This window comes from Bufo gargarizans, chromosome 7 (genome assembly GCF_014858855.1).
Source record: "Bufo gargarizans isolate SCDJY-AF-19 chromosome 7, ASM1485885v1, whole genome shotgun sequence".
In the NCBI taxonomy this organism is placed as follows: Eukaryota; Metazoa; Chordata; class Amphibia; order Anura; family Bufonidae; genus Bufo; species Bufo gargarizans.
This window is the reverse complement of record NC_058086.1, coordinates 202284377-202428555: the sequence shown is the minus strand read 5'-3', so window position 1 is coordinate 202428555 and position 144179 is coordinate 202284377. Positions and strand designations below refer to the sequence as shown.

General features: G+C 45.4%; 1 protein-coding gene across 1 annotated transcript; it reads left to right on the top strand.

Annotated features, from left to right (window-relative positions):
• Positions 1-59769: 59769 nt before the first annotated feature.
• LOC122943443 (RING1 and YY1 binding protein) lies at positions 59770-123910 on the top strand. Its single transcript, XM_044301202.1, is given in 6 exon segments — positions 59770-60073; positions 61336-61426; positions 61428-61462; positions 110841-111500; positions 116106-116201; positions 117164-123910. Coding segments are annotated over 6 exon segments (1167 nt in total). The 5' UTR covers positions 59770-60041; the 3' UTR covers positions 117417-123910.
• The last annotated feature ends 20269 nt before the right edge of the window (positions 123911-144179 follow it).

Below are 144179 nucleotides of genomic sequence, written 5' to 3'. Positions count from 1 at the left end.
CCAATTGGATTTTTATATCATGTCCTAAAAGTCACATCTTCATCTACAGTGTACTGCATGAGAGGAGAGTATAGGAGTTCCCCTGGGCACTCTCTCTGATTTTGGGGTTCTCCTGCCTGGTGTCAGTGGAGGTGCCCTTAGTTTTGAAGGTTTTGAGCTGCAAGGCAGGGTCTGTTGGTGCAGCTGCGGCTGTTGGTGCAGAGTAGCGGCGCAGGACATAATGAAGCCTAGATAACAGCAGAACAGTTCTTTACTGAAGGATTACGTTGAAGCATATCAGTTACAGTTCTCAGCATGCAATGGACTGGCAGATGTTCACAAACGCACTTTTCGCAGTTATTACAGGTGACACTGTTTCCCAGGTTGTTAATAGGCCAAGGTGTTGGTAAGGGTGCATTCACATCCCCGTTTAGCTTTCTGTTCTTGTGATCCGTCAGAAGAAGAGAGAAAGAAAAAAAAAAAACAGGATCCTGTAAAAAAACGGATCTTGTTGCATCAGTTAGGGCTTGTTCACACGAACGTTTGGGTTTCATTTCCGTATTACGGACCGCATATGAGGATCCGAAATACACGGACACCGTTCCGTGTGAATTCCGCATCACGGATGCGGACCCATTCACTTCAATGGGTCCGCAAATCCAGTGATACGGAACGGAAGCACGGAACGCTACAGAAGCACTACGGAGGGCTTCCATGGGGTTCCGTTCCGTACTTTCATTCCGCAAAAAGATAGAACTTGCTCTATCTTTTTGCGCAACAGAAGGATGCGGACCCATTCAAGTTGAATGGGTCTGGATCCGTCCCGGAGCCTGCACGAACGGAACACATACGTTCGTGTGAACAAGTCCTTATGCATAGGATTGCATAGGATCAGTTTTTTTTACAAGATCCAGTACAAAAACGGATCCTGTTGCATCAGTTGTCATCCGTTTGAGCCATTTCCATCTGAGATCCACTTTTTTTAGATGGAAACAAAAGTACTGCATGCAGTTTTTTCCCGTGTAAAAAACGGATCTCAGACGGAAATGGCTCAAACGGATGACAACTGATGCAACAGGATCCGGTTTTTTTTACTGGATCCTGCTTCCCCCCCCCCCCTCTCTCTCTTCTTCTGACGGATCAGAAGAACAGAAAGCTGAACGGTGATGTGAATGCACCCTTAGAGTGCACGTCTCTATCTGACTTTGACATAAGCATCCAGCCATGGGGTGTAACACTTCTCTTTTAGGCAATGCAACCACAGGGCAGACCCTAAGTGTCAGACTATGCTCTGCTCTTGCCGTACTCCAGAGATACAAGTTCACAATTTCCACGGTGGGTTGTGGATATCTTCCTTACGGAGGTGATCAAGCTGCTTGGTGCGTGTCCAGGCACCGGAGGAAAACTCCTGAACACGTGGCAATGGGGACTCAATGGCCCTTTTACGACAGCATTTTGCCCACAGAGTATTTCATTTTCATTTTGCCCCCTCGTTATTTGCTGCCCCTGGCTGCCCTCATATGGCCGGCGGGGGCCCCCCCTTTTCGAATTCAGACACACTGCCGCACGGCACCACTGATCATCATTCATCTCCCCCCCCCCATCCCTCATATGAAGCCAGTGTGTGCCATACATTCAAAAATAAAAAATAAATACTCTAGTGACTAGAGTATTATTATTATTTTTTTTATGTATGGCTTCATACAGAGGGGGGGAGGGTATGGGTAGGGGCAGAGGCTGGTGGGGGGGGGGGGGGGTGGCTGGTGGCGGAGGCTCGTGAGGGGGGCCCCAATTCAAAGTTTGCCCTGGGGCTCATAGAACTCTAGTTATGCCCCTGCTAAGCTGTATACACAAAATGTCAGGATATATTTTATTTAGACTGGCTCATCTCAGACATTGATGCAGGGGGGTTGCTAGGCTAAAACAATCGGGGTCTGGGCCCCTGATGTTTTGTCCCAGGCCCCGAATATACTGTCTGCTAGGCAGATACAACTGTATTGCCGTCCTTAGGATTATATCTAATGCACTGCAAGATCTGAAGGACCTGTGATGACATCACATCTCATGTGATCAGTGCAGAAGGCAGGGGTGGAGAAGGACCTGCAATGATGTCACCATCATGTGACCAGTGCAGGAAAGGACGGCAGTGAAGAGGAGAAGAAGCTGTGGTGATGTCTGTATATGAGGAGAGGTAAGTGAAGGGAGAGGCAGAGCAATGCTGGGAGTTGTGGTTATTTAACTGGGACGAAATGTTCAGGAGTGATGTTATTTAAATGGGACTGTATGTTGATTGCGGCTGTGGGATGGGGTGATGGGTGATGTTATTTACATGGGGCTGTATATTGGAGGTGGCTGGGGAGGGAGTGATATTATTTACATGGGGCTGTATATTGATGGCGGCTGTGGGAGGGAGTGATGTTATTTACATGAGACTGTATATTCATGGTGGCTGGGGAGGGAGTGGTGTTATTTACATGGGACTGTATACTGATGGCGGCTGTGGGAGGGAGTGATGTTTACATGGGACTGTATGTTGATGGTGGTTGTGGGAGGGAGAGATGTTATTTACATTGGACTGTATATTGATGGCGGCTGTGGTAGAGAGTGATGTTATTTACATGGGACTGTATGTTGGAGGAGACTGGGGAAGGGGTGATGTTTTTTACTTGGAACTGTATTTTGGAGGGGGCTGTAGACAGAGAGGGATGGTATTTACATGAAACTGTATATTGGAGGGGGCTGTAGACAGAGAGGGATGTTATTTACATGGGACTGTATATTGGAGGGGGCTGTAGACAGATCCTTTGAGACCCTAGCAACGCCCCTGCATTGATGGCATATCACTAGGACCTCTGGGACCTGCTCCTATATCCTGAACTAAGCCCCTTGAGGCACTCGTCAATTTTTGGAAGTCCCATTGAGGTGAACAGACAGGGAGCCGGTGGTCGTGTCCCCTCACTATTATAGGGTTTTCAGGTGTCACACAGTCTTAGGTATGTGGGCATGCAATTGTCTACCATTGAGACCCTTGCATGGGCATAGAAGTCAGGGAGAGCTCTTAGGGTTTTATACGGCTCACCTATATGCTCCTTAGTTTGGGATCAAGCCAGTCAGATGTTTATTCATAAGTTCCAGCTATCTGCAACATCATCCGTGACAAAGGGTAATTGAAAGGGGTTTAGGCAGAAACCCTTCTGTCCTATGTGGGGGGCCTGGTTTGATCCTTGCTATGGGGCCCTTACCTCTCTATGTACGCCACTGGTGAGACCTGCACCTCTCTGGCACTGATGGTGTATTCTAGCAATATGTCATCAATGTATGAGATGAGCCAACCCCTCTAATTTAAATGGGACTAAGCGGCAATATCAAACACAGCCTATGGACAAAGGTGATGCTTTTTATGTAAGAAAAATACCATTTTCTAATCTCATACAAGTCCGTTCACAGTCCAAAAGTGTATGAGACCTCACATTCTACAATAACCGTATTTCGGCCACTGTATTCTGCAGGGGAATGGCTCATACTGTGCTCTGAGATGTGATGGAATTCTGAAATTAAAGGAAGCGACTATGAACTTTTTTAGTCTCCATACAACCGTTCACAATCTATTTCGCAGAACACGAAGGAAAGAAAATAGCAGGGTATAAACAATGTATCTGACAAGAGCTTTATGACACATGGAGCCTCTGGCTAATGGGGGGAGGGCACGGGGTACATAAATTTAGTTAAAAGAAGAAATAAATCCAGATCTATTGGACTCTATCCAGTCCTCGTACAAATTGCTGACTCTGGATTCTCTGTAAATGAGGAAAAGGAAAACACACATTTATAGTCCTTTTGGAGGTAATGATCACTGGCGCTGGGGAAGAGGAGGGGGCGCCTTCTAAATGGGGCGATCATTATTGTCAGTGACTAAGGACCTGTGAGTTCCCAGTGGAAGTGTAATTAAAATGAGCAGAGGCTGGAACATGTGTTGCTGATAAAGATGCTATAGTACAATGCTACGTGCGATAATACAGGTTACAAGCTTCTATCCAAAAGATTTTGGCTGAAGAGAGTCCTAGAATTAAAGGGGTTCTCCACTTTAAATAATCCCTTTTATGGGAAGGGTTATTCGTGGAATAGCTGATCTCAGGGTGTCCTGCTGGTTGGACTTACAGCGATCAGATGTAAATGGGAAATATGATATCTCCCTATGGAAAGCGCCTAAATGACGTGAGGAGTCTTATAGGCCAGGCAACGCTCCTCTGGAATTCTGGGAAGTGGGTATCCAAATGAGCTCTTAGCAAGGCAAGCTCTGCCTCTAATGCCATCAGACGTAAGGCAGTTATCCTATAAGTCAATGTTTGACCTTTCAAACAGGCCTTGAGACATGACATGAATAATAATTAAGCCAGCATCTCATCTGCAGACAGCTGTTTCGGGGCGTAGCCTGGCCTAACACTGCTCACGCCATTTAGTCTCTTTCCATAAGGAGATATTGTATTCCCCAAATCCTGACCTAGGCCTCTCACCCAGTTATGCCAGTACTCTCTGCTCTGTGCTGATGAGGGGCAATCACCCCAAAACAGCTATCTGCAGATGAGATGCTGGCTTATTTAATATCCGAGTCATGTCTCAAGGCCTGTTTAAAAGGTCAAACAGTGACTTATAGGATACTTATACTTTACATCTAGTGGTATTAGAGGGAGAGCTCATTTGCCTACCCTTTTCCCAGACTTCTTGTTATACTGCGCCATCAAACCCTTGGCCTACCTCCTTTAAAAAGAACCCGCAAAACTCTTATTTTGTTTCTCCTAATAACAGCACTGAACTACTCTTCCCAGAAGTAAATGGTAAAGTGATGTGGTAGCAAGTGTTACATTTTTCTGCAGCACCACCACAGGAGAAATGAAGCATTACACAGCACCTATTGAAATCAATAGATTGTCTGTGTAATGCATGGACGTGCTGAGTCCTCCAGAGCAAAAGACACTCTTAGTAGCAATTCTTCACTCTCAGTGATAGGTAAGGGTCTTGAACGGACAACCCCTTTAATGTTTGGGCTAGATGTCTGCCTCTGGTCACCAAACTAAAACCCTATTTGGAAAGTTCTCCTCTCTATTAGGGCAGAAAGACTCGGCTTGTCCATCCATCACATTGATACCCTAATGATTTTTTATTTCACATGGAGCGTTGTTTCTACAGAAATAAAAGGGATCCGAGTACCTCATTAGTTGCCCAAATTAGACAACCACTTTACAAAGGTTGCCCCATCAGGTCATTCCCTGTTCATATGGTATTGTGGTTCATGGACGTCATAGAGGAGGATCCTCATGCTTCATTGAGTAGCTCTCGCTCTGGAGGACTCATGTGAAGTTCAGTGAGTGGCAATTAATCCCACCTTTCCCAAAAGGATCCCTAACAGCTGTCCTCCTCATGTTCCAGCAGCCGGTCCCTAGAAATGAGATGCTTTAGTAAAGACGGTGTTCAGAAAGTAGAAGAGAGGTGGAGCTTATCAAGGATAAAGGACAGATGGTTGTTGTCTCTTCTTACCCTTTCCATGATCTTTGGATCTTTGCTTGTTATCAAGACAATTCCTCTGGAAGCTTCTGCAATAGGATGGGACCATCCAGGACTGGGTTACCAAGAGCCCCATTGCAGCCTCATGAACTACCTTTGTCCTAGTACTGAGTGTATAGTATAGCTCCGACAGTCCCAAATTTTCCAGAACTGTCTCAAAATTTCAGACACAATCTTGGAAAATTTGGCTTGTCCCAAAAAAAGAAACTAGTGGAAGCATAAATGCCTCGAAGAATTTTGGTAAGCATAATATAGTTGTCTTCTGACCAGTTGACTGCCTCCTTGATTTATGCTGATACACTGTAACAAAATGAAGTTGTATGCAAGTAAGACTTGGTCTGGATGGATTTTTCAGCCTATGGACATTCATTAACAAAAATTATTACAGTCATCAACAGAGCAAGCATCGTGACAATGGTCAAATGGACGCATTGATGATGGGGCTCACTGCGTTATAAATTTGACCCTCGACCTCCCTTATATTACTCATGTGACTCATTTTTTTTTCTTAAGCCCTGAATCATGTGAGTTCTTCATATTTTATCACAAGTAGAAGTCAAGAATTTTTGCTTGCAAATTGGACAAGTTCCAATATGCCAATAACAAGTAAACATTTGGCGGCCTGTCTCGTGGTGCCTTGTGGCATCTAGAAAGCAGAACAGAATGGTTAATGGATTTATTCATCCCGAGCAGGCTCCTCCGACTTCAAAGCCCCATAGGATTGTAAGCGCTAACTTTTGTCCTCAGCGGGAAGTGTCCTAGAATAGATACAAAAAGTCCTAATTGATTACAGATCTTGTGTGTCAGGCAAAGAATACGCTGAAAGGAGACGTATTCAGCGAGCTGCAGTGTCAAGTAGCAAGCTTACTTTAACTAGAACAACGGGGGATGTGCTCGAAAAGAGGATCCTGGGGGGAAATTTTTTTTTTAAATGTTTTCCAAATTCGATCATTTGAGTTGTCAATATTTTTAGGCAATATTCATGTCCAGAATAGCTATCACACTAAAATTCAATCAGAATGTTTGCCAGTTTTATGAAATGCATATAACGTCGACCTAATTTCTTCAATAATGTAAATACTAATACATTTCTACGATGCAAACATAGCTTTTTATAAGTGTTTTTCAGGAGGAAAGATATACTATTAAATAGGGCCTGAAAGGGTTTAAATAAGAAAGAAGCATTACTCATGGTCGTTGCCGTTCCTGGTCCCAGCTCCACCCAGGAAATAGATGGAAATATCCGCTTAGCCAATCACTGGCTGAGGTGTGGCACCACTGGACCAGTGATTGGCTGAGCAGGTATTTAAAACCATTTCCTGTGTTTCAAGCTGGGATGAGGAAGAGGAGACCAGCGGGGACAGGAGCAATATGGGAGAACAATGAATAATGGTTATTTTTAAGTTTTCACCCTTTTAGTCCCCCAGAAAACACCTTAAAGGGGTTGTCCAGGATGATAAAATGTGCTACCCTGTGGGACCTGTGAAGAGCTATACTTACCTGCTCCTGGATGCTCCATTCGGGGTCAGTGGCTACAAGGCTGTCTTCACTTGAGCTGTACATATGGGGTTACGTGCTCCACTGCAGACAATGACTGGCCTCAGTGATGACAAGTCCCCAAGCCACATCTCACTCCTGGGTCAAGTGCCACTTGGGGAAATGTCACAGCTGAGGCCAGTCATTGACTGCAGCAGTGCATGTGACCCATTCTGTGCAGGAAGTTTGCATGCCGGGATTGGAGATCCGGTGAAGACAGACAGGGAGGCAGGGAGCTGGTAAAGTCCTTTTTTAGGGGGCTGGGGGTATTTAAAAAAAATCATGGGAAACCTCTTAGGGTCCCAAGAAATCAAATATTATATTTTGAGGGGAAAAAATTGTGTTTGGTAAAAAAAAACTACAGCATTGTTTTTAAAGTCACATGAGCTTTTTTCCCCTTATAATATTATTGTCACGTGCCGGAGGCCCAAGGCAGACCTCCAGGACGTCAAGCAAACAGGACACAGGCAAAACAGACCAAGGACCCACAGAGAACTTTATTACAAGTGTAATAAAAGCACATGACAGTAAGCAGGTTAGGCCAGTGAGCCCCGTTCTTCACAGAGCCCCTAGTGGTGGAGATGAACTGGGCCGAGGGCTCACTGGTCGCACCTCCAGGAAGGTCCTGGTACACTTGGCCCCTACCTGCAGAGAACCAGGCTGGTGAAACCACCAGCGGAAAGACAACAAAACTGGAACCCAAGCAAACACAGCACATGGAACAGACAGCAAGATGAACGGGAACCAGCACAGAAGCAGATGCCTGGACCCTAAGCAGAATGGAAGCATGGCGGTCTCATGCAGAGCTGCATACAGACTAGAGATTCCACAGACTAAAGATTCCCCCTCCGGGGAAGTCAGGGACCCTCTCACGAAGGCAGGACAAACATAGGACAGGAACATAGGCAAAAGGGAACTACAGGCAGAAAAGGATCAGAAGCAGTAGGCACTGCCAGGCAGGACATAGGACAGGATACAATCAGAAGCAGTTTAGCACTGCCAGGCTATCAGATGCAGTAGAGCACTTCTAGGCTAACAAGGAACAGACAAGGATAACATAAATATCATATAGGCCAGGTACAGATCGGACTAGGACATAACACCAAACACCATCACAGAACAGGTACCAACAACATCAGACAAAGCAGCAACAAAGCATTACCAGGTGACACCACAAACAAGGGCAGATAGGAAAACCCCCATGGGTCAGCAACAGGGGGCAACACCCAGTAAGCCACAGGATAGAAGATAGACTGACTTCCTGGGTAAGCAGTGAGATGATACACCCAGCAAGACACCAGAATGCTGACCACAAGCCCCACAGATCACAGATGGAAATAGCTGGATAATGAGGACACCTGATAAGCCACACCAGACACAGACCAGGGAATGTTAACCCTATCAGAACAGGAGTACCATCACCACAGAACACACAGGTTGCAGTACAGGATGTTGCCCCTGGCAACCAGCATACACAGAGTCCACCGCAGCCAGCATGCCAGAGCACAAACAACCTGTGTCACAGTGACAAACAGAGAAGCATCCAAATTTAGACCCAGTTCACACCCAAGGCTGCAGCCAGCACGCATCGCAGAGCCAGCATGCATGGGGAAACCCACAGCCAGTAAACAAGGTGCATGCAGCCAGCCTGCACGGCACCGGAGACATGAGCCACAGAGATGCAGACAATGGAATACATAAACACAGGACACAGTTCACACACTACACCGCAGCCAGCATGCAGTCCCACGCAACCAACATACACAGGTGTCAGCCTGCAGCCAGTACGTGAGGGAACCTGCAGTCAGCCTGCACGGCAACAGTGATAAGAACTGCACAGAGAAGCAGACATGGGGAGAGCAAACATTCACAGGTAGCAGTTTACAGAAGACACCGTAGCCAGCACGCAGCCCCAAGCAACCAGCCTGCACAGGAGGCAGCCTGCAGCCAGTACGCGAGAGGGCATGCAGCTAGCCAACACAGCCACAACTGTCACAGTGAACCGCACCGTGACAATTATGTTAAAATTAAATGCAGTTTATGTGATCTGCATATTTCCCAATTAGTCTTATCTGTTCCCAAAATATGTGGCACGAGAGCCATAGGATCCATGGGCCATTGTGTATGGAAAATGGGATAATAAAACTTTATGCTGTAAAGGATTATGCTGGACCCAAGTGTCCGCCAAAAACCCAATAATGTGGTCCAAGACGTAGAATGAGAGAATTTAGAGAAAAATCGCTGTACTCCAATGATATGATGCAATTATAGAGTCACTTTATTTTACAGAAACATCAAAAAGTTCAGATCCAGACATGAATATATAGTAAATTCATCCACAGTATAGGTCACCGTTCGTTTTGGCACAGAAGGGTCTACCTCAGTGGTATAATCTGTATGCGGAGGAAATAGCTCTGAGCTTAGGTGGCAATAAAACAAAAACTGGACTAAAGATAAAACCTAAATACAACTTAAAGCAAACAAAATAATAATCAATTGGCCGAAGTGGCTTAACAGGCAAGCAATAGCATCTATAAAGTGAATTATTTTGGTGGACTGCAGCTGGAAGGGAGGTAAGTATGTAGGTGGTGCTAGAGATATAATCGGTACATATAGTGTAAAGTGTGATCAATGATTTTAAGAGGTAAGTATATGGAATTGGTATACAGTGTGAAGATGATCACCTTAGTACCTAAACACTCCACGAAGTACTATAAGTAATGGTGCATATAAGAAAATAAAGAAAAAAGAAAAAAAAATCGTGTACATATTGAAGATGGTATATATATGTATATATGATCAATGCGCTGGAAGCAATAGTGGGGAGAACCCCACTCGCCTGTTGGAATAAAAAGGACGCACAGCGTGTACCTGTGGCCTGGAGATGGCGTCTCGGGAGGCTGTATCGCTGGCAATGAGAGAAGATCGCCTGAGAGCATTTGTGTGTATGGGGTTCAGATTCTTCTTATGGATCAGTAACCACCCGATCAAGAAGACTCATAAATTCCTTACTCATTAACCTGGAAGCTGTGAAAAATACAAAGACGTTTCCGTAAGTTTTCAGTAGGTTCCCCAAGGGTGACGTCAACAGCGAAAAAATTGTAGTTATAGAAAAAAATGATAGTAGCTTGTTTCCCTGAGGAGATGCTCATGGGACATAATCCATTACCACCATCTAAATACCAAAATGTATTTATTCGCTGACACGAACAAAGCTCCACAGGATCATTTACATACAGAGAATGAGACGTGAGATCTTTGGGTGGAAGAAGCAACAGAAAGGAACTCAAAAGACTCGAAAACATACAGGTATGTCTACAGAAATAACAAAAATTCACATTTCTGCTGGTCATCATTGGAAACAGTCGACAATCCTGTTGACAGACACACCTCTAACAGTTTAGCTGAGCTCCTTGAATACCGGGGGAAGGTTGTTTTTCCTAAATGAGATACAGTACAGTACCCGATGTAAAGGATGGGCTTTCCAAGAATGCAAATGATCAGAAAAAGCTTTCTTACATACGTTGGGCCACAAGGAATGCTAAAAAAGTTCAGCTCTAAAGCAAAGTAGGATTGGCAGGGGTCCTTAAAGTAAGATTTTCACCATCCAAACATTGATGACCTATCCTAAAGACTGACCACCGTTTTGCCCTCTGCCTGCCTTGACCTCTATCTATACATTGCCTATTTGCCCTGCCATGCTTCGTCATCTGACTGAGTTTTCCTGTCCTTCTGGTGCCATGCTCTGATTTGCGCCGGTATCTCAGCCTCTGCTTACACAGAGGGTTGCACCTAGGTCTATGACCTATGACAGACTATACCTCTGGGTAGCCTTAGACCCTGCACTCGGGTGTAACCAGTGCTTGCTCCACAGCAGTGGGTATGTGACACCTTCATAACCTACATGGCAGTTTTTGGCACAAGGGTTTGCTGTGTGCAAATTTTTGGGGGGACTAGACACGCTCCCATTTTACAACTGCTGCCCCCTTTAAAGGCAGACCCTGTTTAGACACTGGGGCTGTGTCTGATGGCCGCCCTGGCACCAGACCCAGCTTAGGATGGCTTCTGGGAGGTGCTGGGTAGGGCATCTGGGGCATCTAGAAGATTTGCAACACATCCGGGAGTAGAGGAGGTCTTCCCTTTTTCTGGGAGCCTCTCAGAAGTTCTGGGAGAGTTGGAAAGTATGTTGTATGATAAAGCTGGAGGCAGATAATACAGGATCACATCATGTATGACAAGAGAGCTCAGCTTTTCCTCCCTTTACTTGCACGGCAACTCCAGCACATATCACAGAGCATGCCCACTACACTCTGCCATGCAAGTCACTCTATAGTATTTGTTTGTCCAGGTGCCTCCTGTAAAGCAGATCTCTGCAACTGCTGTTCATAGGTCATAGATTACCATATATGCACTCCCCGCATATAGCCCGGTCAGAGTCAAAGCCAGGATCTACTTCTGGGAGGCACCATGTCATCTGCGATACATTAAAGCAGCTTACAATAGAGGAGAGCCAGGCACTTTGTGGCATAATAATGTGACAGCAGATAAGAGTCCAGCATGGTGAATAAGAGGCCATTACTGACAGCTGCACAGAAAAGCCATACTTCTCCTTGAAGACTATAAAATCACTTCATTCCCTCCCAGTCAAGTCTCTCACTAGAACCAGGCAAACATTGCTTCACCCTTGACATAAATTGTTTCCAAACTCACTTGGTAGAGAAACCAATGTTTACATTATATCTGATAAGTGGCCCTTGTTCAAACAGAAATTACATTGAGGTGATTAGGGAAGTATGTATCGCTGACAGGACATGTGCCTCTGTGGTGAAACTAAACAAAGTAGCGTTCCTCAACAGCCCCTAAGCAATGGCCCCCCTCAATGTCCTCTGGTGTTCACGGTTAAGGCCTGTAATACACCAACAGATTATCTGACCAATATCTGTCCAATCAGACCAATAGTTGGTGTGTAAAATAAAAGATCTGTGTGTGTAATAGGCCACCTGACCAATGATTGGTCAGAAAATCTGTCTTGCCTAAGAGATGTGCCCTCAACTCAATGTCCTGCCACTGATTTATGTTTAAATACTATCCAGATGTGGGGCTCTGCATCATGATTCCTTAAGGTTCTGTGAAAAACTACTGGAAGACATTGCGGTATCATAAGCTGGACGTAGACGGCACAATTTTTCCACCCAGTGGGACAATGGAGCAACCATCAAGCTTCGAGGAAAGCAAATCGTGATTACAAATGGGGAATACTAAATGACTCAATAAGATTTACAGTTTGAAGTAATGACTGAGTAACAATCCAAACCATACTTTAAAAAACCTCTCTTCATGAAACGGAAGTTCAAGGAACAGGTTGATGCCAACCATGGGGAATCCCAAACCAGTGTCAGCCCCAAAGGGCTGAGGACCTCCCATGTTGAGAGCTGAGACCTTCATAGTTATGGGACTTAAAGTTAAGATGACACAGTAATCCAAATAGCACAACAAAAATAAAAAAGGATGGAGACAGCACGTCCAAAGTGGAATCTTTAATCCGGATGCCACACACAGTAGACACTGGTTGGTTGGACCAGCAGATTTCAGCAGGACCAGCCAACCATCTAATGTATCTTGACCTCCCGAGTATCTTCCAAAGGCAGATGTTGGGGAAAAGAAGTGTCAGGTATCCTAAATTTCATCATGCCACATCCTTTTGTTCTCAAGGGAGATAGGTGACTGCCAAAGGTGTCTGGCAGTGACTTATTTCCCTCTACCTTTGGAGAGCACATGCATACTCAGACAGTGTATGGGGTGATTGGGAGGAATAGCTGTTTGGGTAGAGTTAGCTGTTAGCTGTTAGAGTTGTCTGAATCCAATAACTATGTCCATATTTTCTCCAACAGCAGATGTTGGGGTAGACAAGAAACGGCCATGTAGGATTTCAACAATTCCAATGCTTTGTTCTTGTGGGAGATAAGTTTACTCTCCCCATGAAAAAAAAAAGCATGACTAGCCCAGCCAAACATATGCTTATGGTCGACCAGATGGACTAGGACATCCTGTAATTCATGATATGCCCCTAGGTAGACTGTATCTCCACTCTTCATAAGTTGTTTTGGGCATGGGTGATGGGTCTTCCACCAACATTTTTCCTTTTTCCATCTCAACAGTAGACATAGAAGTCCCCAGAGGATCAGAACTTGTTAACATGGGTCTGTTCTTGGTGGAAGTTCCCCTTTAGGCTACTTTCACCCTTGCATTCGGGGCTCCGCTTGTGAGTTCCGTTTAAAGGCTCTCACAAGCGGCCCCGAACGCATCCGTCCAGCCCTAATGCATTCTGAGTGGATGCGGATCCGCTCAGAATGCATCAGTCTGGCAGCGATTGGGCTCCGCAAACGGATCCGTCCAGACTTACAATGGAAGTCAATGGGGGCAGATCCGTTTGAATTTGACACTATATGGCTCAATTTTCAAACGGATCCATCCCCCATTGACTTTCAATGTAAAGTCTGGACGGATCCGTCTGCAGCTACTTTGACACTTAGAATTTTTTTTACAATATAATGCAGACGGATCCGTTCTGAACGCAAGTGTGAAAGTAGCCTAAGATGGTGGGCCCTAGGGAATTGCCTGGATTGTCCCCCTTAACACCTGCCTTCTTCTTTTACTCCACCACTGCACAGTTAGATGGGGTTTACAGTCGTGGCCAAAAGGTTTGAGAATGACACAAATATTAGTTTTCACAAAGTTTGCTGCTAAACTGCTTTTAGATCTTTGTTTCAGTTGTTTCTGTGATGTAGTGAAATATAATTACACGCACTTCATACGTTTCAAAGGCTTTTATCGACAATTACATGACATTTATGCAAAGAGTCAGTATTTGCAATGTTGGCACTTCTTTTTCAGGACCTCTGAAATTCGACTGGGCATGCTCTCAATCCACTTCTGGGCCAATTCCTGACTGATAGCAACCCATTCTTTCATAATCACTTCTTGGAGTTTGTCAGAATTAGTAGGTTTTTGTTTGTCCACCCGCCTCTTGAGGATTGACCACAAGTTCTCAATGGGATTAAGATCTGGGGAGTTTCCAGGCCATGGACCCAAAATGTCAACGTTTTGGTCCCCGAGCCACTTAGTTATCACTTTTGCCTTATGGCACGGTGCTCCATCGTGCTGGAAAATGCATCATTCTTCACCAAACTGTTGTTGGAAGAAGTTGCTGTTGGAGGGTGTTTTGGTACCATTCTTTATTCATGGCTGTGTTTTGGGGCAAAATTGTGAGTGAGCCCACTCCCTTGGATGAGAAGCAACCCCACACATGAATGGTCTCAGGATGCTTTACTGTTGGCATGACACAGGACTGATGGTAGCGCTCACCTTTTCTTCTCCGGACAAGCCTTTTTCCTGATGCCCCAAACAATCGGAAAGAGGCTTCATCGGAGAATATGACTTTGCCCCAGTCCTCAGCAGTCCATTCACCATATTTTCTGCAGAAGTTCAATCTGTCCCTGATGTTTTTTTTTGGAGAGAAGTGGCTTCTTTGCTGCCCTTCTTGACACCAGGCCATCTTCCAAAAGTCTTCGCCTCACTGTGCGTGCAGATGCGCTCACACCTGACTGCTGCCATTCCTGAGCAAGCTCTGCACTGGTGGCACTCCGATCCCGCAGCTGAATCCTCTTTAGGAGACTATCCTGGCGCTTGCTGGACTTTCTTAGACGCCCTGAAGCCTTCTTAACAAGAATTGAACCTCTTTCCTTGAAGTTCTTGATGATCCTATAAATTGTTGATTGAGGTGCAATCTTAGTAGCCACAATATCCTTGCCTGTGAAGCCATTTTTATGCAACGCAATGATAGCTGAATGCGTTTCTTTGCAGGTCACCATGGTTAACAATGGAAGAACAATGATTTCAGGCATCACCCTCCTTTTAACAGGTCAAGTCTGCCATTTTAACTCAATCAGCCTGACATAATGATCTCCAGCCTTGTGCTCGTTAACATTCTCACCTGAGTTAACAAGATGATTACTGAAATGATCTCAGCAGGTCCTTTAATGACAGCAATGAAATGCAGTGGAAGTTTTTTTTGGGGATTAAGTTAATTTTCATGGCAAAAAAGGACTATGCAATTCATCTGATCACTCTTCATAACATTCTGGAGTATATGCAAAGTGCTATTATAAAAACCTAAGCAGCAACTTTTCCAATTTCCAATATTTATGTAATTCTCAAAACTTTTGGCCACGACTGTAGATTAGAAACTTGCACCATGTCTCAATTGCTAATTATGTGGGCACCACCGTTAGAAGGTGATACAGTTTTTAAATACTGTATATAACCGTGAACATACGCGTGTGTTCTCATCTTTAATCTATACCCAATCTTCAGCTATGAATAATGAGCCGTCAGAACAGGGTCTCCTTTTACTTTCCAGATCATCCTCTTGTCTTTCTCTTCTCTCCATAGATTATGGAGATCTTTGGCAAACTTTAAACACACGTTCATTTTTTTTCCCTCCCTTGAAGATTTATTACGCCCTCAAGACATGAGTATACGTTGTGAGGTTTCCATTCCACCACAGTCCTGACCTTCGAAAGAGGATTCTGCCTTTGAAACTTTGTCCTGATTACTTCCTCGTGAGTTTTCATTAGAAGTTAGGCTCTTTCATCATTAGTGAGCTTTGAAAAAAAAATATGTGAATGGCAAAAAAAAAAAAGAGAAGATCATTATCACTCATTATATACTCCAATAGGTCGTTTAGGGAAAACCTCTCCTCATCAAACATGAAAATAACTTGATCTACTTGTATGATACAAGCTAAGGATGACCTCAGTCAGGAAAAATGCCTTGATATAATGGAAACATACTTTTACCTATACATGAAAAGAGATAAAAATGTTATCCTTTAAAGACCTAAGGGGCTCACAGAAGGCAGAAGAGGCTCCCATATTGATAGTTTTTCTGCACCCCCTCACAACCCTATATCCACAGCATAGTTTATTCACCCCATCTTTCTCCTGGATAGGTAAGGGCCACGTGTCCATGCGACTATTTTTCTTATCTTCAAAATGTTAAAAGTAAAAAAAGAATTGTTTGCCCTCACCCTCGTCGCCAGGGGGATTTTGGAGGTAAGTAAAGCATCTTTTTTGTTTTTTATTATTTTTTGAACTTTTTTAAATGTCCCAAGAAAACCCCTTTAAGCTGCAATACCACATATAACCCGTTAACTGGTGCTGTTTTTGGAAGACAGCAGCCATGTTTTATTGGCAGACTAGGGGGCTAATAACACTTATGGGAGAACTGTGGCCACTACCAGGGATCGGATAAACAGTTTGGCTCCCTCAAGCTTTGCTCTCAAATTTTCTGGTCTTCACACATGTTCCTCATGTCTTTATAGTTTTGATTCCTTTTCATAGTAAGTACGGGTGGTCTAACTAGGGCCAATTGCCTGGGAATAGGCAAAGTAAGGGAACTCCCCTCCCCCCCATTTGTCACATTTAGAGAAAAGAAAATAATACTTTTATACAATACCTAAATAGTCAAGGGATTCAATGTAATATCACTGGTGGTTCCGGGCAGTAATGGGATACTAGAGTCTCTGATGGTTCAGGGAAGTTAAGGTTTTTCTCAGGTTGCTTCTAGGGTCCCGGGTTAGCAGGCCAGATTTTTACCCTTCAAAACCTACCAAGAGACTCATTATTTATTTTATGCACTTATATAGCGCTACTATATTCCGCAGTGCTTTAAGACATCACACTGTCCCCAATGGGGCTCACAATCTAAGGTCCCGATCAGTATGTCTTTGAAGTGTGGGAGGAAACCAGAGAACCCGGAGGAAACCAATGCAAACACAGGGAGAACATACAAACTCCATGCAGATGTTGTCCTTGGTCGGATTTGACCCCAGGACCCCAGCGCTGCAAGGCAGCAGTGCTAACCACTGAACAGCTGCAGATTTCCTAAACAATACTTCCTTGTCTACAAAGCAAAAAATTGCAGACACGCTGCACAGGACTGTGGCAGGAGCTGCTGTACATTCCCACTATTACAGCACACGCTCAGGGAAAGGAGCCGCGTACACCTCGCGTCACCTGGAAGGTATCAGATCCCTCACAGATCAGTGACATCTGTTGTATAAATGGATTGGGTTACCTGCCCCCCTGTGTGAAAGGATTAACATGACTTTAGATTCATCGCTTTGTGCTGCACCTTGTTCTATGGCAGTGTTTCTGTAAATAACCGTGCCTATTGGCATAGGGTTACATGGGTATTTGTGCCACGTGGTGCCCTGTGCGGGACGCTCACGGTGCAACTTTCACTCAACTCCACTTTCATTGAGTGGCCAATAAATATTTGCCACGTTGGACATTGTTGTGGTCACTTAAGGGCCCTTCACACAGGCCGACAATTGAACAGATTATGTAGTAATGCTTATTAGCAATGATCTGACGGTGTAAATGCACCGCCGATTACTGGATGAACAAGCGGAACGCTTGTTCTTTGGGTAATTGGATCTTGTGTGCAGCACAAAAGATCATCGTTTCCCAGTGGCAGATCGTGCTGCGTAATCATGATCTGCTGCTGGGAAGCAACGAGACAGTATGGGTAAGAGCGATGGCATTAGCGATCGCTCCTCCCATACTCTGGAGGACTTGGAGGAGATCGCTACATGGAAATGCACCAGTCTGCACCGCTAGCGATCAGCAGATTGTCGGGAAGGAACGCTTCCTTCCCGACAATCTGCTAGATCTTCATTCCGCGTTAAGGGACCTTTACATATAGTCCATAAATACAACGTAAAGGGGTTGTTCACCCCTGGGAACCTTTTCTGCAGACCTCACCGTATAGCTGGATCTGTGGTGGGAATCATACTTACCTGATTCCCGCAGCTGGTTTCTGGCTCTGCCGCAGCTCCTTGGCTTCCCTGTTTCAACATCCAGATTGACACAGGTCATGTGGCTGCTGCAGCCAGTGACTGGACGCAGTGATGAAGTGTCACCCATGTCATGTTCCTGGGTCACCTGATGCATGGGAGACACATCACTGCTGCAGCCAGTTGTTGCACTGGATGTTGACGCAGGGAGCTGCAAGAGCTGTAGTGGAGCGAAGCAAGTGGAACCAGTGGTGATTACCTAAGTATAATTCCCACCGTGGGTTCGGCCATGCTGGACGGTCTGCAGAAAAGATCTCCAGGGGGTGAAAAACCCTATAAATTGTATAAACTTCCCACCATTTTCTGAACGGAAAACTAGTTATATGCTATTAGTGCAGGCACACAGTGCACTAAGATTCCATAGAGTAGCTATAGGGGATGCACCAGTAGCAGTTGAAAGTCTGAGGGGTGCACATGGAAATCCTTAGGAATGGTCATCAAAACTTGATTGTGGGAGTGTGACCTTCTGAACCCCTCTCGATAACTAAAAATTAAAGAGGCCACCCCATTCCTTGTTTACACAGCAACAGTGCCATATGTATGAGTGTGGTTATGGCTGGTACTGCGGCTCAGCCCAATTATTTTGAAACTTCACTCTCCTGACCAGAGTTGAGAAGTTAAATGTGGTCCTGGTGATTAAAGGGGTTGTCCGGGTTCAGAGCTGAACCTGGACATACCCTTATTTTCACCCCGGCAGCATCCCTGAGCCTAGCATCGGAGCATCTCATGCTCCGATGCGCTCCGGTGCCCTGCGCTAAATTGCACAGGGCACGGGCTCTTTTGTTTTCAATTACACACTGCCGGCGGTAACTTCCGCCCGGCAGTGTGTTCGTGACGTCACCGGCTCTGAGGGGCGGGCTTTAGCTCTGCCCTAGCCATTTTACTGGCTAGGGCAGAGCTAAATCCCGCCCATCAGTGCCGGTGACGTCACCTGGGTTCCTGTCAGCCCCATAGAGAGCCCCGGTACGTCACCGGAACTCCTAAAAATGCCTTTGCCCTGTGCAATTTAGCGCAGGGCAAAGGAGAGCATCGGAGCATGAACTGCTCCGATGCTCATGTCAGGGGGGCTGCCGGGGTGAAAATGGAGGGATGTCCGGGTTCAGAGCTAACCCCTTTAAGAGGACCACATAAGGAGACATCAGTATGATACATGGACAATCCTTAGAATACTTTGGAGGGCCATCAATATTGGACTATCCTCCACAACCCCCGCTGATTAGCAGAATGAAGAGGCCTTCACTTCATTCTTACTGTTTTCACACCTAAACTCTGGAATATTTCGAGATTATCAGATCCGGAGATTTACCAGAGTTGGCCTTTCACACATGTAGCTATCACCCTGGAGATGTTCCATGTCGCGTGCGTTCTCACTACAGAGGAAACGTTCCAGGTACCTAGGCAAGGAGCGGGAACTTTAGGCATAGGCCACTGTGGTTTTCTGGAACATTTACTGCTGTTTTCACACATGTGCTCACTCGGACATAAACCGGAGTTAGTACTTGGCCTCTGGGTAAAGTCCGGGAAACATATTACGGATGTTTGCACTCATAAATACAGTCCCTCCGGGTAAACTCCAGAAAATGTCTGGATTCCACTGTAAGGCCTCTTTCACACGGGCGTTGCAGGTGACGTGCGGGAAAATGCGTGATTTTTCCCCACGAGTGCAAAGCGTTTTAATGCGTTTTGCACGCGCGTGAGAAAAATCGGCATGTTTGGTACCCAGACCCGAACCCGAACTTCTTCACAGATGGTGATGGGCCATGTGATGAGCGCAGTGACGTCACCAAAGGTCCTTTTCCTCCCAGGTCATCAAAGAAGAAGAAAGAAGAGAAGCTGGGCTTTGCGAATAAGTGGATGAGGTGAGTTTAATTTTTATTTTATTTTTTAACCCCTCCATCCCTAATTTTCTTAGCATTCTGTATTCAGAATGCTATTATTTTCCCTTATAACCATGTTATAATGGAAAATAATAAAGATCGGGTCCCCATCCCGATCGCCTCCTAGCAACCATGCATGAAAATCGCAGCGCATCCGCACTTGCTTGCGGATGCTTGCGATTTTCACGCAGCCCCTTTCACTTCTATGGGGCCGTGAAAAACGCAGAATATAGAGCATGCTGCGATTTTCACGCAATGCACAAGTGATGCGTGAATATCACCACTTATGATCACAGCCTCATAGAAATGAATGGGTCAGGATTCAGTGCGGGTGAACTCGCCCGTGTGAAAGAGGCCTAAGTGTGAAAGGGGCTTTAGGCCCCCTTCACACGGGCGTGGAGGGTGAGGGCCGGATGCGATGCAAGTGCGTTCAGGGAAAATCGTGCGAGTAGGCGCGCAATTTCAGTCAGTTTTGTCTGCGATTGCGTTCAGTTGTTCAGTTTTTTCCGCGCGGGTGCAATGCGTTTTGATGCGTTTTTTTTTACACGCATGATAAAAAACTGAAGGTTTACAAACAACATCTCCTAGCAACCATCAGTGAAAAACGCATCGCCCCCGCACTTGCTTCCAGATGCAATGCGTTTTTCACTGAAGCCCCATTCATGTCTATAGGGCCAGGGCTGCGTAAAAAAAGCTGAATATAGAACATGCTGCGTTTTTCACGCAACGCAGAACTGATGCGTGAAAAAAAAAACGCTCATTTACACAGACCCATTGAAATGAATGGGTCAGGAATCAGTGCGGGTGCTATGCGTTCACATCAGGCATTGCACTCGCGTGGGAAAACTCGCTCGTGTGAAAGGGGCCTTAGTTAAGGGGATCTTGAGGGACAGATCTCTTCTGATGAAACATCAATGGTGTATCCAGAGTCAAAGCCAGGCTTTCCTTCACCCAGGACAGAGATTAGCCCTGTATCTAAATATCGTGGCCAAGGCTTAGTGGCTTGTTGTTGGTCCTCCCTCCATCCCCGACACAGACCCCTTGGGGCACATGCCCCGCCAGCCCCTTCCCCAGCAACTATAAAGTCAAAATAATAAGATAATAGACTCAAAGCTTTTGTCTGAAGAACGCTGAGTCGGTTTTCTCTTTCCATTTGATCAATTCTCCGACTCCAACTGCCGCTCCGGAGTACTACAGTGATGGACTGCGCAGTCTTTGGGGAGCTTGTGTCAGAATCTAAAAGCAAATTCTTCATTGTGAACGCAAGATCACTCAATGCGGCGCATCCTGGGGGCCCGGGAATGTTGTGAACAAGGGCTGAGGAGATCTCCTGCTGAGAGCAGAACAAAGGAGCAAAGAGCAGACACTTAACAAAGAGCAGACTTACTTGGTTAAATGACGTCCTCATCTCTATTGTCAGCAAGAGGAAAAGCAATTTTACTAGCAGATCATCCAGCAAGTGGGTAATTCATTCACCGTCCACCTGGAAGAAGCTGAAAGGAGATAACGCTTTTCATTACATGCAACATGTTGCTGTGAACAACACGCAGAAAAATTTCAAAACAGCTGTGAAATTTTGCCTTTTGTCGGTTGACATCAGACATGGATCTACTTGTAGACATGGTTCCCTTAGGGGATATGTATACTTTTGCAAACAACCTGCTCCAATGCATGCAAATTTGCAACTAGTTAAAAAAAAAAATCCCCTACTGTTTTGTGTATACGGCTTCTGTGAATGGTTATGTGTCTCCATGGTTACAGACTACAAACAAACCTTGTGTGTAGTCTGATCCTGCACTCATTGGGCCAGATCTATCAATACAGATTTATTAATGGTCCTTTAATACTGTGATAAATGTGGTTTGACGGTAGTAGTTTATCCTTTAGTAAGCGGCTTTACAAAAGTCGCACGTCTTTACAAAAAAGTCGCACGTTCTATTAAAAAGTCGCATAAGATAAGCATGGTCCTCACTGGAGTGAAATTGTGCAATTTTTTGCGACTTTTTAAATTGTTGCAATAGTAAATCTGTCTAGAGATTCATTTACATAAGAAAACACGCCCACTTCCAGAAAACTGGCGAGCATAGCGCAGAGCCAATAAAAGTCACAAATTTTTGCGCAGTTTTAGCGATTGTGCAAAAATTTGCCGCTTTTTCATTCCATTATTTTGACTTGAGCTAATGATATATCTGGCCCATGGACTCTACTCTTTCGTCTTGTCAAACTACCGTTCTGAAGAACCAGGACAGTAATCCAAGTGATTCTGCAACCTACGGGGCCACTACATTTGCAGTATCACTGCTGGAACATACTAAGTCAACAAGTTGGCTATATAACCGTTTTTAGGCCTTGTTCACACTTCAGTGTTTGGTCGGTGATTTGTGAGCCAAAACCAGAAGTGAAGCCTAAACAGAGATAAGGTATAATGGAAAGACCTGCACCTGCTTAGTGGTTTTGACCTACACCTGGTTTTGGCTCACAAATCACTGACCAAACACTGAAGTGTGAACGAGGCCTTGTGTTGATATCAAGGGTGTAGCTTAAGCCTGATGCTACCAATGAACATAGAATCTAGAAGCAGGTAGATTCGCCAATTATCTAAAGTCTGGGGCCAGGCAGACTCCAAAGTGGGGGCTGACATTGAGGACATATTGGTCAGATAGGATGTCCAGTCTTATTATTCCATCAGGAGATAACTGGTTCCTAAAATACCTGGTAGACCAATAACCCCCTGACAATGCTGGAATAACACGCCCACTGGGGGTTGATAGCTGTTGGCCATTTAATGTACATGGTTGCCTCACCGGTCTATCCATGCAAACCCATGGTATATGCAAAGAGGTATCGCCAAAGAAAGAGAACCATCTCGCCAGCGACACAGTCGTTCCGACAGGCCTTGAGATTTGACAATGGACTAGAGCCATCCAGATATCCATCTGTTTTGGGGTGCTTGCCCCTCGTCAGTACGGAGTAGGATTCTGTCTGGTTCCGTGCGGCTTAGGCTGGTGTGCTGAACCTTTTTAAAGAGACCAGTCCAGTATGGAGACTTACTGGAGGCACTCCATGGCATGCAGACTTTTTGGCAATGCTCTATGGGAAATTAATTTTCAAAGAGGTATCTCCCAAGAAAGAGAACCATCTCACCAGCGCCACCTATTGGAAGCATCTTCCTTTGAGTCAAGATCCATGGGACAAAATTTTAACCAAGGCTACGCAGGCAACTTTCCTTACAACACTGCTTGCCATTGCGGCATTGGGTATAGTTAGTTCCCCAACTTTCTATGGCATGGCCCGTTGATGCCAGTGGTACTTGGGCATACATCCTATTTTAAGGGTAGTGATATTAGTGGATGCAATAGCTGCTACAGGCACAGATCTGATGAATCCACTGAGAGCCCTAGAGCGGGGATGCAGGTGTAGTGAAGTAGGCTACTTGACGTGCAAAGAGTGCATGTGCTTCCAACATAATGCACGCATACCTCCCAACTTTTTGGACCTTCAAAGAGGAACACTTATGGTTCTTGTGTCAAAGATCCATTTTTCGGGCATATTTATACACTTTACTAGTTTTCTTTTACTCAATAGCACAAAAATTATCTGAATACAGAAGCTTCTAAAATCCAAATTTCATCAAATAATGAAATAATACACAAGGTGGGGTCTATCATACAGGGAGGAACCAGACAACCCTTTATGTAAGTATTGTTGCACCGGGTATCGAATTATCGATACCCAATTGATACTTTTGTACTGGTATCGATTCGATACTGGGATTTGCCTTTTACCGATACTAGGCGGTGCTACTGTGCAGCCTAGTGTCAGAGAACATGGAGCAGTTCTTCCCAGCAACACAGGGGAGAAGGAAGCAGTCCCTCCCCACTGCCACCAATGACAGGAGAGAGGGGAGGAGGAGGGGAGGGGCTGTGGCCACTGTGCCACCAATGATGATAACTAAACCAATAATACAAATACAGAAGGCGGGTGCCTGGCGGCAGAATCACATAGCGGGCACCCGATCTCTATGACATGGAGCTACAATCAGCGGCAGTTAACCCCTCAGGTGCCGCACCTGGGGGGTTAACTGCTGCTGATCGCAGCTCCCTGTCATAGAGGTCGGTTGCCGGCTATGTGATTCTGCCGCCGACACCCACCTCCTGTATCTGTATTAAACGTTAATATCTTCATTGTTGGCACAGCGCGCCCCCCCCCAACATTAAAAACATTGGTGGCGCAGTGCGCCCTCCCCCCCACTATTAAAGTCATTGGTGGTGCAGTGCACCCCCCCTTTCAACCCACCCAGTATTATAATCATTGGTGGCAGTGGCCATAGGCTCCCCTCCACCCTCTTTGGTGGTGCAGTGGCAGTTGTGATCAGAGCCCCAGCAGTGAAGTTGCGGGGCTCCGATCGGTTACCATGGCAGCCAGGACACTGCTGAAGCCATGGCTGCCATGGTAAGCTCCCTGCTGCTGTGTGCACAAAGCCCAGGGCAGCAGGGAGAGTGTGAGGTCCTATTCACCCTAATAGATCTCTATTAGGGTGAATAGTACAAGGGATTAAAAGATCCCAGGTTCTAGTCCCTAAGGGGGAAATAGTTATTAAATAAAAAGTTTAAAAAAAAGTTTAAAAAAAAACCCCCCACTAAAATATAAAGTGTAAATCACCCCCTTTCCCAATTTTACATATAAAATATATAAACAATAAATAAATAAACATATCACATATCACCATGTCTAAAAAGTCCAAGCTAATAAAATATAAAAAAATCTCCCATGCGGTGAACGCCGTAACAGAAAAAAATAAAAATAAAAAATGCGCAATTTGCAATTTTTTTGTCACCTTGCCCCCCGAAAATATAGGATAGGACTGTTCGATTATGGGCCGGACGTTCCATAAAATGCGGAATGCAAGCAGCTTTTTTGGTGTTTTATTTTTTCGCGTTGTATCGAGCATCGCAATACTTTTTTATGGTATCGAAACCGAATCAAAATTGTGGTATCGTGACAACCCTTTCTGGAACAACATCGTAGATCAAAAAGAGGGACATTTAAGGAGCAAAGAGGGACAGAGGGACTAAGGTCAAAAGTGGCGACTGTCCCTCCAAAAGTGGGACACTTGGGAGGTATGTGCATTGGAGGTGAATGATCACAGTCACGATCGTTACTCCCAGTTTACTTTCCATAGGTCGGTGCAAAAGCCCTTAAGATGAGCACTGAACGACTGGTTTTAACGTCGTTGGGCGATTGTAATGGCCTTGGATCAGGGTGTGTAAAAGGTCTCTATGAAAGGGGCATTTGCTGGTGGTCTGGAAACTAGTAGACGGAGGAATTTGGAGGTGATTTAGTAGCCTGGGGTGGAGGAAGTGATGCAACATAATTCGGGTGTCCAGAAGTTTAGACCCAAGATTTAGATAGATTTGATCAATTTCTTCTTATCTTACAGGTTGCAGTTTGGGTGCACCGGATGACCTCTGTTGTCTATGTCCTTGGAGAGACATGGAGGCATTTTTAAGCGGATGAGTATTAAAATGCTAAGTTGGGCCTCCTGGTGGTGACTCTGGGCCCTAGAGTTAGACAGTGCAATATGCTAGAAGACGGCAGCTAATGCAGAAGAAAGACCAGAGCTGGCTCATAACCTTCCTTCCAGTCTCTGTTTACCGAGCTCCATCAGTGCTGCGTCGACATGTGACCGCTGCAGTCAGTCACTGCCCATAGAGGTGACACGTCGACACCTCTGAGGTCACCGCTGCGCTCAGTGATGGACTGCAGTGGTCTCATGTCAACACGTCATCACTGGAGTCTGGTGAACAGAGACTGGCAGGGGACCAGGGAAGTGTCCGCACAGGAGCGGCAGGGGATTGGTAAGGCGAGAACTACTCCTTTTTATACCATTTTGGAGACACTTGGAAACAATGTCATGGGGTTTTAAAACCTGTCAACAACCCCTTTAAAGAGCATCTGTCAGCAGTTTTGTACCTATGACACTGGCTGACCTGTTACATGTACGCTTGGCAGTTGAAGACATCTGTGTTGGTCCCATGTTCATATATGCGCTCGCATTGCTGGGGAAAATGAGGTTTTAAAATATGCAAATGAGCCTCTAGGAGCAACGGGGGCGTTACCATTACACCTAGAGGCTCTGCTCTCTCTGCAACTGCTGTGCCCTCTGCACTTTGATTGATAGGCCCAGGCGTTAAGATGCTTTCACTGCCTGGTCCTGTCAATCAAAGTGCAGAGGGCTCGGCAGTTGCAGATAGAGCTGAGCCTCTAGGTGTAATGGTAACGCCCCCATTGCTCCTAGAGGCTCATTTGCATATACTAAAACATATTTTTTCTCAGCAATGCCGGCACATAGGAACATGGGACCAACACAGATGCCTTCAGCTGCCAAGCGCACATGGAACAGGTCAGCCAGTGTCATAGGGACAAAACTGCTGACAGATGCCCTTTAAGCCACCAATGGCTTCTTCTACTGTATGAAGTGTCCCGGTCCTCTTGACCTCAAGAAATAGAAAGGACAAAAAAAATTATAATCACACTGCAGGCTTTTGCTGATATGATGTTTAAGCAGATGACATTCCCTGCATGCCAATGTGCTTTCCTTGGAGCATGGTGACACCCTTCTCTCCTAATCGAAACCAGAAGTCCTGTCTCCTAGCACAAGCAGTTCATATTGAGCTCTTAGATCACTTGGCTGACAGCGTAGAGTTACACCCTCCAGGGACGCTGGCGCGCTACAGTTTAGAGGCTGTACTAATTATTGGCTAATTAACCAATTAAAGGGAAACCAACACCATTTTATCATTATGACATGACTACCCCTAGTGTTTGATGAAAAATTGATCCAGCACTCCAATGGTTAAAAATAAAATGTAAATTTATTTCAACATGGTTAAAAAGTTGTTACAGTGCGTCCATGTACAGACAAACATCCTCTATGATTAAGGCCTCATGCACACGGACGTTGTTTTGGTGGCTCGGGTGCGGACCCATTCACTTCAATGGGGCCGCAAAAGACGTGGACAGCACTCCGTGTGCTGTCCGCATCCGTTGTCCTAAAAAAAAATATAGCATGTCCTATTCTTGTCCGCGCTTTGCGGACAAGAATAGGCATTTATATTGACGGCCACCCGTTCCGTTCCGCACATTGCGGAAGGCACACGGACGGCTTCCGTTTTTTTGCGGATCCGCAGTTTGCAGACCGCAAAAAACGGCACGGTCGTGTGCATGTAGCCTTATCCTAATGCATTCTGAATGGAGAGCAATCCGTTCAGGATGCATCAGGATGTCTTCTGTTCAGTCTTTTTGACGGATCAGGCAAAAGATAAAACCGCAGCATGCTACGGTTTTATCTCCGGCCAAAAAAACTGAAGACTTGGAATTTTTTTCTATAGGAATGTATTAGTGCATTTAAAATACCGGAATGCTGGATCCGTCCTTCCGATCTGTGCATGCGCAGACCGAAAAAAGGGTAAAAATAAATAAATGCCGGATCCGTTTTGCTGGATGACACCGGAAAGTCGGATCCAGAATTTTAATGCATTTTTCTGACTGATCAGGATCCTGATCCGTCTAACAAATGCTATGAGTTGGCATACGTTTTGCCGGATTAAGGCCTCTTGCACACGACCGTATGGCTTTTTCAGTATTTTGCGGTCCGGAAAAAACGGATCCGCCAAAAATACGAATGGTGTCCGTGTGCATTTAGTTTTTTGCGGAACAGAACAGCTGGCCCCTGATAGAACATTACTATCCTTGTCCGTTATGCGGACAATAATAGGACATGTTCTATCTTTGAACTGAAAAAACTGAAATACGGAAACGGAAGGCATACGGAGTACATTCTGTTTTTTTTAATGCTGATCCATTTAAATGAATGATTCTGTATACGGTCTGTATACAGAATGCAAAAAACCCTTTCGTGTGCAAGACGCCTAAGAAACACCAATCTTAAGAAAGCCTTCCTCCTAAGGTTCTCAATGATAAAAGATCTTTTACCATTATGGCAATTGAGGCCACAGTGAAGGTGGCGGTCACTGGTTAATCACCCTAGTCCCCTGGCGAGAGAATACCACATTGCCACTGAAAAAGCACTCAAAACCACATTACCACTGTTTCAAGTGGAATACATTATATGTGAGTAGTGGAAGGACTAGTTGGGGAAATCAGGCCGGCGAACCTACAGGGTGCATTCTCATCACTATTGGTTTTGCAAAAAACATGGCTGCCGTCATGATGAATAGAAGGTCTATTGGACCGAGGGGCACATTTATGACAACTGTCTAAAAGAAAAACTTTGCTGCCCATAGTGACCAATCACAGCGCGGCTTTCATATTTCAGTCGGAAAAAGAAATGAAAGCTGCACTCTGATTGGTTGCTAGGGGTGACTGACTCTCTTTTACAGTTGGACCTTTTGATAAACGAGGCTTATGAACTTTCAGCAAAAAACTAAAAATACCCCAAAATATATTAGTTTTACTCTAAAATTGGGCTGTAGGGTTGTAGGAGTCGGCTTCAACTTGTTGTGACAGGTGGATCGCTTATGACACAGCGGGTAGAGTCAACGCACATCATATTCGGGCTGAATTCCAATATAAACCCGTTCCAATCATTTACATGGAATGATTCATATAATACACGGCAGTAAAATATAAAGATTTGCCTTTGAGGAGAAGCCAGAAAGAAATTAGAGGACGCCATGAGGCTAAGAACCTCCTGAACCTTCTCCTTCCAAGGTGCTCCAGCTCTAAAATCGGACTTTAAAGTGCGGGAAGGACAATACGGACCCTCACTGTAGGCTCCACCTTCGTTTTCCATGATAATTATAATGGCTATGCTATGCGTCTATGACATCTGATGGGACTTTTAGTTGATTAGGTGTCCTTGTGACTTCTGGAAGATCTACTCATATTTGTAAAGCTACTGAAACTTGGCAATAGGGCACTTAGAGAGTGCCAACACGCAGGCCCCATTCATACCGGTTTCTCTTGTTCTGCTCCTATATACACACGTGGACAAAATCGTTGGTACTCAGGGTCATAGCTATTGGGGAAGCAGCTGCTATGGGGCCCTAGCTCAGAAGGGGCCCATGCAGGGGGAGAACTAAAAGTTTTTATTGTCAGGGCCCACTCAACAGTATCATACAATGACATAATATACAGTATATACGTGTAGGAAACAGACGGAGCGGCTGCAGGGTCTCATCTGAGAGAGCGATCTTGACTAGTCACAAGAGTGGGGGTTGCATGGGAGTAGGGGGATGCAAAGAAGTTCCTGGGGGGTGGCCCAGGTGGCCCGTTCAAAAATTTGCTATGGGGCCCTGTCATTTCTAGTGACGCCACCGTTGGCACCCGTTAAATCCCCCACTGAAAAAACTCAAAACTGACAAAAGTACTAATAAATAAACATTTTACGCTTCCCGACAGGTTTGGGGCATTCCCAGGGGTGGGATTTTGGATGCCCTGATTTTACTAACCTACTAAACGTTGGTAGGTAGGTGTTTTTGACAGGCTCTGCAACAGAGACCCTTAACTGAGCCTCCGACAAGTCGTTATGTAGCCCTCCTGTACTCCGGTGGGCTCACATTCTTTTCCCCATAGCTCCCACACCTATTAGGTAGATGAAAATCTTTTGCGTAGGCTCTCACCCGGGCTGAAGATGCGCATGAGCCATCAGTTTGTTTAGGAAAACTTGCGGCATGTCCTATCTTCATCCATTCTTCACGCAGGACTGATCCATGGGCAATGGGTTGGTGAAAACTGACGGCATACTGACGGCATCCATATGCGTTTTATTTTTCACTGATGGTGGCTAGGAGGTATCTTATGTTATTCTCACGTTTTTTTTTTTCATGCACATAAAAAAACGGACGCAATCCAAGTGGAAAAAACTAACACACTGAATGCAATCACAGACAATACTGATTCAACTTGCAGGGGAATTCGTCTATTTTTCACTGAACATGTTGACTTTCCATATGGCTCGTGTGAAAGAGGCCTTAAAGGCGTTGCCCATCTTTTACTTTGTAATGTATTGTAATCACCGGATTGCATGCTATCTCCTGATCTGGAAATGCAGTCACATGACCTTGTCCGCTCTTCCCCTGCAACTTCCCGTGATGTCAAGTCCATTGGTTTCCAGCCAGGTATTTTGCTCTGTGCTGTGCGCTGTAGTGAACCCCCATCAAATTAGCATTGGCGGGGCCCTAGGATCCTCAGCATCGTCAAGTCGCAAATTTCCAGCACATGCGCTTCACTAGCAGACACTGTACAGAAGCAGGGTGCAACCTGCACCTGCGCTGTCGACCTGCCAGCTCCAACTGTGTCTGTGCCTGCGCTGGAAGACTGACGGTTTGCTACTGAGGATGCGCAGAATCGTAGGATCACGACACTACTAGTAGTGCTATTCACATTACAGGACACAGCAGAGAAAGGAAGTCCAGGCTGGAAACAAAAGGAAGTGACTTCACAGGAAGTTTCAGCGGAAGAAAGGACAGGGTCATGTGACTGCATTCAGGGTCATGTGACTGCATTACTAATCGGGAGAGAGCATGCATTTGGGTAATTACGATACATTACAAAGTGAAAGATGGGCACACTGTAGTGTAAATGAAAGGGGGTTGATAGAAACTGGACAACCCCTTTAAGCTATCCATCGGGATTTTTAGAGAGAGAGAATAAACATATACAGTGAGCTCCAGAAGAGCCGGAGCGGAGGATAGGAGTGGTAGTGACTTTGGCTGTCACAGTCCTAGTGGCTTTCCACACGTCCTTTCTCCCTAGGGCCGTGCAGTAAAAGGAGGGTGCACCTTTTTTTCCCTCAGGGCATATCCTGGTCCTGGGGCTCCTGTGTGATGGTAGTTGAGGTGCCCTTGATGTTAAGGTGTTTGGATGGGTGCAAGGGAGGGTGTGTGGAAAGCAATGGCCAGCGTATGGTGTTGGAGTCAGAAAACCAGTCAATGGTAGAAGAATAAATATCTCTCTTTACTCGAGTGCAAAATGAGAGTTGTAGTACATCCAATCATAGCGGACACAGCTCCAACTGAACACAGTGCAATTCATTCCCAGATAGCAGTGCATGGCTTTAGTCAAGGATGAGAGATATAGTCAAGATAGGATCCTCTCTATCTTGCTAAAGTCTCAGTTTAATCTATGGCTGACAACAGTATCTTGGCAATAATGGCTGTAGTGTCCACTGTGGGATACTGGGGTTTGAAGGCACGTCTGGTCAGTATGTGTCTAGGTGTGAAAGGTGTCTTAATGGTGTCCCTCACAGAAGTGAAGTTTTAGCAGCTTTAGGTAGCAAATTACATTACTGACTCCAATGCTTGGCCATACAGATTCTAAGCTCTCTTTCTCTCCTTCTGTAGATCTTGCAGAGATCAGTAAGTCTCTGTAGCTTTTTGGGCCTGAGGAGAGGTAGCATGAGTCAACAGCTAGTATGAGTCAACTCTAGTATGGACTCTCTCAAGCTAAGGGTGGAGTCAGCCACCACCTAGCCTTCTGCAAGGGCTGAGCCAGCAAACGTTTGGGCAACCCTGGTCATAATTACTGTTACTGTGAACAGTTAAGCAAGTTGAAGATGAAATGATCTCCAAAAGGCATAAAGTTAAAATTACACATTCCCTTTGTATTTTAAGCAAAAACTATTTTTATTTTCATCTTTTACATTTTCAAAATAACAAACAAGGAAAAAGGCCTGAAGCAAAACTTTGGGCATCCTGCATGGTTAGTACCTAGTAGCACCCCCTTTGGCAAGTTTCACAGCTTGTAATCACTTTGTGTAGCCAGCCAAGAGTCTTTCAATTCTTGTTTGAGGAATTTTTTATCCATTCTTCCTTGCAAAAGTCTTCCAATTCTGTCAGTTTCTTGGGCCAGCTTGCATGCTCTGCTCTTTTGAGATCCATCCACAGATTTTCAATGATGTTCAGATCAGTGTGAGGGCCATGGTAAAATTTTCAGCTTGAGCCTTCTGAGGTCGTCTATTGTGGATTTTGAAGTGTATTTATGATCATTATCTATTAGTAGAAGCCATCCTCTTTTCAACTTCAGCAGTTGGTGTTATGTTTGCTTCCAGAATTTTCTGGAATTTCATGAAATGTTCCCAGTGAACTTGACTGCAACACAACCCCAAAACATGATTGGGCCACCTCCATGCTTAAAGGTTGGAGAGGTGTTTTTTCATGAAATTTTGTTTCCAAAATGCATCAATCTTGTTTAGATGTTTCTTTTGCAAACTTCTGATGCTGGATTTTGTGGTGGCGATGCAGAAGAGGTTTTCTTATGATGACTCATCCATGAAGGCCCTATTTGTGCAGGTGTCGCTGAATAAAAGGACAATGTACCGCAACTCCAGAGCCTGCTAAATCTTCCTGAAGGTCTTTTGCAGTCAAGCGGGGGTTCTAGCAATCCTACAAGCCGTTGTCTCTGAAATTTTCTTGGTCTTCCAGACCTTTTCTTGACCTCCACTGTTCCTGTTAACTGCCATTTCTTAAATACCTTTTGAACTGAGGAAATAGCAACCTGAAAATGCTTTGCCATCTTCTTCTCCTGCTTTGTGTGCCTCAACCATTTTCAGAGTGTTAGGCTAGTTTCACACTAGCATTTGTGCTGGATCTGGCAGGGTTTAGCAAAAATGCTTTAGTTACTGATAATACAACCATCTGCTTCCGTTATAAACGGATCCGGTTGTATTATCTTTAACATAGCCAAGACGGATCAGTCATGAACTCCATTGAAAGTCAATGGAGGACGGATCAGTTTTTTTTACTGTGTCTACTTGCATTGTGGGTCATGATGGATCCATTTTGTTCCCATACCAGGATGGAAAGCAAACTGCAGCATGCTCCCCGGTATGAGTAGGGTGGCCAGACGTCCGGTTTTAGACCGGACAGTCCGGTTTTCTGGCTCCCTGTCCTCCGTCCGGTGCAGGGCCTGGATGGACACAGGGATGTCCACCCTTGCAGTAGCTCACACTCAGACAGCAGCACTGCGCTATCTGAGTGTGAGCTGCAGCAACTGACTGAGGCTTCTCTCACCCCCAGTCAGTCACTACAGCCGCAGACATGGCTCCCTGTGGCTGACTATGGGGGAGAGAAGCACCCCGGCTGCCCCCAGCAGAAACTTATTTCCTCTCCTCCCCTCTTTTCCTTCCCCCCAGCTGGTGATGGGGGTGTGGCTTCATGGGGATGGGGCATGGCTTCACAACAATGGGCGTGGTTTATCAGTTTAGGGGCATAGCCGGCGAGGTCCGGCTTTCTGAGGTGAAGCCAGTGGCCACCCTAGGTATGAGAACAGAACGGAATTAATTTTGGAGCGTTCCGTTCTGTTCAGTTACGTTTTGTCCCCATTGACAATGAATGGGGACAAAACAGAAGCATTTTTTTTCCGGTATTGAGACCCTATGACGGATCTCAATACCGTAAAATATTAACGCTAGTGTGAAAGTAGCCTTAGGCAACTGCTTAGAAGAACCCATGGCTGCTGTTTTTTGGGGAGTCTGGGCATTTAAAAAGTTGTGACATTTTCACCATCTGGTTTTTCCTAATAATAATTGAGAACGAGCCTTAACCCTAAGGGCTCATGCACACAAACGCTTTTTGCGTTCAGCATACTGGCCATTTTTTGAGTTTAGTATGCGTTACTTATACTGAACCATTTATTTCAATGGGTCAGCAAAAAAACTGAAGTGTCTCCGTGTGCATTCCGTTTCCGTATTTCCATTTTTCCGTTCCGTTCAAAAATAGAACATGTCCTGTTATTGCACCCAAATCATGTTCCGTGTCTCCATTCAAATCAATAGGTCCGCCAAAAAAAAACAGAACACATACGGAATGTACTCCGTATGTCTTCCGTATCCGTCGTATGTCTTCCGTATCCGTTCCGTTTTTGCGGAACCATCTATTGGAAATTTTATCCTTAGCCCAATTTTTTCTATGTCATTACTGTATACTGTATATGCCATATGGAAAAACGGAATGGAACCGGAAACACTACTGAAACAAAAAAACTGAAAAACGGCCTGCAAAACACTGAAAAAGCCATACGGTCGTGTGCATGAGCCCTAACAGGCTATCTAAGGTTTGAGACCTCGGTCAAAGTTATCAGAGCACTCAGATCTCCTTGGGTTCCCATACTTTTGCAAAGTACTCCTTTCCTTTTTTCACTCTAAAAATGGTACAAAACCAAAATAATAAAATATAAAAAAATGGGTTTCATCTTTAACTTTATGCCTTTTGGAGATTATTTCATCTTAAAGGGAACCTGTCACCAGGATTTTGTGCATCGAGCTGAGGACATGGGTTGCTAGATGGCCGCTAGCACATCCGCAATACCCAGTCCCCATAGCTCTGTGTGCTTTTATTGTGTAAAAAAACGATTTGCTACATATGCAAATTAACCTGAGATGAGTCCTGTCCCTGACTCATCTCACATACAGGACTCATCTCAGGTTAATTTGCATATGTATCAAATCGTTTTTTTTCACACAATAAAAGCACACAGAGCTATGGGGACTGGGTATTGCGGATGTGCTAGCGGCCATCTAGCAGCCCATGCCCTCAGCTCTATACACAAAATCCCGGTGACAGGTTCTCTTTAAACTTGCTTAACTGTTCACAATAATAGTAAATTTAACCAGGGGTGCCCAAACTTTTGCATTCCACTTTACATATAGCAGGAGAAAATACAGGCCCAGATTTATCAATGTATTTGTAACAATTGTCACTAATAATTGAGTGCAGCAAAATTACACTAAAATTGCTTGCCAAAAGTTGAATAAGTGGTCATGTTGACTTTGGAGTGGACGTGCTCTCCTTTTTTTAGACAAATGAATGCCTACAGATGTAGACTTCACTTTCTAACTTTAGGTGACCTCAGGCCCAGGTGCAGCCGCAACCCCTGTATCCCCTATAGCTACACCCCTGATTCCAGCGCTACAAGACAAGACCACTCAGTTACCCTGCATTAGAAAACAGACCCTTCTATGTTGAAGAAACAGCACCACTTGTGTTATGTATCTGTATCTGGATTGCTGCTCTGCCTCCGGAGTTGGCTGCAATACCAGACACAAACAACAGACAAGGGTGGCGCTGTTTCTCAAAAAAACTAAAACTAAAAAAGCAGACCCTATTTCCTAATCCCAGACAATTCCAGATTTGTTCTCATGAAGAAATAAACGACAAGACATCAATAGCTTTCAATCAGGATTTGTTATGCTACCAGCATGTGGACAACCAAATATCTTGCTAATGAAGTGGGTATGATTTCTGTAAATTGCATTTATTGACATTAGGATTAGGAAGGTTTGCGGAGCACAATAGGCACAGATTTAAAGATTAACAATGTCAAACAATTAGCATGACAAACGGCTCATTGTAGTGATAAAGGTCATTGTCACTTGTATTAGTGAGGCTTCCTAGCGGCTGCAAAACGACTACAACTGCCAGCATGCCCTGACAGCTGCAAGTGATAGTGCTGAGCTGCAGGGTTAGACACAGTCTATGGCCCAGAGGGGCGCCGCTTCTGGTACAATTGGTTTCCTATGAAAATGATTCAGTGTGTGTCTCAGATTGGCATGCCATACACATAAGGCCTCATGCACACAGTCGTATCTGATCAGGAAAAATGGATCCTTGAAAAATGGATAGCTTCTGTATGCATTCAGTTTTGTTATTACTTCCGTCAATAAAAAGGGCTGGTCTTGTCTGGAAAAATGGATCCTTGAAAAATGGATAGCTTCTGTGTGCATTCAGTTTTGTTATTACTACCATCAATAAAAAGGGCTAGTCTTGTCTGGAAAAATTGACCTGCTGCCACTCTGCCATCCGGGGTGGACATGGACACTGCGTTCCAGCCCTTCAGAGTCCTCCCTGCCTTCCAGTAGCAGAGCTGTCCTCCGGGGTCCCGATCAGCAATAGTGTGGCAGCTGTTGCCCCCATTAATCATGAGAAATCCCTGGTAGGTGGAGATCCTGGGTTCCTCGCCGATCACGAGAACAGAGGCCCATGTTCCCCGGTTCCACCACTCCATTCAACTCTATGGGACTGTCGACTTGTACTCGGCTATCTCCGGCACTCCCATAGAGTTGAACATAGAGTTGAAAGGAGTGGCCCTCCATTCAAACAGGAGAACATGGCTCTCCACCCTTGTGTTTGGGAGAGATTCAAGTTGTTGTCAGACCCCCCACCAATCAGATACTTATTCCCTATCTTGTAAAGTTGGCATATGTTCTTGTAATGGGACAATCCCTTTAAAAGGAGTTGTCTACTTTAGGTAGCGAGCAAAGAATGGCTGTTGTTTCGAAGGACCATAGATGTTGGGCATGTAAAGCCCAACTCCCACCCCACAATAGCATTTAATCATGGTTGGTCCCAGGATCAGTACTACCCATTCTAGTGGACCTGTAACATGGCCAAAGCGGACAACTCCTTTAAGGTCACAGACCTACCCATAGGGGCAGTAGGAACTACTGAGGAGGCCTCACAGATGTACAATAAGATGCCTTGAGCTGGATGAATGAGCGCACATCTCCACGTCTTGCTGCTGCTTCTACAGACCTGATCCGAATACCTGGGCCAGGTATGAGATCAGCGCTCACCATCAGACGTGCAATAGAAATTCTTCACTCTGCCCACTGTCGTGGGACATTTACGTATCCTTCCTCCAATGCAGGCGATAAAGCAGATCTATAATCTCCTGTTGTCAGTCCCGGCGCGTTTTGTGTTCTTATCACCTTCGTATTGCTTACCTGCTTTTGTGTAGCAGCAGTCACACTTAATTAGCTAATTCTTCTAATTCCCTAATTAACTGAAATTACTAACAGCAACGTAACTTAATTAGGCTTAGCCAGTAGTGGGTCATTTAACTTTACGTACGTCGAGGCAGTTAAGGTAAGGATTGTATAACTGAGGGCGCTATACGGTATTCTTCTCCAAGATTAAGCAAATCAATTGAGTTTGCACAGCAGCAGACCCCGTCCTGCAATATCGCTTTTGGGATAATAAGATTATCTTTGCCAAGATGTTGTTTTTTTTAATAGCTTAAGGTTGATATTATGTAATGTGATTGTTTATGGTACACGCTGATGCTTCCCGCTCCCATCAGTTATAATGCTGCTATAAACGGATACCGGGGCTTGGGTACCGCCGCAATTTCAGTGGAAAAAGCAACTAGAATGTAAAAAACATCAACAGTATGAACAGCACCATTACAGCACCCTCAACCATCTGAAGAAGCCCTCTTTCATTGGCCAACTTTACAGACTTTCAGCTGTTTGCAATGACCCAATCAAGCAAGAACCAGTTGGGCACGGCCACAGATTCAGGTTTTCTGATGCAGTTTTTGAAGCCAGAACCTGGAGTGGATTAAAAAATATTAATTAAAAGTCCCATCTGTCCTTAAAGGTTAGGACATCAATATGAGAGCGGTGGGGGTCCGACTCCCAGGACCCCAGCCGATCAGCTGTATGAAGAGCTTCTGGCCCACCATGAACACTGAAGCCAGTGTGGTGCTCACCAGAGCTATGGTGAGTGTCACGGCCTCCTCACAGCTCACCAAGCACAGCACCGTCCATTGTATAGTGGCTGAGCTTAGTATCACAGCTCAGCCCCACTCACTTGAATAGGGCTGAGCGGCATCTAGGCCATGTGATCAATGTACGGTGATGTCAAAGGCCTAGGCACTCATGGAGGGCCACAGCCTCTTCATACAACTGGTTGCTGGGGTGCCAGGAATCAGACCCCTGCAGAATCTGATATAGGTCATCAACATGAAAATCCCAGATAACCCCTTTAATAATTTTGGCTTAAAAAAATGGCATAAAAAGACTGATCCCTTTAAATGGTTCAACACAACTAATATAACGAGAGGTTTCTAACACAAAATACCACTTTCAATGACTACTGCAGTCTCAGAATTCAACCTCTTCCCGACGAACGTCTTTAGTACTAAGTGGAGAATCCTTTTGCCATTCTGACCTGCTGCAAACATGATGCATAGCCAGACACCAGCTTCTGGTAGCGTTCCTGAGGAATATTAGCCGATCCCTCATTGGCAATGGCCTCCAGTTCACTAATATTCTTGGGCTTGTGTGCTGCAACCACCTACTTCAAATCCTACCAAAGGTTTTCTATGGGGTTCAAGTCAGGCGAATGTAATAATAGACACTCCAGAATCTTCCAAGACTTCTTCTGAAACCAAGCCTTGGTGGACTTTGAGGTATGATTGGGGTCATTGTCCTATTGGAAGGTCCAAGGACAAGCTACAGCTTCTTCACAGAAGGCATGAGAAAAGGCATAACAGAATTTCCTGGTACTTGATTGAATCTACCTTGCCCTCCATTCACTGCAGGTTTCCAGGCGTTGAATAATTTCTATTGCAACTGTAGGTGTTTTGAATAGAAAGGAAGGATGCTCTGTCACGCAAAAAAATCTCGGTTACATCTTTCCATCCATGCATGAAGATGTCATCATGAGTACGAGGGGCACGTGTCCAGGGGTGGGATTCAAATTTTTAACAACGGGTTCTCTACTCAACGGCAGATACGCGGCGTCACGACACATGTTTACATATACATACTGTACACCATAAATATGAAACACATATAAATACACCACATACATAGTACACATACATAAATACACCATGTATACACTATACACACACATACCATAAAACTTTTTAAAAGCCTAAGGAACTAAACTATCAGTGTCGCGCAAAGTTTTTTTTTCAGAGCAATGTCTATCTGTACATGTCCCAACCCTGCTTAGTCTCCATTGTGCCCCCCACACAGTAGTTATGCCAGATCTGGGATGGTTGGGAGGTATGCATACATAAACAGACTACATAGACACTACACTCACATAATCACATATACAATATACACCATACAGTATATAAATGAGACCTAGGCTCCACTTACAGTAGACTTACCTACACCATATATATTTTATACACATTTGTACCTAGCACTAAAGACATATTTGCAGACATATTATATTCTGTGCTATCCAGAATACAGCCCCACATACCTCTTACAGCAAGTGACTTCTCCTCTGATGCAGACTTTCTCTTTCTTCATCTTCTCCTTTGAGACCAGACCGCCATGATGTTTTTTCACCCATCTCTCGTCTCTGCAGTTTGACAAAAGACATCTTAGGTTTCTACTTTTCCATCCTCCTCCTACCTTCTTAACATCTCACCTGCCACCTTCAATAATAATAATAATAATGTGCACTAGTTCAAAAATGCTCCCGTTCTGCGTGCCACTACAAAAAAATTCCCTCAGTGCCCCCAGTTGAGATAATGTCCCCATAGTGCCCCCATAATGTGTGCAAGTATAAAATACCCCTATATAATGCCCCTAGTAAATGCCCACATAGTGCTCCTCTCCTCTTCCCCATAGTGCCCCCATAATGTGCCAGTATAAGATTCCCCATAGTGTCCCCCAGAATGTGCTAGTGTAAATGCCCCTTCTTAGTGCCCCCATAATGTGCCTATATAATATGCCCCCATACCTCCTAACCATCCCAGATGCACCCATATTGTCCCCCATGATGTGCCAGTAATGCCCCCATAGTGTCCCCCATGTGCCAGCAATGCCCCAGTAGATGCCAGCAATGCCCCAGTAGATGCCCCCATAGTGTCCCCCATGTAACAGCAATTCCCCTAGTAGATGCCCCCATGTGCCAGCAATGCCCCCAGTAGATGCCCCCATATGACAATTCCCCCAGTAGATTCCCCCCTAGTGTCCCTATGTGCCAGCAATTCCCCCAGTAGATTCCCCCCTAGTGTCCCTATGTGCCAGCAATTCCCCCAGTAGATGCCCCCATAGTGTCCCTATGTGCCAGCAATGTCCCCAGTAGATGCCCCCTAGAGTGTCCCCAAGGATGTGCCAATAGATGCCCCTATAGTGTCCCCCATGTGCCAGCAATGCCCCCAGCGTGCCACAGAAAAGAAAAAGAAAAACACTTACCTCCACGCTGTCAGCGATGTGATGCAGGCCTCTCCTGGCCCAGTGTCTGCATCCTATCAGAGGAACAGGGAAGGGAGACGCCTCTCTCTTGCCCTGCTGCAGTGTTCATCTGCATCGCAGTCCTGAGGACGGTGATACAAATGAATGTAGGGAGATGAGCACTTCCACAATGCAAGCGCTCATCTCCCGCCACACCGGATCGGGATTCAGCCGATAACACGGTTCTCCGATCCGGCTGTAATGTGTCATAATTTAGTGGCCACAGCCATTTTTAGATGTTTGGTAGTAAGGGGTTTACCATTTACCAGGAATCTGTGGCCCCAAAAATGACATTGTTCTGTTTTGTTTTATTTGATACTATTTTTTTTTTAAGAAATGTTGGAGAGTTGAGGGCATTTATGGTTTACAGATATCCGAGTAGAGCCCAGTTTATAGCGGATCATGGTCCTGAAATGATGGCCAAGGACAAGCGGACACGTTCCATGCACAATCATTAATGATCCGCTAGATCTTAAAGCGTTTATCTGGCTCTTTAAAACTTTTAAAGAAAGGCTCCGCAGCAGGTCAACCATGCAGAGCATTTTTTACTAATTTTTAACTGGCCGGAAAACTCCTCTAAGATAGCCATACATCTCAGAAAGCTTCTGGCTCACTCAAGGGAAACTAATTTCTTCCAGCTACCCTATAAAACATGCATGGTTCATTTCAACAGGAGAAGGTACAGATACTTCTCATCTCCCACTGGAACACTGATTGGGCATATTGAAATCCAAAGTGCTTGAACACCCGAGCAGATTTCAAGAGACAGCAATATATCAGATTATTGGTCGACTCGATTGATATTAGTTACTTTGGCCAACTTTGATCTTAGGTGTACTGTATGTGGCATGACCCAGTATGTTCTGTTCATGATCCTTGATTTTTCATAGACAACTTGTGTTTTCTTAAATAGAAGTGTGTTTTCCAACCATGGCTCTGTAGAACCTAGTGAGGAACCTCTCAGAGGACATCAGTAGTCACACTATTGATGGAGTAGTTCTTGGATTTCCACAGGAGACAAAACAATTTCAGGGGTTCTCCCATGGTGAAAATGTTGGGAGTCATTGTACTGGATCAATCAAATTCTTTGGATGGATCAGGATATGGTTTACTTTATAGTTTACATGGAAAAAATCTTGACTTTGCTAGGAGTTCTAAAAAATTCACCTGCTGATAAAAGTCTGGTTCACCTCTAATGTCTCAGTCACCTTTATGCCTCAGACTAAGTGCACAGAGCCTGTACAGAAGTGTATGGCAAAACTTAGAATGGGGGCCTCTCTTAGTATTCAGCAGAACATAGAAGCTTGGTCTTCAGTGCTTGAATGCTGTAAAGCAGCAGTACAGCCTCTTTAGGAAGATGAGTGGTGCTGCCAAGGAAGAAAGTATCCCTCTCTGAGAACTGGCACATCCTCCTGCTGGGGATGCACCAGAAGACTAGACCAACTGTTGTGGAAGTGGCGCTGGTGCACCAGAAGAAGAGCACATTTCCCTGCCTAGGGTGCACTGAAGATGAGGTCACAGACTAGGCACAGAATCAAGCTAGCTGACTGGGACACTGTGGCACTGGTGACCAGAAGATGCCCAAAGCGGTGTCTACAGGAATATGGACCAGAGTGTCTGGAATGCTGCAGTGAAATAAGTGAGGAGCAGGGCTGGTAACATACCTCTAATTGGCCCACCGGATCCCATAAATAGCTACATGGGGATGGGCGCCACAGAGTAGGGTTGGTGGAAGTGCTGCCGACAGGAACTGCCATCGCTGTATAGGCCTTAACATCTGGAGACGTTAACCTTAGTGCCCATTGTGTCCGTAACCACCAAGCGTAGGTCCCCTCTATTTGTGAGAGATTGTAACCATTATACATGTGTGCCTCTACTGGAGAAAAAGTAAAGCTTACGTTGTTTAAAAGTGTAGGTGACTCTGTCTGCCTTTATCCTATATGCCATCAAACCAACTTCCAGTGACCTACCTTTCATATTCTACTGCCCCTATCCACAATGTCCACTTTATGGAGGCCTCCATGTGGCACCGTACTCTACCCTTAAAACAATACTCCCTATTGGGAAGATAGCTCCATAATATGGTGTCTGGTTGTCAGATTCATATGGAATTCAAGAGACAAGAACCTCTATACACCTCCAAAGTCCACAGAAATAGAGTTGAGCCCTATAGATCTCTATAGGTGCCATATCATGGCTCCAAACTTGGGAATGTGCAAAAGCCCCTAGCCTTCTCCCCTTCAAGCTAATCAAAAATTTCTCAGAGAACGGCAACGTGGGGTATTTCAAATAGGGGCTGCCCCCCGAGTGAGGACGTCTTCACTTGATGTCCTATTGTAACCTCCACATGACATTTGATGGCTTATTTCCAGGGAAATTCTGAAATTCTCAGTCAGTCACCATGCTGCAGAGCAGCCTCCCACCGCTTAACATATTGTAGTGATTGCATCGGGCATAGGAAATATATTGCCGCTCAAAGTTAAAGCATTCAGGCTCCCTGCATTCATAAAGCCGAGGCACAATTAAACCTCTTAAATAAAAAGCTCCCCCCCTTTTTTCCCTTTCTTTCACCGGCAGAAGGATGGAGGCGAAAGAAGAGAATGTGTCTGACACACACGCTGTCTGGTTGCCACAGAGACAACCAATACTATGGCAGAACCCTGCTCCGGTTCTTCAAGAGCTCCCTATCTAAGACGCTTATCCCTCTAAGCGCCGATCTGTGTATTTAGCATGCTCAATAGGTGTCATGGATGTTCCCACGACAGGTGGCAGGAGATCGGTGAGACTGGCAACACGTGGTTTGATCGGACATGTTTTCCGTTTGGATCAAATGACGTCTGTGTTGTTTCTGGTGCTTGCCACACTGTTTTTTCCCCAGGTGTGGCTATTATAGTCATTTAACCTTCTCTATTTATTGTTGTTTCTCCCACTATGCTATGCGGTTTGTAGCTTCAGTTTGAGTTGTGGATAGCTGGTGTGTGGAACTCGGCTGAGATCCTGGTGCTGCCATAGCCACTTGAAGTTAAGCGTTTCCTTTCCCTTTTGTATTTTGTTTGGGTTATTTTTTGTGTTGCATTTCCCGGTCCTTACTTTTGGAGGAACAGGTTGTCTCAGTCCTGACATTAGTACCAGGGTCCTATAGGGTGAGTTAGGACATTAGGTATTCCTGTGTATGAGCTCACCTACCTCTGGGGTCTGTTAATACTGATACAGTTGTGTTCAAAATTATTCAACCCCCAATGCTGTAAAGGGTTTTAGGGAATTTAGTGTACATTTGCAATTGTGTTCAGAATGAAATCTTACAAGGACTTTTTAAAGAACCAAATGCAACTAAAATGACATCAATTGTTTTTGTAATACAGTATTAAATGTTTTTTTGTGATTTCTTCATTGACACAATTATTCAACCCCTTAAAGACTACCACTCTTAAGAACAGAGGTTCATTCAAGTGTTTTCGATCAGGTATTGAAAACACCTGTGGATGTCAAGGAGCAGCAATCAAGCATAATAAGCACCAATTAGGCAGATTTAAAAGGACTGTGATACTCAGCTCCTTCTAGACATTTACTGGTGTGTTTACAAACATGGTGAAGTCAAGAGAATGGTCCAGGAAGACAAGAGAAGAGGTGATTTCTCTTCACAGGAAGGGCAATGGCTATAAGAAGATTGCAAAGATGTTAAACATACCAAGAGACACCATAGAAAGCATAATTCGCAAATTCAAGGCAAAGGGCACTGTTGAAACGCTACCTGGTCGTGGCAGAAAGAAGATGCTGACTTCGACTGCTGTGCGCTACCTGAAGCGCAAAGTGGAGAAAAGTCCCTGTGTGACTGCTGAGGAACTGAAAAAAGATTTGTCAGATGTGGGTACTGAAGTTTCAGCTCAGACAATAAGGCGCACACTGCGTAATGAAGGCCTCCATGCCAGAACTCCCAGGCGCACCCCCTTGCTGTCTCCAAAGAATAAGAAGAGTCGACTTCAGTATGCCAAAAGTCATGTGGACAAACCACAAAAGTTTTGGGATAGTGTTCTGTGGACTGATGAAACAAAATTAGAACTGTTTGTGCCTATGGATCAACGCTATGTTTGGAGGAGGAAGAACAAGGCCTATGAAGAAAAGAACACCTTGCCTACTGTGAAGCATGGCGGGGGGTCCATCATGCTTTGGGGCTGTTTTGCTTCTACAGGTACAGGAAAGCTTCAGCGTGTGCAAGGTACCATGAATTCTCTTCAGTACCAGGAGATATCGGATGAAAATGTGATGCAGTCCGTCACAAACCTGAGGCTTGGGAGACGTTGGACCTTTCAACAGGACAATGATCCCAAGCATACCTCCAAGTCCACTAGAGCATGGTTGCAGATAAAAGGCTGGAACATTTTGAAGTGGCCATCGCAGTCACCAGACTTAAATCCGATTGAGAACCTCTGGTGGGACTTAAAGAAAGCAGTTGCAGCGCGCAAGCCTAAGAATGTGACTGAACTGGAGGCTTTTGCCCATGAAGAATGGGCGAAGATACCCGTAGATCGCTGCAAGACACTTGTGTCAAGCTATGCTTCACGTTTAAAAGCTGTTATAACTGGAAAAGGATGTTGTACTAAGTACTAAGATTGAATGTCACTTGGGGGTTGAATAAAACTGATAATGATGTAAGCACAGAAAAGACATTTGTGGTTATTTCATTATAAATGTTATGTGATATTTGTCTGACTTACAAGGGCCTCTTTGATTTAATTGTAAACAAGATGACTGAAATGATCAAAATCAATGTCAAACTGGCCAAAACACTCAATTTCAGTGGGGGTTGAATAATTTTGAACACAATTGTAGTCAGGACTTTGATTAGGGTTTTACTAGGAGGTGTCCATCTCCTTTTCCTAGTTTCCAGGCCTTAGTCCCTCACCCCTTTCCCTCCTATGCTCGGTGTGGTGTTTCCCTCCCACACCCGAATGTGACATTATAAACCGCCAAAACCGTCATTTTTTTTTTTGCTGGTTTCAGTACAGCCATGGATCCTATAGCTGCACTGGCCGTGCAGCTACAGGGGCTGTCTTTGGAGGTAGCTGACCGCCGTACGAATGTCCACAGGCTGCTGGTCCTAGTGGTGGTTACCAGGCCTGTCTTGAACCTAAAGTTGCCCTCCCGGACAGATTCTATGGGGGAAGTGACAATTTCATTTTGTTTAGGGAGGTGTGCAAATTTTATTTTAGGCTACGTCCAAACTCATCTGGGGATGAGATTCAGAGAGTTGGTGTGGTTATTTCGTTGCTTAAAGGGGACGCTCAGTCATGGGCTTTTTCTCTGCCGAATTTCTCTGATGAATTTTTTAAAGCTCTGGGTCTCATCTATGATGACCCGGATCGGACCTCCGTGGCTAAGACCAAGCTAAGTGGCCCTCGTCAGGGAGAGCATTCTGCTGAGATCTATTGCTCGGAGTTTAGGAGGTGGGCTACGGATACTTAGTGGAACAATTCGGCTCTTCGTAGTCAGTTTTGTCAGGGATTATCAGAGAGGCTGAAGGACGCTTTGGACTTTCATGAGAATCCTGAGTCTCTGGAAGCCGCTATGTCTCTTGCAGTACGCATTGATAGACACCTGAGAGAGAGACCTAGGGGCCCCCACTCTCAGGACGTACTATCGCATAACGTATCGTCTTCCTCTGACACTTTGGGTAAAAATACTCCTGGGTTTATGTCTGGGGACGAACCCATGCAATTAGGGAGAGCTACTCCTGGATGTGCTTTTAAGCGTATTAGTCATAGGAACGGAGTGTGTTTTTTCTGCGGACAAAAGGGACATTTTATCGATGTATGTTCATGCATTCAGTGTCAAAAAGAAAAAAAAAGGGGACATCTAATTCCCATCTGACTCTTGGAGGGGTGAGAGGGGAGTCAGAGAATGTGCATTTGTCTTTGACTGGTAGTAACCGACTTCTCCTGACTGCCGAGGTGGCGCTAGAGTCCAAGACTGTAGGGATTGAAGTGTTTATCAACAGCGGGGCTGGGTGAACCTGATTGATGCTCAGTTACTCAGTATGCACGGGTTGTCATTGAGTGCATTAGAGAAAAACATTTCCATTTTTGCTATTGATTCTGCACTTCTAACTCAGAAGTGTTTATCTCAGATGGTCCATGACATCCGATTAAGAGTGAGTGACTTTCACCAAGAATTAATCTTGTGTTTTGTGTTGGAGGGTCTCCCTGCTCCGTTGGTTCTGGGTTTACCGTGGCTAAACAGGCACAATCCAACCATCGATTGGCAGGCTAGACAGATTCTGGATTGGGGTGATTATTGCATTGACATTTGTCTGAATACATTTCTGAATTACCCACTAAAACATTACCCTCTTTTATATCTGATTTTGCCGATGTATTTTCTGAAAGTGGATGCCAGGATTTACCTCCGCATCAGGAATATAGTTGTCCTATCAACCTTATTCCCAGAGCTAAATTGCCCAAATTTAGGTTGTATAACCTTTCTGGACCTGAAAGAACGGCCATGAGAGCGTATATTGCCGAGTGTTTGGCTAAAGGACACATAAGACCTTCCAAATCTCCAGTGGAAGCAGGGTTTTTCTTTGTTAAAAAAAAAAGGACAGAACTGTCCATGATCCTTGTCCCCTTCCTTTGATTCCGGATTTGTTTAACCAGATTGTTGATGCCAAGGTGTTCTCCAAGTTGGACTTAAGGGGGGCATATAATCTGGTCAGGATCAAGGAAGGGGATGAATGGAAGATGGCTTTTAATACCCCAGAGGGTTACTTTGAGAACCTGGTCATGGCTTTTGGGTTGACCAATGCTCCTGCGATTTTCCAGCATTTTGTGAATGACATTTTTCATCACCTGGTGGGGAGGTTTGTAGTCTTGTATTTGGACGACATTCTAATTTATTCTCCAGACGTGGAGACTCATCAGGATCACGCTAGACAGGTGTTACAGATCCTAAGAGATAATAAATTAGAGAAGTGTGTTTTTGCTGTGCATGAGGTGCAATTCTTGGGCTACCTGCTGTCATCTTCAGGTTTTCGAATGGTTTCAGAGAAAGTCCGTGCTGTATTGGACTGGCATCAACCCAAAAATCTGAAGGCTCTTATGTGGTTTTTGAGGTTTACCAACTATTACCGAAAATGTATTCAGAACTATTCAACAGTGGTGAAACCCTTAACTGGCATGACTAAGACAGGGACGTATGTCTCTGTATGGTCTGATTCGGCGTTGCAAGCCTTTTTTGCGATTAAGGAATGCTTCTCTTTTGCCCCAATATTGGTGCAGCCAGATGTTTAACAGCCTTTAATTGTGGAAGTTGACGCGTCCGAGGTGGGGGTAGCAGTTTTGTCACAGGGCCCGTCTCCTGGTAAATGGTGCCCATGTGCATTTTTCTCTAAAAAAAACTCTCTCCCGCAGAGAGAAATTACGATGTGGGTAACAGAGAGTTACTGGCCAATAATGGCTTTTGAGGAGTGGCGTCATTGGTTGGGAGGGGTGATTCATCCGATCATGGTGTTCACAGATCACAAAAATCTGGCTTACGTGGAATCGGCTAAACGACTGAACCCGAGACAAGCCAGATGGTCTTTGTTTTTCACCAGATTTAATTTCATTGTCACTTATCGTCCTGGGGTTAAGAACGTCAAGGCAGATGCCTTGTCACGTAGTTTTCCTGGAGGTGGTGATTTTGAAAATCCGATACTGTCATTAGGGGTAGTAATATCCGCTCTATACCCTGACCTAGAGGTGAAGGCGTTAGAGGCTCAGGGAGACACACCAAAGTCTGGCACCTCTGGGAAATTGTTTGTTTCATCAGAATTGCATCATAAGGTTTTTGAGGAACATCACTGTACGGTTCTTACGGGACACTCTCGGAGTAGATCCACTGCCGACCTCATCTCTCGTAGATTCTGGTGGCCGGGGTTGCGTAAGTGTGTTGAGGACTATGTGTTGGCCTGTAGTATCTGTGCACGCGCTAAGGTGACACATACTCGGCCTTCCGGATCTCTACTTCCGTTGCCCATACCGTCCAGACCATCGACTCACTTGTCTATGGATTTTATTACTGATCTGCCTAATTCGTCTGGAAAGACAGTTATTCTGGTGGTAATTGATCGTTTTAGTAAAATGGTGCACTTTATAGCATTGCCGGGCCTACCTAATGCTAAAATACTTGCGCAAGTGTTTGTTGAAAACATTGTGAAACTTCATGGCATTCCCTCTGATGTGGCCTCGGATCGTGGGACTTAGTTTGTGTCCAGATTCTGGAAGGCCTTCTGTACTTGGCTGGGGGTACAACTGTATTTTTCTTCTGCTTTTCATCCTCAGACGAATGGACAGATGGAGCGCACTCATCAGAGTTTGAAGACTTACTTAAGATGTTTTGGCTCTGAGTTTCAGGAGGAATGGTCCTAGTTTTTGTCTTTGGCAGAGTTTGCCATAAACAATTGTAGACAGGAGCCCACTGGTAAGTCGCCATTTTTGGGGGCATATGGGTTCGACCCGCAATTTGGCACATTCTCTGGTTCGGATACTTCCGGTATCCCAGAGGAGGAACGTTTTTTGTCATCATTGTCTTCTATATGGCAGAAAATTCTAAATAACTTGAATATGGGCAACAAATATAAACGTGTGGCTGACAGGAAACGTATGAATGGTCCAGACCTAAGAGAGGGTGATTCTGTGTGGCTGTCCACAAGAAACATTAATGTGAAGGTTCCTTCTTGGAAGTTGGGTCCCAGGTTTATTGGTTCATATAAGATCACTAACCATTAATAATCCTGTAGCTTCTCGTCTTAAACTTCCTCAGGCCCTGAAAATTCATAATGCGTTTCATAAATCTATGTTGAAGAGATATGTTGAACCTTTGGAGTCGCCCCCCTTGCCACCCACTCCTGTCATGGTGGATGGCAGTTTGGAATTCAAAATTGCCAAGATTATTGACTCTCGAGTTCTCCGTAGATCTCTTCAGTATCTTGTTCACTGGAAGCGTTATGGACCAGAGGAGAGGATGCGGGTACCGGCATCTGACGTGAATGCCAGCCGTTTGGTGAAAGCCTTTCACAGGTCTCATCCGGATAAGGTTGGTCCTGGGTGCCCGGAGGTCACCCGTAAAAGAGGGGGACTGTCACGGACGTTCCCGCGACAGGTGGCAGGAGATCAGTGAGTCTGGCAACACGTGGTTTGATCTGATATGTTTTCTGTTTGGATCAAATGACGTCTGTGTTGTTTCTGGTGCTTGCCACACCTTCTTTCCCCAGGTGTGGCTATAATGGTCATTTAACCTTCTCTATTTATTGCCGTTTCTCCCACTATGCTATGCAATTTATAGCTTCAGTTTGAGTTTTGGATAGCTTGTGTGTGGATCTTGGCTGAGTTCCTGGTGCTGCCATAGCCACTTGAAGTTAAGTGTTTCCTTTCCCTTTTGTATTTTGTTTGGGTTATTTTGTGTGTTGCATTTCCCTGTCATTTGTATTAAGGCCTGAGGGAGACTTTTATTAGTCTTTCCTTCTGGAGGAACAGGTTGTCTCAGTCCTGACATTAGTACCAGGGTCCTATAGGGTGAGTTAGGACATTAGGTATTCCTGTGTATGAACTCACCTACCTCTGGGGTCTGTTCATAGTGGTATTTAGTCAGGACTTTGATTAGGGTTTTACTAGGAGGTATCCATCTCCGTTCCCTATTTTCCAGGCCTTACTCCCTCATCCCTTTCCCTTTTATGTTCGGAGTGGTTTTTCCCTCCCCCTCCCAAAAGGCGACAATAGGCGCCGCACCATTCTCTTGTGTCTGATAAGTGGACAGGGAAGGAGCGCTCGAACGGTTTTGAAGATCCTTAGCGTTTTCAATGTTGGGCACTTGCCATTTTCTTTTTCTGGAGATTTTCTGGAGATCGTAAGAACAAACCTGAGGAGCAATTGACAAGTGCAATCTGTGTGCCAGCTGGAGATCGACTTGATGAAGAAATCAGCCTTCATTGTGTTTTAAGGCATTCCTGTGATGGCCTCGGCCATGTTATTGCTGGTCACTATGAGTAACAGATTGTATACACACTACGGGATCCTCTATGAACTGGGACTGGGTGCAAGGTCGCTATGCCTCTAGGAGAAATGTATATGCATGAGGAAGGGCCGTAGGGGGTGGAGCATGACATGGAGATTTCAAAAACACAAGAAAGAGACATCCCTGGTTCATGCTCTGCTCACGCCAGTCGTGCATTTGACATAAGACAATATCTAGTCTCTATGGGGACACAGTGACTGTCATTTTTATGAGGACACTGAGGGTGGCACGCATGGACACTTTGTGATACTCAATAATTGGGAACCACTGACTGGAACTTGAAGACAATGGTGACGGACTCATACCAGTGACATTAGAGTTGGCACCTATGGCCAGATTTTGGCTGGCACTCATAGGCACACTGTGGCTGCCAATTATATCAGGGACAATGATGCTGACACATATGGGGGACAATGCTGCTGGCACATATCAGGGAACAGCTGGTACAAATGAGGACACTGCAACTGGTACATATAGTGGACAATACTGCTGTACAAATGGGCACACTGCAGCTAGTACTAGCAGAGGACACTGAAGACAGTACATATGGGGACACTACAGCTAATACATATGAGGACACTGCAGCTGGTACCTATTGGTGACACTGCAGCTAGTATGTATGAGAACACTGCAGCTGGTACATATGGCGGACACTGCAGGTGCTGCTTATGGGTGACATTGCAGTTGACACATATGAGAACACTGCAGTTGGTACATATGGGGACATGGCAGCTGATACATATGGGGACACTGAAGCTGGTAAATATGAGGACACTGCCTCTGGTGCATATGGGGACACTACCGCTGGTACATAAGGGGACACAGCAGCTAATACATATGAGGACACTGCAGCTATTATATAGGAGAACACTGCAGGTGACAAATATGGGGACACTGCAGCTGGTCCATATGGGGATACTGTCGCTAGTACATATGAGAACACTGCAGCTGGTACATATAGGAAAACACTGCAGCCGATGCATATAGGGACACTGAAGCAGGTGCATATTGAGAAACTGCAACTGGTGCATATGGGGACACTGCAGGTTATATATAGGGGGACACTGAGCCGGGCTGGCGTCATAACCCGGCAAACCCGGGCAAGTGCCGGGGCCCAATGCTCCTGGGGGGGCCCACTGAGCTGTTATGAGCACTTCCATCAATACAGATGGAAGCTCTCATTGCTGTCATTTCACTTACACAGTACCCCTTTGGTGGGCCCTCTGAGTCACATGAGGCCGGCTGCTGCAGAGACTCAGACACGCCCCTTCTACACAGGACATGCTGCCTGAGGAGAGAGACCGGCAGGGCTGGAGCAGAAGTGTGAACAAAGGATGTCAGTGAGTCTGCACTGTGAAGGGCTGGAGCAGAAGTGTGAACAAAGGATGTCAGTGAGTCTGCACTGTGACTGTCTCTTCTCTGTGGGACAGGAACTCTTCGATCTGCTGCTGGATGCCACTTCATTCTATTTAGTTGTTTTACTGTTTCATTAAGCAGTTTGCCTCCATGACACCTGTCCCCCCCCCCAATATCCTGTCCTATCTCATCCTCATGGAGCCCCTTCTGTCTTCTTTCCTCCCCCATGTATCCAGAGCTCCTGTTCCACCCTCCTATCTTCTATTGCTGCCCTGCACAGACCTCCTGCCACTACTTGTTGTATGAATCCCCCTCAGAGCCCCTTCCACCTACTGGCTGTGCCCCTGTCTCACTCCTCTGCCTCTCATTATGGAGGCATCTGAACCGCATTCACCATGAGGACCTTCTAGGGTCATGTGACTGTGCCTCCCACCCAGTACTGTGCCCCTCACCCCGTAATGTGCCCCTTCATACCCTGCATTGTCCCCTGATACCACACCCTGTGCAGTGCCCCTAGTCATTCCCTGTACTGTGCCCTCTTATACCCTTTTATCCGGTCACTATATGGTGGTTTTATCATTGTATGGCGGTGGTATCCAATATCTGTAAGGCCATAACTGTATCCCTTTCCCTGCCCACGCCACTTTTTTTAGACCTGGCATGAGCGGGAAAAGATACAGATTGCGGTGCTAAGGACCTTTGCGCCACTTCTGTGTCAGAAATACGCCTAATATAGATGTATTTCTATATAATAAATGACCCCCTAATTGTATTATTATTCGGGGGTAGGGCTAATATCTTTATAGAATATAGATTCTACTGTATTATACTGGGCCCTGTATTTCCCAATAGATAAATGATCCTTGGGAAACACAGTCCTCATCCCTGACCACCAGGACCAGGTAGCACTCTGTCAGTACATGGCGGCCTCCCCTCTCCGCCACGCTGCTCCGCTGTGTACTGGGGCTTATTCTGACACTAGGGCTGGGTTCACATCCCATTTTTGCTACCCATTTAATGTATACCAATGTATGCGCTAACAGATGCCTCAGACTGATGCCGTGCAGTGGCGTCCGTTCACCATACAGTTCCATTGTAACGTAACGTATGCATTTTTTTACTGGACTCTGCAGGATACAAAAACGTGGAGTACTGCACATTTGTATACATAAAACCATTAGGAAAAACGTGATGTGAACCCACTGGGGGGGGCGTACTAAAATTTGCTGTGGGGCCCAGTCAGTTCTAGCTACATCACTGCACATCTCCTTCTGTCCTCCAGGCCCGGCCAGTGACATCATGACATGTGTCTCACTACTGCAGCGGGCCTGAGGAGAGAAGGAGCGCAGGGAGCTGCGGTTAGTGAATGACAGGACCGCCGACTCCCCTGCGCTCCAGCAATAATAGGTATGTGAGGGGGCCACTGGGGGGTAATTACACAATATAATGACCCCCAGTGCCCCCCATTTAGTATAACGATCCCTATTGAACCTCCATTTAGTATAATGACCCCCAGTGCCCCCTCCATACAGTATAACCCCCAGTGTGGGGGCGACTGGGGGTCATTATTCTGAATGGAGGGCCACTGTGGGGTCATTATACTGTGAGGGCCCTTTACATAGTATAATGATCCCCAATGACCCTCCATTCAGTATAATTACCCCAAGAGCCCCCATTCAATATAATGACCCGCAGTGACCATCATACAGTATAATGACCCCCCAGTGCCCCCTCCATACGGTATTCCCCTAGTGTGGGGGCTACTGGGGGTCATTATTCTGAATGGAGGGCTGCTGTGGGGTCATTATACTGTGTGTGGGGCCACTGTGGGTCATTATGCAGTGTGGGGGGGGGGGGCATTGGGGGTTCATTATACTGTGTGAAGGGCCACTAGTGGTCATTATACTGTATAGGGGCCACTGGGGGTCATTATACCGTGTGGGAGCCACAGGGGGACATGTAAATGTAAAAACAATGCCTCAAGGGAGCCCACTGGGATTTATCGCCCAAGGGCCCATATGAACCTGGAGCCGGCCCTGACATTGAGGCTGACATTGTTTTGGGAGCACTGAAAAATAGGCTTATGGGGAATGGGTGGAACTCTGCGTTTCCTCCTTTTTGGTGTGGCATCTGTACATGAAGGACATAAGACATAGAAGGATCTGCTCACACACTAATCATTTGCTCAAGCTGAGTTTCTGCAGTCACACCTAGAAGGTGCTGTTGTCCACAGCAACCAATCAGATTTCAGCTCTCATTTTTCTTAGGCCCTTTGGAAAATGAAAGCCGCAATCTGATTGGTTGCCAAGGGCAACTACATCTCTTTTCCCTGGTTTTACTAAATAGACTCCATTAAAGTGGTGATCCAGGAATTTTATTCAGGAACTTTTGCCTACGCCATTTTTCTTTATGCGTAAGGCCTGAGAGACATAGGAGTCCATATATGTATTTGTATAAGGGTTTTTACTATCACTTCAGGGCGTGATACGTAGTGACAGTTGGACCACATACTGACTATAAACGGTCATCTCCCCAACCATGAGGAGATCCAGGTAAGACTATTATATTGCTGTACATTAAAAGGTTATTCCGATTATAGCAAGTTATCCACTGGATAGGCAATAACTATTAGATCATGGGGATCTGACTTCTGGGATCCACATTCATCATGAAAACAAGACTCCATATCCGGCAGCGCCTCCCAAAATTATTGAAGTGGTGGATTGAGCATGCCCACTATTGCTTCATTTATCTATGGAGTGCAGCACATACCGTAATAATGTCCCCAGCAGAGTGCAGCACATACCGTAATAATGTCACCAGCGGAGTGCAGCACATACCGTAAATAATGTCACCAGCGGAGTGCAGCACATACCGTAATAATAATGTCACAAGCGGAGAGCAGCACATACCGTAATAATGTCCCCAGCGGAGTGCAGCACATACCGTAATAATGTCACCAGCGGAGTGCAGCACATACCGTAATAATGTCACCAGCGGAGTGCAGCACATACCGTAATAATGTCACCAGCGGAGTGCAGCACATACCGTAATAATGTCCCCAGCGGAGTGCAGCACATACCGTAATAATGTCACCAGCGGAGTGCAGCACATACTGTAATAATGTCCCCAGCGGAGTGCAGCACATACCGTAATAATGTCCCCAGCGGAGTGCAGCACATACCGTAATAATGTCACCAGCGGAGTGCAGCACATACTGTAAATAATGTCACCAGCGGAGTGCAGCACATACCGTAATAATAATGTCACCAGCGGAGAGCAGCACATACCGTAATAATGTCCCCAGCGGAGTGCAGCACATACCGTAATAATGTCCCCAGCGGAGTGCAGCACATACCGTAATAATGTCACCAGCGGAGTGCAGCACATACCGTAATAATGTCCCCAGCGGAGTGCAGCACATACCGTAATAATAATGTCACCAGCGGAGTGCAGCACATACAGTAATAATGTCACCAGCGGAGTGCAGCACATACCGTAATAATAATGTCACCAGCGGAGTGCAGCACATACCGTAAATAATGTCACCAGCGGAGTACAGCACATACCGTAATAATGTCACCAGCGGAGTGCAGCACATACCGTAATAATGTCACCAGCGGAGTACAGCACATACCGTAATAATGTCCCCAGCGGAGTGCAGCACATACCGTAATAATAATGTCACAAGCGGAGAGCAGCACATACCGTAATAATGTCTTAAGCGGAGAGCAGCACAGATCAGCAACACGAGCACGGCTGCCACATGGTCACACATTCATGTGAATGCACCCTAATACTACATCTCCCCCCAGTTATTTTCTAGAAGCAAGACCATAGGTGATCAGCTGATCTGCCCGGCAGCCACATTTTGTCTTTAATGGGACAACCCCATTATTGGGAGGAATCCCTCATTTGGGACCCCTATCAACAGTGGCGTACACAGAGAAGTAAGGGCCCCATTAAACCCTGCCTAAACCCTTTTCAATGACCCTTGGGCCATTTTTCCCACTGCTTCATTTGCTAAAAGTTGTTTCTTTATAGGGTAGAGTCCTGACCAAGTTTTCACCCCAGTAGAAGAGGAGATGATCCCAACTAGGCCCCCTCTTGCCCTGGGCCCCATAGCAGTTGCATGGTCTGCTGCTATGGTAGTTACACCCCTGTCTATCAATTAGCCAGTCCCAAAAAGCTCTCCTCTTTCTGGAGGATCCAACACATCTGTGTGTTAATCAATGTGCTGTCCACATAGGACTTGTGTAATGCTTTGTTTGCCCTGCGGAGGCAGTGCAGGGGAATAGAACACCTGCTGCCAAGTTCATCTGATCGCCAGGGTTCCCAGCGGCAAACTTCTAAAAAAATTGGGATTTCCAAAGTGGTCAGGCTCTAAACTTCTCTCTTTACTTCCCCCTTAGCTCTTGATGTCTTCTTCCTGTCCAGGCACGTGCCCGGTGATCTCTGCATCCTCTTTTCGTCATCTTATCCATGAGCCTCTCTCATCGTCCTCAATCTATCCCCGGTTCCTGTTCCATCCGCTCACACTTACATCCTCTTTTCTCTGCGTATCCCTTGTAACTTCCTATACCAGTAGTCTCCGCTGCCCTCCAGCATCCTCTAAGGGTTTTGTTTTTTTCTATCTTTTTTTGCCATGTTTCTATAGGCTTTGCTAACACGTAATCATTTTACATTTCGAGGGAAGCAAGGGAAACCCCATAGCAACCATTCAGATCTTTGCATTATCTCTAAGGCAGTGTTTTCCAACCTGTGGTTCTCCGGCTTTTGCAAAACTACAACTCCCAGCGTGTCCTTAGAGCCTGCAGCAGATAAGCCTCATTATACACTAAGGTGTGAATATGTATGGGTTGGCCGTTCTAGTGTATGGTCACACCCAGTCAGAAAGGGCTCAGTCACCAAACATTGAGGAGTAGGTGCTGACTCACCAAAATGATATAACAAAGCACACAGGCAGTATAATAAAAAAGATACATCTTAATTAAAGAATTCAGGAGTCCTAGGAAATTACTGCAAAACACGCGTGTGTGCCATCTATCCTCGGAGTTGTAGTTTGGTGCCGACTTGCCCCCCCAAAATGGTCGAGAAGGGACATAAAATCGGGCTAACCTCCAAGATTCCAAACACAGCAGGTTGAAGGGGTTGTTGGGTGACCCCTGAGCAGGCATTCCTTCTCTGCAGCGTGGATTCCCATTGAAAACAATGTAAGGCCTCATGCACACAGCCGTTGTTTGGGTCGGATGCGGACCCATTCACTTCAATGAGGCCGCAAAAGACGCGGACAGCACTCCGTGTGCCGTCCGCATCCGTTGCTCCGTTCGGTGGCCCCGCTAAAAAAATATAACATGTCCTATTCTTGTTCGCGCTTTGCGGACAAGAATAGGCATTTATACTGAAGGCTGTCCATGCCGTTCCGCAAATTGCCGTACCGCAAAACACACCAAGGTCGTGTGCATGAGGCCCAAGGTGGATTTCGCATGGATTTCGGTGCTTTGTGAACAAACCCTCCAGCAATAGAACATTTGTTGCGGTCTGCAAAACAGCTCCACCCCTGACCACAGGTCTTCTGTGGAACTACAGCTCAGCCCCATATTTCTTACAACCGTGGACAGGTGCGGCGTTGAAAACGGCCATGCTTTTCTCATCCTAGTTCACACGAGGGATGTGACCACCGCATATCCCATGGCAGAAACCGCTGCGTTTTCTGCCGCGGGTTTTCATTTTGAATGACACGTTCTGCTTAGCTCCACTGATTGGAACTAAGCCGCAAGCAGGGGTCCACGCGGTGACCGTGCCAAGAATGGACCTTTACATTTTGCCGCACAACGAAAATCCTTGGCCGCACGAACTGCGGGGTGGCCACAACCCGAGGCGCTTTCAGCTCCGATTCGGGGAGGTTTTTGGAACAAAATCTGCACTGAAACCTGAGCCAAAAAAACTGCGTGTGAACATATCCTTACAAAGCTGAGGAGTGACCATCACTGATCCACTCTCTTGATGGCTGCCATTATGCTCTGTGTGGGCACTCCCTGGATGGCAGGGGTTATGGTAGCCCTTTGTTACTCTTTATGTGGACTCTATTAATGGGGGAGTCATCCTTGGCATAGTTGGGGGCTGGAGAGCTTTCAATTGGGGGATAAGGGGCTGCCAGGCGTCACTGGCACCATTCATGAAGAGTTTACATGGGTTTTATCCTACACTCCAGGGTGGTAGATGGAGCACGGTGCAGAGTGCGAACATGTCTGAACATGAATAAGCATTACCCAATTCTACTGCTGAGAATCTGGCATCAAAAGGGTGCACCGATGTACTGGGACTTGTAGTTCCACAGCTCATGGTAACTAGAAATACTTGACAGGCTGTCTCTGTGTGCTGGGACCTATAGTTCTACAACATCTAGAGCGGTAAAGGATGACAGATCTTCCTAAATCTTCAATAAGAACCAATGGGATAAGAATCCACTGTTGTAAAATGCGGAGACAAAGACTGTCTTTGTATGCTGGGACCTGTAGTCCCACGGAGTCTGGGACACATTCTAGCTTGGACAGCTGGCCACTTGGCATGCTGGGTCTTGTAGTTGCACAACATTTAGAAAGACATGGGATGTACAAACTTTCTCAGTTGGCAACAAAAACATTTAAAGGGGCTGACCAAAACTATGAAATTTGAACCCAGAGTTGGTATGTGAATGCTGGGAGTTGTAGTCACACAGTACAGGTTGTTCAAACCTGAGACAAACCTTCTTAAACTAGTAAGGTGTAAACTGAGGCTGGTCAGACAGGTGAGCCCTGACATCACAAACCACCTGTAGCTGCTGCAGAACTTCTTTGCCAGCAGAGCTATCAACCATTCCTCTGGTCTGTCAAGTCCTATGGACCTCATACCTCCAGGAATATTCCAGATCACGAATTGGCTTTGCTCTAGTTCCAAGATGTTCTGTAGCAGCTGACACACCATAGTCAAAAACCACCTGTAGCTGCTGAAGAACTTCTTTGCCAGCAGAGCCATCACCCATTCCTATGCTTTATCAAGTGATATGGAACTCATAACTCCAGAACTATTCCAGATCATGAACTGGCTTTGATCTAGCTCCAAGATGTTCTGAAACAGCTGACACGCCATAGTCACAAACCACCTGTAGCTGCTGCAGAACTTCTCTGCCTTCATAGCTATCAATCATTCCTCTGCTATCAATCATTCCTCTGACATGGACCTCATAGCTCCACAAACATCTCCCAGGTCATAATTTTTTCCTGCTCTGGTTCCAAGATGTTCTGAAGCAGTCCAAGAAAACACCACCACCTGTAGCTTCTGCAGAACTTCTTTGTCATCACAGTTATGAATCAGTTCTCTGCTTCATCAGGTCATAGGGACCTCACAGTTCCAAGAACACCCCAGATCACGAACCGCCTGTGCTCTAATCCCAAGAGGTTCTGCAGCAACTGACACTCTATAGTCCAAAGAACCACCTGTAGCTGTTGCAGAACTTCTTTGCCATCACGGCTATCAGTCATAACTTTGGTGTGTCAAGTCATATAGACCTCATAGCTCCAGGAATATTCTAGATCATGGATTGGCTGTGCTTTAGCTCCAAGATGTTCTGCAGCAGCTGACAGTCCATTGTAAAAAAAAAACAAAAAACACCTGTAGCTGCCACAAAACTTCTTTGCCCGCAGAGCGATCAGCTGCTTTTCCTCTTCTCTATCACGTCATATGATCCTCATAACTCCAGTAATATCCCAGATCACGAATTGTCTTTGCTCTGCTTCCATAATGTTCTGCAGCAGCTGACGCCCCACCTGTAGCTGCTGCAGAAGTTCTTTGTCATCACAGCTATCAATCATTTCTCTATCCTCACAGCTCCACGAACATCTCCCAGGTCACGAATTTGCCCTGCTCTGGTCCCAAGATGTTCTGCAGCAGCTTACACCCTATAATTAAAAACCAACCGGAGCTGCTGCAGAACTTCTTTGTCATCACAGTTATCAACCATTCCTCTATCAAGTCATGGGGACCTCATAGCTCCATGAACATTCCAGATCACGAATAGTCTTTGCTCTGGTCCAAAGATGTTCTGCAGCAGCTGACACACCATAGTGAAAAACCACCTGTAGGCTGCTGCAGAACTTCTTTGCCGTCATAGCTATCACTCATTCCTCTGGTCTGTCGAGTGCTTTGGGCTCCAGGAATATTCCAGATCACAACCGGCTCTGCTCTGGTCCCAAGAGGTTCTGCAGCAGCTGCTTTCCCTCCCACCCCTTAAGCTGCACCCACATGTCCCATCCTCCTGATCCCCCGGCACCCACCATCCAGCCTTGAACATCATCCAATTAAACCCCCCAAGACATAAAAAGAATCTTTCACCTTCCCCACTTGCTGGACTTTTAAATCCCCCACGGTCGGCGATTGGCTGGCGGTGGCTGTGACGTCACGCCGCCGCGCCCCGCCCTTCCTTCCGTCCCTGAGTGTCTGTGCAGTCTGGCAGCGGATCGGCGAAGGAGAGAGAGCAAGGCTGGGGCTGCTCCCGGACCTACCGAGGAGGACCAGCCAGCCTGCCAGCCTCCCCACCTCTCCCCACAAGCCCACCATACCTTCACAGCTATACCCCCCTTCACCTCCAATCCATCCACCTCCCCCCCTGGACCCTCCCTTTAAATCCCTATTTATTTATAGGTGTTGGGAGGGGGGGTTCCCTGCAGAACACAAGAGGGGGGAGGGTGCACCAGGCGTGCAGCAGGATTTTACCTTCATGATTATGGGCGACAAGAAGAGCCCGACCAGGTACAGTGCAGCAGGGGATGGTGTGGGGGGAGGGGGGTATAATAATAATCAGCCTTAAAGGGGAGGGGGTAGGTTTATTTATATACCCCCCCCCCCCCCATTACCATGTAGACAGATGGAGACATAATCCCCCCCCCCCCACCCTCTCCCAATCATGTCCCTTTCCTGCAGTGCCCACCACCCTGTAGCCCCCCTCCCCATTATCTGCTATATGGTCTATGGGACGTATAGATGTATATAGGGAGCTGTGCATGCGCTGGGGAGGAAGTGCACAGCTCTGCTATGGCGGCTGATCCTCTCTCAGACACATAACACACACTCCCTGCACAGAGCCTCAGACAAAGAGAATATTTACCAGGAGAGAGAGGAAAAAAAAAAAAGAAAGAGGCAGGGTGGAGAGAGAAAGAGACGCCTCCGCTACCCTTAAAATCTAAATAAGTCATTACCCCCCCCCCCCAAATATCCTTCAGTATTATTTCATTATTGATAGGTGAACGGGGAGGGAATGGGAGATGGTGGGTGGCAGGGACGTCTTGTGTTGGCTACGGCTTGCTTTGTCTTTTGTGTGTTATTTTCACAGTGGGGTGTGTTGTGTTTTTATAATGCTTTATTCTTTTGCAATCTCTCCCCCCCCCTTCCCCCTCTTTCCTTTCCATGATCCTCTCATTGCTATATGTCAGCAGGGCCCTATAGGGAAATAAAGGGTTAAATGGAATGGTGACGGCTGTAGAAGGCGAAGGGAGGGGAGGAGTGTAAGGGGGGGGGGGGGGTTCTGTTGTTGGAATGGCTGCATGTCATAATGGGGGGGGGGGGGGAGTTCATTGGCGGAGATGCTGTGGGTGTTTTTTCAGTGACCGGGTGCTGGCACAAGGTGGTGGTGGGGGGGGGGGGTGAGGTGAGGGCATAGCAGCTCCCAGTGGCAAAAAGGCTGCCAGGGTAGGAGCCAAAACGCGTGGCTCTCCTTTAGACGTTAGGGGCTGATTAACCCCTTCCTGGACTTGCTTGGCTACGTAAAGGTTAATTTCAAGGGCAGGGAGTTCGATCTCGGCGACGGCGATTCTTGGTGCCCCCTGCAGTCGTCGAATTGACATCCTGCACCGTTGTGCATTTCTTTTCTTTTCTTTTTTTTTCTTTCTAGATTGTAGAATGGGTCGAAAGTGGAACATTTGGGGTTTTGATACATTTTGGGGGGGTTTTCGTGTGTGAGTGATTGACAGGTCTGCAAACATGTGATTCTGATATTGGCTGTCCTTGCTTTCCAGGCCAAAACGGCAAGCTAAGCCTGCAGTGGACGAGGGATATTGGGATTGTAGCGTGTGCACTTTTAGGAACAGTGCCGAAGCCTTTAAATGCAAGTATATGCGATGTCCGGAAGGGAACGTCCACCAGGTACGGTACCGGCTGCCAGGTTTCAGCACCTTCCTCAAACAAGACAATGTTGCGTTTCTCATATGTAAATATTGACTTGATACGTTTATTGTTTACCTTTTCCTGATACGTTTTCTTATTATTTACACCTGATGGCGTCTGAGCATGGAGACCTGTCATGTGGTGCCACAGTCCACCTTTCGTGCCGCCATGCAGCTTTGTACAAGGTGTTCGTCAATCCAAGCCTGCGCAAAAGTTCCAAGAAGTAGCATATGTTTTATGTCTTATAAATTGCCCTTGTCAAGCTGTTCTAATAATGGGCTACACTTCGATGTAGCAGAGCTAAAGTTGTCATTTAACTCTGTCATTAACTTGCTTTTACGCGGCCGCATACGGTCCGTGTGGCGGCTGTATTTCCGGCACTGACCGTGGCCGAACTCGCTGCATCATAGTAATCTAGATCGGGTCAGATGAGTCGCTGTCAAACGGACAGCATCTCATTGACCAAATGAAAGCAGCCTAAGGCCTCATGCCCACGACTGTATTTTCGGTCTGCCTCCGATCTGCATTTTTTGCATATCGAATGTGGACGGCACACAGATGCCACATCTGCGTGGCCGTGCCGAACATGTCCAATTCTTGTCGGTATTGTGGGCAAGAATAGGCATTTCTACTGTGTCTGAGGCACATGGTCCACATTCGTATTTTGGGGATCTGCTATTTGCAGACTTTAAAACAGATACAGAGGTGTTCAGGAGGCCTAAGGCAATGGAGTAGGTTTACCAACCAAATGTGGTATCGTAAATATGTTGTGCCACATGACAAATTCATCATGACTACATTTGATAAACCTGGCTCTGCTACGTCAGTACTTTACTATTAAGGCTACTTTCACATTAGCGCATTTTGCGGATCTGTCATGGATCTCCAAAAACACTTCCGTTACAATAATAAAACCGCATGCGTCCGTCATGACCGGATCCGGTCGTATTTTGTCTTCTATAGCCATGACGGATCCATCTTGAACACCATTGAAAGTAAATAGGGGGAAGCATCACATCGCAGGACAGAAAAACGCCGCATGCAGCCTCCAGAGCGGAATGGAGACTGATGCATTCTGAGCGGATCCTTTTCCATTCAGAATGCATTTGAGCAAAACTGATCCGTTTTGGACCGCGTCGTGAGAGCCATGAACGGATCTCGCAAACGGAAAGCCAAAGCGCGAGTGTGAAAGTAGCCTTAGTGTGCTTTTCAAGGAAAATGTGCGCGGTATGTGCTGACATGTTATGGGTGATGTCTGTCTAGCAGCATCTTATGTGACATGTAGAATTTGATGGCAGGTGAGGAGCAGGTGACTTGTCTAGACATTGGCGAGAACTCCCTCCAGACCTCTTCGTCTTGGGGAGGATTTGCTACAAAATGATTATATTCCGTAGGTATTAATGTATCGTTATTACGGTGGAATTGCCTTGCGATATGGGAAAAATATTTTTGCAAAATGTCACTTTTTTTTAATGCAAATATTTACTTTCTGACGTGTTCATTTTGTGTCTGATTAAGAAGCATTAACCCCATGAAAGCCTGCATTCAGGAGGGTAACTACCATAGCGGCAGACCATGCAACTGCTATGGGGCCCCAGGGCAAGAGGGGGCCCAGTTGGGATTATCTCCTCTTCTACTGGGGATGAAAACTTGGTCAGGACTCTACCCTCCTAAAGGAAGAACTTTTAGCAAACGAGGCATTGGTAAAAATGGTCCAAGGGTCATTGAAAGGGGTTTTGGCGGAAACCCTTCTGTCCTGTGAGGGGGGCCTGGTTTGATCCTTGCTATGGGGCCCTTACTTCTCTGTTTGCCACTGCCTGCTTTGTGCAATACCTGCTTTTTAACAGGTCAATGATGCATGTGTGTAGCTCATTGATACATAATAATGATGAACTGCAGTATACCATGACCTGTGGAATATGCTGGGAGTTGTGGTCGTCCACAGTGACAGTCTTGCTTGGTAGAGTTACAGTATATGAGATGCCTCAAATGGGCTCCAGGATGGTTCTTGTTTACCCATGAATCTGCTTGACAATTATGAGCTGGTGCTACTTGTACATAAATATTCTTATATTACTTTCAGTGCTGGCATTGGCCGTAGATGAGATGGTAAATCACTGGTCTGACCCATGACAGGTGGTTGAGGCAATAATGGGGGCGTCTGAGGTGACGGAAAGATCGTTATTGGAATAGAAACCATCAAATTTCATTCCTTCAGCACCCCACGAGGTCCGGGCGTTGCAGCCGCATTGTGGACGCCAAAGTGTTGCGGTGTTATGGCTTTCTGGAGAAGGCTTACCAGAATATGTACTATCGCAGGGGTCAGCAACCTGTTGTGAAACTACAACTCTCAGCATACACTTCTGGAAGGGGTTCCTAGAACAGCATCAATGGCATGTATGCTGGGAGTTGTAGTTTCACAACAGCTGGAGTGACGAAGGTTGCCGATCCCTGTCCTATCATGTATGAGATTGTAAGGCAGTTCTGGGGTGTACTGGTCCTCAGTAAGGACATCCCACTGGTGGATGGAGTTGTACAGGCAGCTATACCAGTTGGGTCTCCTGTGGTTTTCTTCCTTCTGGAGGAGAGCTAATTTGTAAGGCATTTGTTATAGGGATCAATTTGTCCGGTGATTATCTTAAAGGGGTATTCCACCATAACCTGACTTAGAGGGTGTTTGTGCAGTTGGATTTCAGCATGTCCCATCCTTTCAGGGTCAGAAGAGATAAGCCACCACCAGAGGTGTTCTAGCCCCCAGCTTGGCCAAACTTGCATATGTATGGTGGGGACAGAGTTGGAAGGAATCGGCAAAATGACAGCTATCTAATTGTCTGACCAGCCCAGCACTTCTCCATTGGGGGTCTGACAACTTTGGTGTTTCGTTGCGCTCTGCTATGTATCTGATGACATAAAATTAATAAAAAATTAACAACATGGAATTTTCTTTTATGGAACTTTTTTGTTGTCAAAACAGAAAGCGTGTACTTGATTTCAGTCTTATGTGGGATAGTTCAAAGATGTGTCATTGAGGACAGCACACCCCTCCCCCATCACGGGCGTACCGCCTCGTGCCTTTTTCATGCTGAATCGTCATAATATCTTGATGTTGCTTGACGAGACATCAGGAGTTCTCTACCGACCAAATGAGTCACCTCTTAACGTGAAACTTCCAGTGTGCGGCTAAGAGTTCTTTGAATGTGCGGCGAGTATTTCCTGCACGTGATTGACAGTTAATAATAAACAAGGTGCTCGTCGGCTCTGAGCAGAGATACCGAAAGTGTGTCAGGGTTGTGTTTGTACAGAGCGACGACAGCGCTCACAAATGTCCTGCGTCGCTTAGGACGGTTCTGATTGTTGGGGAAATGTACTTGTTTTGTGAGATGATACCTTAAAAAAATGATGCAATGTTCTCTCCACTCATGGAGACTGGCGGCCATCTTCCTTTAGGGTATGTTCACACAGAAGCTTTTGAAAGTGGAATTTTAGCAGATTCCATGCCAAAAATGCTGCTGACTGCATGGAATCTGGCTCCCATTGCTGCCAGTGGGGATGGCTTTGTTCACACCAGGAACAGACATGGTTGTCTGCACGGTCGTGGCCACCCATTGAAAACAATGAGAAATGGATTCTGGCGAGGCCGTCTGATGGATATTTGACATGGAATCTGGCTCCCATTGCCTTCAATAGGTTGCCGCACTGCAGTATAGTTTATGGCTTCGTCCACACCAGGAATGGACATGTTGGTTGTCGGGACGGTCGTGGCCATCCATTGAAAACCATAAGGAATGGATTCTGGCAAGGCCGTCTGATGGATTTTTGACAAGGAGTCTGCTCCAAATTCTTTCCTTGTGTTAATGGAGTATGAGGGGTGAACAATATGTATGAGGGCTGTGAACAATGGAGAAATATCAACCACTTGATGGCGTTGGATACCAAAGTGATAGCTGAAGTTGGTCTGACCTTATTTTCGGTGTACAGCAAGGTACGCTTTTCAGGACCCGACCGGTTCCTTCCTCAGGCAATTACACTTCGTGGGGCTGGTTGACAGAGCCGAATCTCCATGAAAGTGCGTTGGCCTCCAGCAATTAGGTTGTTAACCAATGGCCCAAACCTACATGAACTTCTGAAAACATAGTGAAGGTCTAGGGCATGGATGTCAAACTCATGGCCCTCCAGATGTTGCAAAACTACAACTCCCATCATTCCCTGATAGCTGTAGTATGTCCAGGCATGATGGGAGTTGTAGTTTTGCAACAGCTGGAGGGCCACGAGTTTGACATCCCTGGTCTAGGGATATAGACGGATCCCAGAGAGACCTGATTGTCTCTGTTCCATGACCACCCTAGGCAATGTCAACCAGCCCAACCTATGATAACCTTTCAGGATGTCCATTGAAGAGTTTCCCATGTGGTGCAGTGTAAAGGGTAAAATTGTACTGAGCTTTGCTGTGACCAGATGGATAGAAGAGGTGGTGGTCATAGCTGGTCAATGTCTTTGGTGAACGGTCACTTTTCTGTCATGGAAGTTGGGTAACGAGGGGAACGTGCCACCCTAGTTCTTTGAGACTAGACTAGAGGTCGTTTTGGTAGCTCCTCACCATACAAGCTTGGTTGTCAGCACCAAGGAGAGCAGGCTTGGGGTATTTGATTTGGGCAGCGAAAGGTAAACGACCTCCTAAACATTAGTTGGTTTTGATTCCCTCTTTCACCCCCTTGAATAGAAAACCTCTCCGTTCACTGAAAGACCCCAGGCATATTGAAATGGCTCTCAGTAAATGGGATTCCTTCTCGCGACGTCTTGCTTGGAGGATAAAGTGTTGTCTAATGAGTGAAAGCCCTTAGGGACCTATTCATGTTTCAAGGTCATAATGTAATTTTCGAAGCAGGTTTACGAAAATTGACATTTCGGGTCAACAATGGTTTCGGGTTATTTACCAAGATGGGTTGTCCAGAGGGTAGGACTATTGGTTACAGGTGTCCCTTGTCACAATTTACTACAGTCAATTATTTGACTATGGAGGACAATAGGATTTCAGGTTCATAATCTTTAACTCATTGAGAACTTTGTATCTATTGTGCTTGTGTGAACGAACGTTGCCAGATTATAGGGAGGGAAAAGGGGCAGTTGACCAAGAGCTTCCACCATTTTTTTTTATTTTTTGTTGTTGAAGGCTTGGTATGGTGACATTGTTTCCTGGCCAAAGTATGGTGCTATTTTTTTTTTTTTGGGAAATATTACTTTTGCACCATCAGGTGTGCACTACTTTGTACATTTTTATTTTATTTTATTTTTTTCCCTGCTCCAAATACCATCATACTTGTAGCACGCCAAAGGGGAAAACCTAGAGAACTAATAGACAGGAACTCCTAGATGGAATACCAGGGGCATTGCTCAGTGTTTGTTTGGCGAGTTCCTGGAAAGTGCAGCGTACAGGTTTGGGGCATGTGCCGGATATATTGGTCATGAAGTGTCCTCGTGATATCACGGGTTATAATTAGAGAGGGCCCGTCCCGCTCTCCTGTCACTTTAGTAAATAATCGTATTCCCCATAACAAAGCATTTCTGGTTTATGTCTTAGAACTCTGCACTGTGCCGTCCCTCTTTTATCACTACTAGAAATTATATAAAAATGTTGACAAGTGGATGATGCTACTTTCACACTAGCGTTTTAGTTTTCCGGTATGGAGATCCGTCATAGGGGGCTCAATACCGGGAAGAAAAAAAAACTGCTTCAGTTTTGCCCCTATTTATTGTCAATGCTCCAAAATGCATTCCATTCCGTTTAGTTGCGTTCCCATACCGGAGAGCAGACCGCAACATGTTGTAGTTTGCTTTCCGTCCTGGGATGCGGAGCAAGACAGATTCGGCATGACCCCCCCCCAATGCAAGTCATTGGGGACGGATCAGTTTTCTCTACCACAATAGAAAACTGATCCGTCCACCATTGACTTTGAAATGGAGTTCATGACGGATGCAGATGGTTGTATTATCAGTAACGGAAGCGGTTTTGCTGAACCCTGCCGGATCCAGTAAAAACGCTAGTGTGAGTAAGTAGCCTGATACCAGTTGGTGGTGTCTCTAACACTTACCATGTCCTGTCTGCGCTGACAGCGCCAGATTACGCAGGGATACTCCCATTTGACAGAATAATGGTAACGTCTATTCAAAGTTTCTAAGAGGAGTAACTGAGGAGCAGCACTACGTAGAGGTTTAAGACTAGATGCTCTAGGATTGTTTTATGACTAATGCAAGTATTTGCTAAAATAGGTCAGAAATAGTGACGGGTCCCCTTTAAACAGCCTGTTTCATGTTTCTTGGGCTACCCTTGTGTGTCCGCTATTTAAAGGGGTTGCCTGAGACTTTTATACTGATCGCCTATCCTGTCCTCAGGATAGGTCATCAATATCTGATTAGTGGGGGTCCGACTCCCGCCGATCAGCTGTTTGACGAGATTGTGACATTCCTGTGATTGCTGTTATTATTTATTATAGCGCCATTCATTCCGTAGCGCTGTACATATGAAACGGGGTATACATACATAATACAGACAATTGCACGAAGCATAAACAAGACGAGTTACAAACTGGTACAGAAGGAGAGACCCATCCTGAGGATAGGCCATCTGTATAAAAATTCTGGACATCCCCTTTAAAATCCGGAAAAGATACAGTACAGCAGATTCCTGGGGACATTTATAAAACTGGCGAAAAGAATGAAAATTAGATCCGATGGTTCGTACTCGCAACCTTCAGAATAGTGACTTCTGTGACTGACTATCAAGAATATTGATTATCTGCAGCATTTTCTATGGAATCATAACCAATAATCAATCACAGAATCCTCTTTAGGCTCCCTTCACACATCTGGAATTCCATTCCGCATTTTGCAGAACCGAATTGCAGACCCATACATCTCTATGGGACCGCATGACACGCGGCCCCGATCCGGAATTGCGGACCCGCACTTCCGGGTCTGCAATTCCGATCCTGAAAAAAAATAGAACGTGTCCTATTCTTGTCCGCAATAGCGGACAAGAATAGGCATATTCTCTTAGTGCCGGCGAATGTGCGGTCCACAAAATGCGGAACGCACATTGCCGCTGTCCTGTGTTTTGTGGATCCGCAAAACACACACGGATGTGTGAATGGACCCTAACTCAGGAGTTCTCAGATTGGGCCCTTGCAGCCTAGGGGCCAACATGGTGTCTCATGGGTAAAGCTAAGTACTAATGCAAGGGCATCCTATTGATGTATCCTAAATCTGTGAGGTGCAAAGACGACATTTGGACACATGGTAGTTGTGGTTAAATTGCAGGATGAGCTGAATATTTCTGTAGACGAGAGAGGGCGAGATTGAATGTCAACATGCCCAATCCTTGAAGTGGCCATACACTAGTTTAGAGGAATGTCAGGGGAACCCGCCAATTTCGAGCAATTGGCCGAGGATCAAGTGTTTCTGTGTATAGCCCGACTCTCCTTAGATGGCGGATCTCGGAGGAAAGAACGGTTCAGTATGTTGGATTTCAACATGCCCAATCCTTTTCTTCTCAAGGGAAATAAGCCGCCATCAGACGAGTCTCGCAGCGGCTTATTCCCTTCTCCCCAATGAGAGAACACACAACCCTCTGCTGAATTTCTCACTGCAGCTTCTGTGCATTCAGTGGCCAGGCAGCTGTTTCCTTTTGATACATTGTAGCAAGCCCTCAGGTCAGGATAGATATTCATGTTGCGGATGCATTAAATTCAGAGGATTGTCTAGAATGGATGCAATTGTAGCAAACGCTCAGCTGTGTAGCTACCTCTGTATGGATTATAAAGGGAATCTGTCACCAGTGAACTGCTTGCATAGAGACACAGCTGTGGTTCACTAGATTAAAACGCAGTTTTTCTTTTGTAGATCCAAAGCTCTGTTCCCGAGTTAGGATACATTTTTTTTCCCCTTAATATGCAAATAAAGCCTTTGGTGCAATGAGGGTTTCACCATCGCTCTTGTTGCACCCAAGTTCCGCTCCTTTCTGTGACTAATCCCTCCCTGGTTGCCTTGCCCCTCTCAATCAAAGCAGTGAGGGGGAGGCTGGCCATAGAAAGGAGCGGAGCTTGGGGGCATCATAAGCAACGGTGACTCCCTCATTGCACCAAAGGCCTAACTTGCATGTTAAGAAAAAAAGTTATAACTTCAGAACGGAGACTTGGATAAAAAAAATATATATATGCTTTTTAATCATGTGAACTGCAGCTCTGTGTCTGCTAACAGTTTGGTAGGGAGGTCACTGGGACAGGTTCCCTTTAAGCCTCTGGATGTTAAAGGGGGTTTCCAGCTGGAAAAAAAATACTGTATGTTCATAACTGATCCCAATGCTATTCAAAAATTGGATGCTATCCCCTCCACTCCTGTGCCAATGTTGCTCAGTCCACCTCCCGATCCAGTGGTGACGCCCTCTGCACAGGGCCAGCTGCAGCATTTCCATAAGTTCCCATTTACTGATGGCAAGCAGAGATCTTAAAAATGATGGCGGGTTTACTTAGGAAGACCGTGAATCGTTGATGATAGTAGATCAAGCAGCGGCCTCCATTGAGTTCTTCCACCGATGATTTTCACCGATCTTAAATTTTGGATATTTTTTTTCTTTCCGCCTTGTACATTCGTATTTTTCAGAGTTGTCACAATGATTGATGAACGTTTAGGCTGAGAAGATGCCGCGCCTCAGACACCTGTATGTTTTATTCAGATGGTGTTGCTGATGGCGTTCGCGGTGTTTGAGTTCCTGCTTGTTCGGTGTCTTGTTAACACTTAGTCTCCCTGTCTAGTTAGATTATGTGCTAATCCAGGGATGCCCAACCTGCGGCCCTCCAGCTGTTGCCAAACTACAATTCCCAGCTTGCCTGGACAGCCTACAGCTATTAGGGCATGCTGGGAGTTGTAGTTTTCACAACAGCTGGAGGGCCGCAGGTCGAGCATCCCTCTGCGTGTTAGGCCTCTTGCACACAAAATTATATATTTTTTTTCTGTTCCAGTTTTTTTTGCGTTCTGTATATGGAACCATTCATTTCAATAAATCCACAAAAAAACCCGAAGGTACTCCATATGCCTTCCGTGCAAAGATTTTAGGGGCCAGCTGTTCCGTTCCACAAAAAAACGGAATGCACACGGACGTCATCCGTATTTTTTTGCGGATCCGTCTTTTGCAAACCGCAATACTTTCACACTAGCGTTTTGGCTTTCTATTTGGGAGATCCGTTCAGGGCTCTCACAAGCGGTCTGAAACGGATCAGTTTTGCCCTAATGCATTGTGAATGGAAAAGGATCAGCTCAGAATGCATCAGTTTGCCTCCAATCAGTCTCCATTCCGCTCTGGAGGCGGACACCAAAACGCTGCTTGCAGTCTGATGAAACTGAGCCAATCTGACACAATAAAAAACGGATCCGTCTTGGCTATGTTAAAGATGATACAAACGGATCTGTTCTGAACGGATGCAGGCGGTTGTATTTGAACGGATCCATCTGTGCAGATCCATAACGGATCCGCACCAAACGCGAGTGTGAAAGTAGCCTAAATGCAGAGGTCACTCCCTTGGATTAGAGGTTGGGGAGCAATAACGCCACGTAAGCTACTGTTCTTTATGAGGGCAATTTACCGTAGGCATGGCCCTAAAAATTCGGGGGATTTTCTATGTATTTGGCGGTGTTCGGCTTTTACAAGAGTTCTTTAATTCTCTGCACCCCCAGAGGGCATTGTTAACATCTATGTAAATCTGTCTTTATTAATTTTTACAATTAAAGCCGTCTTTTTTCCATATTGCGTGTTATTAGACTCGCTTTTGTGCTGCTTTTTACCCTTTCAATCACACGCGCCGAGCCAGCTGCACTTGGTCGCTTCACACCGTCGGAGGTGCTGGCAGCAAACGCTGTATGACAAGGGCAAACGAGGTGATGAAAAGATGATGCATTGGGTGAGACTCTCGAACCATTCTGATAGAAAATCGCTTTAATTTCTTCCAGTCGAGGGCTCCGCTTGTTAATTGATCTGTGGACGCGGCATGCGTCGCCTCCATCGAGTGCTTACCCTTCCGCGTTCGCTGTCTATTGGTTACGATTCCTTTCCTCGGAGTTTGAACTTTTATGGAATGAGGCTAGGGACCCTACCCATTTCATGAAGGTTGTCCAGGCACGAATGCCTCCTTCCAAAAAATGGCACCGTGCCTGTTTACGTGCAGTATGGCTGGGTCATCCCTAAGCTGCAATACGGGACAGAATCTGTGAACAGGTGTGGCGCTGTTTTTGGAAGGAAGCTGCCATGTTTTTTGTTTTTTGTTTTTTCTCTTTTCTCTAATCTATACAACCCCTTTAAAGGAGTATTCCCATCTGGGACATTGGTGGCACATGGCTAGGATAGGCCATCGATGTCAGATAGGTGCAGGTCCCACCTCTGGAACCTGCTCCTATCTTCAGGGTGGGGCTTCCAATGTGAAGGAGAGTGCACCATGCAGGCGCGGCCACCTTTCCATTCACTGTTATGGAAATTCTGAAAATATCCGAGTGAGCGCTCTTAGTTATTTTCAGAACTCCGATAGCGGTAAATGGAAAGCTCACTGCGCATGCACGGCCACCTCTCCATTAACTGTTATAGGACTGCCAGAAATAGCAAAACCAGTACTCGACTATTTTCAGAATTCCCGTAGTGTTGAAGGGAGGGTGGCCACGTTGCTCAATGTGCTCTCCTTCACGTCATGGGGCCCGTTCTGGAGATAGGTGCAGGTTTCATCTCTGGGACCCGCTCCTATCGGACATTGATGGCATAGCCTAGAGATATGCCATCTGTATCTGAGATGGGAAAAACCCTTTAATCCTATCTATTAGTCCCATCTAAAGCTTTGTAAACCTTCATTTAAGGCTCCTCCAGGCTGAATTCTTGCTCCTTTTCATAAATCCCGTTGATACTTAAATTTCAGTCTTGGGTTTCTCAGCTCTGTTTTATCTGGCCCCTGGCAAGACGAGCATAACCCCTAAATCCCCAATGTCCTCTTCATACAGTGGTACAACACTCTCCCTTTCTTGACTTGCTCTAGTTAACAGGAATCTTCTATACCTTGTGATGTTCTCCTGTGCCTGAGGGCCTACAAGCCTCATAAGGCCTAAACTCACTTCAAGAGCCAAAGTAGGGAAAGGCTTGAAGGCAACATGGCTTTAACCTTATTATTATGAGATTATTATTTTTATTTTTTGCATTCTGTCAGGGATTGTATTGCTTTCTGTGGTTATTGGTTTAGTCGAGGACTTGGGACATCTGTATCATTTACCGTTGTTATTTTTTAGTTTTTGTTATCCCATGATAAGTTCATTGATCTATGTGTTTTGGGTGGCTTCCAGTCTGCCTCATGACAGTAGTTCAATGGCTGCACATATGAAAACGGCCCTTTGTGACCACTGCTGGCCAGAGGGTTTCCACCCATGGGCACTCATGTAATTAAATAGATTCCAGTGTTTTTTCGAAAGTTTGAAGATTACAGCACTCATCCATGCGATTACTATCTGCAACATGATGTGTCCTGGTGTCGGGGAGACATATTGGTGCCCAATTCTATCTTCAGCAGCAAGTGACCTCACCTCCTTGATTTTTCAGGGATCTATCTTCAATTTTCTACTGTCCCTTCCACTCTTTCCGTCTTCCACAGTGTACCCTGATCTCTAGGGTACGGTGCGTACTATGTACAGATTTTCCATAATGTAATATGCTACCAGCTAAGTAGATGAGATTTGCTAAATCCTGTGTACACGGGACGGAAATTGACCTGCAGTGCAGATTTTGAGATCTACAGCATGTCAATTGGTTGTGCTGATTTGGTGCGGAAACCTTTAGAAAATCCACAAACTTCATGGTTGTGTACAGCACAGGGAGGGGGTCCCCATGTTACAGAGCGATAGACCCTTAGCAGTGTTTCTCTGGAAGAGTGCATCTGTAAAAGAGCGTGTAATGTGCCTTGAAACCGGCGCTACAACATGGGCCAGTCCTCTTAAATTTGTAAATTTGGCCATACTTCTTACATAGCTACAGTGCCTTGTAAAAGTATTCACCCCCTTCACTTTTTCCGTATTTTGTTACATTACAGCGTTTAAGTTCAATGTTTTGTTAATCTGAATTTTATGTGATGGATCAGAACACAATAGTCTAAGTTGGTGAAATGAGAAAAATATATATAAATAAAACTATTGTTTAGAAATAGAAAACAGAAAATTGTCCTGTGCCTATGTATTCACCTCCATTGTTAGGAAGTCCATAAAAAGCTCTGGTGCAACCAATTACCTTAGAAGTCACATAATTAGTGACATGATGTCACCTGTGTGCAATGTAAATGTCACATGACCTGTCATTACATATACACAGCTTTTTTTGAAAGGCCCCAGAGGTTGCAGCACCTAAGCAAGAGGCATCACTAACCAAACACTGCCATGAAGACCAAGGAACTCTCCAAACAAGTAAGGGACAATGCTGTTGAGAAGTACAAGTCAGGGTTAGGTTATAAAAAAATAAAAAATCCTAATCTTTGATCCCCAGGAGCACCATCGAGTCTATCATAACCAAATGGAAAGAACATGGCACAACAGCAAACCTGCCAAGAGACGGCCGCCCACCAAAACCACTGATCGGGCAAGGAGGGCATTAATCAGAGAGGCAGCACGGAGACCTAAGGTAACCCTGGAGGAGCTGCAGAGTTCCACAGCAGAGACTGGAGTATCTGTACAGAGGACGACAATAAGCCGTACGCTCCATAGAGTTGGGCTTTATGGCAGAGTGGCCAGAAGAAAGCCATTACTATCATCTAAAAACAAAAAGGCACGTTGTGAGTTTGTGAAAAGACATGTGGGAGACTCCCAAAATGTATGGAGGAAGGTGCTCTGGTCTGAGGAGACTAAAATTGAACTTTTTGGCCATCAAAGAAAACGCTATGTCTGGCGCAAACCCAACAAATCACATCACCAAAAGAACACCATCCCCACAGTGAGACCTGGTGGTGGCAGCATCATACTGGGGGGATGGGACTGGGAAACTGGTCAGAGTGGAGGGAGAGATGGATGGTGCTAAATACAGGGATACTCTTGAGCAGAACCTGTCCCACTCTGTGCGTGATCTGAGGCGAGGACGGAGGTTCACCTTCCAGCAGGACAATGACCCCAAACACACGGCTAAAGCAACACTTGAGGGGTTTAAGAGGAAACATGTAAATGTGTTGGAATGGCCGAGCCACAGCCCAGATCTCAATCCAATAGAAAATCTGTGGTCAGACGTAAAGATTGCTGTTCACAAGCGCAAACATCCAACCTGAAGGAGCTGGAGCAGTTCTGCAAGGAGGAATGGGCAAAACTCCCAGTGGTGAGATGTGGCGACTGCTCATAGAGACTGATCCAAAGCGACTTGGAGCTGTGATTGCTGCAAAAGGCGGCTCTACAAAGTATTGACTTTAGGGGGGTGAATAGTTCTGCACATTGACTTTTTCTGTTATTTTGTCCTATTTGGTTATTATTAAAAAAACAACAACATCTTCATAGTTGTCGGCATGTTCTGTAAATCACATGATGCAAATCCTCAAACAATCCATGTTAATTACAGGTAAAAAATAAGTCAAGGGGGGGTGAATACTTTTGCAATGCTCTGTACTTCTGACCCACCTCCCTCTCCCCCAATGCTCTTTTTCCCAAGTGGGTGAGGGAGTAAGTCATTTAAGACATTTCTGCAGCTTATCTCTCACAAAGGATTAGGCATTATTGAAATCCAGCATGCCGATCCATCTGTCCCCCCAATACCTGCTGTTAAGGAGCAGTTGGGACACCCCCTTGAGTGGGCACCTGCTGTATACTGGATACTTACGAGATGACTCTGTATTATGGCCATGTGCTTTGGCCCCTAAGCAGACCCTGGGGTATGATGATCCTCATTTAAGTAGGTAAAGATTTGTAAATTGTTCCTTTCATGATCCCATGGCTGACCATGCATAGGACCGTAAATGATGAAAGCTTCCTTTTGTTTGTCCTATTCACCCTAGACCATGATGGTACTCCTGCCCTGCACCACAGAAGCCATGGTTTCCACATGAGGACTATCAAGGCTCTGTTGTCTGGGCTCATGACTGAAGATTTATGGCCTTCTGGCTGGGGTCAGCAGTGTCTTCCCTAAGGTCCTTGACCTCCCAGATCAGGTTGAAAGGTCAGGAGAAAACGTTAGATAAGATCAAGGAAACTGCAAATGGAACAGGAAAGATAAAAGATGAGGTTATAACATCCTTTCTACAGCCTAGACCCCTGTGTACTGCAGGTGGTGGGCAGTCGGGTCTCTTATTCCTGACCCCACCTCCATAGAGATTTTAAGAAATTCTGGAAAAATGATAACGACTGAACTTTATAGGTCCATTCCAAGATCCCGGTGATTGACTGGCGATCAACTATGTTGTTCCCCCTTTCCGGCCAGCAGTACCTGTGAAGAAATCTATATTTACCTGCTCCCCTCCAGCTCCATGGCTACCAGGCTCTCTCCACTACGCTTCTGGCTCCCATCTGTTAAGTTCCGCGTGGGCGGGGTCATGTGCTCCTCTGCAGCCAATGTCTTCCATCTCTGCATGAATTTTTTTGTTCTTCCCTTGTTTCTGTTGGTTTCCACTGACTTCTCTGGTTTGTTCTCACACTTCAGAACCATTCTTGGGGGAGTAGGGCTACTTTCACACTGGCGTTTTGGCTTTCTGTTCGTGAGATCCATTCAGGGCTCTCGCAAGGGGTCCAAAACGGATCAGTTTTGCCCTAATGCCTTTTGAATGGAAAAGGATCCGCTCAGAATGCATCAGTTCAGTCTCCATTCCGCTCTGGAGGCTGCTTGCAGCGTTTTGCTGTCCGCTTGACGAAACTGAGTCAAACGCATCCGTCCTGGCACACAATGTAAGTCAATGGGGACGGATCCGTTTCCTCTGGCACAATAGAAAACTGATCCGTCCTCCATTGACTTTCAATGCTGTTCAAGACGGATCCATCCTGGCTACGTTAAAGATAATAGAAACGGATCCGTTCTGAACAGATGCAGACGGTTGTATTATCTGAACTGATCCGCACCAAACGCGAGTGTGAAATAGCCTAATCGAGTTCTATCGCATTTGACTAGTGAACCCCTTTTGGGGTGCTAATCTTTGCAGAGAACTGCGAAATATGTAGATGTTGTGATGTCAGTGGGGGCCCCTGTCCCCCGCACTCTCAGATCAGTCGGTCCCCAGCGGTAGAAACGCCGCCTGTATATAGCAGAAGGCGACCATATTCGTGAGGTTACATCCAGACTACTCCTTATCAAATACTTTTACAGGAATTTTCATAGTTTAATCTCTTGAGGAGAACTATTTTCCCATTTCAGGGGCTAAGGGCCACAGCCTTCTGGGGCTGCACAGCAACACAGTATCGCAATGTAGCAGTGCACCTATAGAAATGAATGGGGTCACGCTACAACTCGCCAAGAATCCAGCAGGATTGGATTTTTGGGGATTGTGCTCATGATCTCCTCAAACTTGCATGTCGTGCTACAATCTGCCTAATGGCGGCTCTTCATGGTCAATGGTTGCCTCCACTTTTTAAATTTTAAAAAAATCTAAGATATGAGCTGTAAATCTTGCGTCTTTTATGACATTTTTTCACCAATGTGTCCCCAGATGACACATAACCATTACACTCATTGCCAGAAACAGTAGATCAGCGTTGTTCGTGCGCCTCTAAGTCTTGCTTTTAATGCATCCCCTGCCAGAGACATATTGATCCAAGAAGAGAAGAATTTAAAAAAGTAGAGTTTGGCCAGACTGCCCTGATTTTTGCCTTTTGAATAGGTGTCGCCCAATATAAACACTTCCCATTGTCCTACATGGTGAGGTTACTGTCTGTAAGGTTAATGTATAGCCACCTGGGACGTATGGAGCTGAATAGGGAAAATCTGCAGGAATACCTCCACAGGATAGGGGAGATAACTATCAGATCTGTCGGGGTCTTACCGCTGGGACCCTCACCGATCATCCGGAGGCCCCATGCCCCCTGCTGCTCCCCTGAAATGACCGGAGCTTCATTCATTTCTATGGGAGTTCTGGAGATAGTGGAGCGCTGTACTCGGAGCAACAAGGTCGGTGCCGTTGCACCTCCTTGCTTCCAGAGGCTCCACTCGCTGACATTATGCTGTGACCCCACCACCAGGTGGTGAAGATATACTCAAACCTGGCCCTTAAGTCTCGTTCGGTGCACCCACTGTACCGCAATGAAGGCCTTCTGGGAGCAACGAGGTGCAATGACGCCATCCTTGCTGCTCCTAGGAGCTCTTTTGCATCTTAAGAATGAGGGCACCTAGGAAGATGGGACCAAGACCAAGATGCGTAACTGTCAAGACTAGTGTTGAGCGAACTTGTGTTTTATCGAAGAATTGCGTTATGGATTCCGCTACCATGGACCATAACGGAATTTAGAATCCATAACGCGATTCTTCGATACGCCTAACTTGAAACACAACACTAGTCAAGAGAACATGTCTCAGGTGAGACTGTTTTATTGCAATGTATCTGATGACCGGACCCCTTTTAATTCCGCAGTGGAACACCGCTCAGGGATTGACACACTTCTGTAGGATAACATGGAGAAAATATTTGTTGTGGCAGCGTTTTCTCAACGCATGAGGGGGACCCTTAGGGGTGGATAACATTACTGTAGACCAGGGGGGTCAGCCACTTCCGGCACGCCAGCTGTTGTATAACTACATCTCCCAGCATGCTCCATTCTGAAAACAGCCAACAAGTGTGCATAATGGGGGTCATAGCTTCTCCACAGCTGCAGTGCCGGAAGTGGCTAATCCCTGTATTTCGGGCATGGGGTGCATCAATAAAAGAACAATAAGGAGGCTCTAGGGGTTTTGGCTAGTCATTAGTTTGACTGGCTCCATGTAATAATACTTCTTTCCAGTAGTGGCCACTGCAGGGAAAATGAGCAGCTGGATCTGCTGCGATCAGGGTGAGATCTAGTTGTATTAGTGGACGGTTGGAAAAGACTTTAAAGGGATGAGCTATGTTTAAATTGATAGAATATACCGAATTCTGTCCGTCCTGTACTTTCAGATGGATTTTCTTTACTTTTTTTACAGTGAGTGTTGTGCAGAGAGACAGGAAATATGGCGCATGCTTAATCTGTCTCAATAAAAATGTGTACGGCACTGTAGCCGCGTGTTCCCGGAGCCTGCACCGCATGCCATAACCGAGATACATTTGCAGTGTATGGAGCAATTAGAATAGTGACAAATTCTCACCTCCGCAGCACATTCGGCTCATTTATCTGCGGTTATGTTTGCAGTCTCTAATGCACACTAGATTACATTTTCCACAATTTCCCGATCATTCATCTGGATTAAATTTAAATATATGCGCAGCTTGAGAAGCGTAGATGGAAGCATCCGTGTAAATCCACACAGGGATGCATGAGTGTCGTGTGCCAATAACTCCTAAAGCTGTAGGTTAAAACATGGACTAGATGTACCACTCAGACCTATCCTACCTAAAGGGGCGTCTGGCACGAGGGACGGTTTAAAGGCACACTCAATAGGTCTAGCAGGGCCTGAGGGGGCGGACACAGAGGTTCCATCACAATGTTGGGCAGTTTGTGAATACACCTCGTATATCCATTTCTCATGTTTTTTAAGATCCCGGCTTGTAGTCTTTGAATGGTAACCTTCCTTATTTGCTTGCGGAGGGTGAGACTACTGGTCATGTAATCACACAGGTGCATGCTATGATAAGGGTCTATTTACATGTTGCTGTTGCTCAAAAACACAGTTCAAACCACGGGTGTGCATATGCGACCCTCTGACGTTATATAGGGGTTGCCCCCCCCTCCCTAAAAAAAAAATAGGGCGATACAGGTAGTACAGAGCTTCTGGGACTCTATATACATGGGTGGTTTTGCAGCTAGAGTCCAGTTTTGTGCTGCACCACTATCTCAGCTTCTGCGAATACAGCTGCCGTCAGTATGCACTGTGCTGATTATAGATATGCACCTCTCTCAGCCGCTAACGGACTTCCCTTGGCCAAATTTCCTGGTAATAATTGCAGCTCCATAAAGATGGCGATGAAGGAGTTAACAGACTGTCAGAGTCATTCCTCCCGCTCTCCATCTCTGGAGGACTGAGGCGCAGCATATTATTAGTCTGTAAAGTGCCTCTCATACCATGTAGTGTTTCCAGAGGCCCCAGACTCTCCGTTCTCATCTACAATAGCAGATAATTCCATTTGGCTCGTGTCGCCTATTACTGGGAGACAATCTCGCTGCTCTTAAACTATTACATTAGTGGCACGATCTGTTCAATTACCGGCCAAATCCATAGATCAGCCAAATTGCAATATTAAGTTTTTTTTGTTAGTTTCCCCCCCCCGCACCTGTATAGCGAGCGAGGAACAGATCATTTAGAGAGCACGCTGAAGAATCGGCGTCATTATTTGTGGCGACTTTTCCCCACGGGCCCCAGTGACAATCATTCGAAGCGTGAAGCCGGACCGTGAAATGAAATGCGCTTTGATTTCATTAGAAAGAGGCCGCGTCACGAATTAGGTTGAAACGCTAAGAAATGGAATGGAAATATTTTAGATTGTCCTGCTCCCCTCTCCTGTGTAAAGTGCAGAATAGGTGAAGAAGGGTCATAGTCCTCCTCAGACGTGATTTGGCAGACGCTCCGCTTGGCGGCCGTCTTCGTGGTTTGTCGTCATGAGCTCTGGAAAATAAAAGGGCAGATTCGTTGCTATATCTGTGGAATGCGTTTCGAGATACAATGATACATTGTTGCAAAGGAGTCCAGAGGATTGACTGGATTCAATTGTAACAGAAGCTCAGCTCTTCGGCTTCCCGGAGAGGTTGGTGGGCTTCTCCTTAGTAAGGGTACTTTCACACTAGCGGCAGGACGGATCCGACAGGCTGTTCACCCTGTCAGATCCGTCCTGTCACTATTTTGCCGGACTGCCGCTCTGTCCCAATTGACTATAATGGGGACGGGGGCGGAGCTCCGGCGCAGGACGGCAGTGCACGGCGAAAGGCCGCCGGACATGCAGTACTGCATGTCCGACTTTTTAGTCTGGCGGCCTCTCGCCGCGCACTGCCGTGCTGCACCCGAGCTCCGCCCCGTCCCCATTATAGTCAATGGGGACGGAGCGGCAGTCCGGCGGCATGGCGAAATAGTGGCAGGACGGATCTGACAGGGTGAACAGCCTGTCGAATCCATCCTGTCACTAGTGTGAAAGTACCCTAAGGTCTTATTCACATGTCCGTGCCCTTGATGAGGTCTGTGAGATCATGGACAGTGTTTCATCCGTGAAGGGTGTTTGGTCCATGAGCCCGTTTTTTGCCCTCTGTGTGTCTTCTGAATTCTACATATACTGCTAGGCCAAAAAACTGACTTCCAGCGCTACCGATGGTCTGTGACAGAATACGGATGCTATTAAAGGTTTTTCACGGACCCGTAGACTTCAAAGGGCATGTTTGGTCCACAACAGGGACCAAACGAGTGCATGGTTCCATGATCTTTCCGCTAACGAGGTGTCAGTAGAAAACGACTGACGTGTGGACAGACGCGTTACATTGAATGGATCTGAGTGCTGTCGGGGTTCTCCAGACTTTACTGATGTCTGAGTAAGGCCTCGCATTTCTGTGTCCGTTTGACGTCTGTCCTTTTTTTTTTCATCTGTGAAGGATCCGTGTTTGGTCCATGTTTTTACCGTCTGTGTGTCATCTCTATCCCACTGACGTTGCTCAGCTGAAAATGAATTTCCAAAGCTTCTCCTATCGGTCTTCAGTGACAAACGGACGCGGCACGGATACCATCCGTGTTGTGTCTGTGATTTCCATGGACCCATAGACTTCAAAGGGTGTGTTTTGGTCTGCATCGTGGACCAAAGTATGTCTTTTTTTGCTGACACATTCAAATTGTTTGGTCAGTGTTTGGTCAGTGATTCTGAGCCAAAACCAGGAGTGGAGCCTACACACGGAGACAAAGTAATATGGAAAGATTTGCCCCTGATCTGTGTTTTTTAAACCGCACCTGGTTTTCAGTGGCAATCACTGATGGAGATCACTGATCAAACACTGAAGTGTAAACTAGGCCTAAGGCTGTTTTCACACAGTCAGTGTTTGATCAGTGATTTCATAAATGTATGCATAGAGGTGGATCTGTCTGATCTTATTTGGGTGGACCAACTGGACCCTTTTCCGGTCTCTTGACCAGTCCGTTAGGCAAGTGCCCCATGTTGTCTTCAGTATATTGACCCCTCGGTGCCGCGGTCTTGGTTTTCATGCTGTTTTGTGGTCGCCCTCTTCCGCTTTGTAATGTTTCATGAAGTTGTTGGCTGACGCTGTTGCTGGGAATCCTCGCACCTCTCTGCAGCCGCCTCCTTGTCTGTCACTAGAAACAAGCAACGGGCTGGAGGAACGTCTTGCGGTGACGACTGTCATTGTGACACGCAGTCTCGGCGATGCTGTTTCCTTAAACGGCAGTCTCCTTTCCTCCGGCTTAACATCTCATTGGCTGCGCTGCTTTCCCAGCTCAACTGCTTTGGCAATGAGGATTCAAAACTGTTGTCAGCTTTTCGCCCCCCCCCCCATCCACAAAATCTGCAACGGGGCACCTGTATGGCCACCCTCTTCACCTCTCCTGACGCGTCTGTTTTAGTAACTACTTGCATTCCCCATGCAATTCTTTCCTGATCTGTTCGTTTTTGCGGAACAGATCTGGACCAGTTCTGTACCCATTCATTTTCAATGGGTCCTGAAAAAATATCGGACAGCTCAATGAGTGGGTACAGAACTGGTCCAGATCTGTTCCGCAAAAAACTGAACAGATCAGGAAAGAAACAACGGACGTGTGAATGTACCCTAACGCTATTCCTCTGCTATTCCTACTAGAAGCTTATGAATGAGATGCCTACTGAGTGTTACCAGTGGGGTTGTGTCTCTGGTCACTAGTGGCGCTGATTGGGTATTGTCAGACGGTGCAGGCAGACTCCCCCAACCCAGCTGGCTATTCATTCATAAGCTGCTAGTAGGAATAATAGAAGCAGAGTGCAACATAGTCCTAATATAGATGCCTCAGAATGATTATTTCATGTGGAATAGTTATTTACTACAGCAGACATGTCAGCGGCGGTGACCTTCATTAAAGGGATTGGCCCAAGATTGAAACTTACGGCCTGCTGTGGGTCCAAACAATGACCCCCCCCCCCCCCCCCCAGATCACAGGTATGGGGGGGGGTGTCAGTGAGCAGAGCATACTTGACTGGCGGCTCCATGAAGTTGGGTTGAGCGCAGTGCGCATACCCGTCCGATTCTTCATTCACAAGGGGACTTGTGATCAGTGGGGGTCCGATCACTGGGACCATGAACAATCCTGAAGACAGGGCTGTGGGTACGTGATGGATAGATGCCAAGTTTCAGTCTTGGACCAATCCCTTTAAGAGAGTTCTTGCTTGCCTTAATTAATAGGCATTTTGGGCTCGCTGGCCTCTTCCAGTTTATTTTTAGAAAATATATTGAAGTTTTGGACGCCGGAGCAGAACTCGCTGTACTCTGCACCCAGAGGATCTAAACAAAGTGAATCACCCAGGAAAGTTTACATTTTTATCATCGCTTAGTCTTGTGCTGAAAGTGTCGTCTCCAAGTTTGGGAAGACCTCATGCGCACAACTGTGTTTTTGGTACGTGTTGCGGGTCGCCCCAGGACCCAGTCATTTATATGAGGATGTAATCCGTACGATGTCCGCATCCGTTCAAAATGTCCTATTCTTGTCCAGACAAGATAAAAGAGCAGGTGTTTTAACAATGGGGTCCGCGGAAAGTGCGGGATGCGCACGGCCAGTATACGCATTTTGTGGATCTGCCGTTTGCTGACCTCAAAATGGATACGGTTGTGTGCCTGAGGCCTAAAGGCGTGTATGTGTAGCTCTATATCGAGGAGGGGGTGGGGAGCGATGGAGGGGGTGGGGAGCGATGGAGAGATGGAGAGATACAGCCTCTGCCTCTCTTGTATGTTTCCGGAGTCGCCCCCTGTAGTAGGCTGGAGCTGCATTTACAGTTCTGCCGGTTGCTACTGGAAACTGTAAAATTCTTGATTTGTGGAATCTATCCAATTCTGTTTTATTTGTTATGATCGGTAATTGCAGAAAATTACCTACAATTCCGCTTCCATTTTATCTGTGAAAGTTTTTTTTCTTTTTTTTCTTTCGGTTTCCTTATGTGAACGGCCGCCTGTCCAAAAGTGGATAAGAAATTCTCGCTTTTTTCAGCACTTTTTTGAAGCTCCCTAAAGCTGGAGATGAGTTTTAATATAAAAAGTATTTTTGAAATGGCGTCAATGTGTATGGGGGTAATCTAATTTTATCCCAATAGTAGATGTTAGGGAGAGGAAGAAGGATCAGGTATGTTGAAATCTAACAGCCCTACCCTTCTTTCCCTCATCATCGGCCATTGCGGGAAAGTTGGGTTACCCCCATACACGTTAGACTGTTCGCCGTTCCCCCTGGCAGGTTTGGTTGAATTTAAGATAATTTGTCCTCAGAGGAGGCAAGCCGCCGCCAGCTTTTAGGGTCTCGTTACATGGGCAAATCAGGCAATCGATTGCTTAATCCCAATCACTGCCTCATGTCAAGGTGCTATTCAACAAATGAGCAAATGTTTGGCGCCTAATCGGACATGAAAACGATCGTTTGCCGGCAGCACATTGCTCTAGGGCATGTGCTGCCGGCAATAATAGAAACAAACAGAGGTGCGAATAATCTATATGTCAGAGGCAAAGAACAGTCGGGCCATGTGGTCGTTGGTTCAGGCAATTGCAGCTGCCTGGGAGGAGTCGGAGCGGAGGATGGGAATGGTGATGGCTCTAGCTGTTAGTCAATCACAGTGGCTTTGCTCACACCATTGCTCCCTAAGGCTGTGCCCTGAAAGGCGGGCCCCATTTCTTCCCCCAGAGCACACCCTGATGTTCAGGCTCCTGGAGTGACCTCGATGCTGAGTGTTTGTATGGGTGCAAGGTGGGGCGTGTAGCGTGCAATGGCTTGGCTGGCAATCCCGCTTTTGCAATCGTGCCTGTAATTTGCTACTGAGACGTACAGGTTTTTGGATATGACTGGCCAAGTCATGTCTAAGGCTGGGTTCACACCTGAGCGTTTTACAGCGCGTTCCTACCTCGATGTAAATCGCTCAACAAGGAGAAACCAATGATTCCCTATGGGAATGGTTCACACTTGGGCGTTTTACAGCGCGTACGATCGCGCTGTAAAACGCCCGACGCTCCAAAAAGTACATGAGCGACTTTTGGGGCGTTTGTGGCCATAGGACACTGTAGTGAATCACACAAACGCGCGTCAAACGCGCGTTTACTATTACAAAAACGCGCATAAAAATGCGCGTCAAAAACGCGCGTAAAACGCGCGTTTGCGCAACGCTCAAGTGTGAACCCAGCCTAAGTGTGCAGGGTGTCTTATCGGTATTCCCCTCACTGCAGTAAAGTCTAAATAGCACAGGTAGCAGGATACCTTACTGCTCAGACGTGCACATTTCTTAAGCTTCTTGTCTGTTTGTTCCTTTCTGTAGATCATGCAGAGATTGGTGAGTCTCTGTAGCTTTAGCCCAGTCTTTTGAGGAATAGAGTACATGGAATTGCCTCCTCACTCTTCCTCTACTCGTTGGAACTCTTTAGACTCCAGGGTTGACACCCAAGCTTCCTGTAGGGTATTGGGTATACACAGCACTAAATGTCATACTATGACGAGCATATTTGCAAGTTCCCCTCCTTCTCTTGGTTGCTATGCAATTATCTGCCTGTGTTTTAACGAGCACCGATCTGCTTGATATATACGGGGTCATTAGCGCGCCATGGACAAGTTAGCTCTGCTGGCCGGTCATTCTGTCTGACGCCCGGTGTGGATGATCTTTGGCTGTATACCCCTAGGATGACATGTCTCACCTCTCCTGTAATCTACTTCATCAAAACAATTGATTTTAGAGGATGAATAAACCAGTCCGAACTGTCAGGATTACTTCAATCTCTGCTCGCGGCAAAGTTTTAGATATTGCATGACAGAGCAGAACGCGGCCGATCACAGAGAGCACATGACGTTCATGAAATTGGCGGCAGTAAAACGGACACCGTTGCGGCGTCTTGTTGACAGCTGTAAACATCTACATCTGATAGAAGCCTTTTCTCCAGGCGGTCAGGGAAACAACCCGAAATTCAAACAATTGTGTATCTTCTCCCAGATGAGGAGTCAGACAGAAATCCTCCCCTCCACTTCTCGCTCTGATCTCCGGCAGAACAGCAGACTCGTAACCGGTCACCAGGGGCTCCTCCTGACAGCCGCCTGTCACTTTCCATAGCCTAGCATCCTGGAAGCCGCAGAATCTTTGCTCTACCTGCTGCAGTACAACCGTCTTCTGGGTAAACGGAGGATCATCTCCGAGATGTCTTTACATCTAGTGCCATGGGTTCGGTTACAATCCCTATACTTCGGCGGGACGTGAGGAGGAGCGACAAGTCCTAAGCTATTAAGGGAGCCCCTCAGTCATCGCTTCTCCATATCCTGCTGGGTGGTTTATAGATGACATGGACCCTCTTAACACACCCCCCGTGTGTCGTCTTGTGAGCTGCTAGGCACGTTATTCTTTTTTGTGAGCTCTATGAAGTGAAACATTTATATGGGTCCGTGGAAAAATCGGAAAATGCACCGTTTGGCAGCCGCATCCGTGATCCGTGTTTCCTGGCCATGAAAAAAATAGGACCTGTCCTATTTTTTTCACGGCCAACGGTTCACGGACCCATTCAAGTCAATGGGTCCGTGAAAAATCACGGATGCACACAAGATTGGCATCCGTGTCCGTGATCCGTGTCCGTTTTTTCCTATCATTTCAATGGCAAACTTGACTTAGATTTTTTTTTCATTTTTCATGTCCGTAGATCCTCCAAAAAACAAGGAAGACCCACGGACGAAAAAACGGTCACGGATCACGGACCTACGGACCCCGTTTTTGCGGACCTTAAAAAAAACGGTCGTGTGCATGAGGCCTAAAGGTGACGTCCTCTTTAGGCCTCTTTCACACGACAGTATGTCCATTTCAGTGTTTTGCGGTCCGTTTTTCACGGATCCGTTGTTTCGTTTTTTGCTTCTGTTGTGTTTCCATTCCGTTGTTCCGTTCCGTTTTTCCGTATGGTAAATACAGTATACAGTAGTTTCATATAAAAAATTGGGCTGGGCATAACATTTTCAATAGATGGTTCCGCAAAAAACGGAACGGATACGGAAGACATACGGATGCATTTCCGTATGCATTCAGTTTTTTTGCGGACCCATAGACTTTAATGGAGCCACGGAACGTGATTTGCGGCCAAATATAGGACATGTTCTATCTTTCAACGGAACAGAAATACGGAAACGGAATGCATACGGAACACATTCCGTTTTTTTTGCGGAACCATTGAAATGAATGGTACCGTATACGGACCGCAAAAAACGGCCCGCAAAAAGGAAAAAAAAATGGTCGTGTGAAAGAGGCCTAAGACTGATATGAGTGGGGATTTTGGGGTCTAACCATTGGGACTACCTCCGATCCCAAGGGCAAGGGGGTTCTTATTCTGTGCACAGATACGTGGCTGTGAATAGGAGATATAGGGATAGTCGGCTGGGTTGATATAGGGACCCCCTAGCGTGTGGATAACTGGGGTAAAGCAGCTAGATGAGACAATTTTGATGGGAGGGTGAAAGGTTTTGTAGCCCCATTTTACTACAGAATAGAGGCTGGAGCGTTACCCTAATTTTTGGTTGTAATGACTGAATAATTGGTGGTTTTGGGGCCCCCTTTAGCCTGTGAATGGTTACTTTTAGCGAAGTACAGTAAAATCTAGAATCTGATGGTCCAGAAACGTTGGTCGTCTGATGCTTGTTACTGCCACTGAACTACAAGGTCATTTACCAAAGACGACCGATCATGGTAATAAAAGGGGTTGTCCGGTTTCAGCCTATAGTTATACAGGGAATTCTGAGTTAACAGGTTGGGTTGGGGGTCTTCTGTTCAGGATCCTCATCTCTTGGCCAGAGGGGAGAGCGTCCTTGCTCTGGAGGACCTGTCACATCCTATATTGCAAAGAAAACCCCTTAAGTTGTATGGACAATGTGTAATGCTTTTTTCCCACCTGTGGTGGCGCTGCAGCGAAATGAAACACTACCAGGTTTTCCACAGATTTCACATGATTGCTGGGGATGCCAGCAGGACGACACTGCGATTACCGTATCGTCAAGGGATTGCCCAAAGCAGAAAGGACTTGCTTGGTTATGTTACATAAGCCGTGGTTGAGGATATACTGTGACTTATTCTTGGACTCGTGTTTCCCGGTTGCGGTGTTCTGGTCTGTGTCACCATACTTTTTTATAAGGATTGTTTCCGCCGCCTCTATCCCAGACGGCTAAAGACTCGTGTCTCTGTTATCACACTGATTAAAAAGCCGTTGATATTGGGCAAAAAAGTGGAAATACTACAAAACATACTGAGGCTGTTCTGTGTCGCTCCTAGCCACTTGAATTTACATAAAAATTATATATAAAATAAGTATGTGTACCATCTGACTGGGGGGTAGTCATATGGGCAGTTCATTCAATGTTCCCCAAAGACCATTTTAAGCTGAGGTCTACTCAAGAGACCATTTTTGATGGTCAACTTTTAGGATTAGAGGTAGAATTAGGTGCCATCACCAAAGTACACTTAAGCCCCCACCCCGTACACTGGCCGACACTCTAATGGCTATGGGGGAGCTCCTAATTTAACAGAGTATGTTGGGGCAGAGAGGGATCGTGAAAACTTATTTTGCCTGATCCATTTGTTCTCCTTGGAGATGAGCCACCAACAGATGTCCTTGCAGAGGTTCCCTCCCCATTGAAAATGCACAAGGGTTCGGCCGAACTGGACATGTACATGTATTGGGGAGTTGGGAAGGATAGCCGTCTGTCAAAGGAGTGTTTGCCCAGCAGCTATTGAAAAGGGATATCTGGGATTTTGCTATTGATGGCCTGTCCTCAGGATAGGATAGGTCATCAATATCAGATCGGTGGGGGTCCGGCTCTTTGAAGAGGCTGCAGCTCTTAGGCCTATTCTTAGGCCAGCGATGTCACTGTACATCAGTCACGTGGCCTAGGTGCCGCTCAGTACCATTCAAGAGAGTGGGGCTAAGCTACGATACCAAGCACAATTGCTAGCCAATGGACGGTGCTGTGCTTGCAAAGCTGCAAGGAGGCCACAGCGCCCTCCGAAGCTCAGCAGCCTCTTCAAACCGACTGGAGTCAGACCCCTGCCGATCCTATCCTGAGGATAGGCCATCAATATTAAAATCCCAGATAACCCTTCGAAGGTGTGCAGGCATTTTTAAGATGCCTCTCGGCCAAAGGCTTATTGTACTGACAACATTCTCTCCTGAGGAGGACCTACACAACGATGAGGCTCCTCTCCGTTGACCCCTGCTATTGTGAACTTCACAGAATATAAAAATAGGTTAAGATTTAAGATCCCCCTCTATTTTGTGGTCAGCATCTCAGACCGCCACTTACAGTTATGGTTATTGTTGGGAAGGAGCCAGCCTACTGGAAGAGGGCCATGTGAAACTAGAGTAAGAGATATTACTTTACGGGTTTCAGTACTTGGATGATCTGATGGAGGTGACAGGCAGGAATGTACCGAGTAATAGACTTTGCTTTCTGTTTCACCACGGTCTGGAATAGAGCTGCTTTACGTGTTCAAGCAAATAATAATCCATTCTCTCCAAAAAATAAAATCAATGTCCCTTTATAGAAAATAAATGGTCCGAGGATACTATTTCTTCTAATGCAGAGATCGTAAATGATGGGTGGGTGGTGATGGTTGTCCTACAGGATCGCTGACTTTAGATGTTTGCCAATCCAGCATGTCTGTAGCTTACCGTGGACCCCACTCTGTCAGCAGATGCAACCAAATGTGGCCAGGTCTTCCTAAACATCTAATTTCTAAGGTTACCCAGTGTCCACAGCGACCTCCACAACACGCTGCCTCTTTGCCTCCTGTGGTGGCCCATAGTAAAGTAGCCATACTTGTTAGACTATAGTGGGCAGGACCAGCTGATATCGTCTCATATTTGATGTTCAGCCATCCTAATACTATCATGTACGGCATCAGCCACATGAATGCTGTACCTGCCGGCATTGCTGCAGGACATTAGGGGACTGCGGGAGTGGAGTGATAGGGAGTATTATAAAGAGGGCTAATGGCTCGTTTTTTTGGTTTATACCATTACTTGCTTTCAGGCAACTTTCTTAAAATGTAGAGGAGCTGAAACCCTTCATACAATTTAAATCTGGATACGCTCAAATGAAAGCTAAAAGTCTGCACTCCATGTCCATGATGGAACTGTAACTTGAATAGGTTTTAGTAAACGGGTAAAAAAATATAAATTGTGTCAGTGTCCAAATATATATGGACCTGACTATGTGAAGAATTTGTAGTAAAGACTAGCCCTAGGATGGCTATCCCCTGGCACGCCAGCTGTGGTAAAACTACAACTCCCAAGATGCACACTTGCTTTGCTGTTCTCAGAACTCCATAGAAATGAATGGAGCATGCTGGGAGTTGTAGTTTCCCGAGGTTGGCCATCACTGGACTAGCCTCTTCTATTCTACTGACTGATTTCTATGATGAACATTCATTCAATCACATCTACCCCGTCCCAGGTGGAGGAAATGTCCCTGAGACGCACACAAAGGGCAGTGGTACGCCTGTGACCAGAGGAGAAATCTGCTGCTAAATCAGACAGAAGATCCATGGTCGGAGCTGAGCCCACGGCCCCCGCGCTGCGTGGCGGTAGGATTAACCACAGTGCTCCCCCCGTGCCTCCCTTGTGAGTGACATTTAAATTGCTAGTGGCTGCAGACTCTCAAACCCCGGGGGCTACTCTGAAAGCGACAATGCCTAGATGGACTCCAGCTTCCCAGATGACACACGGCGCTGGCTGCACAATTCCACACATGTCGTGGGTCAGGCAAACCGCCAGCAGTTCTGTGTTTAGCCAGCAGGAAAAAATAAGCATTAGGATTCCCAGTAAGCCTCACATCCGTCTGCGTGTGCCTCACGGTCAGAGCCGCCCGAGCCAGCGCACTGCGGGGAGATTGCCGGTATTAAGTGGGATGGGTAATGAAAGGCTTCCTCCGCTCCAGTGTGACTCTTATTTTTTTTTTGAAAATCACTTTAAATGCCGCTATCGGGGCGACGTCTGTTCTCTTTCTACCTGTACGGCCGTCTGTGACACAATAGAGGGGCCCCAGCCGCCAGACTGTCACCCTTCCCCTGGTGGGAATGTAAGGAGAGCTGTCTTTTCTGTCCTATAAGATGGTTTTGAGGGAAAGCAATGCCCCCCTGACCCAGGCTGGTGGGTGTGAGCCTGCACTTTTTGTGGTGGCCCCCGATCCTCTTTTTCATATAGGAGTGTACATAGGAGAGCAGGGCTGCAGAGCAAAAATCTGAATGAAGACTACCCCCATCCGCTTTTCAGGTGCGTTGCTCTCCACCAGATTTACGTTCTGTGTGCATGGCTAAAACCGGCCTTACTGGCCAACACCTGTTCCTCCTGGTTTTACGCCCACCACCTCCCTGTACATGCGTACTGGGCAAGAGAAGGCTAGGGAGTAAGCTGCTGCTAGATACTGCTCCTGGCGTCAAATCTCCTCCGAGAACAATAAGATTGGACATGTTGAAGTCCAACTGCCCGATCCTTCGGTTTCCCGACATCCAGCTGGTCGGCCAGTCCCACCAGGTTCAGACGACAATCTAATGTGCATGGCCAACTTTACCGAAATGAGGAACACCCCAATCTTGGAGTTAAGGGGGTGTTCTTTTAGACCCCCAGCAACCTGACACATCTATGTGCTGGAAATGTTGAGACCCCACTCTATTAGCTAAAGACAAGGGCATCATCCAGGGCAGCCCCGGGATTTGGAGGGGGCTGCAGGTATCTTTGACATCAATGGTTACCACCATCAAGGGGGGGGGGAGACTACTCCCAGCCGTGACATCTCTTGGTCTCGGAGGAGTAGGGAATATACATAGCAGTTAATTAGTCAGTAATTAGACTGTGCTTCAACCTAGGGCTTTTCAGTGAGTGATTAGCTATGGCCTGGTAAGGGTTAATCAAGCGCTGCATTATCATCACTTATCCTGAAATTATAAGGCTTTGATTTATTCTCCAATGACTTTTCCGGAGCTTAAACGTGAAATCCTACATCACTAATTGGTTTTCTAGAGAATGCAAAAGTGCAAGAAAGGGAGAAATTCATGGCGGAGATGGAACCAGCAAGTCTCTGCCCGTCCTTTACCCCTCGGGTCCAGGGTTAAACAGCCCGTAAAAATAGGTGACTTTTTTATTTTTATTTTTTTCCCGTGTCCCTGAAACAAAAGTAGATGTGTCCGTGATTTTTTCATTTTTTATTTTTTCTCCATCCTGGAGGTTCTTGACTAGATATAATATATTTTTTGTGTGTTAATTATCACTTTACAGCTCCCAGTAAATGCTGATCATGAGTTCTTATCTGTACACGGAGCTATAGACATGGATGACTTATAATCTTTATCATTCAATATGGTTTTCCAATTTGTCCGTGAAAAATGTTGGCTGTCCGTGATTTTGGGATAAGTTGTCCAGAAAAAAAGAAAAATTCTGGTTGGCAACCCTGCTCGGGTCCGAAAATGTTGGGACAATCACCTGGTGAAATGTGCGTTGGGAAAATGTATTTAGATGTAGCAGAGCTTAAAGTGTGCGTTCAATAAAGTCGAGGGATGATGCACAAATCCCAGTCCCTGCAGGTCTGGATTACTAAAACTCCGTTCACATTCATTATACTAAGATTCATTGCAGAAAAGTCTACAAATCCTCCATGACCAAATGTGGCCTAAAGAGGTTGACTCTTGAAGGCAGCCCCCATTGTAAATAGCAGCTGCTCCAGAGATCACCTGACCCGCCGGGGGTCTGGGCTGGAGGTCCTACTGACCCGCCGGGGGTCTGGGCTGGAGGTCCTACTGACCCGCCGGGGGTCTGGGCTGGAGGTCCTACTGACCCGCCGGGGGTCTGGGCTGGAGGTCCTACTGACCCGCCGGGGGTCTGGGCTGGAGGTCCTACTGACCCGCCGGGGGTCTGGGCTGGAGGTCCTACTGACCCGCCGGGGGTCTGGGCTGGAGGTCCTACTGACCCGCCGGGGGTCTGGGCTGGAGGTCCTACTGACCCGCCGGGGGTCTGGGCTGGAGGTCCTACTGACCCGCCGGGGGTCTGGGCTGGAGGTCCTACTGACCCGCCGGGGGTCTGGGCTGGAGGTCCTACTGACCCGCCGGGGGTCTGGGCTGGAGGTCCTACTGACCCGCCGGGGGTCTGGGCTGGAGGTCCTACTGACCCGCCGGGGGCCTGGGCTGGAGGTCCTACTGACCCGCCGGGGGCCTGGGCTGGAGGTCCTACTGACCCGCCGGGGGTCCTGGGCTGGAGGTCCTACTGACCCGCCGGGGGTCTGGGCTGGAGGTCCTACTGACCCGCCGGGGGTCTGGGCTGGAGGTCCTACTGACCCGCCGGGGGTCTGGGCTGGAGGTCCTACTGACCCGCCGGGGGTCTGGGCTGGAGGTCCTACTGACCCGCCGGGGGTCTGGGCTGGAGGTCCTACTGACCCGCCGGGGGTCTGGGCTGGAGGTCCTACTGACCCGCCGGGGGTCTGGGCTGGAGGTCCTACTGACCCGCCGGGGGTCTGGGCTGGAGGTCCTACTGACCCGCCGGGGGTCTGGGCTGGAGGTCCTACTGACCCGCCGGGGGTCTGGGCTGGAGGTCCTACTGACCCGCCGGGGGTCTGGGCTGGAGGTCCTACTGACCCGCCGGGGGTCTGGGCTGGAGGTCCTACTGACCCGCCGGGGGTCTGGGCTGGAGGTCCTACTGACCCGCCGGGGGTCTGGCTGGGTCTACCCGGGTGACCGAGTTCCTACTGACCCGCCGGGGGTCTGGGCTGGAGGTCCTACTGACCCGCCGGGGGTCTGGGCTGGAGGTCCTACTGACCCGCCGGGGGTCTGGGCTGGAGGTCCTACTGACCCGCCGGGGGTCTGGGCTGGAGGTCCTACTGACCCGCCGGGGGTCTGGGCTGGAGGTCCTACTGACCCGCCGGGGGTCTGGGCTGGAGGTCCTACTGACCCGCCGGGGGTCTGGGCTGGAGGTCCTACTGACCCGCCGGGGGTCTGGGCTGGAGGTCCTACTGACCCGCCGGGGGTCTGGGCTGGAGGTCCTACTGACCCGCCGGGGGTCTGGGCTGGAGGTCCTACTGACCCGCCGGGGGTCTGGGCTGGAGGTCCTACTGACCCGCCGGGGGTCTGGGCTGGAGGTCCTACTGACCCGCCGGGGGTCTGGGCTGGAGGTCCTACTGACCCGCCGGGGGTCTGGGCTGGAGGTCCTACTGACCCGCCGGGGGTCTGGGCTGGAGGTCCTACTGACCCGCCGGGGGTCTGGGCTGGAGGTCCTACTGACCCGCCGGGGGCCTGGGCTGGAGGTCCTACTGACCCGCCGGGGGCCTGGGCTGGAGGTCCTACTGACCCGCCGGGGGCCTGGGCTGGAGGTCCTACTGACCCGCCGGGGGCCTGGGCTGGAGGTCCTACTGACCCGCCGGGGGTCTGGGCTGGAGGTCCTACTGACCCGCCGGGGGTCTGGGCTGGAGGTCCTACTGACCCGCCGGGGGTCTGGGCTGGAGGTCCTACTGACCCGCCGGGGGTCTGGGCTGGAGGTCCTACTGACCCGCCGGGGGTCTGGGCTGGAGGTCCTACTGACCCGCCGGGGGTCTGGGCTGGAGGTCCTACTGACCCGCCGGGGGTCTGGGCTGGAGGTCCTACTGACCCGCCGGGGGTCTGGGCTGGAGGTCCTACTGACCCGCCGGGGGTCTGGGCTGGAGGTCCTACTGACCCGCCGGGGGTCTGGGCTGGAGGTCCTACTGACCCGCCGGGGGTCTGGGCTGGAGGTCCTACTGACCCGCCGGGGGTCTGGGCTGGAGGTCCTACTGACCCGCCGGGGGTCTGGGCTGGAGGTCCTACTGACCCGCCGGGGGTCTGGGCTGGAGGTCCTACTGACCCGCCGGGGGTCTGGGCTGGAGGTCCTACTGACCCGCCGGGGGTCTGGGCTGGAGGTCCTACTGACCCGCCGGGGGTCTGGGCTGGAGGTCCTACTGACCCGCCGGGGGTCTGGGCTGGAGGTCCTACTGACCCGCCGGGGGTCCTGGGCTGGAGGTCCTACTGACCCGCCGGGGGTCTGGGCTGGAGGTCCTACTGACCCGCCGGGGGTCCGGGCTGGAGGTCCTACTGACCCGCCGGGGGTCTGGGCTGGAGGTCCTACTGACCCGCCGGGGGTCCGGGCTGGAGGTCCTACTGACCCGCCGGGGGTCTGGGCTGGAGGTCCTACTGACCCGCCGGGGGTCTGGGCTGGAGGTCCTACTGACCCGCCGGGGGTCCGGGCTGGAGGTCCTACTGACCCGCCGGGGGTCCAGCTCCTGTAACCCCCAAGGAAAACATCTAATCACTGAGAGCATGACCTGTTCAGGGTGAGCGGGAGACCTTCTTTATTATCTGGATGCCCTAGAATAACATGACTGCCTCTATAAGCAGCGCCACATTTGTCCATGGGCTTCTTCTGGTATTGCAGCGAGGTTCCATTGAATTGAATTGAATTGAATGGAATGGGGCTGAGCTGTGATTTCCCCATGCAGCCTGTTGACAGGTGTGGCGCTGGTTTAGAAAGAAAGCAGCCATGTTTTTACAACCCCTCTCTATTGTCCTCTGTACAGCCAAGAGTAGAACCAAGCGACAAACTCTGCCCTACTACATTAGAAAAGCTCTGCTCGCTAAAGCTGCCCATTTTCTATATGTGGGCCTTTTTGAGATGTCCGTTTAAATATTGTAAAGGGTTTTCTACACTTGTATACATTGCTGCTCCTGTTGGGAAGGGGTTCTTACACTTATGCTTTGCCTGCCGCCCCCTTTTTTATGGGTACCCTACAAAGCAAATAGGATGCTGGGAGAATTTAGTGAGGTGGCAGGTTCTCTGCCTGAGCTTGTTATAAATCGGGTGCTGCTCCTATCGGGACGGGGTTTTTGCACTTAGGGGCAGCACACAATGTATATCGGGACGGGGTTTTTGCACTAATACTTTCTGTGCTGCCCCTATTGGGAAGGGGTTTTTGCACTTATACATTGCGTGCTGCACCTATCGGGAAGGGGTTTTTGCATTAATACTTTCTGTGCTGCCCCTATCGGGACGGGGTTTTTGCACTAGTACATTGCGTGCTGCCCCTATCGGGAAGGGGTTTTTGCACTAGTACATTGCGTGCTGCCCCTATCGGGACGGGGTTTTTGCACTTTTTTCAATGGGTACCCTAAGAACCAAATACGATGCAGGGAGAATTTAGTGAAGCGGCCGGTTTTCTGCCAGCGTGCGCTTGTTCTTTGCGGCCCGTGTCCTTTGTCCTTTTAATACCAGAGGTTCTGAATGATTAGCCAGCCCTCCTCAGCCCCGGAGCAGCGCTCATCTAATAAGCCGGAGAGCAGATCAAGTAACAGGAAATTCTCCTTCTCTGAGTGTAAGGGTCAGGCGAGGACAGCAGAAGAATACTAAGAAGTTTCACACCCAGGCTGCCTGTGTGCAGGATGCAGCAAAGGCCCGGGCTCATTCAGCGTACACGGCCTGCATTCTTCCAGGGCTCGCATGTATTGTGCGCTGCAGCACGCTTGTGAAGTGGTATCGGCCTGCACCCCTCCCCCACGCCTTCTGTAGCACGTACTCAGCCTTTGCAGCACACGCAGCGTAATACGGGTCGGGATCTCAGAAGATTGCCGTAGGAATATTACTCCGCTCTGAGCTGCCACCCCTTATTTTTTTTATTTTTATTTTTTCAGGTTTTTCTTGCTAATAAATGGATCAATCTAAAAATACAAAAACCCCTCCTCGTTTGCCTAGACCATATAGGAAATAGGGTCACATGACGATTATAGCAGGGCTTTGTCCCCCAGATGTTAATTCACACCTCCGTTTAACTGCATGCAACCGGATTCCATTATAGTCAATGGGGTCCGGCGGTGAGCGGCAGAAACTGGCTAGGCCGGATCCGTAGAACCCCAGCAGGCTGTTCTCTGCCGGAACAGCCGGCCAGATCCGCTTAACGCAAATGTGAACCTGCCTTTACCTGATCAGCTGTGATCCGTGAGGAAACCTGGCAGTAAGGGCTCATGCACGTGGCCGTTTGCGGTCCCCAATACACGGCAACATCCGTGTGGCTGCCGCAGATGGATCCATTCAACTTTCGTCGGGTTCCGTGTCTCCGTTCCGCACCGCGCCTTCAAGTGAATGGGTCCGCATCTGTGATGCAATGAGCACACGGGCGGTGCCCATTTATTGAGGACCCACAACGGCCGTGTGCATGAGCTCTAAGTGCTCAGTTTCCCTGTAGCGCCACCATAAGGCAAGTTAAGCATTACACTGTGCCCGTGCCGGTTTCCGGCAGAAATGCCGGCTTTCAGGCAGTCCAAGTACTGCATGGCTCATCTCCACTGAGAACAAAAAGGATGGGACATGTTGAAACCCAACTGTCTGATCCTCCACTCACATCTGCTGTTAGCGGCGCCCCCATAGACATGAGATGCTCAGCAGTTCTGGCAACGTTTGGCTATTGTGTGTGTGGCCACCTTGTATGATTCGGTGGCTCTGGTGCCTTCAGCGGCAAAGACGAGGAAAATATATTTAGGTCGACGTGTGGTTGATATGGATCCTCTACCCACCAGGGCTAATCTGGTCCGGATTAGAAAAAAGGATGGCACGTTTGTCCATGGCAGTGTCTGGAACTGCAGCTGAGCCTTATTCCCTGGGTTGTTGCAGTACCAGGCAGAGCCTATTGCGCAAGAGTGGCGCCGTTTTCCATCTGAAACGACCCTTTTTAAGCATGTTGGGACAATTATTATAATTTTTTTTTTCATTGGTTGGAAACCATTCTGTGTGTAGAGATTGATGTATACGGTCCATACCGTATATATTTCTGTGAAGCACTAAAGGGAGCGAACATTCTCATTGCATTTGCAAATCACTTGTGACTTACCAGTCTGACCTCTGCATATTCTCTTGGCAATCAAGTTTGGAGTCAGTTTGTATGTCGCTGGCCACCTTCATGTATTGCATGCTACAGGTGTATGCTAACCCATCCACAGCAACCTTTTATTAGCACTCTGTGTGGAACTGTTCCTCAGTTATTCCTCTTGGAAACGCTCTAAAAATGTATTAGGACAAACTGTTTGGCCATTAACCATCAGCAATTGATAGGCAACTTTTTTCTTTAGTAAACTGCCTGCACCCTGGCCGTGCGGTAGCTGAACGGCGACCACAGCATGGGACGGCTCCCTGACGCTTGCAGTACTGACAGTACTGGACAGTATCAGACCATGTAGGGACACTCCCTTTAAAGCTGGTCAATAGTAACATGAAGTTGAACACCTATACGTTTCTATGAGGAATAACAGAGGAACATCACAAAGCTGACCAGATATGAGTATTTGTCATGCAGAGATGTGTTACATGTATACCCCTCTGCTAGTACGGTACGTAATATTTTATAAAGTGTGAGCGTGTCCTGTACTACTTTCTGCCAATACGTAACTGCACTTTAATGGGAATAATACAATATCGCCTTCTTTGCCGTAAAGCTGAAAGAACATGTTTTTTATTAGCCTATTTATCCATTCGCTGGGGATGGCTAATTTCTTGTTATCTTTTAAAACGGGCACCAGTCCAAAAAAAGAAAAGTTAATGGTCGTGGAGCAGGCGCTCGGTGTAGCTCAGATGTAAAGCAGGGTGTTTGGCTTTGATTAGGGGCCTAGGTTAATGGAGCCAGGCCCGGACCAAGGGGGAGCAAAACTGGTGCCCGGCCAAATCTGCTCATTCTTGCTGCTTAGTGCTAGACCTATGATATATTGACCCTGATCAATTTTGCTAAAATTTGGGCGCCTATTTTGGTGAAGTTTAAATAAAACATAAATGTTGCAAACCTTGACGTGTATTTCGTTGCCTGCAGTTTAAATGAACGGGCATTCATGTAATCGAAGTCTGCCCCTCTGTACTGGCTATTACAGGGTCCGGTTCACTATACACATCCCTTTAAAATAAGCAGGTGGTTATGCAAACAGTCTTATTAGAGGTTTGTCTTTTTTTCCGTGTCCATTTACTGTGTGGCAGCTTGGCCCATTCAAGTGAATGTGGTTGAGTTGCAGTACCGGGCACAGCCACACTTGTATGAATGTCACTGTGCTGATTGATGGCGCTCCAGTGAAGCCACTGCCCCATCGTTCTCCTGATCGTCCGATCATCCATTATTGTAATATCCTAGAAACCCCCTATAATCCTTCCAAATGTGTGTTTCCTGTAAGCTACAGTCCACTCGCCGTAGGAAAGCATGGCCTCTAACCAGAAAGTAGCCATTAAAAGAGATTTTTATTTTATTTTTTGCCGACACATATGCTTCACTTACTGTACATTTTTTCAGACTTGTTCATGAAATTGATGGTCCTCTTAGTAAGACCTGACTGATCTCCTGAGCATTCGTGAAGGATTATCGTTCCTTTCGTTGGCTGTAATGAATGGGCGTGAAGACTAGTTGTCAATCTGTTATTCATGAGCGATTTGTGTAAAAGCAAGTGTTTCTACTAATTGCTAATTTATCTTCTATTATAGGCAAATTAGCCCAAACCAGAAAACCAGAGAAGTTTTAAGTTTTGCCCCTCATCAGTAAAAGCAGGGATCATTTATGGGAGCACCATTTGGGGGTTTTGCCCCCTCATCAGGGTCTCTCTATAGATAGTTGTCTCTGGTTTGGTTGGTGCGAGCTAATTTGCATATTTTTTTTCCCATTGAGCGTTGTTTCTCCATACACCCTCTGTGTCACTTCAGTGACTAGCAATATCCCGCCCTAAACAAAGTATGGGACCGTCCAATTGGGTCCTATGAATGCAGAGATGTTTCCAAGGAATTGTGGAAACAAAAGGCACATTATTGTCCCAGAGCACTAACCGTGACCATGAGCATGCTCTGATCAAGAATGCCCCTGGGTGTGAAACCTACATAAACGTTGCCATCCTTATGTAGATCTCTACTCATTCATACCTTCTTCTCTGAAGGTTTAGGGCGTTCTGAGGACCAATTTTACATCTCTCATTTCCCCCTGGGCATCCATTTTTTTCTATCTTCGAAACCTTCTTGTTAAAGCAAGTAACCTAATGGTAGAGGCTGAGGAGGTCTCCCTGTCATCAGCATACATGACATCTCTTCCAAACCTGAACAGATAAGCAGTACAGATGGACCGCTGTCAAGTTATTTAATTGTGGGCAACAATTTTGGAGCGTGACTGTAAACATTTTCAGGGCCTGTACTTCTTGAATATGTAGACCTTTCTCAAATCTGAAAAAAGTCCTCTTCAGGAGTCAGTCCGTAGTGCTGCTGATCTTGTCCTGGTTCACCCTTCCTCCCTCTCATGTTAGTCATCTCTTGTGAAATCTTTGGAACCATGATTGAGGTTCCACTGACCTTACCAATGGGTCACACAAACTCTTGACTTAGCTGAGTGTGTTCTTAATAGAGTGAGAAGAATAAGCCAATGCCAGACACTTCTGATGGCAAGTCAACCGCCTTGAGAACGAAAGGGTTGGACATGCTGAAATCTAACTTCTGATACTTCCTTCCCCAGACTTGTGTCATCATGGAAAGTCTGAAGGCCACTAGACACTTTAGATGGTCATGTGGTCCCAACAAAATCATAAGGTTTGGGTTAGTGAATCTTTGAGCTACGTAGATAGGTGAAAATCATCCATAGAATAGCATGTTTGATTGGACTGAAGTGTCTACATAGTATCTAAAAACTGCTTATGGGTCCCGTAATGGTGGCAACTCACATTGGCCGTAATCCTTTTGGGCAAATGGAGATGCAAAATTATGAAAAGTTGTGCTCAGGATAACCAAAGTTCTTAGTGTCCTTTAAGAGGTCAAAGGAGTAGCCGAGCACCAGCACCATAAGTGTGCTCTATGTTGATCACTATGAAGTCACTGAGTTCTTTGTGCCTTGGGTTCTAGGTACCACTTTGCCTTAGCCCGGGGTACAAGGCTAGGGCAGGGAACTGAATCTTTGCCTTGGGTAGAGGAGAGTCTCGCTCTGGTCAGGTAATCCAGGATCACAATTTTTTTTTTTTTTCTGTAGGCCAGACATTTAAAAAAAAAAAAAAAACATCATCGTCCACATGTAAACCATTTCACAGGAGAACTTCTTCCATATGTAGAGTCAGTCACAAGGACAACGTATGAGGACAACTTAATCCCTAGAAATAGCGCGGAGTTTAGTTACACTGAACATGTGGATGTTATTGAAAGCAGATTGTGTTTGGTTAGGTAGAAATACTCAACAAATTGCATCAAGCCTCTCGGATGGACTTTAACTTATTAAAATAACCAAGGATTTTACTGTTCTGCTGGGGACAACGTGAAATGTGAACATTGCTCTAGACTGGTCGTTTGCTCTAAAACATTTAGCACATATTTGACTTGGTTTACTAGAGATCCAAGTATAGAGACAACGTGGATCTAGTTACATTTCCCCTTGGAGTCTTGGGTTTCGTTCCATAACTTTGCTGTTCACAAATGTCCTGGAAAGTTTATAGATTGACCATGAATTAAGGTGGAGGAGTTACACTAAATGTGTAATTGGTAAAATCAAAAATTGACTCCACTCCTATTTTACATTTGTCCTTTTTTTTCCAGTCTGAGAGAGTTTGAGGACTCGTACACGTGACCAAAAAATGGGTTAGGAGGCACAATATGGCAGCACCCAGAGTGCTTACAGGTCTGTGAACTGTAGGGACTTCATATACCATAATCCAGCTGGGGAGACCTTGTGATGGCTCAACTCCTATGCCTGTGTCCTGAGTGCAGTGAACCAGACTTGGAACGTAAAACATCTATCACCCTTTGCCACTTATGACTGCAGACCAAGGTGACCATATACCATGCTTGCCAACTTTCCTGAAGCTTCATTCAGAAGGTACAAGTAATTAAACTGTGCACACCGCTGTGTGACTGGAAGTACTTCACGTTGTCTATGAATGATTTAGCACCGGGTTCCCAATGAGAACTACTTCACGGCACTGATGTGTGACAGGAGCTACTTTATGGCACTGCTGTGTGACTAGAACTACAATACGGCGCTGTTGTGGGATTGGGTCTACTTTTAGGTGCTGCTGTGTGACAGGAGCTACTTTACAGCACTTCTACTTGACGAGCTACTTTATGGCGCTGCTATGTGACTGGGGCTACTTTATGACACTGCTGTGCGACTGGAGCTACTTTATGGCACTGCTGTGCGACTGGAGCTACTTTATGGCACTGCTGTGCGACTGGAGCTACTTTATGGCACTGCTGTGCGACTGGAGCTACTTTACGGCACTGCTGTGCGACTGGAGCTACTTTACGGCACTGCTGTGCGACTGGAGCTACTTTACGGCACTGCTGTGCGACTGGAGCTACTTTACGGCACTGCTGTGCGACTGGAGCTACTTTACGGCACTGCTGTGCGACTGGAGCTACTTTACGGCACTGCTGTGCGACTGGAGCTACTTTACGGCACTGCTGTGCGACTGGAGCTACTTTACGGCACTGCTGTGCGACTGGAGCTACTTTACGGCACTGCTGTGCGACTGGAGCTACTTTACGGCACTGCTGTGCGACTGGAGCTACTTTACGGCACTGCTGTGAGGCCATACATATTTCTCACAATTTGAGCGACTCTGTGCAGTGGGCACAGTGGTATGGACTTGTCTGCTGACATTACTGTACTGGCTCTCTGCCTGAGCCATGAGATTGATGCATTTGCAGACTTGTAGTATCTCCTTCTGCACTTGACTTGGAGGCAATTCTCTCGCTGGTTTTCATTTTCATGAACCCGTGAAAGACTTGTTGTGTCGGCTCTGTTTGCACACTTCCGTCAGTGTTTTTTACTGACGTGCTGGTGACAAAGTTCAGGAACCATAAACTCTGCTGCTGGCATGCCTGAGCCTTGTGTGTGGTCTTAGGGTGGGTTCACACTAGCGTTAGGGATTCCGTTATGGCTTTCCGTTATAACGGAAAATAACGGAATCCATAATACAGAAGGACGGATCCGTTCTTCTGCCCATAGACTTGTATTATGACGGAAGCCTTTAAAAGGCATTCCATTTGCTCTCCGTCCTAATAGAAGTCTATGGAAATCAAAACGGATCCGTCTGGATCCCGTTATGCAAGACTGAAAACAGACGGATCCGTTATGCTTTCCCATAGACTTCTATTAGGACGGAGAGCAAATGGAATGCCTTTTTAAAGGCTTCCGTCATAATACAAGTCTATGGGCAGAAGAACGGATCCGTCCTTCTGTATTATGGATTCCGTTATTTTCCGTTATAACGGAATCCCTAACGCTAGTGTGAACCCACCCTTACATGGTGGCACCTGCTGTGTTGAGAGCTGTGGGCGTTTACGGGTGAAGGCCCTGTTTGTTCGCCGCACACTTGGGCTAAGATGTTTGATTTGGCATTTGTCTGCGGATATAACAAAACAAAAACCTAATCTATTAGTTTTTCAGTTTGATAGACACAGGGTTAACTCCTGTTCTCCCCCGTTCACATGCATAGGGTTGTATAGGAAGCAAAGGTCTATGCCGTTTGTGGGGTCTTCACACAGAGATACTGGTGACCCCTTGCATCTTCTGTCTGGAAAGCAGACACAGGGGTGGTTAGCAAAATATGGGTGCTTTCTTCCTAAAAAAAAAAAGTGCCACACTTGTGCACAGGTTGTGTGTGGTATTACAGCTCAGCCTCATTCACTTAAATGGAGCTTAATTGCAATGCCAGACTTATCCTGCAGACAGATGTGGCGCTGTTTCTGGGAGGAAGCAACCATGTTTTCGAATACTGGACAACATTATAGCATTATATCCAGACCAGAAGATTTACAGTTTGCTTTCACGCGGATTCCCCCTGGGTATACCTCCTTAAGGGTTCTTGCACACGACTGTATTTTACGGATCCGCAAAAATACAGATGACATCCGTGTGCATTCAATATTTTGCGGAACAGCTGGCCTCTAATAGAACGGTCCTATCCTTGTCTGTAATGTGGACAATAATAGGATATGTTCTATTTTTTTTGCGGAACAGACATACGGAAACGGAATGCACATGGAGTAACTTACTTTTTTTGCGGTCCGATTTGAAATGAATGGTTTCGTATACAGTCTGCAAAAAGAACCGTAACGGGCACTGGAAGAAAATACGTTCATGTGCATGAGCCCTAAAGGGCTGGGTAAGCCCGTGCTTCGGGCACCAACCGTAGGGCCACCATATGCGGAAGCAGGACCCCATTTACTTGAATGGGGCCCACAATCTGGATCCAGCGGTCCACTCCGCAAAAAAAGTAGTGCATGCGGCGGCACGGAGAGAAACCCGTGATGCGGTGCAGAAACGGCCCGCACCCGTATATTGCACAAGAGGTCTTGGGTGTCACATTTTGCAAAAAGTATGTTTCTTCTAGAACGCCCCAATCCTGGTTTACCTGTCCCCTCACAGTGCTAAGAAGGTGCTGTGGCACTTGCACCATAGCATAGCCAAAATTATGTTGCACCGCTTTTGGCACAGGACTTCTACCAAGACGTTCAGCATAGTCACCTCCCCCCTCAAATCTGCAAACATTGCCACCAGTATAGATGGCGGCAGGTACTTGACAGAACTTATGAGGTGTTCCTACCTGTAGCATTAATATTTTACGTGCAGGCTAGCTGCTTCCCAGCTAATCCTCTTAACCCAGATGCATAAAGAATCTGAATTATTTTTTAAGTAATCCAGCATGTGCAGGCAGCGGGCATTGTAGTTGCCAGGGTATAGTAGAGGGGACAACACGGCTGTAGCTTCGGGTGTCTCCTGACCACAGTTTTACGGTTCTTAATGAACATATCCTCTACATAGCATGTCACAAGATTCAGGAGGGCAATGCCCATTGTGATCGTTTCTTCCATCAAGACAGTCCTCACAGCTGGCACAGAGGAAACCCCTTCCCGTCAGGCAGGATTTTTTTTTTGCCTACAGTTCTGTAAATTTTACCACGGGCCGTGACATATGCCTATAGCCACTATTAGGGGGAGCTTTAGAACTTACTGTCTATTGTTACATTGAAGTCAGTTGCATAGTATGCAGTGAGCTCCCTCTAGTGGTGGCAGTAAGCAATCAATATTTTAGAAAGGGGACTATGTTGAGAGTTTAGAACTCTGTATAACCAAAACAGAGCTCCCAATGCTGGAAAGATATATTAACACCTGTCAGAAGGATCAACCCTATGAAGCTAGGAGTACTTCCTGGTTTATCCTGCTAATTAAAATACTTTGTAAAAATCGGTTGAGGCGTTCCGAAGAGAAGAAATGAGGGCTGAAGTGTACCAAGGGGTGGGGTCAGCATGGGAAAGATGAAGAGCTAAGGTGCACTGAGAGGCAAGGCCCCGTCCCTTAGCAGACTGAAGCCCCACAACTGATTTTTTTCAGAAGTCAGGTATATTTTTTTTTTTAATCGGTAGGATCACCCCTACCTGACACTATTCCTGGTTTAATAGGGTTGACCCTGCTGATGGGCGCACTTTAATACATTCTTCTAGCTTTTTTTTTTTTTTTTGTGATATAGAGCTCCAAATTCTCTGCATAAACCTTATTATAAAAGAACACGTTGGTTACCTTCTGCCACCACTAGAGGGAGCTGGCTGCTAACTATGTAGTTGTTTTTAATGTAACAGTAGGCAGTAAGCTCTGAAGCTCCCTCTAGTGGTGGCTGCAGGCATATGTCACGCAACATTAATCCTGTGGACAGGTGCTCTTTAAGAAATTAATCTGCACAGAATTTTGGACTGAAGGACATGATGGTATAGGGGAGAGGTGTGTGTTATTTTTGGACTATGGATCTATAATACAACACCTATGGGCCCATACTGTACCCCTGCGAGCCTCAGAATTTCTACAGATCTTCTGACCTTCAATATTTAGTTTTTCTCTGATTTCATATGAAAACAATGGTGGCATGTCCATCGAATTGCATGTTTTGTCGGTCTTCTAGGGGAGAGTATGGTATCAAAAAGTGTGTATATGTGTATATATAATTAGTCCATAATGGGAACCACTAGGCCCTCCATGTGACACCATACAGGACTTATACATGGGCTTTGTCATGGGCATTGGTCCTTTAGAGATAGACATGGGAAGTGGCTTCTAATTGCAGAATTCCACCGACTTCCTTTTAGAGCGAGAAGTGTCTCCAGCTCAGAGATCGCACTTTGCTCAGGGACGAACGCCACAGATGTCGTTTCTTTTTCCAGAGATGTTCTGTGTTCCAGTCCTTATCAGTATCTATAAGACAGCACTAATTAAAAATGTAGGGTCAAGAGCACAGGCCATCGTAACAAGATTCTTCTGCAGCGAGTTGCTAAGCACTTGGTGACAATTACCCTTGACTCCATGTTTCCTTTCTTTTATACGCCTGGGCTCTGCTTAGGAGCGCTCTTCATGCTGTAGACTAGATGGAGGCGATCTGAGGCTTATAAATGGCAGCGTAGAGAATTTCAAGAGTCTCTGAGCACATTTCCTGGGTTCTGAAGAGTTTTTGACTTACGTTGTAGAATTATTTCAATCTGGCACCGGCAGCATAGGTGCTGGATCATCAAACCTTCTGGATAATCAAGCGGGGTCAAGTACGTGTTCTGTATCCATATTCCAGCACTGAACGACCTGCTTCTCTGCTGCTGTAGAAAGCTTGAAGGATCATCTACCTCGCATGTTCGCATTGTCTGCTCTGCCCCACCCGATTCCTCGATCTGATTTGTTATACCCTGCTGTAATTTGGAGCCATGGTATGACCAGTTTAAAGGGTTTGTCCAGGAGTAGAAAAACATGACTGCTTTCTTCCCAAAACAGTGCTGTACTTGTCCATGGGTTGTCTGGTATTGTAGCTCAGCTCCATTGAAATGAAGGAGATTGAGCTGCAATACCAGGCGCAGTCCCATTGATAGGTGTGGCGCCGTGAACCAGCATTGACAACTGCAGTGGGAGACACCAAAGGGATGGACACAATGCTGACATTGGCGCAATGGAGAGGATGAGACGCATCTTCTTGAGGGCAATTCCATCGATCATTTTGAATATAAGATGGTACCATTTTCGACCAGATTTTGGGAATGGGCACCAAGTATTATAAGTTTCCAATTTAAATTTGAGACTGGAGGGTCGTTTTGAGGCCGGGACATGACCTCTCGATAAGATGTTTGGTGTCCTTTTGTTCGACCAGTTCTGATGGCTGACACAAATCCCAGGATCGGAGTGCTAAATATTTTGGAATGTTTTGGGAATTTTTGTTGATATCGTCGTTCTCTAAAGTGCCTTAGCCTTCGTATCTCTGCTCTGTTTTATTAGCCACACAGGTTTTCAAAGCATTGACACCTAGTCAAGCTTGCAATCCAATTTCCTTACTTTTGACCCACCATGGTTTGTCTAGTCATAGGTCAATGAACTCTTCCCCTTTAACCTATTGGCATTTTTGATGATTAAGTTTTATTATATCGGCAAGGTACACCGTCCTATTTCTTAGCACTGCACATGATATATTGTTCATCCTTACTAACCAAAATTGCCCTAGGTGATAAATACACGGTTGTAAGAAAGGTAACTTGACCAGCCATGTCCTCTCTGATGAACAAGTCAACTTGGTTCCTTTATATTGCCTAGTTCTCGTCACAGGTCTGACAAGAGCTGAGCCACATATCCTATTAGCATTAATATTGAAGTGCCCGCTATTGCTTAAACATTTTATGGGTTTTCCAAGAGGTCACTAGCGGTGCCTAGATTGGTCGGGCAGATATCGACTGTTGGTGGAGTTGAAATACATTCGTCTGTGGCCAGCTTTGGACATCAACCTCTCTAGAACCCAATCTTTCCTTGGTGGACAGAGTAACATTGCCTAAGTTGTGCCACTCTGCACCAAACTTTTGGCACAAACTAAGCCAGCCGGTGGGTTGTGCAAAGTTAGACAAGAGTCTGAAGCTGTGCCAAATTTATCATCCAGGACATGAACCACTGTGATAAATTTGCCATGTTCTTCAACTGTCTACTCCAGAGCTGGTCATACACATTCGATGTGTGTCGGCCGTGTTGTGCTCAATGTAATATCACAATAGAAATAATGCTTCAACCAAACAAATATGGCTGCTTTCCTTTGTTTAGGTGTCTGGTGCCCTTTATAGGGTTACAAACTTACAAAAACGTTTTATATGTCTTAGAGACGTATCAAAAGTTTAGATCGATAGGGGTCTGAGACCCCACCGATCTTTAGAACAAGAGGAGAGAAGTGCGTGTTTTTTCTCCATGCTGCACAAGATGGGCTCCATAGAAGTCCATGGTCCTGCCTCATTCCATCCTCTGCAGTGAGGAGAGAGAGCGTGATAAATGAGCGCTTCTCTCCCCTCGTTCTAGGGATCGGTGGGGATTTCAGCACTTAGACACCTACTGATCTAAATTTTTGATATGTCTTATGGCATATCAAGTTTTGGAAAATAATAACCCTTTAGAGAAATAGGAACTATACATGTCCACTAGTTTCTCTGGGTTCTTGCACTCCTACATAGGCAGCGTTTTGGAGGGGAGGCACAGGAAAGAGAATGGGAATGGTGGTTGTGGCCATGGTAGTGGTTCATGGTGGCTGCCTTTACTTCATGGGGCCGTGCAGTGAATGGAGGGCGCACCCTTTTCTCTCTCAAAGCACTCCTTGATGTTGTGGCTTCTGCCTGGTGTTAGGTAGATGAGTACAAGGCTGGATGCCCTGACGGTGCAGGCAATGCAACGGTTCGCAGCAGTGCAGGTGTCGGGTGCTAGGTCATAAGTAGGCCTGTGTAGAGTAACAAGTCCCACAAGCTTTACTGAGGTACTCTTGGCAAATAACAGTTGTGAGGAAAAGGTCAGTCTCCAAATTGCACAATCTTTCCAAGGCTGTATAGTCTGTCAAGTCCAGACAACTTCCCAAATTGACCAAAGGCATGCAAATCCATAATATGTACTAAAGTTCCCACAGTGGATGTAGATCTTTCAACAGGTAACTAATCTGTTGTAAAAGTGTGGTGGATGCCAGGGGCCATTAACCCATTCCACAAGCGCAGTCTATAGCCATAAACAAGCGATGCCTTTGCTATCGTGCACAGTCCCGTGTGGCCCTATACCATCTGAATATCTATTCTCTTTCTCTCAGGAGTGTGGCACGTCCTTACCATGATGGAGAACCTCTGTAGAAGGCCTCATACTGCACAGACTCGTGCAGCTCCTAACATTTCAGCTGCCAGGGCTAGACTTACTGGATGATGCAATAAGACTACACAGCTCTTCCCTTGGAGGGGACAGGGTCCAGCCAGCCTCCTGCCAAGAAGGGCACAATAACTAAGCTCTTTTCCCATTTCAGCTCTTGGAATCGCGTTACACAACAGTGGAAATACATTAACCCTTAATAGCAAATGTTAACCCTTGGCAGTGATCCTCCGGGGCACTGCACATATGTTCTCTTTTAGCCAACATGTGGAGGTTTAGACTCTTTCTCTAGGGGCTTTGAATCTCCTGAAACATTAAACCAAGTGAATAAATAGAGTATCCTTAAGGTTAACATCTTGTCTTTTGAAGACTGGTAGATTAAAGAAGGTTTCTGCTCAGCACTCCTAGCGCCAAAACCCCTCAGCATCCAAAGGCGAATAACATTTTCGGGGTTTGTAATAAGTGATCCAATTCTCCAAGATCCATCACCGGTTATACTCGTCCTCCCTTCCTCTCTTCTCACAATTTCAGTCAATAAGTATAAAAATCTGTCACTCCTGAGACAAAATAATCATCCCGACTCCTTGGAGACGAGCGGCAGCACCTATTGTGTATAGTAATGCTGTGCTGCGATGGAGGCACTGCTCGAAACTGACGTGCTTTGAATGGGAGATTAGCTTTGGACGCTTTCGCCTCTTCTCAGACTTAAAGTATCTTCTTTCAATTGTTCCACTGATGGAAAGTAGCACAACGCGGCTGACACTTCTCCGAGCCGCTCCCGCTGTCTGACCGTTAATGTGCTGCCGACCATATCCGTGGAATCTTTTCATTGTCTGAAGAATTGGACTTTGGACACAGAATATATATGTATATTTTTGACGATGAATATATGTTTGTCTATATTTAATTCCTCTAAATGTGAGGAGGGGTATACTGTAGGCAGCCCCCCTCCACACACTCATGAAAGCTCAGTTTGGCCAAGTGTGCAAGTGTTCTCCATGAGTAGAGTGGAATAAAGCCTGCATTAGACAGGCAGATCAGCAAGCGATTCCCTTCCGCCAATCGCTTGCTATCTAGCAGAGGAGACTGCAGCTTTTATGTGCAGCGATCTCCCCTGCAGCATGGGGCGATCACCATACCATCTCTCGTCCCCATACTGTCTAGTGGTTTGCTGTTAGACCGCACAATCAGCCTCTGGCAAGCGCTGTTTTTTTTTTATCGGGCAATCCGACAGCATTATCATACTGCAAGATGATCGCAGTATGGCCACCTAAAACATAAAACCACCTTTAACGTATAAGTACGTACCACTTGGAACCAAACCAGAGTTCGGGAAATGTTTTTTTTTTTTTTTTTTTTTTTTTTACAGTACAAATTAATTTGTGAAGTTATTGGGCGAAGTCTCGCGAAGCAATAACTTCAGCTCATCGGAGCCAATACATTCTAATACTGTACGGAGCTCCCTGTTAGAACGAAGCCGATTAACTCATCCCTAGTTGTGATAAGTTTATCCCCTTTCAGGAACAAAATTGCATTCTAGAGCATTTCTTAACATGAATTTAGGGAGCATATAGGCAATTGTCTATGGGAAAGGTATGCAAGTGGTTTCCCAGGGCTTCAGTTTCTGTAGAAAGGCCACCTGCAGTTTTTGGAGAAAAATGGAGCCTTTACTTCTGGATCATTTGACTTTGTGAGCCTATCGTAGCTTGGGGGGAGCGGTTACTTAATCTTATTGAAGACGTGGTGTTGTATGGAGACTTCTTTTCAGGCAATGCTTCATGGGGGGGAGGATGCAGATGAGCTCAAAATGACCAAAAAATAAAGTAAGATCTGTATCGTTTGCCTTTTTTGAGTATCTAATATTTCCATTTTTTTTAATTCTTTTTAGGAAGCCAAGAATAAACTCCCAATTGGTGGCGCAGCAAGTTGCCCAGCAGTATGCCACCCCGCCACCTCCAAAGAAGGAGAAAAAAGAGAAAATTGAAAAACCCGAAAAGGAGAAATCGGACAGAGAAAAACTAGAAAAGGAAAAGCCGGAAAAGGAGAAACTGGACCGAGAGAAACTGGACAGGGATAAGCTGGACAGAGAAATAATGGAAAAGCTGGACAGAGAAAAAATGGAAAAGCTGGACAGAGAAAAAATGGAAAAGCTGGACAGAGAAAAAATGGAAAAGCTGGACAGAGAAAAAATGGAAAAGCTAGACAGAGAAAAAATGGAAAAGCTAGACAGAGAAAAAATGGAAAAGCTAGACAGAGAAAAAATGGAAAAGCTAGACAGGGAAAAAATTGAAAAGCTAGACAGAGAGAGATTAGATCGTGAGAAGATAGACAGGGAAAAAATGGACCGGGAGAAACTGGAGCGTGAAAGGCTAGACCGTGAGAAGTTAGAAAAGCAAAAGATGGACAGAGAAAAAACAGAGAAGGAGAAGACTGATAAAGAGAAACCTCAAAAAGAACAGAAAGTCGAAAGGGAGAAGCATGAAAAGGAAAAGCCGGAGAGGGAGATTACTCCAAGTGTGGTCAAAAAGACAACTTACAAAAAGACACGGTAGGTGCAAGGCATTATGCAGCCACCAGTATTTGAGTTTCTGAAGCCCACAAAATCTTCTTCAGAACATCTGATGTCATCTGGCACTGCCATTTAAATGTCTCAAAAATGTGGATTTGGTATACATTTACATACACCAAACTGAGTTGGAGGAGGCTTCACAGTGTAGATCAGGCATCCTCAAACTGTGGCCCTCCAGCTGTTGTAAAACTACAACTCCCACAATGCCCTGCTGTAGGCTGATACCTGTAGGCTGTTCGGGCATGCTGGGAGTTGTAGTTTTGCAACAGCTGGAGGGCCGCAGTTTGAGGATGCCTGGTGTAGATGAATATGGTCTTTATCAGGTGGTGGCTGTCGCCCAGTCATACCCTCATGTCTGAACAAAACCTTTCTAGGAGAGATGAACTACATAACGTTTTGTCTGAGTCTACTCTTTCTCATCTTTCTGTGATAGAGTGGTTTCCCCCATACAGGTTCACCACCCAAGGGAATAAAACGTAGCCTAAACTTGGTCATTGATGCTACATGTCCCCCATAGCAGGTTCAGGAGTTACATTGATAGTATGTTCGACCTTGCTCTGAAGATGTTGGTCAGATGTGACATGTGAAAATCTTTTTGAACCTAATAGGCACAAAATTGCTTGAAGGGGTTTTCCAAGAGTTTGTTTTTTTTTTATTTTTTTTTACTGATGACTTATCCTCTGGATAGGTCATCAGTATTTGATCGGCAGGGTTACGACCCCTGGTATCCCCGCCGATAAGCTGTTTGAGAAGACACCGGCAGCTTTCCCTAGAACGTGTAACAACACGTTCATCGGGGACATGGCCTAGGCGCAGTTCAACCCCATTTAAGTTAATGGGGCTGAGCAGTGATACCCATTGGTCATCAGTATCTGATCCATCCAGAGGATAGGTAATCAGTAAAAATATCTTGAAAAAACCTTTTTAACTAACTTCCCTAAAGTAGTCCTTCAACCTAACTCATTAACTTGTCTCATTATCTTGTGTTTATTAATACCAACCAAATAGATGGACATTATTTTGGTTATAATGATCCAGGAACAAGGGTTATATATTACAAAGGGGGTAGAAGGTGTGAGCTGGAATATCTATATTTTTGATCAAATCTATGACCGAGTTCCCGAAAGGAGCCTCCAATGCAGATGTGAACATGCCCTTGCCCTAGATCTACATAGACATGTTTATGTTAAAGCATTGGATGCAAATGAGCTCTTAGCCAATTCTGCCATCAGATTTAAGGCAGCTACCCTATTAGTCAATGTTCGACCCTATAAATAGACAGAACTCTGATATTAAATAAGCTAGTATCTCATCTGCAGACAGCTGTTTCGGAGTGATTGCCCCTCATCTCATTTAGTTAAGCCAGTAATCTCTGCTCTGCACTGTTGAGGAGCAATCACCCCGGAACAGCTGTCTGCAGATGAGATGCTGGCTTATTTAATATCTGTCATGTCTCAAGGTCAAATATTAACTTATAGTATAGCTGCCTTTACATCTGGTGGCATTAGTGGCAGAGCTTATTAAGAGCTCATTTGCATCCCTTTCTTCCCAGAATTCCAAAGGAGCATGTATGGCCTATAAGTTTCCTCACGCAGACTAAGACCCTCTCTCCCCAAGAACTGCCCTAAATTGGCAATAAAGATATATGAATAAATGAATCCACACAGAATGCTAGACCTCAAAACGACATGATTATAAAAAGTGGAGATTCGCTTGAAGGGTCAGAAGGCAGGGAAGGCATATCAATGTTAGGTCATGGTTATCCTCTCCACTAGAGGGGCAATGGTCTGAAATCTAAAGGGAATGTGTCATCAGAAAGTGACCTGCTGTTTAAATCACTTTTTTAGGTTTAACATATTTAAGATCATTTTTGATATTTTTAATTGTCCTTGTTACTTTTTATATTTAAGCTAAACCCCAAAATCCTGCAGTTTTACGCACTGGCCGCCATGTCTAATAATAGGCGCCACTTCTTTGTCTGTACAGATCACTTTACTGCAGTTATCTGCTTCATTCTAATCCTACCTGTAATGATATCACCTCTGTGTATAGATTAGACATGATCCACAATAGGTAATTGTCAAATCTCATCTTCTCTCCTTGCACAATGACCTCTTCACAGGTTACAGAGCATGCCCAGAGAAGTCAATAGGGTCCCCTCCTATCCATTGTGTTTATGGCCCATGGGCAGGGCCGTAACTACCATCGCGGCAGACCATGGGGCCCAGGACAAAAGGGGGCCCAGTTTGGATCATCCCCTCTTCTACTGGGGGTGAAAACTTGGTCAGGACTCTACCCTCTAAAGGAAAAACTTTTAGCAAATAAGGCAGTGGAAAAAAATGTCCCAAGGGTCATTGAAAGCGGTTTAGGCAGAAACCATTCTGTCCTGTGTGGGGCCTAGTTTGATCCTTGCTATGGGGCCCTTACTTCTCTCTGTACGCCACTGCCCATGGGGCTGCAATAAAGCAATTGTTTTTAATGCTGTTAGGAACCTCTCAGGCAAGATGGCCGCCCCCATAATCAAGTTCAGGAAATAGAATAAATCTGCAATCCGAAAATAAAAACAGATTAGAAACAAATTAGATGTGTGTTGCCATCTGGTTTTAACTGGTAGATAACATTTTTGGTGACACATTTCCTTTAACTGCACAGACCACTCTGGTAGGTCTGATGCTGTGTGCCCTGTCCGAGGATAGGCTAAGACAAACGCTGTGCTCTTCTTTTCGGAAAATCCTATGCAGCCTTCTGTAGCTTCTGCATGAATCTGGTAGGCCCCAAAGAGCAAGGGGTAGGAAATAGCAGGGAAATTGTTATTATCCACAGTAGAAGGCCTCCTACAGAGCGGCCTCTTCTGTCACGTACGCGATGAGAGCAGGGAGCGTGCGCGCGCGTTACACGGTTCAGTAACTGGAAGAATTGTGACACTATAATTTTCTCCTTAGTCCCAAATCGCTGCTCGCTTGAATTCTGGTCCTGGTTTATTTAGAAGCTTTTATTAAGGCTGAGAACAGAAAACGGGGCCCCGCTTACATCCCGGACAACAAACATTCAGTTTTCTATAAGTGTAAATTGTGTCATTGTAAACATGGCGGGCCGAGCAGCTGTACGAATTAAGGCGAGGAGTGAAAACCCTTATTGTGCCGAGAATAAAAGTGTCTCTTTGTTTGCGCTCTCGTGTGAGGAACGTTCTGAATTCGGGGCTGAAGAGCCCATAATTACTTTACATTGGGAGGTTTCAATGGCTAATTTACATTCCAAAACAGAGGAGCCGCGGAATTCTGGGAGATATTGGCCACTGGATATTTGTACGCGGACGAGATGGATGCTTTTGTGTGTGCGGAGAATGCGCTTGGCTCGGAGCTTCCTTTTTAAATCTAAAATCACTTCAAAAACTGTCTTTGGGCAACAGCCTAATTGGGATTATTAGTGGTGGGGCTATAAAGGGGAGGATAAAGAAAACGCCCTTAAAGGGGCCTGTCCGGGATTTTATAACTATGTTGAAAGTAACGGAGCCCTCAACGTGTTCACACTTCTTGAAAGCGCTCATCTCATTCTTTTGTCATGACATGTAAAGAATAGACATAGATTAGGAAGACTAAACACTGAAAATGCACACAAAAAAATAAAAAATAAACACTTGCACTTCCTAACTTTTCTCATACTACTAAAAGTTAATAGGTACACTATTTGCATTTAAAGGGATACTGCAAAAAAAAAAATCTAACTGGTATATCTTCTCCAACGCTGTAACATATTGAAATCTAAAGGAAAAAGTATTCTCCGTTTGTCCTGGAGACCTAATTTTTACTGCTGCCCCCTTTGTTGTGAAATATGAAGTTTAGGAAACCTGTTGGGACAATCAACCATATTCTTTTGGTCCCCAGCTAAAGATGGACATCGCCAGGAGGAGACCCCTAGCTGCTCAGTCAGATTTCAAGAACTTTCTGAAAGTCTTGTCTTTTTAGTTCTGGTCAAGGATACGTTTAGTGTCCCTTTTTTTAAGTGGAGTTATTCCCTCAGTGGAAATAATATTTAAAGGATTTATCGGTCAAAAAAAAACAGCTTTTTTTTACTTAACCCATCAGGTAGGTTATAAAAGTATGTTTGGTGGGAGTGAGGAGGGTCTGACCTCCGGCAACTTCAACATTGCCAAGAGCAATTGGCTGAAGATGAAGAGAGCAATTGTCTGGAGAGCAGGGCTAGTAGATGCCTCCCCATAGAGATGATGCTTCCAGTAATCTCTCTGAATCTCCAGCCAAGAACTGGGTTTAGGGACCTAACTTTTATCATTTATTTTAGCATTGGATTATAGAAGGTAGATTTAAAAATGTATGGTCTTGGGTTAGGATAAACAAAATCTGCCTTTTATTGCTATGTGATAGTTTTTTACCTGAGTTGACTTTCTCGCAGTTGATGGGCCATTGGACCAAATGGAACTTCAACGATTATCACGTTTCCTGTGGCGCAGACAGAACCACACCAGTCCGGAAGCCTGTGATTGGCATTGCACAGCTTAGTCATAGCTTGACACAATGGGCATTGACAGATTCTAACTGCACAGTGTTGTTGGTTGTGTCCCCACAGACCAAAGCCGGATATACACAGAAACCCTGAAAATGAAATGAACAGTATTCAGTCCGCAAATGCAACAAAGATCAGTAACTTTAACCACACTTCAAGGTGAGTTGGAGGAACAGTTCAAGTGAAGGTGAAAGGATTGTCCAGAAGCCCTTTAAGAGATCAAAGAAGTCCATCAGCAATAGACATCCATGCCGTGTAGATGGATGTCCAGATCCCACAGTGTGTCATAACAATGCTCAGTGCTAGTCACTACGGTGGCCCAATTGCTTGTGTCAGGGCCCCCAAGAACATGCTTGATGTCTCCAGTCATCCACAAAACAAATGTGCTTCCATGCAGAGATGAGCGAACCTTTTCAGATTTGGCTCATTTCAGGTTTGCCAAATTTCTAACAAAATTTGGTTCAGACACGAATCTATTCTGAACACTGTCCTAAAGAAACAAAAGTAAAGTTGACTAAGGCTACTTTCACACTAGCGTTTTGGCTTTCCATTTGTGAGATCCTAATGCATTCAGAATGGAAAAGGACCCGCTAAGAATGCATCAGTTTGCCTCCGTTCAGTCACCATTCCGCTCTGGAGGCGGACACCTGCAGCGTTTTTCTGTCCGCCATGTGGTGCGGAGCCAAACAAATCCGTCCTGGCACACAATGTAAGTCAATGGGGACGGATCCAATTTCTCTGACACAATCCGGCACAATAGAAAACTGATCCATCCCCCATTGACTTTCAATAGTGTTCAAGACGGATGGCTATAGAAGACATAATGCAACCGGATCCATTCATGACGGATGCATGCAGTTGTATTATTGTAACGGAAGCGTTTTTGCAGATCCATGACGGATCCGCAAATGAACGCTAGTGTGAAAGTAGCCTAAATTCGAAAGGGGTCTATGGGGCACGATGACCCACAGATCCGCTCCTTGTTACTATTGAAAAGTAGAGGCCAACTGATTCCAGTGGATTCAATGTTGTTGTTCTCTCTGGTCTCATTAGGAACATTTTTGAAGGTTACTTAGGTCTGAGAGCAGTAATTCTGTACTTTCTTTTTTTTCTTACCACAGGCCCAGGCTGAAGAACGTGGACAGAAGTACTGCACAGCAGCTCGCAGTAACGGTGGGCAATGTGACCGTAATTATCACAGACTTTAAAGAAAAGACTCGTTCTTCCTCCACCTCGTCCTCCACAGTCACCTCCAGTGCGGGCTCGGAACAGCAGAACCAGAGCGGCTCTGGCTCAGAATTCACAGACAAGGGTTCCTCCCGTTCCTCAACCCCCAAGGGCGATATGTCCGTTGTGAACGACGAGTCTTTCTGAAAGAAACACAAAACATTGCACATACATTGGGCAGAAGAGACTCTGAATCGCGGTCAGGAATTCCCAGTCACCCGCCTGCCCCGTCTTTCTATTCCTGGATTATTATTATTTTTTTTTTATTTTTTTTGTTCAGACTGAATTTGGTTTGTTCCTTTCCTGGACCCTAATGAGTGCTCCTCCCAAGACCACTTCTGCTCATCTTGGGAACCTGGCAACCATCATACCGTCAAGAATTGACCCTTAACAATTGTGTATTCCATTATTTTATAGCATTTCCCGAGCAATCATTTGGTAATTGGATGTGCACCTAAATCTACTTTTTATACAGATCTACTGGTTTTCTTTTTTCCTTTTTTAATTTCTTTTTGTTTATTTTTGGATTTATTTATTGCATTGTCAACTCCTTTATTTGCCGAGTCCTATTTTTTCCCATGTTTTGCCCACCTCCAGCTCCTTTCCTGTAACACAGCATATTATCAATTTTTGTACATCTATATATATATATAAAATATATAAATATATATATAAATAAATGGTTATTTAAAACCGATACATAGAAAAACACTGGTGCTTGATACACTGTGAAGTTAAATTTTGAACACGGGCCCGAAAACTAGATCATTGTCGTGTTTTGGTGCCAGGAATTTGTGTTGGTCAGTATAGGATTGAGGGTGTAAGAAGATGGCGACAATAAAAAGTGTGAACCTTCCGCTTTGTTCCAGCCTCTATACCAACTTGTGTTTCCCATAATTGTCCACTTAGGGCATTGGCGAACTATTACTGTTTATGGCTTTGTGAAAATAGTAGAAGGATGGTTTGTAATAGTCACAAATATGTATGTGAAAAGTTTATAAAGCAACGCAAGATGGTGGTCTTTTCAGTCGATGTACATTTGTACTGTGATTGAGTCAGCCTAGGCTTCCATAGGAATGACAACCCTTGTACACACCATTTGGTGGCATGAGCATCTATTGGGGTTGTAGTGGGATTGCCAGTTTTCCACTTCTGTACCTTTTTTATAGAGTCATGCAATATGTTTCAGAAACTCTGAGTATGATGGGGCCCATGCAAATTTTTAACGTGGTTAGAAATATACCTTTGGGCTTGGCAATAGCAAGAGCACGTCCCAAGAGTGTCCAGAACCTGCGTTGGTGCAATATCAATGAGACAGTTGCCCTTGATTGTTGTTTTCCCATTATATTTCTTCTGGGCCAGATGAATAAATGGGTAATCCATCCAGGAACCTGGGCCCAGGACAACATGGTCAACGACCCCTGGGTCTAATTTGGGTCAGAACAATTCTTCCAATGTATACCAGACCCTATTGTTGCATTGCATTGGGAGATGCCTAGTGGTGGTACAATCTTTTTGTAGCTTGACGCTTGGACCTGTCATCTGTTGCTTGATCCGGTATTTACCCTGCTGATTTGTTGAGGCACAACCCATCATACAGTCATGAAACCAATCTTAGAAAGATAAGATACCAGTGAGTGTATGATGGTTTGCCATCTCACAACAGTTGGTTAAACCACGTTGTCCCCTGTGGACTGGCCAGATTGGCCGTACTGGAAATTCTCTGTACAATATAACCAACCTTTTGATTCTAGTTCTGTTGTCATGATAGGTGATGGCTCCTGAAGACGTACCAAAACTTTATATGTATTTGTGACTATTACATGATGCCTTGAAATTGGTTCCTCTTGCGTTTATTTAGCGGCCACTTCATTTGAAAGTGCCAGTAACCCAATTTATTCCCGTGTCTGTTGGTAGATATGTGACTTTGCAAGGACTAATTATATAGCCGTATCAAGCCACTATAGAACACGAGTTTAACAGAAACCTCAATTCTCAATTTTAAATAAAGGTCACTAGAAGATTAGATGTAGACTGGTTTGTTGGTTGTCATGGACAACGGTGCACTTATGAACCTGGTAACGTAATTAAAATCCTACATCTGGCTATTAGTTGAAAAGACGTAACTACTTGGACGAAGACCTTACATCAATTACTTTAATAGGCTGTTACCTAAATTATTGCATATGCAATGTCTTGGATTCAACCCATCACCTACACAGAATGGAGGGAGTCATTTTGAGGACACATTATTTGGTTTATAAGGCCTCAAGATACTTTACTGTGTGTAGATGACTGGTCCAATAAAAGTCATATTTCAAACTCTTGGCAAATTCCAAAATTGGACAAAGAAAAGGCTTCTTGTAACATTCCAAAAGTATGTACCATGTTCATCATGCTTGTAAGAAGTCTTATGTGAAGATGTTTCCAAAGTGTAGTTTTGTCAGTGGGGAGACCACTCTTGGGTTAGGTTCTAGAGAGGCTTGCTCTGAGAATGGAATTCATTTAGTCACATTTGACTTATTGCATCCACAAAATGGGTGCCACGGTGGTTTTCATTGTAGAGTAACATCTTCTACAGCTTGGCCATCACAGAAATGTTTGTGCCCCAGAATACACTGTCAGTAGAATTCTACTGTACATTTTAAATGCTACGGAAGTTGGGACCCATACGTTTTACTAGGAATCCTGCTTCCGTCATTATGGGCAGTTGTAGACTTACTGACAAAGATTAAAATATATGAGACTTCATAGGAACAATTTTTAACCAATGTAACCTTGGTTTCTGAAAGCCACATCCTCATTGTCCTCTAAGATTTCTAGTCTTAATTGCACTGGACCTTTCTCAGTCTTTGCATAAAAAAACTGTTCTGAAAGATTTCCTTATCTTTCAGCATGGGCTTATGATTTTTTTTATTTTTTTTTACTAGTACTGCTAAGTTTCCTCTATTTCCTTAAGCTCAATATCCAACCTATGACCTTCCAGAAGTCATAGTTGTCCTGACGCTTGTCGTGACCATTTTCTTAAGTTGTATGGATGGGTTTGTCATCAAGAGCTTGTCTGCTTCTTGGGGAGATAAAGAACACAGCTCTATGTTGGTAGAGCCATAAATGGCTGCCCATTGTGGATCTCTGGTTAAGAGTTGGAGTTCTGTAGGAGTTGGAGAGTCATGGGTTGTAGTCCACTGATCTTGAAAGTTCCAGGATTTTTTTTTTGATCAAGTAATGAATTAACATTCCCAGCCTTAAAATGGTGAGCTGAGGTGGGCTGGTGGATAGGTCTAATTTTACCTTCTTTTTTATTTTTATTTTTTCAGTTTGCTTATGCTTTGGGTTTAGGCACCTTTTTAAAATTATATTTTTGTGAATTTTACAAAATGCCTTTTCTGGGTAAGACTTGTGTTTTATGATTTACAGCCTTTACTTTTTGTTTGTATCGCAAGGTAAAACATAACTTAGATATTTTATGGATGTGACTTGCGCTGTGGTAAAAGTCTGAATTCTTGGAGTTACATATTAAACCTATGCGTGTTTCTCTACCATAAATTTTATTTCTGCTCCATGTCAAAAGTCATTATGGTTTTTAATGAAACCGTACACCCTGGTTTAGGACAATCTGCACGTGTGTGCGCGCACGCTGCTAACCCATTGTATCCGTGTCAACCTTGTTGTGATGTATTGGCAAATTCAATTGTCAAGTTTCTTTCTTGTAATGGATATATTGACATTTGATAACATGTGGCCTCAAGAGAATTTGCTTCTGAATTTCCTATACCCAACTGGTTGTTCATCCTAAGATGACTATAATTTATTGGCTTGTGTGATGTTCTGGCAACTTTTTTTCCTCTTAGAGTGGATAAAGATGAATTGTACAAGTTTACCTGTGTTGGTTAAACATGCTACTCAATACATAAATTACGTATACTTTATAGTACCTCTGTCTTAAGGTACTGATATGAACACCTGTTTGGCCATTACTCCAAATTCCCCCGTGCACAAGTAGTGAAATCCAACATACATTATACTTTTACCAGACATCTGCCACCTGGAAAGAGTCGAATACACATTAGATAGTTAACTGGTCCAGCCAAAATCTGTGGATTCATCCATCTTTCATCTAATGTGCATGGGCATCTACAGTGTCCCAGTCTCTTCACAATCAATTAAAGTTAATTTATTGAGAATCATATGACCAGTTCAAGTAGTAGCCTATATTTTCATATTAATTTGATAGCGTGGAGTCACTCATCTACACTTTGGGTCTTTGAGTCCAAGTGGACCACTAATCTACAAGCAAGAGGGTTGTTTTGGGGTTAAGGAGTCCTGTTGTTGGCCACTAGAAAAGTGAAAAGGACCCAGCAAACTCTTAGACTAGGAATATACCGGTAGTTATCTTTGGCCTCAAAGAATTGTCCTCAAGAGTAGAAGGATTTGGATGGACATTCAATTTAACAACCAACATTTTTGTCCAAATTGGACATTAATGAGCTTAAGCCAAGGTTACACGTTGTGTCCACGTTCTTCTTTGGTTTGGATACACCTATGGCTACGTTAGTGGCTCCAGCTGTTGATCCAAACTTCTAGAAGGAACCTAGACGTTGTAGTGATGTGCACAAGCCAAAGAATGTGTGATCTGTTGGTGGAATTTGCCCTAAAGGGGGTGTGCCAACCTGTAGATATTGATGACCTTTCCGCTGGATATAAGAGCATGTGGGTCCACCACCCGGCAACCCCACTGATCAGTTGTTTTTGACAGCTGCTAGCACTTAAAACAAAACAGTAGATGGAGCCAGAAGCAGAAGTCTTGGTCCACTGTGTAGTGGTGTACTGCAGCTCGGCATGACCCCTACACAGTGGACAGTTTCTGCTTCTGGCTCAATCCACTGTTTTCTTTCCAATGCCTACAAAAAAACTGCTGATCGGCAGAGGTGGCACGTTTTCATACCCACAACGATCTGATATTGACGAGTTATGCAGAGGAAAGGTCACCAATATCTACAGACTGTAAACCCTTTTAATAAAGGTGTCCTACATAACTAACCTGCAGTGTATGTAACGACTTGTACAGCTGAATAACCGGTTTATATTCTAAATTGTTTCTTGTGCTGTATATTCTGTAAATGTAGAACATGAAATCTGTTTCCTCAAAAGGAACTCTTTAAAAAAAAAAAAAATCTAAAACATTTTGAGAATTTTCTTCTTCCTTCCCCGGGTTGGTATTCATTTACAGCTGGTAACAGAACCTTGTAATTGTGGGTCAATATGGCCCTAGGAAGGTCCGCTGGCACAGGGCTATACCACAGAGCACAGTGTTTCATTATTATTTTTTTTCTTCAAATATCACACAAAATAGCTATCTTTGTGCAAGTTAAAGCATCACATTATAAAATGGTAAAGCCTTCAAAAATCTTTTTTCTTTTTCCATCAGAACACTTGGTTTGGTCCAAAAATGTCTTTAAAGTTTTCCCGTCGCCTTTGTTCTCCGCATTTAGAGCCACTTCAATTTTCATAACCGCATTTCCCCTAATATTATAATACGTACGGGGTTTGCTTCCACAGTATGGTCTATTAAAGGTCTACTGCAAGCAGAAATGATAGGGTTAAGCCTAGTGCAGGTTCTGCAGGGGCGGGACTTGCTGAAAATGTTTTCAATGCTTGCACCATGTTCTGCCCATGCAGGCCCTGCAGTAGGCATAACATAGTATATCAGTTCTGCCTGGAGTGTTCCTCTAAAATAACCCCAAGATGGAGGTCCTAATACTAGTCTGTCCGTTCACTAAGAATTTGGCCAGTGAACCAAGTTCGTAGTGAGTCGATAGACCGTAGTATCATGCTCGCTTCGGCTATGGGTGCACTTTAAATAATTGACCCCGCTGTGTGTGTTATCACCTGCCTTACTATTTTGTTTCTTTGTCTTTAAGCTTATTGTATCTTAAATTATTGAAAATTTTAATAATTGCTGACTATATAATAAACTTTTTTTCTTTTTTCTTTTGTGTGTGTATGTAACCAAACATGGTTTCAGAGCCAACATTTAGATAGACATTGAAACGTAGAGGTTTTCAATGCACAATCAATTTTGTTGTTATGTACGACTTGTAACCTTTATTTACTGTGTAAAGCTGGTTACATTCTGTCTTTATTACATTTTTTGGGGTATTTTTTTTTTTTCCGCCAAGTCCTATAGAATGCTTGTTTATGTCAGACATGATCTTTGTAAACCTTTTGGCTTGTATTCTGCTTTTGACAGTTCCTACTGTACAGTCTTTGAAGCATCTAGGATTTCTTTTTCAGCCTTCTTAATTTTTTTTTATTTTTTTGTTTTATTTTACGGTATTTTTTTTTTTATATTCATGCTTAAAAGTGTCAGTTGGTGGTTTTTTGTGAAATGGTCAAATTCACAGGTCTTTAAATGTTTTCAGAAAAAAAGATTTTTATTAAACACTGCTTTTTGTCTAGCAAAATAAAAAGATGTTAATATATTACTGTTGCTAGCATGTGCACGGCCGTCCTAGAAGCCTCTTTATCTTTTTTCGTTTTCTTTTTTTTTTCTTTTGTTTTCCCGCTTTAATTAGAAATGTCTATTTATGAATCTCTTGCTTGTAGTTTTTTTTTTCACAAATAAAATAGTAAAAATTTAATTTTAATAGCCACGTTTTATTGAGTTGCATTTCTTACTATTGGGTGGGAAGGGGGAACTGGATTAAAAAAAAAAACAGCTTCAAACATGGGTTTTCTTCAAATAAGCGCCACCTCTGTCCATTGGTTGTGTGTGGTATTGCAACTCTGCTCCACTCAAGTCAATGCGCAATACCACACACAACCTGTGGACAAGGGTGGCACTGTATTGTATTTTATTTTATTTTTTGGAAGAAAGCGCCCATGTTTATCCAAGCTTGAACGAATACTCTACGCTTTGGCGGTCATGTTGCAACCGATGAGAGCCCAGGAAAATTTAAAGCTGTGCTGTGATTGGTTGCTATAAGCAACTAGGTATGTTTTTCAGTTATTTTTGTTTTAATTAAGTTATACCCAGAGCGGGAGATTTTTAAAAATTTATTTAAATAAAATAAACTCATTGCCAAAAGCAACCAATCACAGCAAAGATTTTATTTCTTATAGGTGCTCTTGAAAAATACAAGCTGAGCTGTGATTAGTTGCTATGGGCATATGGCTATAATTGTTTCTAATATCTCTGCTTGCTGTCTGTCCCTAGGAACATCCATGTTTTAACCCCTTGAGTCCCAGTGCTGTACATGTATGGTGGAAGGAGGGGATTTAAATATGGTACCCGCTCGCGAACGCCATAGCCACTGTTTCAAACCGCAGAGGCCTAGGATTAATGTCTGCGACCGGCGATGACTCCGATCGCAGACATTTGACCCTTTTAGATTCCATGGTCAAATTTGACCATGGCATCTAAATGCTGAAAACCCGAAAGCACACGATACGGCTCCCACATATGGCAATTGGGGGAGCCATTCCTTCGCTGTGATGTGCTGGGTCTTTCTGAAGAGCTGTAGTGCCTATAGAAGCCTGCAAGTGGCAGGGCTCCACAGGATAGCAGCAAACCAGGTTTACAATTAGGGTTGAGCGAATTGAAGCATCCGAATTTCAGGGAAAATTCGATTTGCTGCAAAGCCAAATTTCCTCGTGCTTTATGGCAACTAATTGATTTTCTCTGAAATGGCATAAAAAAATAAAAAAAATAACCTCATCCATTTGAGCGTGAAGAGGCTGCCGCGGCCGTCTTGAATGAAGACCCGATGCAACACTGATGCGTGATATTACCACGACAGCAAGTGTAATGACGTCGTCATGCACCGAATGAGATTTCGCATAGGATCTTCAATCAAGATGGCCGCAGCGACCTCTTCACGCTCAAATGGATGAGGTGAGTATTATTTATTTATTTTAACCCCTGAAAGCCCTCATTTTTCATCTCGGATGCCGCGATCAGTGACAAATGTGGCATCTAATGGGTTCAATGACGGGGGGGGGGGACTGCTCAATCTATTGAACTGAAGATGGTATATTCTAGTGTCCTCAGCACTTTGACAGGGCCAGGCAGTGTAAGGCCTCTTTCACACTGGCTTGTACGGCCCGTTGCTCTATTGCGAATCCGCAATACACAGGTGCCGTCCTGTGGGCATTCACTTGAATGGGTCCACAAATCCGGACATGCGGAATGGTGCGGAGCGGAACCCTACGGAAGCACTACGGAGTGCTTCCGTGGGGTTCCGTTCTGCAAAAGATAGAACGGCCGGATCGCGGACCCATTCAAGTGAATGGGTCTGCGATCCGCTGCGGCTGCCCCACGGACTGTGCTCGTGTATTGCGGACCGCATTTTGCGCACCGCACACGCCAGTGTGAAAGAGGCCTAAAAGTGATCACACCTGAACCTGTCAAAGTGCAGAGGATGCGCCAATTGCACACAGAGCTGAGCCTCTAGGTGTAATGACAACGCCCCCGTTGCTCCTAGGGGCTCATTTGCATATATTAAAACCTAATTTTTCTCAGCAATGCGGGCACATATGAACATGGGACCAACACGGATGCCTTCAGCTGCCAAGTGAACATGTAACAGGTCAGCCAGTGTCATAGGGCATCTGTCAGCAGTTTTGTACCTATCTTCAGGATAGGTCATCAGTATCTGATTAGTGGGGGTCTGACACTTGACGCCACTGTCAGTCAAGCTATTTGAAGAGGCCACCTCATACTATACCGAGCACGGCGCCGTATAGTGGCTGTGGTTGCGTCTCGGCCATGTGACCAGTGAAAGTGAAGTCACTGGTCTAGGAAGAGGCCGCAGCACTCTCCAGAACTCTACAGCCTCTTCTAACTGTTGATCGGTGGTCGGACCCCCACCAATCTGATATTGATGACCTATCCTGATACCTTATCAGTTGTGTTGAGCGAAGCGCGCTTCGGACCATAGATCCAAAGTCCCTTCGTTTGAATGCTGTACGGAGACCTGTCTCCGCACAGCATTCAGATGTATGGGCTTCGCGGAGCTGAAATTCGTTATGTCCGAAGTTTGTTGAAACTTCGTTGAATAACTTCGGACTTCTATTATTTAACCATTTCAAAACTGGGATCCAACGTCTGCTTCGGTACCAGCTGGTACCTGGGTACCGAACCGGACTTCGGATCTCAGTTTAAAAAAAGTCAAATATTAATAATAAGTCCAAAGTTATTCAATGACATCTCGCGAGACTTCGGACATAACGAGTTTCACCTCCGCGAAGCCCATACATTTGAATGCCGTACGGAGACTGGACTCCGTACAGCATTCAAACAAAGTCTAGAACAAAGCGACTTCGGATCTACGGTCCGAAGTGCGCTTCGCTCAACACTACTGATCAGTATTCCATTCCTAGAAAACCCCCTTATTGTATTGCATTGCTATGGTGGAGAAAAAAACTGGAAAAAAATAAATAAATCCTTTGCCGGCAGCAGATTGGAGCTTGCTCGTTCCTCCACCGTCTCTGATTTAATCTCGTCTCTAATGTGCCAAGCTGTGAAACACGATCGGTCGCCTACACCCAAAAATGAGAAGAAATGCGTTAAGGCTTACCGGGCCTTTAATTCAATAACCCGCGAAACCTCACGGCATCGGCCCGGAATCCTTTAATCAATACACTTAGCTGCAGTGCAATATGAGCTTATCACAGCAGGTAGCCATTCTGGGGACTGCGGGATCACATGTAGGCCATGAAACGCACACGCCGATCGCTGGTAGTTATTGCCGGGAGCTGTAGAACTTTAATTAGTTTTTTTTTTTTTTTTTTTGAGGTTGAATGAAATTAGAAAACATGGCTGTTTTTCTTCTGGAGAGAGCGTCCGTAGCATTGCAGCTCATCCAGTTCAATGAATTTCAACTGCAATACCAGACACAACCCGCGAAGAGGGGTGGCGCTGTTCATGGAAGAATCATAGAGAATGACTTTAAACTCTAGCGGTCACTTCGCTATGTCATTGGAGCACATAGGAGGTGTACAAGGGGTTGCTGTGGTTTTTGTAATGATCTTAAAGGGGTTTCCTGACTCGTCTGTCTCAGTAAATACTTGTATTCCCCATGTAATCATAATTCTAAAGCATCTTCTCTTAGAACACCATGTTGTGCCGTTCCTCTCTTATTCCTCCTAGAAATTTAGGAAGATATTAACAGCTGGGTGGACACAGTCTCGCACTGACCAATCGGTTCTGCCAGCGTCGGACTATGGAGGGATACACAGCCTTGGACAAGGGGAACGGTAACATCCAATGTATTAATACAGAGGAACGCCACAATGTACAGTTATAAAAACACCTGAAATTGTATCATGTCCAATTTTTTTTGTCACTTCAATAGGAAGCCAATTAACCTATACATGTCTGCATCAAACAAAGGTCCCCCGCTCTACGTTTTTCATTTTTTCATCATTTAAAAAGCTGCATACATAAAATAATACCGCCATACAGTTTGCAAAGAGTATTACCCGATAATGCCTTCATAATAGTGTCATTCGGTGCCCAATAAAAATGCCATATATTACCCACATAAAACAGTCATTCAGTGCCCAATAAAACTGCTCTATAGACATGTTCAATTACTACCGCCAGTTTTCAAAGCATATTAACCTATAGTGCCTTCATAACGCTGCCATATATTACCCACATCATACTGCCAGTCAGTACCTAAATAAACCTGCCCTATAGACATGTCCAAAAAATTCCACCATACAGTTTCCAAAGCATATTAACTTATAGTGCCTTCATAACGCTGCCATATATTACCCACATAATACTGTCATAAGGTGCACAAATAAACCTGCCCTATAGACATGTCCAAATAAAGCCACCATACAGTTTCCAAAGCATATTAACCTATAGTGCCTTCATAACGCTGCCATATATTACCCACATAATACTGTCATAAGGTGCACAAATAAACCTGCCCTATAGACATATCCAAATAATGCCACCATACAGTTTCCAAAGCATATTAACCTATAGTGCCTTCATAACGCTGCCATATATTACCCACATCATACTGCCATTCAGTACCTAAATAAACCTGCCCTATAGACATGTCCAAAAAATTCCACCATACAGTTTCCAAAGCATATTAACTTATAGTGCCTTCATAACGCTGCCATATATTACCCACATAATACTGTCATAAGGTGCACAAATAAACCTGCCCTATAGACATGTCCGAATAAAGCCACCATACAGTTTCCAAAGCATATTAACCTATACTGCCCCCATAACGCTGTGATATCTTGCCCACATAATAACGCCCTTCAATTTACTAATAAAACTGCTATATGGTGTCCAAATAATACCGCCATACCGTGCCTAAACATTCAATTCTCCCATACAGTTTCTAAATCTTACAGCACACAGTACAGCCACACTGCTAGAACTGATAGTAGGGGAAAACGGATTTGTACGCCACTCTCGGGCTGCGTCTGGGGGTCCTGTCTACCCCCCCCCCCCCTAAAATCAGCCTTGAGAGATGCCTGAGGTCTGAACGACTGCAGCAGCTGTAGATTTTTTTTTATTTTTTTTTTCAAGGGGTGTCTATTTCCGAACGTCAGAATTTATGGTTTTCATTCATGGAAATATCCGTTGAATGCGATGCAGATGCGCGCTGACCTTGCCGCTCTTCCTCCGCAGCCACCGGGAATAATTGGGGTGTGATAAGCAGACGCAGCTGACCTCTTATTTCCCTATTAGAAATAAACACCCGTAGAGCGTGTCCTGCGCCGCAACGCGCGCCCTTATTACAGCGATCTCATTTGTATTCCTCCGACACCTGCCTTGATGAAGTGATTTTGGCCGCAGTCCACGGGAAGGCTCTGCCCGCAGCAGAACGGGGCCTCCTGGACTTCATTCATCTTCCTAAATTTACTGTTTACCCTGCATAATTGTCCCCCATCTGCAGGGGGGACTGGTTAACCCTTCGCTGCCTGCAGGCCATGTCTACTCAATATTTAAAATGTCATTTTTCCCAGCCCCCGCGCCCCCCCCCCCCCCACCTGTTCTTCAATTTCCCTGCTTCATTATATATGTACCTACAAGAAATTGGGTCGCCGAGTTCACCCCGATCCTGTTCGGCACGAGACACAAGGTCAATAAGTGTAATTAATTAGAGGCAGCATCTCAGAAGAATTGACTCTCGGAGCTGCAGGAGGCGGTCAATAAATGACTGATCCTTGGGCCGCAATCTTGTAATGTTCTTCAAGGAGAAAACGCAGGTTTACGTGATCTGTGAGATGTAGTCACGGAATCTTCTGGAGGCCAGGCGAGGTGTCACCGCTCACCTCTTGTTTTTTGGGTCCCTTTTTTAGATCCCTCTATCCCAGGGATCAGCAACCTTCGGCACTCCAGCTATTGTGAAACTACAACTCCCAGCATGCGCCTTTCACTTCTGTGGCAGTTCAGAGAACGGGCAAGTAAGTGTGCATGATGGGAGATGTAGTTTCACAACACCTGGAGTACCAGAGGCTGCTGATCCCTTCTCTATCCCATCAGGATCAATGCCGAATTCTTAAAGGGGTATTTCCGTATGGATTGGTTCCCCCGACAAATTGCTTCTGCTTCCCCTTATATTCTCCACATGACGCATTTTTAGGCCTCTTGCACACGAACGTGCCCCTGCTGCGGACTGCAAATTGCGGTCTGCAATGCACAGGCAACGACCGTGGGCCAGCCACAGGCGGATCGCGATCCCATTCACTTGGTCCGCGATCTGTCCGTTCTGCAAAAAGATAGGACAAGTTCTATCTTTTTGCGGAACGGAACACCACAGAAGCACTCTGTAGTGGTTCCGTTCCCTTCCGCACCGCATCTCCGTATTTGCGGACCCATTGAAGTGAATGGACCCGCATCCGTGATGCAGAATGCACACGGCCAGTGTCCCATGTATTGCAGACCCGCCGTATGCGGGCCGCAACACAGCTATGGAGGACACACGGTCGTGTGCAAGAGGCCTCACGTAGATCCTATTCTTGGTAATATCCCTGGTGGTCTAGAGGTTAATAACTAAAGTCTTTGGTGGTGAAGGGTAAATGATATCATTGGAGGTGCTCTTAGGTAATAAAGGTAAATCCACCACTTTTAAGTATGCAAATGACTCTAGGAGCAACGGGGGCGTTACCATTACACCTAGAGGCTCAGCTCTCTCTGCAACTGCTGCTCCCTCGGTGCTATGATTGACAGAGCCAGACAGGCATGATCACATTTACACTGCCTGGCCCTGCAGAGTTTGCGGCAGTTGCAGAGAGAGCAGAGCCTCTAGGTGTAACGGCAACACCCCCGTTGCACCTAGAGGCTCATTTGCATATATTACATCATCACTTTTCTCAGCAATGCGGACACATATGAACATGGGACCAACACAGATGCCTTCAGCTCCCAAGCGCACATGCAACAGGTCAGCCAGTGTCATAGGTACAAATCTGCTGCCAGATGCCCTTTAACTCTAGGCTGCCCATACATAACCATAAGGGATTCACAGTGCTCAAGTAAATAGAGAATACGTTAGCCTATTAGTGCTCAGACAGTAAATCACAACATTTAACTCTATGTATGAAATTAACTCTTTCGCAGTGATCCACTGGGTCACTGCATTAGGTTCCTAACAGCACAGTCCTCATCCAGTGCATCGATGGGCAGGTCGGCAGCGCATGGGAAGCTGGCATCTCTAGTTTAGACTGGAACCACTACTTGGTGACAACTGACAAGCCCGGTGGGATGTTTAATTGTGGGCACACTTATTATTTATATTACTCACTTATACAGCGCTGACATATTCCGCAGCGCTTTACAGACATTATCATCGCTCTGTCCCCGGGAGCTCACAATCTAAGCTTCTATCAGTCTGTCTTTGGAGTGCGGGAGGAAACGGGAGAACACGGGGAGAAGTCCGTGCTGCCCACATTGGTTGTCACCCAGCTTTTCCGCAGCCCTGAGAGGTAAATCTTTCTTCGTAAGGCCTCATGCACACGACAGTATTTTTTTGCGGTCCGCAAAAAGGGGTTCCGGTGATCCGTGTCCGTTTTTGTTTCCGTTTGTCTTCCTTTATTTTTGGAGGATCCCCAGACATGAAGGAAAGTAAAAAAAAAATCTAAGTCAAGTTTGCCATGCAAATGATAGGAAAAAAACGGACGCGGACGCAGATGACAATCTTGTGTGCCTCCGTGTTTTTTCACGGACCCATTGACTTGAATGGGTCCGCAAACTGTTGTCCGTGACTGGAAACACGGATCATGGACGCGGATGACAAATGGTGCATTAGCCGAGTTTTCCACTGCCCCATTGAAAGTCAATGCGTCCGCAGAAAATCACGGAAAACGGAACAACGGACACGGGACACAACAACGGTCGTGTGCATGAGGCCTAAGTCAGTGACCAAGAAATGTTTAATACCATTCTAGGAAAGCTTGGTGACAACCTCTGCGGAAGCTATACTGGTGTTTATATCAGTCGTCACCCATAACACTTTGTAACAAAACAGATGGGTGCCGCCCACAATTGTAGCCATGTAGGTGGCCACCCAGCTTTCCCAGGATCAGATAAATGTATAAATCCATATGAATATCAGCCTGTAACATCGATGACATCAGAGCTCAGAGCGAAATGTTCTCCCAACAAGACACTGAACAATTGAAATTGAACGCAACAAGCATGCCAGAACTGTACGCGGCGGCGCTGGGGGATCATGGGATACAATGTGACACTGATTTCTATCTGCCGTCATCTCCTAGTGTTTAGGAAACCTGTCACTTTATTGTGCTAACAATTTACCCGCCACAATGAGACAAAATCTTCATTGTGCTCGGCTCAGCCGCTCATCTATCTCATTCTGGCACTTTCTCCGTATCCTTGTCAAAATCTCTTCTAATCAGGCCAAGACTAATTAATGCCGCTTCTCCGCATATTCAGCAGGGAAATTGTCCTTGTAAGTAAAGCGAAAAGTATTTGCAAACAACGGAACAGAATAATGAATAGCGAAACCCATCGTCTCCGGTCTGGCCGACCGCGAAAGACCCCAAAAAAAAAAGTAAAATTCCCTTTAATTTGGCACCTGATAGTCCAGAAATTTGGACAGTCTGCCACTTACTTCCAGCACACAATTTTACTAATTTTAAGTAGTGACTGTCCAGTAATCCAGTTGATGCTGGATTAAAAGAATTATGTCAGCAGGATCAGACCTATCAAACCAGACATGCTGCCTTGTAGGATTGATCCTGCTGATTAAAATGATACCTGTCTTGTAAAAATCGGTTGTGGGGTTCCCGAGAAAAAAGGCTTTCATTCTTTATCCAAATGAGAGCTTCAGTGCACCGAGGGGCGGGGCCTAGCCAGTGCTGGTCACGCCCCTCGGTGCACTAAAGTCCTCATGTGCATAAAGAATAAAAATCTTTTTTCTCGGGAACGCCACAACCGATATCCACAAAAGAGGTATCATTTTCATCAGCAGGATAAACCCTACCAGACAGTATGTCTAGTTTAAGAGGGTTGATCTTGCTGGAAGGTGCACTTTAATTAGATATTTTGCTGAGAATTTGGCCATAAATATTTGTTGAGATGATGCCTCTGCACCTCTGGCTCCACCATAAACACGGTGATTACAGGATCAGCGGCAATACATCTAGGGTGACGCTTATCCTGAGAGAAAATATGGGGTTGAATGGGTTAAAACTTAGCCTGACTCATCTTTGTTTTCCTGATAACACAAGTTGGGGGATGGATTTGCCAGATTATTGACTCTGCTGAAGTCAAGGATGTTTCTCGTTGGCAAAAGTCATCTTAAAGGGGTTTTCTAATGTCATAAAATATTATAAAGTAAATAATTCCGACATACGGTACATTGAAATCTGATATCTGACAATCCAGAAAGTCCTGTAATCCAGCACAAAGCAATAAGCCGAAAACTGAAGACAACTATAGTGACAGCAGATTTACTGCATTTGTTACATGCAACGGAGAGCCCCTTTAATTTTTCATTTTTGGGGGGGCAGGGATAGATTGCACCAGTCCCTACAGATTGCACTGAATTCATTACTTTGCTGTGGAAAACATCTGCCTTGGAATGAAATCTTAGTAAAGGTTCTGACAGTAAATCCCGGGGGGGCCCTGCCTGCGGCCCGAAACCACAAGCTGTGAGAGGCCAGCTCGCATGGCTGACATGTATTCTTCTTAATGCAGAGTCAAACCAAAGCCCGCTCCCCCCAGGGCTGTGGTCTGCGCTATTGATTTAGGTTCTTCTCTCCAGGCTGTAAAACACCCAAAACCCACGTATTAAATTGACGGCCTCAGAAAACATTTGTACAACGTAACAGTGCAAGAATATTGCCCATAAAATATTTACGAGCCGCTCGGATCCAGAAGGGAGCGGAATCCTTGTTTCGGCCCTTGCTGACAAACTGTTACAATGTAACAGTAATGGATACATTGCTCAACCTGTTCAGGGGCCCAGGAAAGCTGGGTGACAGGTATGATTGCACCATATGGGTTCACATACTTTCCCAGAAACAAATATAATTAACAGCTGGGGTACCCCTTTATATATAGGCCACGCCCCTAAATGCCCCCACTTAAAGATCTTGCTCGCTCAGCACCTGAAGAATAGCAGGGGGAGTAGCACACAGTACCATTTTTCAGTCCTTGCTATCATTTGGAAATCTGTCTAGTGACCCCGTATTTATAAACAGGAGTCAATATGAACAATCAGAGCTGCAGTGTAAAGCAAGAGGGATAGTCAAAAGCAATAGCCCGAAATATTTGGTGGATTCCAGATTATGTCTGACTCCAAAAGTCACTGATCATAGAGGCGTCCTAATTTATGGGGTGCATTTAAGGGTTTCCATAATTAGAAAAAAAAAATGGTTGCTTAGCTCCATAAACAGCGCCACACCGCTCCTCGGGTTGTGTGTGGTATTGAAACTCAGCTCTATTAAAGTAAATGGGGCTGAGCTGCAATACCATATGCAACCTGAGGACAGGTGTGGTGCTGTTTCTGAAAGAAAGCAGCCATATTTTTCGAGTCCTGTACAAATCCTCTAAGACAGGGGTCAGCAACCTCCGGCACTCCAGCTGTTGTGAAACTACAACTCCCAGCATGCTCCCTTCACTCCTATGGGAGTTCTGAGAACAGCCAAGCAAGTGTGCATGCTGGGAGTCGTAGTTTCACCACACCTGGAGTGCCGAAGGTTGCTGACCCCAACTATAAGATCTAGAACTAAACAATAATCCCACCTCATTTATATGGAGGAGTGGAGAGCAGCTACGTAGACCATCTTTTTTTTTTTACTAGAGGACCCCTAGATATCTGCCTTACCCAAACAGCACATTGAATTCAATAGGAACTGTGTAATACAGCATTTCACCTGTGGTGGCGCTGCAGGGAATTCGACCACCTGCTCTCATGTTACCATAGAGTTTATAGGTTATCTCAGCAGCATGATCAGAGACTCTCTCGTCGAAAGTGGACAAGCCCTTTAAGAACTCTACAGACTTGAAAACCATCTTTCTATCATGACCCACCATTATAAAGGAACTTGACATATTAGACTTTTGGTTTTAAAAGATACATTTTTTCCTCTTATTAACTTCAAAGGAAGCCATTAAACAGTTTTTTCCTTCTTCTCCTGAACGCGTGCTCGTTACACCATCATTTTAAGTAATTAAATCAAAATAAGTGGTTCTACAAATCTATTTTAATGCATCGTCTAATTAAATGTGACCTAGACTGCGAACTCCAATCATTAGTTACATGAACTGTGTAACGTCGTGCGGACCACTTTAATCAGTTCTGTGGGGTGTAATCGGCCGGCTGACATTACTATATGTTCTGTACACACCTGCAAAAAAACCGAAATTAAGCGTCGTCCGTCCCATAGATAATTGCATCTGCATCAATGTTATTTTACTACAGAGACACAGGGTGGAAAAAACTTCCATAAAATCAAAACTATTTTTTTTTTAAACTTCTATTCAACCCATTCTTTAGATTTGCTGAGTGACCACCGATGTGACTGCCTTTCAGAGGTTCTCATAAATGGTCACCTAGCTTGTTTTGAGGTTGTTTGTCAACTTTTCTACCCCAAAAATAAACATCTGGAAAAAAAAGGTGAGAGATTTGGGGGATGTAGGTTCAGGTAAACAGTTTTTATTTTCTAATATCCCTGTGGTCTAGGGTTTAACAGCACCCTGGTGGTCTAGGGTAATTAGGGGGCCAATGCAAGCTTTGCTGGTGGTTTAAGTCCTAAAGGGGTCAATGCCAACGTCCTTAATGGTCTAGTGTATTGTGGAGAGTTATGGGGCTATGGAGTTAATATTGGCATACCTGTGGTTTTAGTTCATTAGGGGATTAATGTCAGCTTCTCTAGTGGCCAATGGCAGGTAAGGGGTTAATGTAAGCATCTCTGGTGTCCTTGGGAAGTAAAGGATTAATGTCAGTAATGGTCTAGGGTACTAAAGGGTTGATGTTAGCATCCCTTGTGGTTAAGTACCACGAGGAGTTCATGTCAGCATCCCTGGTGTTCTAGGGCAGTAAGGGGGATGGCACACATCCCTAGTGATCTTGGGAAGTAATGGGTTTAATGTAAGAATCCCTGGTGGTCAAAGGCAATAAGGGGATTAATGTAGGCATCACTGGTGTTCTACGATAGTAAAGAGTTAATGTCAACATACCTAGTGTTCTAGGGCTTCATTTAGGCATCCCTGGTGTTCTGAGGCAGTAAAAGGTTAATGTGAGCATCCCAGAGGGCACTAGTTCATTGGCCAAGATGACCAGGTAGGGACATTCAGCCTAGACAGGAAGTGGGCAGAGAATACTGCTCCAGTGTTTGCACTTGGGTGTTTAGAGTCTATACAGAGCCATGAGTAGCACTGGTACCACATGGTCTTAGGAAGCAAAGGGTCAATATAGACATCCCTGGAGGTCTAGGACAGTAAGAGGCAATGTCAGCATCCCTGGTGCTCTAGTGCAGTAATGGGTTAATGTCAGCATCCCTAATGCTCTAGTGCAGTAATGGGTTAATGTCAGCATCCCTGGTGTCCTAGTCCAGTAATGGGTTAATGTCAGCATCCCTGGTGTCCTAGTGCAGTAGTGGGTTAATGTCAGCATCCCTGGTGTTCTAGTGCAGTAATGGGTTAATGTCAGCATCCCTGGTGTTCTAGTGCAGTAATGGGTTAATGTCAGCATCCCTGGTGTCCTAGTCCAGTAATGGGTTAATGTCAGCATCCCTGGTGTCCTAGTGCAGTAATGGGTTAATGTCAGCATCCCTGGTGTCCTAGTGCAGTAATGGGTTAATGTCAGCATCCCTGGTGTTCTAGTGCAGTAATGGGTTAATGTCAGCATCCCTGGTGTTCTAGTGCAGTAATGGGTTAATGTCAGCATCCCTGGTGTCCTAGTGCAGTAGTGGGCTAATGTCAGCATCCCTGGTGTTCTAGTGCAGTAATGGGTTAATGTCAGCATCCCTGGTGCTCTAGTGCAGTAATGGGTTAATGTCAGCATCCCTGGTGTTCTAGTGCAGTAATGGGTTAATGTCAGCATCCCTGGTGCTCTAGGGCAAGAAAAGGGTAAATGTAAGCATCTCTGGTGATCTAGGGCAGCGAGGGATCTGGCTAGCTTGGGCTTGTGTCTGCCATCCATATACTAACATCATCACATGACAATCATAACATTTAGGAGTAAAAAAAAAATCTGAAATATTGGGCAGTTTTATAGGATTCAGGCTCCGGGTAACAAGAAGAGTAGCCCACGCTATCCCCAATTACATAAGTATCACACATACATAGGAGCATTTTGTCTATGTTCATTACCAAATACTGCTATACACTGCCTAAATAATACGTCTATACGGTGTCTATATAACATACAGTACATAACTCATATAATACCACAATATAGTGCTCAGAAATTATACCACCCTATAGTGCTAAATAATACGTCTATACGGTGTCTACATAACATACAGTATATAGCCCACATAATACCACCATATAGAGCAACTGACCCCCCCCCCCCCCCATAGGTACATCACTGGGCCAAAGACAATAAGTCTAGTAGTGGAAAATATTACAAATGTGAATACTAAGACGCTGGTCGGCTTCATCGCCGTCACGGTTGAGTTATTGCTGCGTCGTCCCGAAGAATAAACAATACTTTGCAGGATTAAAAAAAGAAGCAAAAAAAAAACTCGAGCGTCGCCGTCGTCTCTGCGAGAAAAGGTTTTCTTTGTTTTACGGAGACGCTAAATGTTTTAATTCTAGATGGATTATGTCGATGCCAAGGCTTCTTTATTCTGCGTTGCGAGATCTTTTACGTTGTATGCCTGTGCCAAGTCGCTGCGGTGACCGTACAATGATTTCATGTCTAGGATGTGTCGCCATAACAACCACAATGGAGGTTTCTTTGTTCGGAGGAGATAAGTGGAGCTGCCGTGAAGGTAAGTAGTCAGAGCTTGGAGCTATCGGAACTTATCTTTTTATATGTAACCAAAACACCCGGGAAAATGACCACTAATTGCGTCGTATAGTCCCACAATTAGGACCTCGATGAAGAATTTTAACTTTTAGCACTCTTCTCCAGTGTCTGCTGGGGCTGCCACTAGGGGGAGCAGGTTGAATATGTATTTAAATTGCTACCATTAATTTCAGTGGGAGCTGTATGAGTAGGTAGCGAGTGAGCTCCCCCTTGTGGTGGCTGCAGGCAGCCAAAATAGTGTTCTTTTTGGCAATTTTTATGGGAAGGACTCAAAGAGACATACATTAAAGATTTGAATATATCAACCATGTTTAGATTGTAAGCTCCTGCAGCAGGAAACGCTATTCATCGTTCGTCATTATCCTGAAAGCGTAAAAATGTATAATATTCAATATTTGTGCGGCTAAAAAATGATTAGAAGTGATGGGGTTAATGTCACGTCTCAGCAGCTCGTGTCGGCCCGTTCTCCCCTGGATTAGGTACCTTAAATGCTGAACTGAGCTGCTAATAAGGGTAATGTGTTCTCGCCATCCGTCATCTCACCACAGCTGGGTATTAAGTGCGCTCGGTGCAGGTCTTATAAATAATCTACTATCCACAGAGAACCATTAAGACGTTACACATTAAATCCACAAGGAACGTAAAGCGAGTCCGCGGCTGATTAAAACGTGTTGCACTTGGCTTGTGTAGGAAGAGGTGAGGATCGCATCTAGTGATGGCTTTGACATCTCCAAGTAAGTGAGATACATATTTAAAGGGAACCTGTCATCAACGTTATGCTACCCATACTAACGGCAGCATAAAGTAGAGACAGGTGAGTTGATTTCAGCGGTCTGTCGTTTAAAAGTTAAAAGTAAGTGGTTGCCGAGAACCAGCATCACAATCATTGTAGACTGGGCCTGGAAAAGAGTCACAGCCGCCTGAGAAGAGTCATGGTCATTCATGAATTCCTGCTCTCCTGCTGATGGCTGACAGTCTTCTACCTAGTTTTCTCTCTTTCTCTCTAGGAGAGAACTGCCAATCATCAGCAGATGGGCGAGAGCGCAGGAGATTATGAATAACCAGGACTCTTCTCAGGTAGATCTGACTCTTTTCAAGGCCTGGGCTGCAATGATTATGATGCTGGTTCTCAGCAACCACTTACTTTTAGTTCATCAGTGACACACCGCTGAAATTTCTGTCACTATTTTATGCTGCCCTCAGTGAGATCAGCATAACGTTGTTGACAGGTTCCCTTTAAAAGCTATGGACACTTTTCTTATTGGTCTCTATAAAAAAATGTTCAGCCGTTTTTGAGATACAAGGGTTAAAAATCTGTCTGTTTGCAGGGTATCACTTTTAAGCCTTATCTCTGATCTCCTGACCCCATAAACATTCATTGTAACTAAACTCTTATCAAACTGATGAGAATACTCCTAAAAGGGTTATCCTGTGATTGATGACAAAAAATGAAAATCAGACATCATACAGAACATGACAATACCTTTCTAACAAAGCTAGAACCAGAGCTGGACCTCACATGGATCCAGAGATCCCACCATCCATTTCTCCAATTGCTCTGCCATCTTATCTTCAGCCTGGCAGCTCAGGGAGGGACGTGTCCTTTCTGCTGCAGCTCTCTCCCTGTAACTGCCGCAGCTTCTAACAGAACATTTGGCTGGTGAAAGTTGAAGATTTAAAGAGAGCACGTCCGACCAGCTCAGTAAGATGGAGAAAAAATAAGGAAAAGGACAAACAGCAGGTGGCGCTATACAGATAGATTTTATTGAATAGCTCACTGGCTATACAGAATTTTTAACTACAAGCAATCACAAAAGTATTCAGATCCAGGGGCTGGTTTGAAAAATGTAGAATATGTTTCTTGATACAACCCCTTTAAATGAGAGTTTATGAGGTCAAGAGATCAGAGATAAGGCTTCACATGAGCTGTCAGCCGACGGGACTGAGAAATGATACTCTGCAAAGAGACCGATATTTAAACCTTGGCCCAAAATAGGTAAAATCTAATCATAAAAAAAGTCCCAAAAGTGTCCATAGCCTTCTGCTATAATAAAGAAGAGGAATGATTTAGTCAAGGTGAGGGGTTACAGTTAAGGACACACACAGACAGGACAGACGCACAGGAGCTACATAGTTACTAATGTCACCATACAATAACAATGTACTCCAGAGTGAAGATTCGAATAAACATTTCTTTTCATGCGGCTACACATCTGACTCTACTGTCCAAAGGGACCCTCATTAAACTGTAAGAACGCGTTTAGGCTACTTTCACATCAGCGTTTTCCATTCCGGTTTTGAGATTCGGCAGATGATCTGAAAACCGGAGGTAAACGCTTCAGTTTTGTCCTCACTTATTGTCAATGGGGACAAAACTGAACTGAACGGAGTGCGCCAGAATGCATTCTGTTTTATTGCGTTCTGATTTCACACGTCACTCTACAGTACACAAATTCTGCCATATTGTAACACATAATGTTACCATACAGTACACAGAAACACTGCCATATTGTACTCAATGTCACTTTACAGTACACAAATTATACTGTCATACTGTACTCATACGATCATTATACAGTACACAAATACTACCATACTGTAACACAAAGTCACCATACAGTATACATGAATACTGCCATACTGTAACACAATGTCACCATACAGTATAAATGAATACTGCCATATTGTAACACAATGTCACCATACAGTATAAATGAATACTGCCATATTGTAACACAAACTCACCATACAGTATACATAAATACTGCCATACTGTAACACAAACTCACCATACAGTATACATGAATACTGCCATACTGTAACACAAACTCACCATACAGTATAAATGAATACTGCCATACTGTAACACAATGTCACCATACAGTATACATGAATACTGCCATACTGTAACACAAACTCACCATACAGTATACATGAATACTGCCATACTGTAACACAAACTCACCATACAGTATACATGAATACTGCCATACTGTAACACAATGTCACCATACAGTATACATAAATACTGCCATACTGTAACACAAAGTCACCATACAGTATACATGAATACTGCCATACTGTAACACAAAGTCACCATACAGTATACATAAATACTGCCATACTGTAACACAATGTCACCATACAGTATACATGAATACTGCCATACTGTAACACAAACTCACCATACAGTATACATGAATACTGCCATACTGTAACACAAACTCACCATACAGTATACATAAATACTGCCATACTGTAACACAATGTCACCATACAGTATACATGAATACTGCCATACTGTAACATAATGTCACCATACAGTATACATGAATACTGCCATACTGTAACACAATGTCACCATACAGTATACATGAATACTGCCATACTGTACACAATGTCACCATACAGTATACATAAATACTGCCATACTGTAACACAATGTCACCATACAGTATACATGAATACTGCCATACTGTAACACAATGTCACCATACAGTATACATAAATACTGCCATACTGTAACACAATGTCACCATACAGTATACATGAATACTGCCATACTGTAACGCAAACTCACCATACAGTATACATGAATACTGCCATACTGTAACACAAAGTCACCATACAGTATAAATGAATACTGCCATACTGTAACACAATGTCACCATACAGTATACATGAATACTGCCATACTGTAACACAAACTCACCATACAGTATACATGAATACTGCCATACTGTAACACAAACTCACCATACAGTATACATGAATACTGCCATACTGTAACACAAACTCACCATACAGTATACATAAATACTGCCATACTGTAACACAAACTCACCATACAGTATACATGAATACTGCCATACTGTAACACAAAGTCACCATACAGTATACATGAATACTGCCATACTGTAACACAAACTCACCATACAGTATACATGAATACTGCCATACTGTAACACAAAGTCACCATACAGTATAAATGAATACTGCCATACTGTAACACAAACTCACCATACAGTATACATAAATACTGCCATACTGTAACACAAAGTCACCATACAGTATAAATGAATACTGCCATACTGTAACACAATGTCACCATACAGTATACATGAATACTGCCATACTGTAACACAAACTCACCATACAGTATACATGAATACTGCCATACTGTAACACAAACTCACCATACAGTATACATGAATACTGCCATACTGTAACACAATGTCACCATACAGTATACATGAATACTGCCATACTGTAACGCAAACTCACCATACAGTATACATGAATACTGCCATACTGTAACACAAAGTCACCATACAGTATAAATGAATACTGCCATACTGTAACACAATGTCACCATACAGTATACATGAATACTGCCATACTGTAACACAAAGTCACCATACAGTATAAATGAATACTGCCATACTGTAACACAATGTCACCATACAGTATACATGAATACTGCCATACTGTAACACAAACTCACCATACAGTATACATGAATACTGCCATACTGTAACACAAACTCACCATACAGTATACATGAATACTGCCATACTGTAACACAATGTCACCATACAGTATACATGAATACTGCCATACTGTAACGCAAACTCACCATACAGTATACATGAATACTGCCATACTGTAACACAATGTCACCATACAGTATACATAAATACTGCCATACTGTAACACAATGTCACCATACAGTATACATAAATACTGCCATACTGTAACACAAACTCACCATACAGTATACATAAATACTGCCATACTGTAACACAATGTCACCATACAGTATAAATGAATACTGCCATACTGTAACACAATGTCACCATACAGTATACATGAATACTGCCATACTGTAACACAAACTCACCATACAGTATACATGAATACTGCCATACTGTAACACAAACTCACCATACAGTATACATGAATACTGCCATACTGTAACACAATGTCACCATACAGTATACATGAATACTGCCATACTGTAACACAATGTCACCATACAGTATACATGAATACTGCCATACTGTACACAATGTCACCATACAGTATACATAAATACTGCCATACTGTAACACAATGTCACCATACAGTATACATGAATACTGCCATACTGTAACACAATGTCACCATACAGTATACATAAATACTGCCATACTGTAACACAATGTTACCATACAGTATACATGAATACTGCCATACTGTAACACAAACTCACCATACAGTATAAATGAATACTGCCATACTGCAACACAAAGTCACCATACAGTATACATGAATACTGCCATACTGTAACACAAACTCACCATACAGTATACATGAATACTGCCATACTGTAACACAATGTCACCATACAGTATACATAAATACTGCCATACTGTAACACAATGTTACCATACAGTATACATGAATACTGCCATACTGTAACACAAACTCACCATACAGTATAAATGAATACTGCCATACTGCAACACAAAGTCACCATACAGTATACATGAATACTGCCATACTGTAACACAAACTCACCATACAGTATAAATGAATACTGCCATACTGTAACAAAATGTCACCATACAGTATACATGAATACTGCCATACTGTAACACAAACTCACCATACAGTATACATGAATACTGCCATACTGTAACACAAACTCACCATACAGTATACATAATACTGCCATACTGTAACACAATGTCACCATACAGTATACATGAATACTGCCATACTGTAACACAATGTCACCATACAGTATACATGAATACTGCCATACTGTAACACAAACTCACCATACAGTATACATGAATACTGCCATACTGTAACACAAAGTCACCATACAGTATACATGAATACTGCCATACTGTAACACAATGTCACCATACAGTATACATGAATACTGCCATACTGTAACACAATGTCACCATACAGTATAAATGAATACTGCCATACTGTAACCCAATGTCACTATACAGTATACATGAATACTGCCATACTGTAACACAATGTCACCATACAGTATAAATGAATACTGCCATACTGTAACCCAATGTCACCATACAGTATACATGAATACTGCCATACTGTAACACAAAGTCACCATACAGTATACATGAATACTGCCATACTGTAACACAAACTCACCATACAGTATACATGAATACTGCCATACTGTAACACAATGTCACCATACAGTATACATGAATACTGCCATACTGTAACACAATGTCACCATACAGTATACATGAATACTGCCATACTGTAACACAAAGTCACCATACAGTATAAATGAATACTGCCATGCAGATAGAGTACACATAAGTAATGCTGACATACCATGCTCACATACAGTACACAAATAGTGCTTTCATACTGTCCTCATGTCACTAGTCAG